Below are 144,179 nucleotides of genomic sequence, written 5' to 3'. Positions count from 1 at the left end.
CTTAACCGACTGAGCCACTTAGGTGTCCCAAGTATTTTTTAATTAAGGTATGTACATTGGGGTTTTTTTTAGACACAATGCTATGGCACACTTAATAGACTATAGTTTGGTGTAAATAAAACTTTCATATGCACTGGGAAACCAAAAAATTCATTCGACTCACCTTATTGTGATATTCACTTTATGGCAGTAGTCTGGAACCAAACCCACAATGTCTCTGGGGTTTGTCTGTATGATAGCCAAGATATGGAAGCAACGTAAGTGTCTACTGATAGATGAATAGGTAAGAAATATATTGGAATATGGCTCAGCCATAAAAAATGAAATCTTGCCACTTGTGACAACAAGCATGGACCTACAGGGTATTATCTAAGTGAAATGAGTAAGACAGAAGTGAGAGAGAGAAAGACAATTCACTTATATGGGGAATCTAAAAAACCAAACGAACCAACAAAACAAAACAAAAACAGACTCACGAAGACAAAGAACAAACTGGTGGTTGCCCGAGGGGAGGGGTGGGGAAATGGGTGAAATAGGTGAAGGGGAGTAAGAGGTACAAACTTCCAGTTATTAAACAAATAAGTCACAAGGATGCAAAGTACCGCATAGGGAATACAACCAATAAAATTGTAATAGCTGTGCATTGTGACACATGGTAACTGGATTTACTGTGGTGCTTATTTTGTAACGTATATAAATGTAGAATCGCTGTATTGTACCCCTGAAATGAATATAAAATCCTCTGTCAACTATTCTTCAGTTTAAAAAGTTTAAATATTTTCCAAATAAATAAATAATTAAAGTCATAAAATGTTAAATTCAAAATCAAAAACTTTTGCTTTGGGGAAGTCCCTGTTAAAAGGATGAAAACAGGGGCGCCTGGGTGGCTCAGTTTGTTAAGCGTCTGACTCTTGGTTTCGGCTTGAGTCATGATCTCACAGTCTGTGCAGGAGCCTGCTTGGGATTCTCTCTCTTTCCCACTCTCTGCCCATCCTCCATGAGCACATATGCTCTTTCATTCTCTCTCTCTCTCTCTCTCTCTCTCTAAAATTAAAGAAAAAACCCCGCATGCTACAGAGTAGGAGAAAATGTTAGTAAACTACTTATCCAACAAAGAACTAGTATCTAGAATATGTAAAAAACAAAACAAAACAAAAAAACTCTTAAAACTCAGAAGTAAAAAAGGGAAAAAATTCCAATTAGAATTTGGGCTAAAGACAGGCAGAGACATTTCATAGAAGATGTTATAAAGAAGGCAAAAAAGATCATGAAAATATCTTCACCATTATTAGCCATTAGGGAAATGCAAAATAAGATCACCATGAGTGGGGCGCCTGGGTGGCTCAGTCGATCAAGCGTCTGACTTCAGCTCCAGTCATAATCTCATGCTCCATGAGTTCTAGCCCCACGTCAGGCTCTGTGCTGACAGCTCAGAGCCTGGAGACTGTTTCAGATTCTGGGTCTCCCTCTCTCTCTGCCCCTCCTCCACTCGCACTCTCTCTCTCAAAAAATAAATAAATAAATAAATAAACATTAAAAAATTTTTTAAAAGAACCACCATGAGATATCAGGATGGCTAAAATGTAAAATAGTGAGAACACTAAATGCTGGTGAAGATGCAAGAAAACTGGATCCCTCAAATGTATTTGGTGGGAATATTATAGCCACTCCAAAAATTCCTTGGAAAATGAAATCCGCAACTATCACAGGACCAGCAGTTGCACTTCTGGCACTTACGCCGAGAAATGAGAACTTATTTTCATGCAAAAGCTGTATCAAATTTAACTTTAAAATATTTAATTGACCTCTCAAGGGGTTACACAGAAGCATCAAATCAGACCCAAGATCAGATTCCTGTCCATTCCTTTGTCTTGTCATTACATCGCTGTTCATTACATCCGGAATGGCACTTAAGTTTTTCATACGATGGATAGTGGTTGCTTGAAATTCTGTGCTGAGAAGGATTTTAAGGCCTTGGAATTCCAAGGTCAGCAGGAATAGTTTTCACAATTAAGTAGAGGTGTATGCCGTTAATATAGCTGGCAAGAATGGCGATATACAAGCTCAATATTTGCCAATCCCAAACTGAGATACACCACCTCACCAATCATAGAACACTGAAACCAAAAGACGTGTTAGTAATTTCCCAGTATACAATTTCCCTTTCATTTTACAGATGAGGATACTGCAGAAGTAAAATAAGAGAGATCCAGACCCCAAGTGTGTTATCTGACTTCTCCATTTCGCCAAGCCCATCCTTGCTCTCAGAAGCAATTGACTAGATATTCCGAGTCCACGAGTTTTCTCTTTGTGGAAAGAATCTTCCTTGCATAGTTACTTCTCACAAACAGTTTTTCGGTGCTGGAGTTTTCCCAGGAAAAATGGGAGATCATTCTAGAAAAGAAAATACCCAACGCCTAAATTTAGAGCAGAATCCCTTTCATGTTCATCACCTTTATAGTCAGGCTAAACTTGTCAGAGAATATCTGGCCTTATTTTTAGAAGTACGTGTGTTCTCCGCTCATATTGCAAGAAGTGACAGAGAGACATAAAAATGGGGTGTTGGGACTTTTCAGGCCCTTTTGCCTGTGCAAATCATCGCCTCATTGTGCTGGGAATTTACAAGAGTCTCCTCAGACTTCCAGAAATAACAAGTTCCATTGTCTTGTTAGTTCCTTTGCCCTGTTCATTATCAAAGAGATCAGTAAAAATGAATGAAAGGAGTCTGATTAAAAGTTCCAGGATACCATTATGTTTACAAGAGGGAGGGCCACCTGGGTGGCTCAGTGGGTTGAGCATCAGACTCTTGATTTCGGCTCAGGTCATGATCTCACCCTACGTGGGTTTGAACCTCACATTGGGCTCTGCACTGACAGCGTGGAGCCCACTTGGGATATTCTCTCTCTCTCTCTCTCTCTCTCTCTCTCTCTCTCTTTCTTTCTCTCCCTCTGCCCCTCCCTGACTTGTACACTCACAATCTGTCTCCCAAAAATAAACAAATGAACTTTAAAATATATAAATACCTAATGAGGGGATGAAGATAGCTGCTTAAACCCTTTGCCCCTGAGAACAAGCTGTGCTAGAAATTTGATCCAATCGCTGGCTGCTTTGGTTCCGTTTGCCTTCAGCCCTTACAGTACCTGTGTGTGAAGGCTCGTGTAACCTTGCTGAGTAACCACATATCGATGGTTAATGAATATATATGAGGATTGGCGGATTAGGCTGGGGTGAGCAGGCCTGATACTTGATCTTTCCAGTGAAACTCATGATAACAACTCACTGTGTGCCCTCGGAAAGCTTTCTGCGGGCCTTGCTTCTGCCAGCCTCCCACCTTATCAGCAGGCCCCCAAAGCTTCAAATTACAGCAGCTAATTGGATGAAAGTGGAAATGCATCCTTCTAATGGAGTGAGAGATTCATGCCCTGATCTTTTTCCTTCACTTGCTGAGGCAAAACAAAAACACAGATGAAGGTTGTGAAGCAGAAAAGCAGATTAGCTCTGCTTTGGAGCCACGAGAGTGGATGTTCCAGCTAAAATCGAAAGAGTTTTAGAGAATATAGACACACATCCAAAGGACAGAAAACAACCCAAGATAGCAGTTACCAAATTATCCCAGAGACAATCTGCAAATCCCTTGCTCAGTAAAAGCTAATACAATCTACCTTCATCTATGAATAAGTTATTTCATACCTAAAGATAATTTCATTCGTGGCCTTATTTTATGACATTTTTATAACTGTGACACCCTATATGGGTCCGAGGCATGAATAAGCTGAATAAAAACCATCAAAATAAAGATTTAATGTGAAATTGTTTAATGCAATTGGGACTCATGAGTTGGCCGACAGGGACTATTTTTCATGAGCTTCCTGTTAGAGCTTTTCTGTTAGCTTTCTTATAGACTGATACAGTTTGTATTAAAAACACATCTGCAGTTAGTTCAGGAAAGAAGACTCTTCTGACATCAACCTATTTTATCCAAAGAGATGCAATTAAAAATGCATATGGGGTGATTCCATCTTTTTATTAAATTACCCTGAAGAAGGGAGCAGTGTTACCATATGGTGATGGAGACACTAAAATTCAAAGAAGCTTCAGAGTGAGATAAGTTGGATTTACATCATTCAAAGCACAGGTCTGAGATCAAGGTTCTGGGTGACTTTCTTCTGGCAATTAATTGCCATGTGTGGCATAGTTTAATGGGCTTTTACATTCCATTTTCGAGGGATGAAATTTGTGAGTGCCTGAAGGAAGTGTCATCAAGATGGCAGGAGGAACAGTGAAGAATGAAAAGAGAAAATATGATAGAATGAGCAATTACAGAACGTGGTATTTGTTGCATTTTAAAATAATAGCCCACCCCTCAGTGCAGGGGAAAGGAAAAGAGAAAACTCTGTGAGAGGCATTCACATTGCTTAATTGTGAGCTACATTTCCTTTCTGGTGAACTTACCTTACTGTTTTGACTAAACCTCCAGATCAACAGACGAGCATCATGGTCTCTCATATGAGCGTTGGGTTCACACTGTCAGCCCATGAACCCATCTCTATCAAGTACCGGTTCAAAGCAGAACCTTGGATTACACATTCCATGAATGACCAACATAGAATGGACATAATATTCAGATGATATGAAAAACACACTAATTCCATGACAAAAAAAAAAAAGCTGTCTCTTTATTTTATTTTGTCGGCTAAAGGACATCTCAGTACTCTTTTCAGAATAATTCTGTGTCTTTAGAAAAGTATACTGAGGAATGATCATGAACTTTAATCTAAATCTGGACTCTGCCACTTGCTTGCTGTGTAAATTTGTATAAGTTACTTGACACTCTACATCTGTGTTTCCATCTGCAAAAATCAGAATGACAATATTTTCAGTTTACAAAATTGTTCTAAGACCCAAATCACATCATAGCCATATGTAAAAATGTTTAGAACATAGTAGATATATACTGAGCTAGAGAGAATGCAAAAAAAGGACGTGACCCCCCTAGGACAAGATAATCTAGTAGGTGAAATACAATTTGGGAATATCCTACAGTATCATATAGTCATACGTCATATAAACATAGAGAATATTAGACAGCCCACATGAATGTTATAGTTACACAAAGCAAGCAAAGAGCCATCATGAGACAGGCTAGTCAGAGAAAAATTCCAAGAGATCTTAGCCTTTGGCTAGGGAGCATTCTCTCTCCAAATGATCACAAATTACCGTACGCTGTAGGCATTTTGAAGTATCCATATCTCCAAAAGACTTCTTGACTATTTTACCCAACTTTCTGACACTTAACCACACAACCTATTCTTCAACAGACATATATCAAAAGCCGCTGATTTCCAGATGTTTCTTCTCCTGGGCCTGTCACCTTCTGCACAGAAGAAACAAGAGAACCCATCCAGGCTCTTATACTCCCTGAGGAAAACAAACAACCCCACCTTGATCTCTGCAATCAGCACTCTGAGCTGACACTTAGCTTCCTCTCGAACATGCTAAAGAAAAAAGTGTATATTATTCAGTTGCATTTTCTCAGTTTATTTTCTTATCTTTTAACATACCGTAAGTTCTTCAAATACTGCTTGATCTTATATATCTACAAGTCTACCAACAGCAATAAGACTTGGCAAATTAAGTATCCAAACTAATTATGCAAGCTTGGCTTTAATTTCTACTTTAAAATATAATGCACTGAATTAGAGGTATCAGTATCAAAATATTGCCTATGCTTGTTGCTAATTTTAAATGGAAAGGTTTCCAATTCAAACAGTTCTAGGTATTCAAACACATTTTCATTTGCTCGTGAGAATTTTTTAAGGCAAAACATGCTACTTAACATAAAATCATTAGTCTTATAACAGAAGTATAGGCGGGATCCAAGTTCATCATAAGATTCATTCATTCATTCATTATGCTGGTCACTAGAGGGGAAAAAAAAAACCCCACTATCTGATCTCCAAGAAACTCAGTCTATAAGAGGCAAACATGTAAATAGATCATAAAAATTACAATATAGTAAGTCCTTTTATAAACATTACAGGAGAGGTGTTTCCTATCTAAATTTTCTCCTCATGATGTAGGAGCATACCAGACTAGGATAAAAGAAGATAATAGGAGACATGATATTTTAGCAAGACAATCTACAGAACATGCCTACGATATCGCAGATGCTAGATAGCCTAGAACATTGGGAAGGTCTCTTTCCCTCCACCTGGGGTGGCATTCAGCAGAGGACTTGATGGTGCTCAAGGATGTACACCTGCAGAGGAAGCAGGACCCCGAGTAGGGAATGGAAGACAATAAACATAGTGAGTTGCAGACCAGTGAACGAAACCGGAGAACCTATGAAATGTGGAGAAGAGTCACTCATAAAGCTACAACCCTTCATTAAAACTCTTACTGAGCTAGAAGGTAGAACTTGAACCAAAAGTCAAAGACTATCAAAGTATTCTTCCTCATTCTCTATCAGTGTGTGTGTATGTGCACACATGTGAGTATGTACACATGAGCTCAACCTAGCAACCTGTTACGTCGACTCTGGGGAATGAGTTGTATTGCCCCCTCCTTTTCCACGTTGGAATGTAATCTTGGTGATTATAAAGGAGAAATGTACATTGTGTAATGAAAGAAGAGAGAATAACTAACAGCCTTTGAGAGTATTCAAGAAAGCGTCACTGAGGAAATCATTTGAGCTGAGACTCGAACGATAAATAGGGATTCATCAAGCTGATATTCCAGGCAGAGGAAATAAAACACTCTATTCAAGATGTATAGGTATGAAGAAAACATGGAGTGTTCAGGCAACATATAGTTAGTGTGGTTTAGCAGAGCACAGGGCATGCTAATGAGGAAGTAAGAGGTGAACCTGAAAAGTCCGGTAAGGGTTATACCAGAGTCTATATCCCAAAGGGGATGAGTGGCTATTAAAGGATATTAAGCTAGGGAGTATTTGATTTACAAGAGAAAGATTTTATTGAAAGGCCCTGAAGTGAGTGGACTATAAAGTTTACACCATATAAATATATTGGAGAAAGGTTACACAAAGGTAATCTGAGCTAGGTGGTAGAGGGATGTGGGGCATGACCTTAGAAGAGATCCGTGGAGCTTCGGAACAAGACTAGACTGTGGTTAGTGACGGCTTAACCTGAAACAGTGACAGAAGGAAGGGATAGATGAGAATACACTAAGGGAGTGGATTCCTAAGTGGGAGGGATGAATACAGAGAGAGAAGGCAAGGAAGGAACATAGCTGATTCTCAGATGTACACTTTTGGTGATTAGATTTATGGGGAAAGATCTTGATTTCCATTTTATAAAGGTCAAGGGCCCTGTGATGCATCTAAATCATATTTCCCAGTGGGTAGCTGAACATGCATATCTGATCGCAATTAGAAGCATGGCTTTAAAGATGAAAACAAAACGTTTGGTGTCAGAAAGCAGATTAGCGAAGTTGTAGGGCCAGGAATGGGGGAGGGTTGAATGCAAAAGAGAACTAGGGGATTCATTAGGCTGCCATCAATGTTCTATATCTTGATTGTGGTGGTGGATACATGGCTGTATATATATTCCAAATAACTCACTGAACTTGAAATGGGTGCATTGTATTTTATGTAACTATAATGGAGCATAAAAATGTTTAATGGTTTAAGTCACAAGTATATGAACGATAGTTGAAAACGTGAAGTGGACAGGATAGACGAGAGAGGCTATAGAATGTGACACGAAGAAGTCTGAGGCTAGAATTATACACGAGGGGTATGAGAAGAAAACTAGCAAAATCATTAGCCCCTGTTACCGTTTAGCCATGAAACAGAACAGGATCATTTAAAGGCTCTTTGGAGGCTTATATGTCACCTAATACTACTTCACCTTACGTATGAAGGAAGTGGAGGCCATAATGAGGTACTATGGTTTGTTCGAGATCACAAAGGTAGTTAATAGCAAAAGCAAAGTTAGACACAGCCAGGAGTCCTGAGCCTGGGGTACTTCTGTCTGGGGCTACTCAGTTGTAACAGGGGAACTTTCACAACTGTGAAAGGTCACCCTACACCACCAAAAGAAGTCTCTTTGGTGTCCCATTCAAGCCGGGCCCCATATTTCTTCCTCTTAGTTACCGCTTTCTGTGTTCCACACCCGTCGAAGGGCCACATGACCGTACAAACTCATAAAAAGCCTTAACAAGAAGACAAAACCACCTTCTGAGGAAGGACAGAGCTGTTCCTCGCTGCCACTGCCTGAGATTTTGTTAGTAGAGAGGAATAAAGTTAGACGTCGATATGAATATAGAGGAGGCATTTTTCATCACACAAACATATACCTACAGAGCAGGGGGGTTTATTTTGTTTTGTTTTCCTGGGATGGCCCGTCTCTGCACATTGCACCCACACCTTCTGGCAAGTCAAATAAATGAGCATGTCACACGCCAGTGGAAATTAAGAAGGAGGAAGTGTAGAGAAGGTGTTTAACAATACATCCAGTCAAGCACCACCTTTAAATTTTTTTCTTTTACTTTAAAAAAAAGGAACTCACCTAAGTACACTTCCACATATAATGAAAAAAGAGATGAAAAGTTGACTTCATTGGTGAATATCGAACAGATGGAGCCAAAAGCATCTAGGGGAGAGGAAATAGAGACAAATATGGTTGTCATGGTTTCTTTGAGATGCAGTAAACAAAGGACCCAAATGGACAATGAAATCCCCCGTTGGGAAAAAACCACATGTCGCTCCTTTCTTTCTTAGATAATTGCCAAGCTCACTTTGAATGTCTGGAGTCAGTGGGAGATGAGAGAACAGTGATGCTGTCACTCACCCCTGGCTATTCTCAAATTATATTTGCCCTGAGACCATCTCCAATCCTTCTATAGAACAGACATCAAACAATTAATGGCTGCCTTAGATTAATCAATTACCCCACTGGGCAGTGCCCCGAAGAAATATGTGACACATGTAAACACAGGAGAAGCCGTGCACAGCCTGACACCAAGTTCTCTGCCTAATTGGGAAGCCGCAAGCACACATGAGAACATTTTAAAAGATTTGTAAATCCTGGTGGACACATTCAGGTTCCCAGTCTCTAGTGTCACTCTAGTCAGGTCCAAATTAATCTAAATCCAATGCTACCATGTTCTAGGTGAGACATGAGTCAGACAATAGCTCGATATATCTGCCATGTCCAATGTTCCCGCATAATTTGCAGGGTGTTGGAAAAGGAGGGAAGGGGGTGGGGAGGGATCCCTTCAGAACAGCCTTCCTGAGAGTCACACTGAATCCCAGTGCAGTGAAGACCATCCCCTGTATGATGGCAAACAGGCAAACGTCGGAAACATTCAAATGTTTGGCTGAACTCACGTATTTTGTCTGGAGGTTCTGATGGAGTTGACGCAAGGTCTTTTCCAAGATCATTTCAGAGGCTGCCAGTGCTGAGATCAGACTGTTTAAACCCTGAATTCCACACCAGTCCCCCTCCTGTTCCCACCAAAACAGATTCTTTCTATGCCACACGGATCGGGAGTTGTTTTCTCCTGTTTTCCGGGGCCTTCACGAATGACCCTTAGTTTGCTGAGGGATTGTGTGACTTGAGGGGAGGTCCGGTGTAGAGCTGAAGAATGCGGTTGTGTTTATGAAGACTGAGGGCACTTGAGCCAGCTGCACATGAGGGGTGGGAGGGGAGGAAGGGTGGCTTCACCTTGGCTCGGCTACATGTCCTCAGAAGCCAAGAAGTCACCGAGCAATTTTTAGGTTGTTGAAATTTATCACTCTCATGAGTCTGTCCCCAAAGCCCAAAGCTTGCAACATCTTATTTCCTGTTTCGGGATTTCCTGAAACTGAAGCTGAGACATTGGCCTCTGTAAAGAAACCCATAGCAAAAGCCTTTTCTCCAGAACAATGACTGTGTGCCATCAGCCTCACCATACAACTTGGCCTCCCCAACTTAGCGCCATTTTCACCTCCCCAACCTAGCGCCATTTTCACATCTCCTCAGAAAGTGCATTTGTCACTTCTTCTCTATCACCCATACCTCCCTGTCCCTTGTCATTGCCACCCTCTCCAACATTTTACTTCTTTTTTGAAAAATTATTTTGAGAGACAGAGAGAGAGAGCGAGTGAGCAGGGGGCAGGCAGAGAGAGAGGAAGAGAGAGAGAGAGAATCCCAAGCACGTTTCTCGCTATCAATTCAGAGCCCAATGCAGGGCTTGAACTCATGAACCACGAGATCATGACTTGAGCTGAAATCAAGAGTCGGATGCTGAACTGACTGAACCACCCAGTCACCCCTGCAAACCTCTTATTATAAAGTTTATTTGGAGTGTTGCTTCTTCACAAGACAGGGGTCTATATGAATTTTGGGAAGCTACACTATCTTCTATAGTTGCAAAACAAATGGAGGAAATTTTGCACAAGTATCAAGTTAGAAAGAATCCCAGACTATGAATAGGTAGGGTGGGGGTGGGGTAGGCATAATAGACAGGGCATAAGAAATGACACCATATGCTTTCTTCGTTGAACGTTAACTCTGGTTTTCCATGACTGTGATCATGGTTTACTGCAGCATCACTGCCAGAATTCCAACATCATTCATTTCTGAGTTTTTGTTGTTTGCACAGATACATCATCTTTACTTCACAGTCCTTCCCGAGCTTTCATCTGCCAGCTCTCACAATGGGGAAGTCGAAGTACTTGTTGTGTGTACAGAATTACAAAGCACCTGCAAACAAATCTGGTGAGAGGCCAAACCTAGGCCTTCCCAAAGACGGGAGTATCCCTTAAGGCTAACACAGCTGCCGTGGGCTTTCCCAAGTGTTTAATACATTCCAACCAAATGTTATGTATATATGTATGTATGTATGTATGTATGTATCTATGTATCTATTCATCCATCCATCCATCCATCCATCCATCTGTCTACCTATCTCAAGCGGGCTCCATGCTCAGAGCAAAGCCCAATATGTGGTTATACCATGGCCCTGGGATCACGATGTGAGCCAAAATCAAGAGTCAGACGCTCATGCAACTGAGCCACCCAGGCACCCCAAACCAAATTCTTCATAATTCCAATATCACATGAAAGTTTTCTGAAAGAAGAAATAGATTGACTTAGAAGCGTGGACACAGGCTCCATTTCACTCATACGGAATTTCATATTTATGAAAGGCTATAAGGGTAGAACTGGAGTTTTCCATACCAGTGGGAAAGACATTTTATTTTTCCACGGTACTGCAAAGAATCACAACAACCTATCAATCCCATGAGAGATTCTTTTGAGAGAAATGAACTATGGCAGAAAGAACAGGAGCAAACAAGACAATCCTGGGTCTGAAATTTGGTTCTGCCATTTACTAGTTATATGGCAACGGATAAGCTATGTATATAATGACATGTCCTGCTTCATTATCTTAGGTAATAAAAAAAAATCACGTTTTCAAAAATGTGAGCTTCCAACTTCCTATCTCCCTTTCTAATTATTCTAATAAATCATAGAACGTTAGGGGTCTATTAGCCCAAAGAGCTGTTCTGCTTTATAATTGCCTTAAAGAGAAAAAAGCTGGAAAAATTAATTTGTACACCATATGTCTCCATTCTCTACCACCATGACTGCTCTTTCTACTACATATTTTTCTCTTTAGAGACAACATGCCTCCCGGCTCCACCACTGCCACCGCCACCACCACCTCTGATGCGAGAGAAGAAATGTCTCTGGAAGTACCCCTCTCCAGCGCCGTCATTTTGAGCACCTTCCTGCAAAAGCATAGCCCAGAAATTCTGGACCTTCCTGGCATGACCGATCTCATGGAGTTCCTATGTCCTGGGCCCTCCCCTAACAGCAACAAACCCGACGACGTGGCCATGTGGCAGCCTTCATCGGGGACAAGATGGAAGTCAGGTGGATGCTGTCCCACATCGGCGAGCTGCCCGGGCTGGCCAGGTACAGCCTGGCCTTCACCCACAAGCAGACAGGCCTGACAGGTGCTCTTAGAAGTTTCTCAGATGGTCTCACTAATCTCAGGGAGAACATAAGGATCTGGAGATTCCTGCCCCTCTCAGGGACAGGGTAAAGAAGCCTTGAGATTTCATGACCTTGACTTACCCTCCTGCATGGGGTGATACTCCCTCGGGCATATCCTCTCTGAGTGCCACAGGCTCCACTACTCCCTATTGTCTTGTCGTGCTTGCTTCCCCACTTTTCTGCTTGTGCCTGGTCCCAGAGGCCTTTGGCTTTGAGACGCCTGGTTTACTGACTCCATGCTTGAATTCTTGAGCGTGTTTGCCTGCTTCGCCACCTGTGCTCATGCCTCTCCTTCTGCCAGGAGCGCCTTCGTCTGGCAGACATGGGTGCTTCCTCCCTCATCTACCCAGCAGGTGCCTCCTCCCCTGAGCACCTCTCCTGACCACTCTTCATTCCTCCCTCCGAGTCCCCAGGAGACGAGTCACAGCCTGGGTGGGCTGACTTCTCCTCCTCTGCCCTGTCCTCGGGGCCATTGCCCCGCCCCACCTGTGCCCCTCTTTCTGGTCAACTTGTTCCAGACCTCTTCAGTTAGGAGTGGGTGCTCCTGTGTTCTCCACCTTCCCTGACTCGTTCAGCCCACCCCACTCCCAGCCACTCAGGGCTCACCCCTGCGTCCACAGAGCAAGCATAGGAGGCATTGCAGAATGAGCACACCTGTTCAAGGCTGAAGTCCTCACCTCTCACCACCTACCGCGTCCCCTTGATCCCACAATTGTCCCCCAACCCAGGTCACCGGCTGGCGCTGTCCCTGCTGCTGCTGTTGCTGCTGCTAGGTTTGGGGCTCCACCTTCTCCAGTGACACCTGCTGCTGCTCAGTGTGGGGTGAGGGTGGGAGGGTGCAGGGCTGGCCTCTGCACTGCCGCCCCCCCCCACCGGGAGGTGGCCTCAGTTGGTTTTGTTGTCTTTTTTAACTGTTTTCTGATGATCCCTTTTTAATATTTAAACTCTGAGTGCTGGAACACTACTGAGGTTTCATACTAGGTTTTTTTTTTTCTTTTTGTAGGAGAAATGAATTCATCATACCTCTGGGGTCGTTACTGGTTAACTGCCGGCACCAAGGCCTCGCTGGGCCTGCTCTCCTGGCCCCGCATCGTACATGCGGTGGCCGGTCCCGGGAAGGAGCCTTCCCCTCCCAGATGGGCCATAGGTGGGCATCGGGGGAGTGCTGGCCGCACCCCCATGTCTGTGATGCCCATGGCAAAGAGAAAATCCGCTGGGATAGATTTCTGAGAGGTAGGAGAGCTCAATAAAATGTTGGTTTCAAAAACAAAAACAAAAAAAACAATACCAAAACACCTTGTTAGTTTTCTTTTCTTTCCCCTTCTCCACTTCCTCCTCTTTATTCTCTCAATCTGATATTCATCACACCCCCACCCCCTCCACACACACACACTATAAAAATAACTAACCATCCTCTAAACCTGGTTGTTAAGCCTGAGTCATTGCCTCAGATTCCCTTTTCTCATCTAGTGAATCTCTACGTGGAGAGGGAAGTGTTGGAGTCTTCTCTGGCAGGGGACTTGGCTAAAGTCTCCAGTGCATCAGAGGTGATGTTGAACTTCAAAACAGAAGGGGTCCGTGAATCTAATCATGAGAAAGCATTCAGATAAATCCAGATTATGGAATATTCTACAAGACAGATGGTCTTGACTCTTCAAAAATATCCGTGTCAACAAAAGACCAAAAGCAAACAAAACAAAGTAAAATAAGACAACTCTGCTAAATTAAAAGAGATTAAAGATAGATAAGAAATAAAGGAAATATGAGATTCTCAGTTGGATTGAAAAAAAGAAACAGCTGTAATAACTCATCATTTGTAAGGCTGAGAAACTGTGAATATGGTGTGTGTATTAGATAATATTATTGTGTCAGCGTTTGATTCCTTGAGTGTGATCATGGATTTGTGGTTATTTAGAAGAATGTCCTTCATAGAAGATGGTGGGGAGGTGACATTTGCAACTTTTTTTAAATTCCAGTATAGTTAACATATAGTGTTATATTAGTTTCAGGCGTACAATAGTGATTCAACAATTCCATACATTACAAGTACACTCCTTAATCCCCATCACCTGTTTTACTCCCGCGCCCCCCACCTCCCCTCTGGTAACCATAATTTGTTCTCAGTAGTTAAGAGTCTGTTTCTTGGCTTGTCTCTCTCTCTCTCTCTCACACACACTCTCTCTCTCTCTCTCTTTTTCCTTTGCTCATTTGTTTTGTTTCTTAAATTCCACATATGAGTGAAATCATATGGTACTTGTCTTTCTCTGACTTATTTCACTCTCAAGCTCCATTCATGTCATTATAAATGGCAAGACTTCATTTTTTATGGCTGAATAATATCCCATTGTGTATATAAACCAATTCTTTATCCATTCATCTGTTGATGGACATGGGCTGCTTCCATAGTTTGGCTATTGTAAATAATGTGGCTATAAACATAGGGGTGCATGTATCCCTCTGAATTAGTTTTTGTGTTTTGGGGGTAAATACCGTGTAGTGCAATTACTGGATTGTAGGGCACTTCAATTTTTAACTTTTATTTTTTTTTTTTAATTTTTTTTTCAACGTTTTTAATTTATTTTTGGGACAGAGAGAGACAGAGCATGAACGGGGGAGGGGCAGAGAGAGAGGGAGACACAGAATCGGAAACAGGCTCCAGGCTCTGAGCCATCAGCCCAGAGCCCGACGCGGGGCTCGAACTCACAGACCGCGAGATCGTGACCTGGCTGAAGTCGGACGCTTAACCGACTGCGCCACCCAGGTGCCCCAATTTTTAACTTTTAAAGAAAACTCCATACTGTTTTCCACAGTGGCTGCATCAGGTTTCATTCCCATCAATCAGGCAAGAAAGTCCTTTTTCTCTACATCCTCGCCAGCACCTGTTGTTTCCTGTATTTTGATTTTAGCCCTTCTGACAGTGTGAGGTGATATCTCATCGTAGTTTTGATTCACATTTCCCTGATGATGAGTGATGCTGAGCATCTTTTCATGTGTCTGTTGGCCATCTGGGTGTCTTCTTGGAAGAAATGTCTGTTCGTGTCTTCTGCCCATTTTTTAAAAGTTTTTATTTATTTATTTTGAGAGAGAGAGAGAACAATCTGGAGAGGGGCAGAAAGAGGAGGAGACATAGGATCTGAAGCAGACTCTGTGCTGACAGCAGAAAGCCCAACATGGGACTTGAACTCATGAGCTTGAGCTGTGAGATAATGACCTGAGCCAAAGTTGGACACTTAGCCGACTGAGCCACCCAGGCACCCCTCTTCTGCCCATTTTTAATTGGATTACTTGTTTTTTGGGTGTAGAGTTTTACAAGTTTTTTATATATTTTGGATACAAAGCCTTTGTCAGAAATATCTTCTCCCATTCTGTTGGGAAAATAGGTTTTAGTTTTGTTGATTTTTAGCTTTGTTGGTTGTTTCCTTCACTGTGCAGAAGCGTTTTATTTTGATGTAGTCCCTATATTTTATTTTTGCTTTTATTTCCCTTGCCTCAGGAGACTAATCTAGAAAAATGTTGTTATGGCCTATATCAGAGACCTTACTGACTGTGCTCTCTTCAAGAATTTGTATGGTTTCAGGTCTCACAGTTAGGTCTTGAATCGATTTCAAATTTACTTTTACATATGGTGTAAGAACATGGTCATTTCATTCTTTTGCATGTAGCTGTCCAGTTTTTCCAACACCTCTTGTTGAAGAGACTGACTTTTTACCATTGGATAGTCTTCCCTGCTTTATCAAAGATTAATTGGCCATATGTTTATGGGCTTATTTCTGGGTATTCTATTCTATTCCATTGATCTATGTGTCTATTTTTGTGCCAGTACCATACTGTTTTGTGCCTGTAGCATACTGTTTTGATTACTACAGCTTTGTAATGTAACTTGAAGTCTGGAATTGTGTTACCTCCAGCTTTGTTTTTCTTTTTCAAAATTGCTTTGGCTATTTTGTGGTCTTTTGTGGTTCCATATAAACTTTAGGATTTTTGGTGCTAGCTCTGTGAAAAATGCTATTAACATTTATCAAAATGGATAATTTTAACGCAAAAAGGATTGCATTAAATCTGTAGATTGCTTTGGGTAGGATAGACATTTTTACAATATTTGTTCTTCCAATCTATGAGCATGGAATGTCTTTCCATTTCTTTGTGTCGTCTTCAATTTCTTTCATTAATGCTTTGTAGTTTTCAGAGTATAGGTCTTTCACCTCTTTGGTTACAAGCTGCATTCCTAAGTATCTTATAATTTTTGGTGCAATTGTAAATGGGATTTTCTTAATTTCTCTTTCTGCTGCTTCATTATTAATGTATAGAAATGCAACAGATTTCTGCACATTGATTTTGTATCCTGTGACTTTACTCAATTATCAGTTCTAGTAGTATTTTGGTGGAGTCGTTAGGGTTTTTCTATATAGAATATCATGTCGTCTGCAAATAGTGAAAGTTTTACTTCTTCCTTACCAACTTGGATGTCTTCTATTTCACAACTTACTTTTAAATGGCAAAATAAATAAATAAACAAACAAACAAATAAATAAATAAATAAGATGTAAAGCAATGTGGCAAAATGTTACAAACTGGTGAATCTAATTGAAGAGATATTGCGTGTTGCCACTTTTCTGCAGTTCTAAAACGTTGTCAAAAGATGCAGGGAAATAGGTTCTGGAAGGTGGGGAGAATAGATGCTCCGAGTCAGTGATTTTTGAGAGTCCACAACACGTATTCTACTCAAATTTCCACTTCTTCCCCTATAATTGGTTTTTGATTCATCCATAACTAAGGTATTTGAGAGAACCACCTTTTCTAAGCACAAAAAATTCCTCCCTTCCTCCAGAACAAAGGGGACCCAATCACCTGACCTTGCCACATGTAAACCAATTGATCAAAAGGTTCTTGCTGGAGTACAGATCACCTCTACCCAGGAGATGTAGAGATCTCTACCACTAAAAAAGCTACTGGCAAAGCTCAAACAATGGCTTCTGTCACTTCAAACTGTTTAAAACGTCACCCCGCCATGATTAAACTGAGTTTTATTGTATTCTTTTATTTATTTTTTTTTTAATTTTTAAAGTTTATTTATTTTGAGAGAAAGAGAGCAACCGAGAGGGGCAAAGAGTGTGAGAGAGAATCCCAAGCAAGTTCTGTGCTGTCAGCATAGAGCCCGATGCGGGGCTCAAACTCATGAACCACGAGGTCATGACCTGAGCCGAAACCAAGATTCAGAAGCTTAACTGATTGAGCCACCGAAGTGCACCTACTGTGTTTTGTGTTATAAGCAGGGGAGAAAACTATCTACCTCAAATGGTTATTGCAACAACTAAGTGCCATTACACAGGACAGCATCCAATATGTATTAATCAATACTATAAACCTTTTCCTCATCTGAGCACCCCATGCTCAGAGACTGTTCTGGAACACAGTGGTGCCAAAACGTGACATTGCCTCCTACATTCCCTATGGCAAGGATGACCACGCATCCTAGTTTATGTCTATCGTCCTGGCTTAATTAATGGCTCCCCTTTCACTCAAGAGTGTCCCCGTTCGGAAAATAAATCATAAGGCCATCAACCTATTGTCACAGTCTTTCCGGAAAATACATGCTGCTAAAAGGCACAGAGGGTGGCACCATCTTTCTGAATAAACATTACCAAAATGTATTTTTAATGGCATCCCCAGAGCTATAGTGAAAATCAAGAAACAAACATACAAGGAGGGGACATCACAGATTTCCTTTTTATTGTTCCTGCTCCATCACCTCCAGGCGGGAGCATTCGGAGGCTGGGATTTTAGGCCATGAAAACAGGAAATAGAAGACATCTGTGATCCTACTTCACTACTGGAAGATGCTCATCTAAGTGACCTGTGTTCTCTGACTCACAGATAATATTATTTCAGTGGTGAAATGAGTCTTCTTATTAATGGTGTGTGAACTATACACCGATGACTGAATACAGCTTGTAAGATAAAACTTTTCCAGGCACCATGACAAAGCAAATGCTGACCGGCCCCAGCCTCTATACTTACGGTGAACAGATGCAGTTTCGGCAGAGTGGACCTGCTTGCCCAGTGGGCCCGCCGTCTTCATTGCTAATCCCCAAGTCAGAGTTCTTATTCTTGCCAGAAATCACCCAAGGTTGACAGATGAAATGTCTCCTCTTCCGAGAAACAGGAATAAAACAACGGAGTAAACAGTGAAAAGATTAGAGACAGGATTTGCTTCTAGACTTGCCAACTCACTTCAAATTTGAATGCTTAGTTTTCTTTTTAATTTTTTAAAAAAAATTTTATTTATTTATTTTGAGAGAGAGAGAGTAGGGGAAGGACAGAGGGCAAAGGAGAGAGAGGGAGAGAGACAGACGGAGACACAGAGAGAGGATCCCAGGCAGGCTTCAAGTTCAGTGTGGAGCCCAACACAGGGCTCGATCTCGTGAACTGTGAGATCATGACCTGAACTGAAATCAAGAGTCGGACGTTTAACTGTGCCCTCAGGCACCCCTGAACCCTTAGTAGTTTTAACATATCTTGTCAATATAGCATGTTTAATACACCCTATCAGTATAACCCATTTATATCACATCTCATGTTTCAAATGTGGTGGTAAGGAGTCAGGAGGTAAATTCCATCCCATGGGGCTCTGATAAAATAAAGCTTCCAGGCAGTGATTTCTATTTCGCTAAAGCATTTCCATTCTCATTCCCCTAAACAAATCAGAATGTCAGCTCTATAGTGGCAGGGGCTTGGTGGGTTCCATTCGCTGCTGGGTGCCCATGGCCCAGAATAATCCCTGGCACGTAGTAAGAGCTCAATAAAAATGTATTCAAGGGCACCTGGGGCTCAGCTGGGTAAGCGTCCAACTTCAGCTCAGGTCATGATCTCGTGGTTTGTGGGTTCGAGCCCCACTGTGTTGACAGCTCAGAGCCTGGAGCCTGCTTGGGATTCTGTGTCTCCCTCTCTCTCTGCCCCTCCCCTGCTCGTGCTCTGTCTCTGTCTCTCTCTCTCTCTCTCTCTCTCTCTCTCTCTCTCTCTCAGAAATAAATAAACATTAAAAAAATGTATTCAATACATTAATAAATTCCAGGCAGACTGACACTGAGTCACCCAAGTAACGATATTTTTTTAAATTTATTTTTAAACTATTTTTCCTGTTCCTTAATACATTTTTTGTTGTCTCTGACTTAAATAACAAAGGCTTCTTTTCCCTCAATGAAACCTCTCATACTTTTTATCTTACCCCAATTTTCTTTCTTTCTTTTTTTAAGTTTATTTATTTATTTTGAGGGAGACAAAGCACAGACAGAGGAGGGGCGAAGAGATGGAGAGAGAGAGAGAATCCCAGGGAGGATCTGTGCTGTCAGCACAGAGCCTGATGCAGGGCTCGGTCCCACAAACCATGGGATCATGACCTGAGCTGAAATCAAGAGTAGGACCCTTAGCCAACTGAGCCACCCAGGCACCCCTATTTACCCCAATTTGCAAGTAAGTAATCAATAATTTAAAAACTCTCCCACTGGAAGTTCCATTTTCACTTACGGAAGTCTTGAACTAAAAAAAAATTTTTTTAATTTAATTTTTAAAAAATTGTTCTCTCTCCAGTACCTGACACCATCTTTTCCTTTCTTAGAATTATAAAAACAAACTAATAAACTAAAAACACTCTGACACATCATCATCTCTGTTTTCAGGCAATGTCAAACGCAGCGTTTGTTAATATCACCACCAATCAAGCACATCCTAACTTGCGCTCAAAAGCTGAAATGTTATCATGGGCAACAACATCCATCAGCTTTCTTAAAGTGACAGGCTCACTTTGTGTTCATGCAGCTGACGCACAAAAACCCAAGCCCGGATAGCCGTAGGTTGCCAGATGCTCTTTTGAGTAGAGATGGAATTACAGGCAAAAGCTGTTAAATCGGTTCACACCTCGAACAAGCACACAAGTGCTTTCCCTTGCGATTCCCATTGCGCTCTGAGGTGCAGAAGTGATTTACGGATACCTCCCCATTTTGTCACACGGAATCTTAAAAAGACGTGTACTCAAAGATCAAGGTTTAATAAAATTAATCATTTTTACTGCTTCATCAAGGACATTCTTAAATAAAACTGCCTTTTTCTGGGTGCGACTCACCAGATACGTGCCCACGGTCATGTTGAGCTGTATATAGAAGCAACTTACATTAGGCTGACTTCAAAGTCTCCTGGGATAAGATAATGCCCCTGCCTCGAAACCATTCATATCACCCCCTACCCACCCTGATGGTCTCCAAGTTTCTTCAATTACCCACTCGGCCCGTTTTTTGAAAATGAAGTTGTGTATGAAAGTAAAATTCCAAGTGTCCATAGTGGCCTATTCAGGCTGATCGTGTGACCTCCTCTGGTGAACGAGGTTGGATGATGTGGCCGTGGTTTGCATGAGAAATAAAATAGGGAATCAAGTTTTCACCTAATGTTCAAAACACCCTTGGAGGCATTTAGCAGTGTGTAGTTCTTGTTTCCTTTATTTTTTATTCTAGGGAAAGGGAGAGAGTGAGCAGAGGAAAGAGGCAGAGGGAGAGAGAGAATCTCAAGCAGCCTCCACGCTCAGTGCAGAGCCCGACCGCAAGGCACGACCCTGGGATCAAGACCTGAGCCGAAATCGAGAGTCGGATGCTCAGCCGACTGAGCCACCCAGGCGCCCCAATCGGTGTCCCCTTCTGATTCATTTCAGAGGTTTCAGAGACAACAGCTGAACTTCTCATGTCCGTGGTTCCAAGGGGACACAAAGGAGCAAGGGTAGCTATCTGGGAAGAAGCCTCAGGAAGGTGAAAGGAGGTCCCCGTCCATCACGGCTGGTCACACCCCTTAGGGATGCAGCCACATCCCCAAATGACCACAGGCTTGGCTGTTAAGCCCAATAAGTTGAGATGACAAAAATCATGGAGAGGCGCTTCTGCTCCTCTCCACACCTCTGCCCCTTGCCCATCTCCTTAATAATCCCACCACCACCATCAATGGGGTCATTAATTTAACGGGTTAGACCCAGGAGATTGATGGGCCAAATCTATTAGCAAGAGAGGTTCCTGTGACTAAACAGTGAGCTCCCGTGCTTTGCACTCATATTCTAGCATCAGTAACATACGACGAACAAAACAGGGCTTGTCTCTCAGAAGTCCTGAGCAGGTTCCTCCTCTTTCTTGTTTTTTGTTTTGTTTTTGTTTGTTTGTTTGTTTTTCAGTTAATAAGTAAGAGAGGCAGAACTTCCAGACCTGGTCACCTTTCCCTCCTCTCTTGGTATGGGCACATTGAACAGGCTCCCCTCAAGACTGAGAACTGCAAAATTGAAAGGCTTTTGCCAGACATCATTGCACTGGGTTTAAATATATTTTTTAATGTTTGTTTATTTTTGAGAGAGAGAGAGAGGGAGAGCACGAGCCGGAAGGGTCACAGACAAGGGAGACAGAGGATCTGAAGTAGGCTCTGCGTTGACAGCAGACAGCCTGACGCAGGGCTCGAACTCACGAACCCGTGAGGTCATGACCTGAGCCGAAGTCAGACACTCAACCGACTGAGCCACCCAGGAGCCCCTGCACTGGGTTTCGTTGGGTTTGCACAGCTACCCTAAAGAGGTTGTTCGATTCCCATTATGCTATTAGGAGCGTTGTATAAAACTCCATCAGAAATCCCATGGAGGGGAGAGACAGTACAATTTGAGCATTCCTCTCGGTCCCTACCCAGACCCCTTCACACCGCTCTCCCGTGCCTAATTCACATCCGCTGAGGTGCCGAACACAATGCCTGTCTCCTAACAATCCATGTGTACCAAATAACTAAATGACAAACAGAAGGGTACCACTGCTGACACTATCATTACCAATGCCTTTGTTCTGCACGAATCTCAGTCAAGGTCTTCGCAAAGGCTGATGGCCACACATAGCTGTAACAACGACAGCGAGCATTTGTGCAGTGAAGATGAATTCTGGCTCACTTACCCTTCACAACAAGCTCACAGAGAGGCTGACCTGTAATAAGCTTTCCCAGTGAGCAAACTGAAGCTTAGAATGCCAAATAACTTGGCCAAGGTAATACAGATGGGGTACTGGAGAGTGGGGACTAAAACCGGTTTTCTTATTCTAGAGTCACAGCTCGTAATTCTATATCCCAAGTTTTTCAGGCATTTTAATTTCTGTAATCAGAAGAAAATAAAGATATATGTTGATGTTAGAATTATGCAGTAAAGGCAGTATCACTAATGACAACAACAAAAGGGAAAACAAAAAAGGAAATTCCCTAAAGAAGGGTAAGAAAAGTCTTCCTAGGATATTCAGGATTGCAAAGCCACTTGAAACATAAACTAACCACCATTATTCTCAGCCTGTGAACTTCCACAACCTATATCTTGATGATTCCAAGAAAGACATATGTCATTTATGCAGAACTGTACCCATGTTGCTTTAGATAATCAACATCATTCACTGAAAATTAACTCTACATCAGATTCCCCTAATGCCTTGTCCTCTTTAGCAGGAATTATGAGCACACTAATGACTTTCTTAGATGCACAGTATTACACTGGGCATCTCAAGTTCAGGCCGGCACTGTGCTTGGATTCATGTAGTGTTCTGTAGATACTAGATTGTTCTACATGTAATATACAATGTGTGACTCAGAAGGAATGATGCTCATTTTTGCTTGTCTTTCACTTCTGAGTAGTGCCTAGAACACTGTGTGCGTTCAATCTGTTACTGATAACGGTAATAATCTTAACTGATGTTCTAGTCACCAGAATCTAGTCCTTAACAGCAACAAATAAGCCAGTCGGCGTTCGGGTTCTGAAATTTTATATTTGCTACATGATCAAAGATCAAAGATACCTTTCCACAAGAAGATTCTGAAGACTACTGACTTGCATTGGTAAGCCTTCTTTTCAACGTTTCTGAAAAGGCTTCTATCCATCTTGTCATATCACTTTGAAAAACAGTCTTTGAGAACAAACCAAGCAAAATGTATTGATGCATTGAACAGAATGTTGCACTGCACAGAGTCCTTCACAGCAGCCCTGTGAGACAGGACTCTTTCTTAATCGTAGTTCAAAATGGAGACACTGAGGTAAAGAGAAGGGTGTGGTCTGATAGGATCAACAGATAGAATGGTACTGAGGGGGCCTGCATGGACCTCAAAAATGCACAGCTCCCCATTTGCAGATGAGAATCCTGCTACAGCGGGGACATGCCTCTCACTCCATGACAGCAATTATCACACACGACACATATGCTAAACAAACAACAACAATAAAGTCTCAAATCTATGGGTATTCAAAGAGTCCCAAAGAACTCCTAATTTATTTTCTTCGAAAACACACCTCACTTTCAATCCCATGGAGTTCCCTCTCCTTAGACCCCTTCCTCCGCAAAATGTTTAGACCATGCTAAATGGTCAATTATTCATTTCACTAAATTTGTTGAGGGCTACGTATTTCTGAAAAGTTTAGGGAGACTTTTATCTATGGAGTCTTGATGAAGAAACAAGATAGAACAAAACTACACGCAACGTTGAGCTTTAAAACATACGTGCAGCATATGAACACTGGGCATTAGTTGAAGGCATTTATGGAGAACTGAAGCTCTCTGGTAATAACTCCCCAGAGGCACCAATCACATCCTGGGCTTTCTTTGAAGAGTACAGCAACAACAAAACTCATTTAATATACAATTTAAAATCTGGTCCTTTAACAAACAATTGCCCTTTCCAAGACTTTCCCTTTGGATATTATCAGAAAAGATGGCAGAGATAAACTACTTTCTATCCCTAACACTACCCACAGAGGATGCTTCTTCCTCCAAAGAGTGTTCTTCCCTTTAAAACCATGCAGAGGCTCCAAATGGTTTGTTACTGCCTTAGTGAAAACATCTTCAAATCTAAATGCCTTCATTTTGATAAACAAAGAACGTGACACAGAAAAGAACTTCAGTGACCAGCCCAATCGCTTCTTTTTAGGGACAAAAACTAAGGCCCAAGGAGGGAAGAGATTTGTACCAAATCATATTCAGCTCATGGCCGTGCTGGGATGGAGAGGGACCCAGTCATAGACACCTTCTCCCAAATAGCAATGTGACCTTTCTTAGAATGTATTGGTTCAGGCCGCACTTAGAGCACTACATACGGAAGAGCCTGTTCACGGATGGCATGTAAAGGCACTGGCTTGGGATAAAGGGGAGCTGGTACCACAGGAGCCACCCTAAGTTTTGCCCGTGTGCCACACTGGGGACATGAGTGTCAGGGACTCTTACTGTCCTCTGTGGCTTGGGCCTTTCCACAATAAAGAGCACCAAAGCCATGACACGTTGGGTGGCAACGGGCTATAGTATCCTCTAAAAGCCTCCCCACCATCACACGGGAAGAAAATGTGAGCCAGTGTTTTCTCCCGGTCTTTCACGGAGCTCTAGTGGATGATCCCGCCAGGAGAGCTGAACCTTCTCTGTGACGGGATCAGAAATGATAAGGGACATTTACAAACCAGTGGGGCTGCCCACTATTGTATCATCCTAAGAAAAAACAAATCACCTTCAACACAACTGGGGTTCCTGGGGGCATTCACTTCCACTCTCACGCTGATGGAAACGAACAGGGTGTACCGCCTGGATCATATGATTATTATTCTGCTCTGCAGAGTGAGAGACAATTGAGAACATCTCACCGTTCAAAATACACGAGGAGAAGGCAGGTCTTCCTAAGACATTCCAGTTAGGGAGGCGAGCGGGGAAGGACACAGGGCAAGGTGGAAAGAAGAAAAGAGAGGTAGTGAGAGTAAGGAGAAGGCAGGCATGCGTATGTTCTTCTGACTTGAGAGTAAACAGCCGATAAAATTCACACAGCTTTTATTACTCACTTACATCCCTGGAAACCAACAGATGGAATCTCTCATTGCCAAGTTCTAATGCATTTCATGTTCATGCTTAGCATCGGGACACCGGGCTTGCCAAATACTAATAAACCGCAGACAGTGAGGTGAGTGTCAAGAATCCACAGCTCCACCCTCCGCCTCGCTTGCGGCGAGGAAAGCACTCACTCCGCATTAGCTGGACGTCCACAAAAGGCAGCAGGTACATCCGTCCAGACGTGGAAACTGAAGGTGACCAGTGTCCATACGACATATTCACTTTTTTAGTATAAAAAATACAGAGGTGACCCCTAAGGGTAATTCATATCCATTAGCTGAGAGGGCTCATTATGAGAACTACAGCAATCAATCCTTATCCTGAAGGACAGTCAACAAAGTAGCGACTGTATTCGAGTGTTAAGGCAACCTAGAAAATAAAGCTCAAGAGAACCCCCTAGTCCATAGCGCTGTGATACTGGTAGAAATTAGTCCTTGAACACGAGGGCCCAAAACTCTTGAGCTGAAAAATTTTTATTCCTATCAACCAGCCACCTTAGTGCCTGGGCTTCTTTCTTGGACTGTTCAAAGCTTGGTATCCACATCTCCCTCAGAGAGCTCCAACGCGGAGCCAGAGGTGAGAAAGCAAACACTGTGGGCTCCGGGCAGCTCAGGTGGGTAACTTCTGCCTTCCATCTTTTGGGTGGTAAGCCCTGCATCGGGAGAAAGAAAAAAAGAATTCAAAATAGATGATAAGGAAAAACAAGTCCGATGTTCCTGCCTCACGACAACAGCACCCGACACGTACTTTTCCTTTGAAGGCAAGTATCGTCACTCCCCAGCAAAACAAATAGTCTCTTGGCAAATATTTTTATGAAACCTCAGAACACAGAAAAGAAGGGAGAGATTCGGCCACCTCCCTGACTGGAAAAGTCTAATTCTGAGGATCAGGAGTTAGGATGGTTATAGATTTCTTGACAGGGACACTGGAGGTTAAAAAGCGATGGTGAGACTAACCGTTGAATGTTAACATTAGTGCGTAAACCTTTAGGGAAGAAAAAGAATACTTGCGTAGCCTCAAAATATCTCCCCTGAAATATTTATTCATTATTGTGGTGGTTTTAACTCATGCCTGCAAATGGTGTGATATTCCTCTCTCGAGGAGGTGAAGATCAATCCCCCTCCCGTCGAGCATGACCTGGACTTAGCAACCTGCTTAATGGAAAGGGAAAAACAGTAAGCTCACGGAGGAAACCTAGCAGGTATCGCCTTAAACCAACTGATCAAAGTTAACATCACTAGTAATAGGTCAGGTTGATGTCACACACCCCTCTGACAAGGTGCGATGAGAAGGGCCCTTTCACCGCTGCGATATTATTCCCCCAAATCCATAATCCAAGTTTTAACAGGAGAAAACATCAGACAAACCCATGGAGGGACAGTCTACATTGGCCAGTACTCTTTAAAAGCATCAAAGTTATTAAAAATAAGGAACCTGAACGACTGTCACAGTTTGGAGAAGACCAAGGACACACGAGAGCTCATTTCAATCTGGTATCTTGGATTTAATCCTGGAACAAAGGATGTTGGTGGAAAAACGGGTGAAATACGACTAAAGTCTGCAGGTGAGTTAATCGCAGTGTGCCAACGTTAATTTCTTAAGCGCTGACACGTTATCATGTCATGATGTGCAATGTTAACAACAGGAGAGGCCAGGTGAAGGGCGTTCAGGACCTCTGTACCATCTTTGTAACTCTTCCGCCAATTTAAAATCATTTCAAAAGTAAAAGTTTTTTTTTTTAAAAGGCGATGCAAAATGCCTTCCACATTCTAAGGAAAACTGATAGTTTACACTCAGCGAAACTATGGCTTACACGTTGGAGTGAAATGAAGACATTTCAGACATCCTCACGTACCCCTTCTCGAGAAGCTGTCCAAGGGCAGGATCAATCAGAAGCGCAAACTCGGGAAAAGGGAGAAAGCATGCAAGAAATAGAGGTGTCCCCGCAATAGAAAAAGATAAGAAAGGAAAATCCTCAAATGCTGGGCAGGGGAGCTCTCAGGGTCCCTTTTTTTAAACATCAAAAAATTAGTGTATCGGCATGTTAGTTAGAAACATTGGGCAAAAGCTAAGTGTGGTGGTAAGAGATTGCTCCTGGGGAGGGAGAAAAGGGGTAACTTAAAGGCTGCTCTTTTTTTTTTTTAAACTAACTTTGCAGAACTATTTAATACTTTGAGCTATGTGCATGTGTATCTTTTTCCAAAAAAATTTTTTAATGTGAAGATAACAGGGTTTATAATGTATTGAGTTTGTAATAATTAGAATTCTCATCCAACACAAATTTAGAAAGCAGAGTAGAAAAACCAATTTGGAAATATAACAATTTGGGTGCCTACCTGTGGTTGAATCAACATATTCCCTTTTTTGTTAAACTTCCCATAGGAAGCACAGGAGAAGATACTAGGGTGTGGCCCGAAAAAAAGATGACCTAGAATGCATATAAAGCTTCCTTTAAGCATCTGAAGGGACTCTAAGTTGAAGAATGCATTAACATGTTTGGAAGAGAGTGAAGGATATACCTCTCTACTCTTGAGGACCACTGACAAATGACCATGCAGTTTGGCTTAAAAGGGTCTGGAACTAGGGCAAGATTTCTTTACCAAGACAACACAGCACAGAGACCCAGAACACAAATCCAAACAGCAAACCATTAGGAAATGCTAAGACTTAAAAGCTGGGAAGTCTGAATAGCAATACATTTTTTTCCCCCAGAAAACTAGAGGTGGGCTCAAAATTGGGGTTACTTTAGTGAGGGATCATGGTTGGTCAGAGATTGTATTTGAAGCAAGAGCAGAACAGAATCAAGAAAGGAGGATGCAAACTTTTGAAAGGTCACCGCTCATATTTATTGACTAACATGTGGAGATGCGAGGCTACATCCCATTGAACTAAAGAGTCAGAAGCAGGTAACTAAGAATGGACTAGAGAAAGCAAAGTCCGGGTTCAAAGGAAAGAACCATATAACTGTCAAAACTAACAAAAGATAAAATGGGCTACCCTGAAAAATGATGCAATCGCCAGCACCGGAAGTGTTCCAAGATAACCAGCAGACGGCTTGTTCGTGATGCTAGAACCAGTCAGCTGGTAGCCATACTGACCACATACCATTGGATGGCCTTCCCAACCCTGGTGCTGCGTCACTGTTTATATGAGAAAGCCAGTACTGATATCTGTTTGCGTGCCTGCCCACTCAAAAGTCCTTTCAGCAGTGTAGGATAAAGTTCCATCTGAGGGGATATCACAAAGAAAATAATCTTATGAAATGGACTCTTAACTCTAGTGTTCTTGTAGAAATAGTTCATAGTATGACCTGAAGGAAGTGTGTCTGATGAAATAGTTATGACATTTTGGAAGCGACTAAGTTTCAGCATCCCAAATTGCCTTTCCAGCTGGGGTCCTGGGCAGAAAAACAAGCTGTTTCTAAAGTATGATTAACAAATATTTTGCTTCCAAAGAGAACATGGTTCCTATTCTAACAATAAGGACAAAGTCAGGTAATCTAAATTCACAACTTTCCTTGAGGCCATCAGGGAACCGAAATCACACAGGAACCAGGTAAACCAAATTCCAGAGTGACAAGCCCCTCCAGGGAGAGATGGATACACGATTTGTTTAACCTTTGACAGAACACAGGAGAAAGTGGTGGTCGTCATACCAACAGGTAATAAGAAATCAGTTAACATTTTTTAAAAATGTTTACTTATTTATTTTGAGAGAGAGAGACAGACAGAGAGAGAGAGAGAGAGAGGCAGAGAGAGAGGAGAGAGTGAATCCCAAGCAGGCTCTGTGCTGACAGGGATGCAGGGCTCGATCTCACCATCCGCGAGATCATGACCTGAGCCAAAATCAAGAGTTGGACACTTAACCGACTGAGCCACCCAAGTGCCCCGAGTTACATTTTTAAACAAATTCTTAAAGGTGAAGTATGGGTTTTCATGCCAGTTTGGAATACCTAGGAGTCCCAGACACAAAGGAAGAGTTCAAATCCACTCAAAAGCTCTTTTCCATGGACCTCCATCAGATGCTCAGGAAGGAGACTGGTAGCAGGGCAGAAGACTGAAAATATTTTAAGCTGAATTAACATTAACACAATAACCTAAATTTGTAGGAGGTAGCTCAGGCGGTGATTAGAGGAATTTTATAGCAGTAAACACGTATATTATGAAAGCATAAAGGTTTCAAATCAATGACCCAAGTTTCTACCTTAAATTTGAAAATGAGCAAATTAAGTCCAATTTAAGAAAAATTAACTTAACTGAAGACCATGGGGGAAGGGAAGAGGAAAAAAAGAGTTACAAACAGAGAGGGAGGCAAACCATAAGAGACTCTTAAATACAGAGAACAAATTGAGGGTTGATGGTGGGAGAGGGTGAATTGAGGAGAGCACTTGTTGGGATGAGCCCTGGGTGTTGTATGTAAGCGATGAACCACAGGAATCTACCCTCAAAACCAAAAGCACACTGTATACAGTGTATGTTAGCCAACATGGCAATAAATTATATTAAATAAATAAATAAAATTAAAAAAGAAAAATTAAAATAAGGAACAGAAATAATTAAGATATAAAACAAAAGAAAAAATAATGAAATCAAAAGCTAATTATTTGAATAGCTCAATGAAATGGATAAATCTCTGTGTAGATTAATCATGAAAAAAAGACACAACTTAATATCAGACATGACAGAGGTGACATACAAATAGTACAGATATTGAAAGAATAAAGGAATGCTGACAATGGTATGCTAGTCAATTTGACAACTTGGAGAATATGAAAAAAAAATCCCTTAGAAGACACAATCTACCAAGGCTCACTCAAAAGGAGATGAATAACAGGAACAGCTTTATGTCTATTAAAACAATTCAATTTATACTTAAAAACCTTCCTACAAGGAAAAAACTTTGATGGCCTACTGGTAAATTCAACAAACAGTTAAGGAAAAAATAATACTAAATCTCCACAAACTCAGGAAACACGAGCAGAGGGAACATGAGAGCAGCATTACCACATATGAAAACTAGCCAAGGCACTGGGAGAAAAACATGGACCAGTCTACCTCATGAACATAGATGCAAAAATTCCTAACAAAATTTTAACAATTCAAATCCAACAATAAATAAGAAGGATAATATAACCAAGTGAAGTTTATCTCAGGAAAGCAAGGTCATTTAGCCTTGAAAATTATCACTGTAATTCATCATTAAATAAAGAAGGAAAACCATGATTGTCTCAATGGAGACAGAAAATCATTTGACAAATTCTATATCCACTCATGATAAAAAATTCTCATCAAAGTAAGAACAGAAGGAAACTTTCTCAATTTGATAAAGGGCATCAACCAAAATCCTACAGCTAATATCATAAACGATGATGAAAAACAATGATGAGACAATGATGAAGAACAAGTCTCTCTATGATGGGGAACTATGGTCCCAACAGTACTCTTCAAAGTTATAATGAAGGTCTTAGTACAGTAAAGGAGAAAAGGGGAAGAAATAAAAGGCAAATAGATTGGAGATGGGGATAAAATCATCTTCTTTTATAAATGACATGATCATTTATGTAGAAAAATCCTAAGAAATCTTTTAAAAAGATACCAGAACTAATCAGTGTAATGAACACGGTTGCAGTCTATGAAGTCAACATACAAAATCAATTTTTTTTCTATATACCAGCAACAAATGATCAGAATATATAGTTTAAAAAAATATATCATTTATTATGGTATCAAAAAATGTGAACTACTTAGTGATAAATTTGAGTAAAGAGTTATAAAAAAACCTGTACACAAGAAATTACAAAATAATGTCTAGAGAAATTAAAGAAGACTTAAATGGATAGATATATCATTCTTATGGGTTAAATGTCTCAATATTGTTGTCAATTCTCCCAAAATTGATACTTACATTCAACACAATCACAATGAAAATGCTATCAAGCATTCTCATATAAATTGGCAAACTGACTCTAAAATTTATATATTAAAGCAAAAGACCTAAAATGGTGAAAATAATTTTGAAAAAGAACAAGGTTGGAAGATTGACACTATCTCATTTTAACACTTATTATGAAGCTACAGTACTTAAATACAGACATATTGATCAGCCAAGAAATTAACATATATATATATATATGGCCAATTGAGTTTAGAAAAAAACAACAAGGTAATTCAATCATGAAAAAATAATCTTTCCAGTAATGGTGTCAATCCTATTGGACATCCAAATATACAAACCTCAACTCTTACACCACACTGCATTACAAAAATTAACTCTAAGTGGAAAACAGACCCAAGTGTAAAAGCTAAAACCACAACATTTCTAGAATAAAACAGAAGCACATCTTAGTGACCTTGGGTTACACAAATATTTTTATATAGGACACAAAACACACAAATATAAAAGAAAAAAATGTGCTGGACTTCATCAAAATTAAAACCTTTTACACCTTAAAAGACACTGTTATGAAAATGGAAAAACAACCCAAAGACTGGAAGAAAACATCTGTTATTTGTTCAAAATATATGAAGAACTGTCACCACTCAAGAATAACAAGAATAACTCAATCTTTTTTAAATGAGCAAAGATTTGAAGAGACGTATCGCCAAAGATATTGATGGCAAATAAGCCATTTAAAAGATACTCAAAATCATTAGTTGCTGAGAAATGTAAATTAAATCACAGTGAGATACCACTACGTACCCAGCAAAATGGCAAAAACTATGACTGACCACACCGACTGTTAATGAATGCAACTCCCATGCAATGCTGGTGGGGATGTACGACAGAGTAACTTTGGAAAACAATCTGGTAATTTCTCAAAATGTTTAACAGACATCTACCATATGACCTAGCCATTCCTCGCCTAGGTATTTATAGAAGACAAATGAAAACATACGTCCACGCAAAGACTTGTACGTGAATGTTCGAGGCAGCTTTATTTTGTAATAGCCAGAAACTGAAAACAACTCAAATGTCCATCAACAGCTGAATGGATAAGGCCATTTTGGCATGTGCGAACTTCAACAATGAAGAGAAAGGAACTGTTGATACGCAGTGTTGTGGATGAATGTCAACATTATCATGTGGATAGAAAGAAGCCAGACACAAAAGAGAATCATTACAGGATTCCATTTACATAAAATTCTAGAAAAGTGCCTTAGCTTCTTTGTCAGAAGTGGCAAAAAGCAGATGTGTGGCTGCCTGAGAAAGGGGGTGGAGAGAGGATAGATTAAAGAGGGACATGAGGAAACTCATGTCCTGGGGAGGAAAGAAATGTTTGTCATCTTGATTGGGGTGATGGTTTCACAGGTATAGGTCATAACTAATCAAACCACGCATTTTAAATATGTGCAGTTTATGGTATATCAATTATACCTCAAAGCTAACTTTTTAAAAGCTTATCCCCTGTGAAGTTAGATCTCTGACGATTATATGCTGTCTCCCCTATTATGGCCTTTTTGAGGACAGGATGGTGTATCGGTAAATGTTCTTTTACAGACTAAAGTCAAGTCAATACCGAAAGACTTCCCCCTACATGGGGTAAATAAAGCAAACACCATAGAGAACAAGCCTACTCAGATTCAACAGGTGTGGTGGACAGACTCCAGATGGCCCCCGTGATTTCTGCCTCCTGGTATTCATGCCCTTGTATTCCTTTCCTCTTGAGCGTGCAAGGTATCTTCACTTGTTTCTAACCAATAAAATATGGCAAAGGTGAGAGAATGTATGTGATTGTGTGTACATGATCATATATGCTGGTTGCAGCACTGATCTTGCTGAACTCTCTCACTCCCTTGCTGGCTTTGAGGAAGTAAGCAGCCATGCTGGGGAAGCCCGCATGGACGAGGAATGTAGTGGCCTCTCAGAGCCAAGGGCAGTCTCCGGCCTCCAGCCAACAAGCAACTTGAAGCCCTCAGTCCTACAGCCTCTAAGAACTGAATCTGCCAACAAGCATGCGAGTTTAGAAGCAGACTTGTCCCCAATTGAGCCTCCGGGTGAACACCCGGCCCTGACTGATACTTTGATTGCAGGCTTCCGGGGGACCCACTTAAGCCATGAGCTAACCCACAAGAAACCGTGAGATGATAAATATGTGTGGTTTTTAAGCCACTAAGTCTGTGACATTATTATTCACACAGCAATAGATAACTCACTAGGTCTGTGTGGAGGGAGAGCAGGGGAGAAGCAGAGTAGAGAAAGGGGAGATACGTTTGATATTCTTACGGTAGTTTCTACATCCAAATACAATGATTAAATTATTGCCAGCCACAAGATGAAAAATAATCAGTCAGAGGAAATCAAATTATTTCTTTTAGCTTTTCTTTGGCTGAAAGAGAAAAAGTGAAGAAACATATATAAGCAGCTTACTTTAAGGCATGGCATATGGAAGCTGTAACAAATCTTGTAAAACAAATGAATAAATGCCAGTGTAAAGAACTAGTCTTAATACCCTTTTAATTTACTTTCACGGTACATTTTGTTCTGCTTTTCAATAATGAGCACATTAGCATTTGAGAACTGTAGCGCATCCATTGAAATGCAAGCAAAGCCTTTTAATCATCCTCACTGACCACTTCTCGGGGAGGAATAAGAACACGCCAAAGGACAGCCTACTCCATCTACTTTTCTTCAAAGACTCCAAAGAGAAGGACATGTAATTACATCACCTTCAGGCACTCGGAAATACCACAGTTAGCTGTTTTTTTGGAAACGCAGGAATATACACATTTTCCTATAACTTTTACAAAGCTATCCACCAACGTCGTCATGCGCTCTCTTCCAGTCCCCAGCAATCATTCCAAAAGGGCGTCTGTGAGGTGCGGACACAGTTAGGGCTTGTGGGGTTCTTTGCTTTTCTGTGACTGTCATGTCCAAGCCTGGCACGGATCTTGATCGGCAGCCCCGGGCAAATCACCACCCTCAGAAGTTCTGTTTTCTGCTTTAACAGACTTTCAGAATAAATAATTAGGATGGCATGGGTAATTAATGTGGTCTCTACTTTTTCACGTTTTCTGCAGTGTGCAGATTTTGGGTTTTGCTGTAACGTGGCCCTGTAACTTAGGTCAAAGAGGAAGTCGTTGCCAGTCAGGATGCATTCTCTGAGAAGGATGATGTAATACTGTTCGTGCAGCAACCAAGTCACTTGGCTTAACAGAAATGATTTTATGAATAAATCTTTGTTATATAAAACCAGATAAAACAATTTAAATTTTCATACTAGTTAAAATGAGGAAAATAATCTTTCAAATATTTTAAAATTTGTCTAAAAATACACACATTTCGCATATGAGAGCCTTATCTATACAATACACAAAAATAATTCAACAAACTGTTCAGGTTTATGTCTGACCTGAAATTAATACGCTGTCCAAAATAAACATTTCAGTATTTAACAAAAATTGTTTGCCTCCAGAGAACTTAGATGAAACATTACGTGTATATGGGAGTAGGACAAGGGACTGATGAGTGATGGCCAAGTAGTATAGTATAAGTGGGCCATCTCATTTCTTCTTTAATTTCTTTTTTTTTTCAATTTTTTTAAACATTTATTTATTTGAGAGAGAGACAGACAGACAGAGTGTGAGCAGGGGAGGAGCAGAGAGAGAGAGGGAGACACAGAATCCGAAGCAGGCTCCAGGCTCTGAGCTGTCAGCACAGAGCCCAACACGGGGCTCGAAACCATGAATCGCAAGGTCATGACCTGAGCCAAAGTTGGCTGACTTTTAGGGGTTGACTGAGCCACCTGGGCACCACTCTCTTTTAATTTCAAAGGTAAATTAAACTAATCTTTCTCTTTCTTTCAATAAAGTACCTTCTAACAAATTTAGTTATATATAAAGTGAGACCATTCCCAGTATAAATAAGTAAAGCAAGCAAATGTTAAGAGCATCAAGAAATCTGAAGACATTACTAAGAAATTTCTTTATAATAGTTTAAAAACTTTTTTTTTTTTAACGTTTATTTATTCTTGAGACAGAGCATGAATGGGGGAGGGTCAGGGAGAGGGAGACACAGAATCCGAAACAGGCTCCAGGCTCTGAGCTGTCAGCACAGAGCCTGACGTGGGGCTCGAACTCATGGACCGCGAGATCATGACCTGAGCCGAAGTCGGCCGCTCAACCGACTGAGCCACACACGCGCCTCTATAATAGTTTAAGAAAAAGAAATATTTTAAGGGTCATCCATCATCATTTGAAAATTTTCTCTATATTAATAAGCATGTGCCGGAAAGAGAAAGAGCAAGAATGAGAAAGAGAGAGAGAGAGAAAGGTGTTAGATTGCACATGTGAAATGAAAATAAGTTTCCAAGCAGTAGCCTGTGAGGCAAACGTGTAAGGAGTCTGACAGAAATCAGACCACTGATGGAAAAGTTAAAGACCTGACAATGTGGATGAGATTTAGAACTTTCCCATATTTTATTTTCTTCCCTCTCCTGTAGCCTGCTTCTATCACTGCCCAGCACCTGCAGCATGGTGTCCTTCAGAAGAAACAATAAAGGGGAGTTTAAGGCCTTCGGGAAGAAGGACAGGACTAGAAAATTTCATGAGGAATGAAGTCTTGAAAGGAGAAGAATGAAATATTCACCTTCCTGCAGAGCCTGGTCTCTCTAATGGGAATGAAGAGGAGTACGAAGGGGCCGCTACAGAAGGATACAAAATGGCGGAGCGCCTGGGTGGCTCAGTCTGTTAAGCATCTGACTCTTGGGTTTGGCTCAGGTCACCATCTTGTGGTTTGTTGAGTTTGAGTGCCGTGTCGGGCTCTGTGCTGACAGTACAGAGTCTGCTTGGGATTCTCTTCTCTTTCCCTCTCTCTCTGCCCCTCCTACTCTCTCTCAAAATAAATAAACTTTAAAACATAATAATAATAATAATAACTTTTTTTTAAAAAAGGATGCAAAATGTCAGAAGCCATCAAGATGGCTCTCCTAGAGCCTCTTCGCCAAACCTTGATTCTCTCACCTTCTCCTGAAGCCGGATATTATCCCACACCTTGCTGCACACCATGCACTCAAATGCATCGATGTAGTTGTCCTGGTGGACGTCTTGTACTCCCCACTTCCGTTCCTTGAGTGCTGTGAGAAGTCGCTGATTCGAGACCTCACCCTTCAGCTTCCATTCTATGTAGGCCTCGTACAGTCTGTCGTCATGATCCAGTTGTCTGATGTAACTTGCCAGTTCTCTAGGGTGAGCAAATTCAGACACGAGAATAGCACTTCTATTACTTGGGAGCCAGTCAGCAATGCTGGGGGACCCATAATACACAGGGACCACCCCCAGTTTCAGAGGTCTCCAGAACTTCTCAGTGATGTAGTCGTCACACACCGCATTCTCGAAGGCAAGGATAAACTTATACTGTGCAATGATCCTATAAAAGCCATCAGCATCCATGGAAGCTGGATTTTTTAGCTGTGGAGGGAGATCCTTGTTTCGTAAACACTCACCGTAGGAATCCACCTCAACGTGAGTCATCAGTTCTCGAACATAGCTGTCCCTGTCTGATGGCGGGTCACAGTCTGACTGGACATACACCAGTGGAGCAAGTCTTCTTCGAAGGATGTTCTTGGACCGCAAAGGGACCAGGTATCTGAGTGACTTCAGGACTTCTACGCCCTCCAAGTACTGGGTGGTCAGTGGCAAGTGGGAATGTCGGCTGAATGTGGCAGTGTAGTTGAACAAGGTGATGACTGGCTTGTGAAAGAGCTTGTAATTATTTTTCGGAGACTCTTCGTGAAAAAGGGCCCAGTCGTGATGGGCCTTCCGAGGCAGAGGTAAGCTATCTATGTTAAAGTCAGTGCCTGAAAGAAGAAAAGAAAACGTTAGTATGTGCGCAAGAATTTTAGTGCTCGTCTGGAGTCTACTTGGTGAGATTAGAATACAGAGGAGTTTGAGGCTATAACGAAGGACGCTACAGCGCTTGCAAAGTGCCTCGCAGTCCGTCATGACGCTGTCACCCTAGAGACTGTTCAGGGGGAGGATCACCAAGCAGAGGGACCCTCTTCCTGATTTTATAAAAAGAGAAAGGGGACTAGTGTGTAGCCTGGTTCTGAAGTCAGAATTTATTCTGCTGCCTCTGCCAATTGGCTTTTCTCCCCAGGGGTGTTGTCTCAGAGAGGGCGGGAGAAAGAAAGAGATAGACAGTTCTTAAAAAAGAAAAGAGCAAGAGAAAGGAAGCCAAAAAGGGGTAAGCAACCAGCTTGGCATTGATGGACTGAAAAAAAAGTGAAATCACGCAAAAGTAGCCAGAATGAATATATGGTATAGATTTTTTTTTGATCTAAAATGATCGATTTCAACAAAGTACAGTGAATCAATCTTAGTCCAAATGGTAGAAAAGAGGCTTTTAAAGACAAAACAGCCAATAATAGCACCATGCTACAGACCACTGCAGGATGGACGTTAATTAACAAGCACATCAAGAAATAAAGAAGGCATAACAGGATTATAATTATGAGTGATTCTAACTTCCACAGGATTAATTGGGAAACCTTTGAAACACGATCCTGTGCAGACAGAAGTGATGGATGTGGTAAGCAGTTGTTTCCTGACATTGTGGATGGAGACTCAATCAGGAAGAAGTTATTTCTATAACTGAGAAAGGATTAAGACAATACCACAATATGTAACAGAATTTCTAAGTGTTGCTGACACTGATGATTTTGTGGCCCCTGATTTGAGTTTTTAAATGTAAGGAAATGGCACAAAAAAAAAAAAAAAATCTATCTGCAGGGAAAAAAAAAAAAGCCCAAATAAATGCTTCCAGAGGAACAAAACATATTCTCTAGTAGAATTCATAAAAATTGTTTAATGCTGGTACACACTCTCTCAAATAAGTATATACTCTTTGGTGCCAACACTACAGCAAGGAGAAGTCATTTAATCACGAAAGGCTTGTAAACAATTAAAGATCAAGTAAGATTGGGGCGCCTGGGTGGCTCAGTCGGTTAAGCGTCTGACTTCGGCTCAGGTCATGATCTCACAGTTAATGAGATCAAGACCCATGATGGGCTCTGTGCTGACAGCCGGAGAGCCTGCTTGAGACATTCTCACTTCCTCTCTCTCTCTGCCCCACCCCCACTTGTTCTCTCTCTCCCTCTCTCTCAAAATAAATAAATTAAAAAAAAATGATTATGTATTTGTTTACTTGGCATTTGCCATATTTGACCTTTAGCATCAAAAAGAATAGGGGCGCCTAGGTGGCTCAGCTGTTTAAACGTTTGACTCCTGATTTTGGCTCAGGTCATGAACTCAAAGTTGGTGCATTTGAGCCCCATGTCAGGCACAGACAGTGCACAGCCTGTTTGGAACTCTCTCTATCTCTCTCTCTGATCCTCCCCTACTTGTGCTCTCTCAAAATAAATAAATAAATAAACATAAAAAAAAAAAAAAAGAATGAAGGAGTGCCTGGGTGGCTCAGTTGGTTAAGCGTCCCACTTAGGTTCAGGTCATGATCTCACGGTTTGTGGGTTCGAGCCCCACATCAGGCTCTGTGCTGACAGCTGAGAGCCTGGAGCCTGCTTCGGATTCTGTGTCTCCCTCTCTCTCTCTCTCTCTCTGCCCCTCCCCTCCCCTGTCACGCTCTGTCTCTCTGTCTCTCAAAATTAATAAATAAACATTAAAAAACAAAAAAGAATGCTCACCTACATACACACCGGGAATTTAATGACACGTAGAGTCAGGTGGTCAGCAAAAGTTAACAGATAAACTTGAAGATGTGAAAGAGTAGAAAATTTGAGAAGAAAGGCCATTCGCACATGAAGTGGTTGCTGGTCAACAGGACCAGGAACCCAGGAACTTGAGTTAGAGCATTAAGTTTCCGCTGAAGGCATAACAGGAATCAAGGCTGTTTAACTGGGAGAGAAGAATTGGAGTCCAATCCACAGGAGTCAGAGACAGTGATCAAGATACAAGATTAAGATTGGTGGCGTATGATTAGAACAGAAGTGGGTCCACACTTAACTCAGGAGGGGGGCAGGCACAGGTGTCTTGAGTGAGTGGCTGGTGCCAGCAGTGGCTGGAGGCTGCTGCTATATGGCACGCAGGTGACTCTTTATTTGCCTCGCCCTGGCTGTGCCATGGCAAAGATCCAAAGGACAGGACAGCAGCAGGACACAACGCCTGCCTCCTGTGCTCCAGAGAACGGAGATGGCCTGAGCATCATCTCTGCTCTTCCACATCAGTTAAGGGTAACAGGCACCAAAAACAGCTCTGTCTAGATCTTTCTGTGGCCAGTTTCTAGGTCCACTCAGATTGTATTCGTAACATGAATGGGACTTGAGACTGGTAGCAATTATGAACCCTTCATTCACTGTAACTGGGAGGGCTTGCCATTCGTTCACTGTAACGAGGGCTTGCCGGCTCGGTAGCCAAGTTCTACTGGAACCCTGATAAAGGAAGGAAGGCGAGAAGAGTACGGGGTTCCGTGCATATGCAATCTTTAGTAGTAAAACAAGCCTGCGGAATCTAAGCAACATACATCCATGTATGTTCATGCTCTAAAAAAGAACATGGCTTTTGAAAAACGAGAGTGTGAGGTTCTAGGACATCCATCTGAATTGTTTAGTTTGTAGGAGTGACGCCATCTTTAAAAGTGCGGGAAAACCTTTTTAACAGAGAGGAAAGTTAAAGGGACCTAACTTTCCAGAAACATTTCCCATTATTTTTTTACCTTAAAAAGTATTTCCTAGCTACTTCCCTAAAACACATACACAACAGACACACACAAAATCATATTAAAGTAGGCTTTTAATCAGATTCTTCCACACTAAAATTCTCTGGGGAAGATTTTTAAAAAGATGGCATTTTGCCCAGTGAGCTCCTTCCCTAAACCTACAGCTTCAGATGGTCAACACTCAAGAAGACTGAAATAAGAACCATAAAAGCCCTAAACTACAGCTGATCCTGGAACAACACAGACCTGAACTTTGTGGGTCCACTTACCTGTGGATTTGTTTTCAACAAACACAGTATAATAGTGTGAATGTATTTTCTTTTATGTGTTTCTTAATACCATTTTCTTTTTTTCTGGCTAACTTTATTGTAAGAATACAGTATATGATACATATAATATACAAAATATGTGTTAACTGACTGTTCATATTATCCTTCAGGCTTCCAGCAAACAGCAGACTATTAGTAGTAGTTAAGTTTTGGGGGTTCCAAAGTTAGACACAGATTTTTCGACTGTGTGGGGTGTGGTGCCCCTAACACCTGCATTGTTCAAGGGTCCACCGTATTTCACTGAGGATATCATGGTCTAGAATATGAATGATGGGGCGCCTGGATGGCTCAGTCGGTTGAGCATCCAACTTCGGCTCAGGTCATGATCTCACGGTTTGTGAGTTCAAGTCCTGCGTCAGGCTCTGTGCTGACAGCTCAAGAGCCTGGAGCCTGCTTCTGGTTCTGTGTCTCCCTCTCCCTCTGCCCCTCCCCCACTCATGCTCAGTCTCTGTCTCAGAAATAAATAAACATAAAAAAATATATAGAATATGAATGATGATACTGAACAATTTCTATAGGTGGCTCAGGAAACAACTGAGTTCCTTACTTCTCTCCAACTCTAGGGCAATACCCACTACAACAAGAGTTGGAACATTCCTTATTTTTTTAAGTTTATTTATTTATTTTGAGAGAGAGAGAGAGAGACAGAGTGTGTGAACAGAAGAGGGGCAGAGAGAGAGAGAGAGAGAGAGAGAGAGAATCCCAAGCAGGATCCACACTGTCAACACAGAGCCCTACTCAGGGCTTAAACCCACGAACTGTGAGATAGTGACCTGAGCAGAAATCAAGAGTCAGATGCTTAACCAACTGAGCCACCCAGGCGCCCCAAGAGTTGGAACGTTTAAAGAAATCAAAGTCAATTAAACTATGGCAAATCCATAAAAACATGACTAACTTGCCTGCCATTAGCTCACGAGTTTTACACAGTCCTCTTCACTGGCTCTCCCATTTAACAACTTCGGCTTCAAACTTTCATTTCTCTGGGTTATTTTGCGTTTACTGCATACTGAAAAATTTATTCGCTCCCTTAAATAACAGCTGACAAATAGATCTTAAGCACTAAAGTGCACTGTAAAGGGAATTGCAACTTGGAATACAAATGGAATCAAATTAATGCTGGCAAATGGTGCCAGATTGCTAACTGCAGAGGCTGAATTTGGAGTGGCAGACAAGCAGAAGACTGACTATACTTTATGATATGTTTATGTGCTCCTTTCCTTCTGCAAGCACACAAACTCTTTTTTTGTTATTCCTACCCAGACTGGTGAAAACAGAAGGCAACACGTATTATTAGCCGCACTCTACTAACGAAGTTTGAATCATTTATCTGGAGCTGAAACCTCTAGTGGGGAGCAGAATTTTCCGACTGGCTAATGCTAAAGGACCGGAAAGATCAGTGGCCCCACTACAACGCTTGATTCTTTTGAACGATTTGCTCGTGGTGCTCCCAGGTACCCCCACCAAAACATTACCTGGCTTAAACCTAGCCTGCTCGGGGAGAACATATACCTTATTTAGGAAAAGAAAAGTGCCCCCTCAAAATGTCCTCCAGAAGTAATCCCTGATTTTATTTTCTTTTAAAGTTTTTTTACGTTTATTCATTTTTGAGAGACAGAGTGTGTGGAGGGGAGGGGCAGAGAGAGAGGGAGGGAGACACAGAATTCGAAGCAGACTCCAGACTCAGAGCTGTCAGCACAGAGCCTGAAGCGGGGCTCGAATTCACCAACCGTGAGATCATGACCTGAGCCAAAGTCGGACATTTAACCGACTGAGCCACCCAGGCACCCTAGTAATCCCTGTTTTTAAAGAGAACTCTAACATAAAACTGTGTGCCCCACAAAGAATACCTCAATATAGGAAAGCTCTTGGGGAAAAACAATTTAGGCCACATATTACCACCCAGAATTTGCGTAGTTTGTTGCTATTTTTAAAGCCGTTTCATGTGAACTTTCTTGACTTACCCACACAACCCCATCAGGCCATGTATTTTCTCTAAGGTTCTGAGGGCTAACTCCAAATGTGAAAGCGGGGCACCTGGGTGGCTCAGTTGGTTGAGCATCTAACTTGGGCTCAGGTCACGATCTCATGGCTCATGGGTTCCAGCCCCACGTCAGGCTCTGTGCTGACAGCTCAGAGCCTGGAGCCTGCTTCGGATTCTGTGTCTTCCTCTCTCTCTGCGTTACCCCCACCCTCCGCCCGTGTTCGTGCTCTGTCTCTCTCTCAAAAATAAATAAACAGTAAAAAAATTTTTTTTAATGTGAAAGAGTGGTGCTGGCACCTGGGAAAGACCCCGATCACCCCAGGCTAAATTCTAACTAAAGGCAGGAGGGGTGCCATACATGCACCTCTGCAGATGGCCTGGTTCCAGCCCAGTCGGGGTGTGTGGGCAGGCCACTGGACTCCAAGCACTCCCACACTAGCTTCTAGACCCATCTTCTCCCCCTCTTCTCCACCACCTCTCTTCATGAGTCCTACCTGCCCCTTATCGATCCTATATCGTGTAGCCCTCTCTCAATCGCACATGTTCAACCAGGCATCTGTCCATCTGCCCCTGGGCCTGGAAACTTCTCACGCCCCCTAACTGGGCCTGTGCTCTAGGCCAGTCAGCAACTTTGCAGCCCCTTCCTGGCAGTGCAGAGCCTGAGGCAAGAGTAAAAACGGGGTCCAGAGTACCATATGCCTAAACATTCAGCACCTGTAAATCATTCTGAGTGTTGGATCTTTTATCCTTCCACCTTAACATATATACATTCCTGGATTTTCTTTTAAGATTTAAAAAGAAATTGTAATGTTTATTTTGGAGGAAGAGACAGAAAGAGAGTTGAGTGGAGGAGGGGCAGAGAGAGGGAGACACAAAATCCGAAGCAGGCTCCAGACTCAGAGCTGTCAGCACAGAGCCCGATGTGGGGTGCGAACCCATGAGCCATCAGATCGTGACCTGAGCCAAAGTCGGACGCTCAACCGACTGAGCCATCCAGGCGCCCCCATTCATGGATATATATATTTTTTAATGTGCAAAGTCACAGTTCACACCAAATGTGGAGAACATGTATTCAAAATCGACACCGTTTTCTACCATAGGCCGTGATTCTCACTGGGGCCTGGCACAGGGTGAAAAGAGAAGGGGAAGGTTCTCCCTGGCTCGCAGACAGCCTCACCTAACCCCTCAGGCTTTCCCTTCCACTCAGTCAGCACCACCCCAGGCGAGACGCCATTTTCCCTGCCTCTTTGGTGGGAGGTGGGGGGCTCCCTCGTGGCCTGTCCTGGGTCTTGCCCCTCCCCACCCCCACTGTCCAGGTGCCTCCAGAAGCTCCTGAGTTGCTCAGCTGAGAGTCCCCATCAGACAATCTCTGCCCCATCCCTTCAGGCATCAGCCTTTTAGACTCTTGCAAAAGAATCGGTGGCTGGGCAGTCAGGTTCAAACTGAGACCTCTCAGATTCCTCAGGGTTCCAAGCCGGAACGCCAGGGTGCCTGGCCCCTTTTCCTTCTGCCCCTGGCTCTGAGCCACACCATGAGGGACCCTGTGACACAGACATGGACACCTGAACCTGTAAGTCCAAGCTCTGTCCTGACAAAAACTCCCTCTCTGACCAAATTTAATCAGGCTCTTCTGAGCCCTCTTCTCACTATGTCACAACCTTGGCCGGCTGCCCTGCCCTCGGCCTCCAGAGCCCAGATTCGGCAAAGAATCCTGCCGTGTTGGTTTGGTGATAATCCCCTCCTCACCCTTGATGTTTAACCAAGTCCCTCATCCCCCACAACTGATGTCTAAGTCCTTGACCTGCCTCCAACATGAATCCTGAAGCCAGTTTAGCAAACATCTTCCTACCCCTGCTGTCCTCTTAGTAACCTTCCGCACACTGACTGCCTCACCCTGCTTGTTGGCTAGACATCCCCAACAGTCTTTGTTGTATTCAGAGTTGAGCTCAGTTCTTTTTTTTTTTAATGCTTTTTAATTTTTTGGGGACAGAGAGAGACAGAGCATGAGCAGAGCAGGGGCAGAGAGAGAGGGAGACACAGAATCTGAAGCAGGCTCCAGGCCCTGAGCTGATAACACAGAGTCCAACACAGGGTGCAAACTCATGAACCATGAGATCATGACCTGAGTCACAGTCGGACATTTAATGGACTGAGCCACCCAGATGCCCCAGAATTGAGCTCAGTTCTATACTGAAGTCTCTCTCCTCTACTAGAGCAGTTCGGATAAAATCTAGCTTAACAAGTATCCAGTGTAAAACTTTTCTTTTACATTCCACACCTTTGTAGTCACCCCTTCACCAATCTTGAAGCCCAGGGGTGCATACCTGCAACAGAGAAGTGGCCACTGAGGGCTTTGGAAGTGAGCTCCACTTTGGCCATTGGGGCAGGGAATTCTGGGATCCTGGTACTTGGAGTGTGACCTCTAAGGGGGAGGCACGGGCTCTATGGCCACAGGTGAGAACGTGACCTTAGCCTATGGACTCCGCGTCCTGTATGAAGGGGCACAGCTGGAGAAAGCCAGAGTTGACCCCTCTGGGCCGAGTCCAAAAGCTCCATTGTCCAGATTTAAGTTGTCAATCATCGTCCCCCAGCACAGTTGCTTCCAGGTTAGAATTCATGCTCTGGTATAACAGGGGCCTGACGTACTGTGTGTGATTACTTAAACCAAGGACACAAATTCAGATTTTAAACCTCTGGACAATGACATCCAATATGGTTGGGCAGGAGGAGGAACGGGGGGATGACTATTTCCTTCTAGCACATTCTCCTGTAATGAATCCTCTTCAATGATTTAGTCTAAAATATGCCAACATGTCTGTTTCCCAACCCTACTCAGGTTTTAACTAAACCTATTTACTGATAGATCCTATGTTTATACTCTATCCAGACTGCTCCCCTGAGCTCCAACCAGATTATCTAATAGCATGCTAGAAATATCCACTTGGAAAGCCCAGAGAAAATCACCAATGACCATGCCCTGACTAAACTAGCCATCTTCCCCTAAAGCCCAGTCCCTTTTCGTGTCTTGTCTCCGTTACATCACCACCAAGGTTGGTTTGAGCCTCTTAGAGTAAGCTAGGTGCTCTACCTTTGAGTATAACCCTTCCTTTGCCTTTTCCCCTTTATTTATTTTTTTATTTGTTTATTTACTTGAGGAGGGGAGGCAGGGAGAGAGGGAGAGAGAATCCCAAGCAAGCTCTGTGCCGTCAACACACAGCCCAACTCGGGGCTTGATCTCATGAACTGCGAAACCATGACCTGAACTGAAATCAAGAGGTGGACACTTAACTGACTGAGCCACCGAGGAACCCCAGCTTTTTTCCTTTTAAAGTACATCTCAGGTGCACAGAATTGGGTGAATCGTAACCTTTGGTACATGGCACACTCACTCCAATGAGCCAAGCATAAACCTACAGAAAACTCCGAGTCACGGGCATTTGAAATCTTAACGCCAACACACAGCTCCAGCCCGTACAGAAGGGTTGTCAGCCCGAGCTTGCGGCCGAGAGATCCGCTCAATCCTCCGGCTTTCTCATGCCAGGCCGACGCTATATGTGACCAGATAAAGTTGCTTTTTATGTGCGCTTTTTTTTTTTTTTTCCCGGAGTGACTTGAAATAATACCGATTACAAATTCCTATGGAGAACAGAACACGCACATGGAAGATTTTGCCCTTTTCTTTTATTTTGTAGACAATTTCCACCAAAATGGATCCAGGAGTCAATGCTTTATATAAATCCATCACGAAAGCAGAGAATCTAAAGTAGAGACCTTCTCTCTCCCGGAGACTACTTTCTTCCAGACACACCAATGTCCCCCAACAGAACAGACATTCCTTCGAGAATTCAAATACTGGGCTTAGTATTACCATGGGTTTGGCCCAAGATTACAGCACTCTCGGCTGCAAGTGGGTTCACGGAGGGCACAGAGGGCCCGGAGCTCTTTTTTCTAAAAGGAGGTCGTGTTAGTCACCGGCTTGCTGGCTTCTCAGCTCCATTCCGATCTTTGTGTGTTGTGCTCCGCCCTGAAGGGAGAGACCCTGCAGACTTCATTTCTCAGGACCCCCTGCCTACATTTAGGTCCCGCCAATGGGAGCGCTGTAGGGAGGCTGGGAAGTGGAAGGGCAAGAAGGAGCCTCTTCTACAGGCTTCTCCCCTAGCAGAGAGAGCAGCAGCACCTGGGATTGTGATCGTATCAGCTGCAGTGGAGACACCAGCCACCAAGACTGTGGTGACAGCCCCAGCGGCAGTGGCAATGACCTTTCAGTGCCAGCGCACAGGTTCCTGCTCACCTCCAACAGCGGAACCTTGGAGGCCAGCTGTCCTGCATTCTGGGTCAACCAATCTCCTCGCCATGCTTCTCCAGCCCACGGATGGTAACTGTTTCCCATTACTTGTTCCGCGTAACTTCCCTCACGTTCTTTTGCTCCACCAACCCTTCCAAGCCTTTGTAACCAACCAATTCCCATAATAAATCCCATTGTTTGAAACACCTAGAACACCTATCAGACAACGATTAATACAGAAGCCCATTTCAAAACCCTGAGACTTCCAAGGCACCTGGGTGGCTCAGTCGGTTGGGCGTCCGACTTTGGCTCAGGTCACGATCTCATGGTCGGTGAGTTCAAGCCCCGCGTCGGGCCCTGTGCTGACAGCTCAGAGCCTGGAGCCTGCTTCAGAGTCCATGTCTCCCTCTCTCTCTCCGCCCCTCGTCTGCTCACGCTCTGTCCCTCTCTCTCTTTCACAAACAAATAAGCATTAAAAAATAAAAAACCTTGAGACCTCCATCTGACTGCAATTTATTATTCCAACTTCTGTTGCAGATTTTTTCTTACTCGCTTACTCCTTGATTTTCCTAAAAATACTATTTCTTCACAATTCTTATCCCCTTGTTATCACCATCCCAGGGTTTTATGTCCCCCTTTGTGTTTATGTCCCTCTTAGTCCATCTGGTGAGAGTGGGGAAGGAGAAAAAACACAAGCCTCCTATTTAAGGAGGGAAAACATAAAATCAGAGAATGAGGCCCCCCCCCCCGTACAAAAGGAACCATCCAACTGCTTGACACGGGGAAGCCCAGTCCTGGTGCAGGTACTGTGTTGTAAATGCCTCTCTGAGCTGCAAACACAAATACACAGAATGCTGATGACCCAGGTAGCTACGGAGAACAGAAGTTTTATCACAAACTACAAATCCTCTCCACTGTGTTTGGGTGTTCGTTTTTCCCCTTCAACTGTGTTTCTTGACATTTAACGTAAGAAAAAGATGAAGACTTTCTTGCTGCGAAAAATTTTACTATGGAACCTTTTACCCGTCGAAAGTGAACACCCTGTGGCTACAAGATGTTAAGGCTTGTGAAACGATGGGCGAAACGCAACTGCGGCAGACAGCCGTGGCTCATAAATCACCCTATTGCTAAACGCCTCAGCGGCAGCGAAACTCACAATGGCATCACTGAGTGTGTCGTCGTTTCCTGCCTGGGATTAAATCATTTGCTTCATGAAACTCAAACAACTTCCAGTGTTTGAGATAACTATTGCAGTTGCTACCTCCCCGCTACCGCTGTCTGCAATAAGCTTCACAAGCACATTAAGGTACCTCTGACAGCGTCTGAGCCTAATCTTGAAAGGGATTCCATTTCTTCCATGGTAACAATTAGAACGAATGAGAAGATGAAGAAGAAACCAGAGCAGGACTGACAGTTTGCAGGGCAGCTTAAGGCACTATCCACCCCCCTGCCCCCCAGGAGACAGGAGCTGAAATGTCGCCCAGGGCTTATTGGCAAAGCCACTTCAGAGAGTTCTAGAATGTTCTGCTAAACCCCTGCTTGCCACTTTCATGGCAAGGCTACATGACCCTGCATTAGGGTTTGTGATATCTCTCAAGGCACGCAAAGAATTTATTCTTCGTTATTAAAAAGCCACATGTGGAGGTTTCTACGTCTCACGTTCTGATTCTATTGCAGCCAACACACCTGGAGACAGGAGGCAGCGCCACTGACTCAGAGCAGCACCCCTAAAAAGCAAGGTTTTACTGAGTTCTACTATTTGGAAAGCATTAAACTGGGAACTCTGGGGCTTCACAGATGAACAAAATAAGCTCCAGGGATCTTATGATTATGAATGTAAATGTTAAGCCATTAGCTGAAGTTCAAACTAGAAGAACAGAAATGCAAACAGCCCTGGCAGGAGAAAGAATGGAATGATTATTTCTGACTGGTCAAAGAGTTTGGGGCTTAACTGCTTATAAGTACAGGAAAAAAAAAAAAAAAAAAAAAAACCAAAGCAATTTAAAAAAATAAATAAGACTCCATTATCAACTCAGGGCAAATAAGTAAACAGTGAACCAGCTGGTTCATCTATGAGTATCATTTGCATAGCCATAAAAATGTAGAGTGAATATTAATCTATCAAATACGATAATATAAGTGGAAGGTGTGGATACAAGAAGGGTGAGTTTTTGAGTAGGAAAGGATAAAAGAATCAACCCAAGATATAGCCAGTAGTTTCCAAGATACAGCCAGTAGATAAGGCCTAATACTGAAAAACCATTAAGTAACCTGAGAAGCTAACACAAACTTGCTATTTAAACTTGGAGTATGGGGGCGCCTGGGTGGCGCAGTCGGTTAAGCGTCCGACTTCAGCCAGGTCACGATCTCGCGGTCCGTGAGTTCGAGCCCCGAGTCGGGCTCTGGGCTGATGGCTCAGAGCCTGGAGCCTGTTTCCGATTCTGTGTCTCCCTCTCTCTCTGCCCCTCCCCCGTTCATGCTCTGTCTCTCTCTGTCCCAAAAATAAATAAACGTTGAAAAAAAAAAAATTTAAACTTGGAGTATGTATAGCTTTGATAAGGACTAAAATAAAATATTATATAGGAAAAGTGTCTCCCTCTCCCGTGTACCAGAAACCCAGGTCCCTTTCCTCTATTAACAGTTTCTTTTTATGTTCTGCATTTTTTAAAAAATACATAGATGGAAGGAAAGAAGAAGGAAGGAAGGAAAGGAGGGAGGAAGGGAAAATAGCACATTTAACTGAATCTAGGAAAAATAAATTATAAGATGGACCATTAAGTTTTTATGTCACTGAGAAAAGTATTTGCAATTAAACTATGATCTAATGATTTCTTAGAATTTTTATTTATACTTAGTAGAAGAGCTCTTTTAGATTTGCTTACAGATTTTTGTCATTTATTACTCTTGTGAATACTTAGAAAAATAAAAGTTGAATTGGTTAAAGCATCTAAAATGTCTTCAGATTCAGAGTCCAACTCTTTGAATCATTTTTGAATATGTGATGTCCTATGTTTTCTACCATGTTTTGCTCTGTGCCATTAAGGCTGTTAGCGATACAGCATTGCTTAAAAGCACACAGCACCATCATCTCTGGGGTTTCCTTCCAAACCACTGACTGACACAATCCCCAAGTTTTGGTGTCCATGCTTGCTTGGCATTACCAGGTGTCAGAGAACGTTTTCAGGCATTAACTTGACCTATATTCTTTCCTCAAATGGTCCTTGAATGGTTTGCTGAAACATCAAAGGGCTGCAGTTCCCGTCGTGCAGACTGGAAGGACGGGCCCATTCGTGGCCATGAGGGCCATCACAACTACCTCCCTGCTGTTGCCGACGGTGACTGGAGGGAGGCTAGCAACTATAAAATACATGGTGATATCGGGGATGCTAAAATTTGAACGGGAAAAATGCTTTTTAGAATTAAGTAAATTTTGGGGCGCCTTGGTGGCTCAGTCAGTTGAGCGTCCGACTTCAGCTCAGGTCGTGATCTCACGGCTCATGAGTTCGATCCCCACGGGTTCTGGGCTGACAGCTCGGAGCCTGGAGCCTGCTTCCGATTCTGTGTGTGTGTCTCTCTCTGCCCTTCCTCCGCTTGTGCTCTTTCTCAAAAATAAATAAACATTCAACAAAACTACAATGAAGTAAATTTTTTCACAGAAATGAAAACACGTGAGACACAGCGCATGCACCTGCAGTTTCCACGAAACTACCATGTGGTTATTTCCAGGTCAGTGAAGGCGGAGTTGTTCCATTTAGCGCCCGATTCTTTTTGACGATCACGTAGGACTATTCCATTTAGTGTATGTATGTAGTCACTTCAGTGTTCTCCCGACTGTTCCACGTCGTGGGACAAAAACTAAACTCTGTAAAGTGGGTCGTGAAACAGCTATCTTCCCAAGTTGGCCGCACCGCTTCCTACAGAACTTGTTACCGCTGACGTCTTCACTAGCAACTAAAACTTCAGTGCGCGCTGCCCAGGAGTCTGTGCTTAGACTCTCTGCTGGAGGGACATTTTACAGAAGTCAATCCTCAAGACAGCAATCAATCTCCAAGCTAATTACATCCTCTGAAACCAACGATCCGGACAACTGAGTACTTTGACCAAACCACCTGGTAGATATGGAACTGCCAAATCATTTTATTCCACTTAGCCCTTGGGCCACATTTGACCTTAGTGGGAAGCTATGACCTAGAGAAATAAACTCTCCTTATTCTCAAAGTCTCCAGTGCCCCAGTCCATTTAATCATCTTAGAGTCTCTCTCTCTCTCTCTCTCCCCAAAGAGAGAAACAGTGAAGAAAGCTCTGCCCTCCAAAGTTCATCATGCATACGGGGCACCCAGCTTGATTTCCTAACGCACGTGTGTCATTACGGAAACAACAAAACAGCCACAAACTCGGTCAAGAATTTTAGGTCCACGTGAGGAACCCTCATTAATACGATGTATAAATTATAGTTTATAGGCGCACGCTTAATACTTTGAACAGGTAAGATCCACCTCTCCTATGGCAGTCAACAAGAGTAAGACTGTAAATGCACAAAGGACATAAACGTTTTCCTATCATTTTAATTTTAGTTGATTTTTTATCAAATTTCTAGAAAACACTAGAAAACACATGCTCAATACAAGAAGTTCTACTGTGCAAAAATAAATAAATAAATAGATGGAGGGGAGATCAAAATAAATAAATACATACATACATACATACATACAGATGAAGAAACATCAGCCATATTCCCAAAGAAAAGCAATGTTTAGCATTAGGGGTCTTTGAGTTTATTAATGTGTATGAGTCTTAGTGCATGAACAATTCAAATAAGAACATACTTATTACAACACTTGAGTATAATCACTACTGATATAGTGGGAAAAATAAAAGAATTTATGGTGATATTAGGTTGTTGCTGTTGTCGTTGTTAAGTAGGCTTCACACCCTGCACAGAGCCCAATGTGGGGTTTGAACTCACAACCCTGAGGTCAAGACCTGAGCTGAGATCAAGAGTCAGACGCAACCAACTGACCCTCCCAGGAGCTCCTACGTTGATATTACTTTATACTTGATTGTTCGTACTCAAAGAGAGATGAAATTGGTCCCTAAACACCCTATCCTGTAGAAACAATGGCTCAGAGAACAGAACGGGCCTCAAAATTGGAAATGAAAACTCCCTCAGAAACTCGGGCCCTGACAAGGGAAGCCCCGTAGACATGGCGCCTCGCTTCAGGGCTCAGTTACCGCTGCCCCCCAAGGCGGCAGTGCGTGTGAGCAGCCAGCCAGCCAGCGAGCAGGCCCAGGGGAACAAAGTACAAGATGAGGAGCGGCTCAGAGAGGGCTATCATCAAAGTCTGGGGGTTGCTGGACGTGCTCAGGTAGGTGAGGTCACAGAGCTTTAAGCTCCCACAGCCGTCCAATGACCATGTGGGAAAATGACGGCGTGGAAGCATGTCATCTGTGACACGCTGAACTACTGAACAAAACAGGCCTACCTACCCCAGATTCCCAGCCGATTTAGCAAATTAATGCCTTGACTGCTAAACCACTTTTGGCCAGGTTTTTTGATATTTACAGCCTAATGCATTTGAATGGCGTTGACATTAGTCTGTGACCCGACATTTGGGAAGTCTGTCTGCTCGTGTACGGAGAAGCAGTTTTAGGAGACCTTTCCCCGTGGACTTCTAGGAGGTGAACTCTGTTGCAGGAAGGGCTTCCCAAGTTGCCTACCTCCTCGTGTTGGTTGTTCCCTATTCAGGTATCTTGCGGCTTTCGGTATGGACCTGAACCACAGCATTCAGTGTCCTCAACTGTGATTACGCGTGCACCCATCTAGCCTCTCAACAGGCAGGGACCCATGTCTTGTTAATCTTTGCCTGGAGAACCTAACACAATGCCTGTGACGTACTACGTACTCAAAGATATCTGGACAATAAATAAATGCATTTTCCGATCTTATTTTGCAGAAGTCAGGCCTTGGCTTACTTTGGCAATAAGAGGTAGAGAAAGAGCAGGAAGTAAACGTAGAAACTGGGTGCTAACAGCAAGTATGGTCAAAGGGATAGAGCTCAACTGTGGAACCACTGAGAATTCTAAAAAAGCGTTACAGGGGCGCCTGGGTGGCGCAGTTGGTTAAGCGTCCGACTTCAGCCAGGTCACAATCTCGCGGTCTGTGAGTTCGAGCCCCGCGTCGGGCTCTGGGCTGATGGCTCAGAGCCTGGAGCCTGTTTCCGATTCTGTGTCTCCCTCTCTCTCTGCCCCTCCCCCGTTCATGCTCTGTCTCTCTCTGTCCCCAAAATAAATAAACGTTGAAATAAAAAAAAATAAAAAAAATAAAAAAAATAAAATAAAAATAAAAAAGCGTTACAATTACATCAAAGCATCAAAAGCCCTTCATTTCGCACAAGTGTCGTCTGCAAATGTTACCAGTCCTATCGCAAAATAGGAATTGCCGTTCACATTCCTAGCTGTTTGATTTCATGACTTGATCTGCACCCAATGAGGTCAATGGGTTTCTGTAAACATAAAAGGACATATCGAGTGGGGGAGAAGCGGGTAAAATGAAGTGATGGGAAAACCCCTACATTATCTTAGCAACACTCACCTGCCTCATGTGCTCTGACAAGTGCAGCAGTTTTATTTTAGAGACTTATGATAATACATCATGGTGGACCAGGGATACTATCACCTCATAAAAAAATAATGTGAAGTCTTAGCAACATTTTGCCATCGCGTTACTAATTCTTGTCAAAAAAAAAAAAAATTCTTGACAGAGTCAATGATTTGAGAAGGGATTAGTGAGTTATAAAAATGGAAACGGAGATATTAAGGAAATGCTAAAGAACTAGGCTCTTAACCTAAGCTTCGGTATGGGTGAAGGTCATGTCTTGACCATCCCACGCTGGTCACGTCTTCCTTAGAGTTTGTGATGGAAACATCTTATCAGTCAGTCATGGAAAAACGTTAAAATTGATTCTAATCCTGAGCTCATGTAAAGTCCACAAGATTATAACTGGTCAATAAATCAATACCCAAGTGGCAAGTTTTTCTGAGAACTTTTATACAAGTCAAATGTGTAAGTAAGCAATAAATCAGATTTTATTAAAAGCAGAGCAAATTCCCAATTTGTTGTTTGAGCTTGCAAAATTTAACTATCCATTTCTACTTTGTTTCAAATTTTTCACATGTAAAAAGAATTCAAACTTTGAGGAGTAATGGTACAGCTTTTTTGAGGCCAATCTGGCAGCATGTAGCAAAATTTTAATTTATCCATTGACACAGCAACTCCATTCTCAGATATTTAGAGAAATAATAGCACATATGAACAGAGGCATACAAGTAAGTTTATAGTAACATGACCAAAAAAACAGCAATAATTTAAATAGCCATGGACAGGGGGATGATTAAATACATTTAGGTGCCTTCATACTACTGAATCAACGTAGCTTTAAAAATAATGAAGTAAACTTGATATATTCTAACCCCCCCAAAATTTAAAACATATGTTTAAATGGAAAAACCAAAACCAATATATATCTATGGTATGCTTCGCTTTAAGAGAAAAAAAAAAAAAACATTCAAAACTACAGGCTGAATTCAATTATACATAAAAATTCTGGAAGGAAGGCCATTAATGTGACTGGGACAGGGATTGAGAAAGTAAAGGTGAGATTTCATTTTTTGCTTCTTTATTGTTTACAATTTGCCATTGTGAATATATTTATGCATTCCTTGTGTAATTTGTAAACATCAAAAAATTAAAGGAAAAAAACAACACACCTCTCTGAAAAGAAGCATAAAAAAAATCTTACAAACCTTGTATAATACGCAAAGGCTCACAAACATACTCCAAAATTGCCATGACATCTCCAGTGCTACTTAGAAAATACTGCCCTTAGGGGTGCCTGAATGGCTCAGTAGGTTAAGCATCCAATTTTAGCTCAGGTCATGATCTCATGGTTCGTGAGTTTGAGTCCCACATCGGGCACTCTGCTGTCAGCGCAGAGCCTGCTTTGATCCTCTGTACCCCTCTCTCTCTGCCCCTCTCCCCACCCCCCCCAACTTTCAAAAATAAATAACGTTTTTTTTTAAAAAGGGTAATACTGCCCTTGGAATCCTGCATGCTTATAAGAGTATCGTATTTCAGAATTCATGTGGAAAACTCTATGGCACAGTTAAATGCCAGGCATTTCATCCACCCCCAAAAAAGAAAGCTGGCAGATTGCAGTTTACTTGAACATCAACAGGTGAAGACATTTGCTCACATCCAGCTAATGAATTATTTCATATGTAAATGAGACATTAGCTCACGTCCTCAGAGAAGCCATGTTAGAGCAATGCCTTGCAATTCAGCTGGAAACTTGGTTGGATTTTTAAAATTAAGCACATCAAAATCATCAAGCTGGAGCCCATCACACCAGGCACCTTGAAACAATAATAATTACTAGTTAATCTTAGTGCTTTCAGATACATACTTGGTAATCTTGGTTACATTTAAACTTTTAAATGTCAGAGCTCTTAAAATAGTATACTGGAAAGCAGAATAGTAATAAAACATAATATGCCCTTAATAAAATAGGAATCCGAAGTATTAAAAAAACAACAACAACAGGAGTTGACATCAACACAAGCCTCAGCCACCCCCGCAGCTGGACAGCTTCCAGAGGGACTCTCCCCAAGGTGGGTCCCATGTCACCGACAGCCTCAAGGTGAACAAACATGGAATGTCCATTTTCCTTGCCCTTCCTTTATTATTTAGAAGCTCATATCTCTGGTGCTTTAGAGTACCTACCAGAGGGAGCTGGGGTGACCAACTTGTCCCAATTTGCCTGGGACCTGTCCAGTTTTACCACTGAAATTCCTGTTATTTGAGGAACTCCCTGAATCCAGGGCAAATGCAGGACAGTCACCCCCGGGGCCAAACTCCTAACAAAGAAAACAAAGCCCAGGCCCTCAGTAGCCTCCACCTGGGCAGAAAAGGCATGAATTAGGCTCAACCAAGTCTTATTCCTTGTCAAGTACAATGGGGGTTAAAATTCAGTTTCGTCCCTTCCTGATTGGGAAATAGAGGAATCTCAAAAATATGCTGTGTGACAGAAGCCAGACAAAAGAGAGAGTGCTTGGTGTACAATTCAACATATAAAGTCTCTGAGCCAGCAAAACTAACCTACCGACAAAAATCCCATCAGTGGTATCCTGGGGGGGGTGGGGGTGGGAGTGGGGAGGTGGGGAGTAAGGGCAGGCTAACAGGGGCACGAGGGAACCTTCCGGAGTAAGTAAATGCTCTATATCTTGATTCTGACTTTTGTCAAAATTCACCAACTGCTGACTTAAAATGTGCGCACTTACTATATGTAAACCTCACCTTTCAAGAGCTGATTTTAAAAATAAGAGTGGGATCTTCCCTCACCCAAAAGATTCAGGACAGACTGAAACGTTTTTTTTAGGGATGTGGTCAGAAGGGTTTCTGAGGCGTGGAGCAGATCAAAGGGCTGTGGTCACTTTCAGCTCTGCACTTGGAGGGTTCCAAGGGGACAGCACAGGACCTCGCTCCCTTATGTAAAATACATGCAAAATTCACAGAGAATTTGTGCAGTCATCCATCACAGGAAATTGCACGGATTCCTTCTCTGGAAATATTGAAAGAAAAGCATAGCTAACGTTCTCGCATTTTACGAGGTTTTTGTTGTTACAACTATAAACTCATCAAGTGACTAGAAGAACAGAGGCGCAGTAGGTGGGGGAGGAAGGTGGTGCAGATTTCAGCGCCTCTAAATAATGCAGCAGACCGGCCCAACACAAACAGCTTCTAGTACAGAGATAAGCCCAGCAGTGGGAACCTAATCTAATAAAAACGTGTGACGTGCCTTTGGTTCAGGAGGTAGTCTCCGTTCTGACCTTGGTGTCTTATTTACTTACTTCAAGGAAATGCCTGAGAGCTGGCTAGCTACTAGGGAACAGAGGCACAGGCTTCCAGGACCAAAGTACCCGGGAGGGGATCAGAGGTCCCAGACAGATGTCCTTCAATGCATCATTCAGTGATCCTTCTAGAGGGAAACAGCCCTCGAATATTTTATTTTTGCAGTGTCATCTTGTCCTGATCCAAGGAAACGATCACTTTACAGTTCCCCGCCTCTTCTGCGATACCAGTACTGCCCAGAGGAGTGGTATGCCCTGCAAACAGTTGGCATCTGAGGCTGGAAGTGAAGGCATCGGCTTGGTAGCTAAGCAGGCCTGAGCCAGGCAGGTGGCACCCACAGGAGGGGAGGTGCTGCCCACTAGTGGTGACTGTCAGAGAAGAGAGCGGCCCAATCTTCAAAAGGCCTTGTAGGGAAGTGACCATGAACTTAACACTGGAAGCCTCTCACGTGAAAATCCAGAGTCTCCCACTGGGTGCATGTTTGGCAAGGGCTAAGACTCGTGAGCCTTGGGTGTATGTGGGCCTGTGCGTTTCCATTTGCCAAATGTCTGCCGGTTCCTGTTAGCCCAGTAAAGCAGCTGTTGCACTAGAGCCAAACGTCTTCCCAGAATTATTCCCCAACTGGGAACTGGAAAGTTATTGGGTTGACTCTCCCATCTGAGGGTATGTAATGAAGTCCAGTACGTAGCTGAGAACAGAGCCCCGAGAAACATCACAGCCAACCCTTTCTCCCGCAACTCAAAAGCTGAGCTGGCATGCAGGGGCGCCGACGCAGCGCCGTCTGCCCAAACCAGCCCGAACCAGATCCTGCGGGCAGCCGCCTGTTACTGATGACCACCCCTCACGGCCATTTCACTCTGGCTTCCTAGCCTACCGTCAAGCCCCCTGTCTCATAATGAGCGGGGGCTAGCCGCTGGGTGTTATGGGCCAGGCCATTCAGATGCCAAGGCTTGAAAATAAATCCTCCCACAGTAACTTGGAGCTAGCACTCAGGAAAAATAATGGCACCACAGAGATATCCTGGAGCTTGCATGAAAGGAATCAGAGGATTAGAGACGGTGGATGACGTCATGAGAAAAACAGCACATTCACTGATCCAAGGTACGTAAGAAAATTAAGATAGAATAACACAGAATCAGGATGAAGGAGCGAGAGAGGGAAATGCCGAAGCAGTTTTCATCTACAGCACAGCTGGAATCGGGCCAAAACGAACCATGGGGGAATTTTTTTATTTTCTATTCATCTGTTCCCTAGTAGACACGCGGACGACTGCGCGCTGGTTTCAGCTTTACTGAATGGCTCTCTCTCACAACGAAAGACTGCGGAGTACCATTAGTCAATACAAAAAGGAACCTCATTTTGGATTGAAAACAATCCGCCATGCAAAGAGAGAGTGATCTGGAACAACATTTTGGGACCGGCTCTGAGTCAAGCACGTGTGAACTTCCCTGGGCAGCAACCAGAGAGCTCGGAATCTCAAACACGCTTCATTGTACTCGCCAGGGCTTTCAACGTCTGAGCTCAGAACGGGTATTTGATGATTCCTGAGTCCTCACTCACTGGATGGACAACAACAGCCACGTCTGTCTTGTGCAGGCCACACCAGCCACACAAACCGCTTCCGTGGAGTTAACATTTGCGTGTCGGCTACATCACGATGCATCAGCTTTAAAGCCATCTTTACTTAATGTACATTTTCAAGATCTTTAGTCTAAAGAAGTGGGACAATACGATCCTCAATAATAGTGAAGCTTACAACCTCCGAAATCAAGGTTACCACATTACTGTTTTGAATAAGGTCTCAAAATGTCTTCAGAGGCATCCAGTGCAAGGCCAAAGCAAACAAAGTGAAGCGCTGGGAATAAACGGTAAGCCGGTACGAAAAATTTGAAAAGGCCTCAAAAACTGACCGTCAGCAATGATTAGACAAGCAGAGCTGCACTTTGATTCAGTCAACTCACTGTAACTACAGAGCCATGCAAGGCCAAGACTGAAAATCCCGTGCCCGATTCACAGGCATCAGCCCGGCCGCAGCGGCAGGATTTGCTGAGCCGTTCACACCTGGGCCACGATTTTTGCTCCCGAAGCCTGTCAGGCTAACCACTAGGAAGTACTCTGTATTTGCCCATATCACGCATCATGCCTCTACTCTGCCATCCTAGGAAACCCTGGGCACAAAGGCACTGGAGTGAACGGTCCATGCACAAGGGAAAGCAGAAGCACAAAACGAGAGACGTTCCACTTCCTGGGTACACAAATCCCTGATAGCTTTGCTTATTCTATTTACTCATGTGTTCATTCATTTATATATATATATTTTTTTAAGTGCTGGCACTCATGCCTTGGAAAAGTATCAAACGTCTCTCTTCACCACCACGTCTATCCTTCCCTGCCCACTCGAACAAATGTACTACTTGCATCAAATAAGGCAGGGAGAATTGCAGTGAAGGAGGCCACGGTGATGCTGTACAAAGACGTAAGCACAGTCTGCCAGAACAGTGCCTCAGATAACGCGGGGTCTTGGGGCACGTGGGTGGCTCAGTCAGTTAAGCACCAGACTCCTGATTTGGGCCCAGGTCCTGATCACACGGTTTGTGGATTCAAGCCCACCAGCTGGACTCTGTCTGAGCAGACAGCATGGAGCCTGCGTGGGATTCTCTCTCTCCCTCTCTCTCTGCCCCTCCCCTGCTCCCACTCATGCATGTGCACTCTCTAAATAAATAAATAAATAAATAAATAAATAAACATTTAAAAATAAATAAAGCAGCTCCTTATACGTATATTTAATGTAATCAATCTAATACATGCCATCAATGTATATAACTAGATCACACCCTCCAGAATGAGCTAAATGGAATAACTTGACATATTTAGTAAGTATCTTTCCTTCAAGGGGCATAAGCTCTATAGCTATTAACCCAAATCGAATAAAACAAGTCTTCCTTATTTTCGCTGTGTTCTCCCTTCTTTATTCCCAAATAATACCTTACCTTATTTCTTTCTCTGTTTACTTAAAAAACAATTCCCTCCAAGTTGACTTGGACACTGACCTAGTACTTCTTGACCAGACGCTAACCATCCTCAGCTGAGCTCTTTTTAAACTAGGCCCTGACCTCTGAGCTTCTGGGTGTGTCCCTGAGTTGCTCAGGGTCAGCAAGAATCTCATGTCAGTTCAGCCAGGGTCATCCCTATCTATCACCCTTGAGGTCTGACCCTGTGTCTCATCCTCCACCCCCCCCCAGGGGGTCTGATCCTTTCCCACCCCACCCCCGGCCAGCCTTCAGCAAAAATCCTGTTAGGTCAGCTGAACGAGAACCTCCCTCACCCTGCTGTTTCCTCCTGGCAATTTTCCAACCACTGACACCCCCACGTGCTGCCCAGCTGCAAATCCCCACCTGCCCACGCTGTATCTGGGGCTGAGGCCAGTCTCTCTCACCGCCAGACCCCAATGCCGCGGTCCCCACACCCTGAATAAAGTGCGTCCTCCCTCGAATCAAGTCCTCCTCACCACCTTTGGCAAAAGTGTCATGAATAATCTTTTTTTTAGCAACGCCTAAACGCCCGGGGTTAGCAAAGAAGAGCTGAGGACCTGGCTCATCATGATAAGCACTGACCTCCTGGCCAAACACAAGGCCACCTCTTCCCCATCCTCAAATCCCACTAAAATGACCAGACAAGGACAGAGAGACCAAAGACACAAACCTACAAGGACAAAGAACTGGAGAAGAGGCTGAGTCCGGGGAGGGATTTCAGTGTGGAGCAGGTGGGTCCTGGAGGAACGTACTGGGGCAGGCGGGGGAAGGGTAGGAGGAAGGGACGGGGACTGTGGAAGGTGAGGTGAGGGATGAGAAGACTGAAATTACTGAAAAATGTAACGATAGGGCAGCAGGAGCCCAGGCTCCCTCTCTCTCACACATGAGCTGGGACATGTGACGCATGTTGGCCTGTGACCAACACACCCCCAGTCAGGTCGCTGCAAGACTCATTCTCTCTAGATTTCTGAAATGAGAGTATTCATACTTGGTCACACCGGGCACAGTACAGAGCAGAATGGCATCGGGAGCTAGAAATAGGAAGACTGGAGGAAAACGTGGGGTGAGGAGGGGAAACCCCAGGACCTCTCTCCACTAGCTCCCAGAACATGGACAGCCAGGTTATGTTACTCAAACACTTCCCTTCGGAAACCGAGCAGCTCCGGAGAAATGGCCCATGCTTACTGCACTAACAGTAGTTAGTTATGTTACGTTAGTGCCTCCGTAAAACAAAAACAGTACAAGAAAAATATTAAATTAAAAGCAACATAACAAAAGTTTTAAGTGCTATGGGACCGTTGGAAAATAAAACCGAAATCTCCTGAAAGCAGAACAGAATGACAAAGCGATCGAAAAGAGAAAAAAAATTAAAACGTACAAAATCTAGGAGACCCAATATCCACTGAACAGTGGTTTCACAAACAGAGATCAGGGAAGACGACTTGACTAACGGTATGAGATGCATCTTTAGAACTGAATGACATGAGCCGCCATGAGACACAAAGTCCCAAACCAAGTCACGTCATCAAAATTTACAGAAAACAGGTTATTTGCCAAGGAATGGGAAGCACAATGCTACCAGACACAAAGAGTAATAACCTGATAGAAAAATGAAGCCAACTCCAGACTCCACTGTTTTTCGGTTAGTATTGACAGAGGCTTTCCCTCAAAGACATAAAGCTCTGTGGTCACTAGCCCAAGTCAGCGATCCAATGTCCCTAAGTCAAACTGGCCTGTGTGACTGGTCACAGAATTCACTTACAAAGGAGAAGGAATCAATATGACATCAGATTTGGGGCGTCTGGGTGGCTCAGTCGGTTAAGCGTCCGACTTCGGCTCAGGTCATGATCTCACGGTTCGTGAGTTCGAGCCCCACATTGCGCTCCCTGCTGTCAGCGTGGAACCCACCTCAGATCCTCTGTCTCCCTCTGTCTCTGCCCCTCCCCCACCCAAAAATAAATAAATATTAGAAAAAAAAAAAGAATGACATCAGACTTCTAGAAGACAATGGAGCAAACCCTTCAAGATTCTGAGGGAAGAAAATGTTGGGCTTCAAACTCCAAAGCACCCTTGCACTCTCCTTAGGTAACAGAAAATGGTCTGCAGCCACTCAAGGGAGTACATCAAGAATGCTAAAAACAGACCTATGAAACAGGGAGTCCATCAGAAAACAGGAAAAAAAAAATTCCTGAGGATATTTGAAGCCGTAGGATGAGAACATTCACCAGGACTAGCAACCTACAAGTCCAGTTTAAATTTTTTTTTTAATGTTTATTTATTTTTGAGACAGAGCATGAGTGGGGGAGGGGCAGAGAGAGAGGGAGACACAGAATCTGAGGCAGGCTCCAGGCTCTGAGCTGTCGGAACAGAGCCTGAGGTGGGGCTCAAACTCACGAACCCCGAGATCATGACCTGGGCCGAAGCCGGATGCTCAACCGACTGAGCCACCCAGGCACCCCCCAACAAGTCCGGTTTAAAGCAGGAGGGGACAGCAGAACAAGGGTTCCCTGGGGGAGAAATAAAACCGGCAGATTACCTGACATGTTGGACCACTTATTTCAACTTTATTTATGTACCTAAAATGTATCTTATGCACATACGTGTAAAAATTCCACATCCATATACAGGATTGGATACAGCTGATGAAATACTGCTAAGATAAAATTAATGGCAAATAATTAATAAAAACTAGGCAATTTGGGGGGCACCTGGGTGGCTCAGTTGGTTAAGCATCTGACTCTTGATTCCAGCTCAGGTCATGATCCCACAGTTCATGAGTTCAAGTCCCACATCAGGCTCTGTGCTGACAGGGTGAAGCCTTGCTTGGGATTCTATCTCCCTCTCTCTCTCTCTCCCTCCCCTACTTGCTCTCCATCTCTCTCTCAAAATAAATAAAAATAAACTTAAAAAGAAAATATATATATATATATAAATACTAGGCAATTTTTTAAGATGGTTATTAGCTTGGGTAAATAAAGTATCAGAAAAGGAAATGTAATCACTGGCCCTATATTGAGCAATATTTCATAGTCATGATAATGTAAACAATGCTGGGGAGATGATTGGATGTTTAAGAATCATTTCAAATAATTAGGTGAGGGAGGAGGAATGCAGAGATAATAAAACACAAATGAGACAAGACTGATGGTTGTGGAAGCTGGAGGAATGATAAAAACCTGAAATTATAACAATCACATAATAAACAATGACTTCTGATGAAATAAAATTTTACTATGTTAGATAAATTGGGGGGTGGAGGGTGGAGAGTAAATATGAGTGTCTGAGGAAATTCATTAAAAATAAACCTCAGGGCGCCTGGGAGGCTCAGTCAGTTGAGCGTCCGACTCCTGATTTCGGCTCAGGTCATGATCCCAGGGTCCTGGGATCAAGCTTCAAGTCAGGCCAGTGCTGAGTGTGGAGCCTGCCTAGGATTTTCTCTCTCTCTCTCTCTCTCTCTCTCTGCCCCTCCCTTGCTCATGCTCTCTCTAAAATAAAAAAAATAAAACAGAGGCTCAGTTAAGCATCTAACTCTTAATTTCGGCTGAAGTCAAGGGGATCAAGCCCCACATCAGGCTCTGTGCTGATAGCACAGAGCCTGCCTGAGATCCTCTCTCTCCCTCTCTCTCAGCTCCTCCCCTCACTGTTCATGTTCTCTCTCTCTCCTCAAATAAATAAAACTTTTTCAAAAATAAAATAATAAAATAAAGTAAAATAAATCTCACAACGGTTTTTCTCCAGAAATACAAGTAAGCAAATATTATTTAGAAGCATGAACATAAATTCCAGAAGCAACAGGAAATAAAGGTACAGAAGACAGGGGAAGAGGAGTGTTTTTTTTTTTTTTAATCCAAAGTAAAACAAAACAAAAGAAAACAAACAAACAAAAAAACCCTTTTAATACTACTTGATTTTTTAAGCTAAGTTTAACTATTACTTTGATTAAAAACTACATTCACAAAATTCTTCATTCTCTTAAGATTATTCTGTTATGATGGCATAGAATTTCATTGTCTTTTCCCTTTGTTGATGTAATGAAATGGACAGGATTAAGGAGTGATATTTGAACATTAAAAAAAAAAGCTGGAAATGGTAAGAGCCCAGTAGTAGGCTGTTCCATTACGAGATTTTACTGTACATACTGCCCTCTAGTGTCACCTCACGGGAAAGCATCTTAAATTTTGTAAACTAGAAATTCACTGAAGTCTGCAAATGTCACATTCTCTCTTCATCCCGAATCCTCTAGCCTCTCCAGGTGGTCAGCCTCCCAGTTCGAGGTCCAAGAATTCACACTTGGATTATTAACTGGATAGTATAGCTTCGTTTTTAATATTTTTTTTAATGTTTATTTATTTTTGACAGAGACAGAGCATGAGCGGGCAAGGGGCAGAGAGAGGGAGATACAGAATCTGAAGCAGGCTCCAGGCTCTGAGCTGTCAGCACAGAGCCCAATGCGGGGCTCGAACTCACCGTGAGATCATGACCTGAACTGAAGTGGGACGCCCAACTGACTGAGCCACCCAGGCACCCCTGATAGTATGGCTTCATTATAGATTCAAAGGTTTTGATGGAAGGACTTTGGGACCTGGTCATGATTAAGGGGGGGAGGAGGTGTGTGTTCTGAGTTGTAAACAACGGTTTATTCAGTTGGGAATAAGAACCCACTTGTGTGCCCTCTCCATGATTCCCTGAGAGAGGGTAAATGCCTACAGAATCTAACATCATGCTGGACAGAAGGTGGACACACAGACACTCGAAAAACATGGAGTCTGGCAAGTGACTGGTTTCAGAACTCATCTTGCTATTTGTGGGCAATCTGAGGTGAGAAAGCAGCACACAGGAAAGTGATCGTTGTTACTAATAACTATTCGAACCAAACTAACAAATACGGACATGGCAACACAGATGATAGAATCTAAGACGAAAGGTCCACCTTGATGTCTTCCATCCCCACCTGAAAGGAAACAAAAACAAAACCAAAAAACCCCAAAACACCCACTTTTCACCACACTCCTTTCTTTGCAATGAGAAGAATGCATGTTCTTCCTCAGCATTAGTTACTATTTGATAAAAATCACACATTCCTCTCTGCCAAAATGTTGACAAACATTCAGTTCCAAGATTTTCTTCCTCTGCTATTAGATAACAGGGAGAGAACCCTGGGGATCCCCTGACTTCAACCATTTCCACAGTCACTGCCCCCCTCCCACCCTGAGGCACACTTGCTTTGCTAATCACAAAGAGACAGGCTTGGATGGGGGTGCTTAAGTCATTCTAGCATCAATATCTACAAGAGTGTGGTCTGTGTTCCACTGAGAAGTGCGCTCTTAGAAGTTTCCACGTGAATTTTCCTCTTCTGGCAGTTATATTGAAGGTGAGAAAACAAATTTTTTGATGCCAGTTAATCAGTCTCGCCATAAACTGCTTTCTAAAAAAAATATTTAAGTGTGTTTATTTATTTTTGAGAGAGAGGAGAAAGAGAATCCCAAGCAGGCCCTGTGCTATTGGCACATAGCAGCCCCTGACGCAGGGCTCGATCTCATGAACCATGAGACCACGACAGGAGCTGAAACCGAATTGTCGAATGCTTAACCAACTGAGCCACTCAAACGCCCCTTAGGTGAGAAATTCTTTAACTAGCTCTAAGGGCATTTTAATTTGGGCTCATGGTGTGTGAGCAGGGTTCCTATTTCCCACATTAGTATTAGTCCCTTGTTTAATACTGTGACTAAGAAAACCTCACCATTAGTTTGTATCCTTCAATACAAAATCAGGATGTAATTTTTGATCCTTACAAATATGCCGTATGAAACCTGGACATTTCAAATTCTGAGTCTTTGGTTAGAAATTAGAGATTACAAATTGCCAACTGAAGATGCAATATTTTACACTTATGGTACATTTCATTTCCCCAGAGCCAACAAATCCATAAACAGGGGTAACAGTTTCTAGTGTAAGTTTTTTGGTTTTTTTGTTTTTAATGTTTATTTTTGAAAGGGAGAGAAACAGAGCACGAGCAGGGGAGGAGCAGAGATAGAGGGAGACACAGAACCCGAAGCAGGCTCCAGGCTCTGAGCTGTCAGCACACAGCCCGACGCAGGGCTTGAACTCACAAACCATGAGATCATGACCTGAGTCGAAGTTGGATGCTTAACCGACGGAGCCACCCAGGCGCCCCTCCAGTGTAACTTTTGAATCTAACCAATAGGGCACATAATCGGAAAGGGTATTTTTCTGTTCAGAAACAGCAAGTAAAAACCAACCATTACCAAAATCTTTAATAAGGCACCAGAGTGTCTGAGAAAGAACATGGGTTTCTGAGGCAAGGGAGTTGGGACTAAAAACTTAGTTTAGCCTCACGATTATGACTTGGACCATGTTGTTGTAACTCTTCGAGCCACAGCACCCTCATCTCTCCAACGAGGAAAATACTCACCTGACAGGACCACTTTGTGCCTGTAGCACAGAGGATACTTGGGAAGTGTTAGTTTCCTCCCCTTCCCCCCAGTGCCCACGGCCCCACCTGCCGGTCCCACAGCCCATGCAAGGGATAGGACTGCCACCACCTGCAGAGCCACAAGCTGTGTCCCCAACAAGAAACTGACTCTTCCCTTCCTTTACTCCGGGTCTGCATCATTACAGCTTTCCGGTGTATTCGGGAGGGATTCTTTCCAGCCCTAGACAGGTCTCGGGAGAAGCAATCTGCCAAGCCACAGACTGCTGCCCGCGTCACATCAGAGATCCCTTTCCTGCCCCCTCCGCCTAAATCCAAGTTCCTCACTCTGGCTCCCTTTTTCTTCTGCAAAATCTGTTCTTTTGTTTCTCTGTTTCCACTTGGACGTGTTTCCCTCCCTGTCCCCACTCTTGATTAAACAACCTGACAACTGGATTTTCTAACCTCTCCTCTGGCGGCTCTCTGCTGCCCCCTCTTGTTACAAAACAGAACAGGTCATGTTCTGGCCACAAAAATCTCTCAAGTTTCAGGATGGTCGGGCGTTTATTGAGGGCCTACTGTGTGGGGGCACTGTGGTAAGTATTGGTGATACAGTAGTGGGCAAAATCAGAAAATGGCCCTGCTCTCAGGGAGCTTACAGTTCAGTGGAAAAGGCAGGCATTAATCAATTAATCATAGAAGTAAATAAAGGTAATGTCGGGGCGCCTGGGTGGCTCAGGTGGTTGAGCGTCCGACTTCGGCTCAGGTCATGATCTCATGGTTTGTGAGTTCGAGCCCCGTGTCGGGCTCTGTGCTGACAGCTCGGGGCCTGAAGCCTGCTTCAGATTCTGTGTCTCCCTCTCTCTAACCCTCCCCAGCATGCGCTCTGTCATTCACTCTGTCAAAAAAAAAAAAATAAAAACATTAAAAAAATTTTTTTTAAGAAAAATAAAATTAAAAAAAAAGAAGTGAAGGTAATGCCAGAACTCAAACATGTGTTATGAAATGCCTATAATAAGGGACTTGATCTTATCAGAGAGGTCAGGGAAGGCTTCTTGGAGGTAGTGACATGGCTGGGATTAAAGGCTGGCTGGAATAGACAGAATGAAGAAGGAGGAAGAACATTCCAGAAGGGAAGCAGCATGTGTTATAATAGGAGGGTGCCCAGTAACTACGAGCAACCACAGGAAATCAGTGTAGCCAGGGGAAGCAGAGAAGAAGTTGAGTGGGAGCGGCTGGGTGAGCCAGAGGCCACTGTGATGGTCCAAGTAAGAGGTTACGGCAGCTTAGAGTAAAGATGGTAAGTTAGAGCCTGGGAGAGTGGAGAGATCCCAAAACAACAGAAAATATTTCCAATATTTAGGAAATACAATCAAAAGAATTTTACGATGAGGGGTGCCTGGGGTGGCTCAGTTGGTTAAACGTCTGACTCTTGATTTCAGCTCAGGTCACGATCTCACGGTTCATGTGTTCGAGCCCTGCATCTGGCTCGACACTGACAGCACAGAGCCTGCTTCAGATTCTCTCTCTCCCTCTCTCTCTGCCCCTCCCCTGTTTGTGCACTCTCACTTTCTACACATAAATAAACTTAACAACAACAACAACAACAACAAAGAATTTTATGAGTTGGATATCCATGGAGGGCACAGGGGAGGAAGTCTCCAAGCGTGACATCTAGTTTCCTGACCTGCTTAAACAGATGGACACTGCAACCATTACCTAAGTCCGGGGTGACTTTGGGATCCATAAAACGGATACCAAGCAGACAACGGGATGTTTCGATATGAAACCAGGAGAGAGGTCCACAATAAAGATACAAGTGCAGGTATTACCTGCAAATGGGCTGCAGTGAAGGTCAAGGACGACCTTGCCTTCGGGCAGTGGTTCTCAACTACTGAGGAGGACCCCCAGCCGGATGTTTGGAATTTTCCGGGGTGGGGAGATGAGGACAGGTGTCTCACAGTGCCACTGCCACTCAATGGGAGGGGACCCCAAACGCTAGACACCTTGAAATGCACGGCAGAGTTCACAGAGAAGAAATGTCCCATGCCCCACATGTCATGAAAGTTAAAAACCTGTTTTTAATTATCTGAGCCTAGAATCTAACCTCATCTTCCACATAAACACCAAGGCTTGTATTTCTTGCCTAGTTTCAATTTACATCAAATTTTCCAGGAATGTAAGAACCATGTAAATTAAAGGAAAAGTGGACTGCTCTTTAGTATTTCTCCAGAGCTATTCACCATTGTGGAAAATCACATCCCTGCTTGTGGTCACTGAGTGCCAGGTCAACATTCCTCTGTCGGTCTATAATGTAGACTTTACATAAAGAATAACCACATTCACAGTCACTGATTCAACACAGAGGCACGCATTTGGTTACTTCATTATGCCTTCCATATGACCAAGCACACACATAATGAAATGCCCGCCAAACAGAAATTATTTTCCCTTGTATTACAGATAGAGCAGTATACGATTTTTTTTAATGTTTATTTTATTTATTTTGAGAGAGAGAGAGAGAAATAGAGTGCGAGCAGGGGAGGGGCAGAGAGAGGGGGAGAGAGGATCTCAAGCAGGTGCCATGCTGTTAGCACAGAGCCCGAAATGGGGCTCAAACTCACACCGTGAGATCATGACCTGGACTGAAATCAAGAGTCAGACACTTAACCGACTGAGCCACCCAGGTGCCCCTATGTTGTCTTTTTTGTTTTGTTTTTGTCTTTTTGTTTTTTGTTTTTTTATCACATGTTGTTATAAAAAGGAGGCATTTAGACTGATGAGATTATAAACTGGCCCAGGGGTAGAATGTAGAGTGAGAAACAGAGAAGGCATCAGATCCAGCTGAATTCCAACATTTAATGGACAGCTAGAGACGGGTGTCCTTGCAAGGGTAGACAGAGGAGAAACCCAGCAGTGTTGACCTGGAGAAGCACCGAGAAGAGGGCATATGGGGAAGGAAGACTTAGCAAAGTCAAATGTTGCTGAGAAGTCAAACAGAATGAGGGCTTGAATATGCCTTCATCTTACTTAGCAACAAGAAGGATTTGGCAGCTGGGATGTCGCTGATAATTTAGCAAGAGCTGTTTCAGGGGAGTGAGGGGGCCGGTGGGGAGCTGAGAAGCGAGGGAGCGGTGGAGTGAGAAGACAAAGATGGCCATGACATGGCTCTCGGAGGGTTTAGGTCGTAAGAGAGAATGACAGAAGGTGGAGAGAAGGTAAGTAAGGGGACTGTTTTCTGTTCACACAGATTTGCCAATAGGACCGTTGTCTCTCCAGTGGAAAATGATGACGTGGGCCCCCCCACTCAGGGGAGCTTATGTTGGCTGAAGTTGGTAAGAGTGAAAGGGGAGGAAAGTAGGATCGTGAGCAGCACCTGGATGTGGAGCCTGAGTTCAGACGGTTGTCCCCCTCTCACTGTATGAAACATTTCAGACACCCCATCAAATTCACCTTACTGGGGGCGCCTGGGTGGCTCAGTCGGCTAAGTGTCCAACGCTGGGTTTAGGCTCAGGTCATGATCTCACAGTTCGTGGGTTCGGGCCCCACATCAGGCTCTGAGCTGATCATGTGGAGCCTGCTTGGGATTCTTTCTCTCCCTCTCTCTTTACCCTTTCCCGGCTCAAGCTCGTGCTCTCTCTCTCAAAACAAAGAAATAAACTGAAAAAAAAAAATTTTTTTTTTAATTCACCTTACTGGATTTTATGAAATTAAATGCAACTCTGTGAGTTCTGAATTAATCCTAGTCACATTCTGGTTTCCTATAAGCAGATGAACAGGTCAGGGAGTGGCAGAGACTGCCCTAACCCACCTTGTTGTCCAAGGCAGAAGGAAGTCGTTAAGAAAAACCCTTCATAGAAATGCACTGATTCAGGGGAGCCTGGGTGGCTCAGTTGGTTAAGCATCTGACTCTTGATTTCAGCTCAGGTCATGATCTCAGTTTCATGAGTTCAAGCCCTGCATCAGGCTCTGTGCTGACCCTGCAAAGCTGGCTTAGGATTCTCTCTCTGCCTCTCTCTCTCTGTGCCTCCCCTGCTTGTGATCTCTCTCAAAATAGATAAACTTTAAAAAATGTTAAAAAAAAGGAATTTATTGACCCATAAAACTAATCAATAGCCTTAAAACTATGGCTTAACATTAGTGAAATTCACGAATATCATACCTCAATTTAAAAGTTTAAAGGAAACATGAATAGACAGTTCTCTAAAGAAGACATCCGGATGGCCAACAGGCACATGAAAAGATGCTCAACGTCGCTCCTCATCAGGGAAATACAAATCAAAACCACACTCAGATATCACCTCACGCCAGTCAGAGTGGCCAAAATGAACAAATCAGGAGACTATAGATGCTGGCGAGGATGTGGAGAAACGGGAACCCTCTTGCACTGGTGGTGGGAATGCAAATTGGTGCAGCCACTCTGGAAAACAGTGTGGAGGTTCCTCAAAAAACTAAAAATAGACCTACCCTATGACCCAGCAGTAGCACTGCTAGGAATTTACCCAAGGGATACAGGAGTACTGATGCATAGGGGCACTTGTCCCCCAATGTTTATAGCAGCACTCTCAACAATACACAAATTATGGAAAGAGCCTAAATGTCCATCCACTGATGAATGGATAAAGAAATTGTGGTTTATATACACAATGGAGTACTACGTGGCAATGAGAAAGAATGAAATATGGCCCTTTGTAGCAACGTGGATGGAACTGGAGAGTGTGATGCTAAGTGAAATAAGCCATACAGAGAAAGACAGATACCATATGTTTTCACTCTTATGTGGATCCTGAGAAACTTAACAGAAACCCATGGGGGAGGGAAGGAAAAAAAACAAGAGGTTAGAGTGGAAGACAGCCAAAGCATAAGAGACTCTTAAAAACTGAGAACAAACTGAGGGTTGATGGGGGGTGGGGGGGGGTGATGTGTATTGAGGAGAGCACCTTTTGGGATGAGCACTGGGTGTTGTATGGAAACCAATTTGACAATAAACTTCATATATTGAAGAAAAAAAAAGTTTAAAGGAAAAAACACACGACCTCTAAGCATTTCCCAATTATAAACACTACAGTGTGTCCCTGAAGGTCACTTACAGGGACTGCAGATGTAAGGTGAACCCCAACCACACAGGAAGGACTGCCTACTTCTGTGGCCAGTACTGAATGAGCAGGAAAATGCGACACCATGAAAAAGGGGGGCTGTGTCTATTCCATTTTGGCGCTAATTACCTTTAGAAAAGTTTGGACCCCTAACTGTGAGGCTTACAGTGATCTTGTCTCAGCAGCTTGAGAGACCTTAGAAAAGAAAGCCCCACAAAGATGCAAAAAGCTGCAGAACAAGGCAATTAATTGTTCAATGACAGGGACGCAAAATTTGCTCACATAAGTGCAATTCAGACCTTTCATGGGAAATGAAATGTATCTTCTGTGTAACTAACTGATCCAGTATTTCTCATCAGTCTCCATCAACGGGGCACAAAGGGAAAACAATAGATTCAACCCAATCTGATGCAAAACCTCCAAACAGTCCTCCTAGATGCTATTCATTCTCTCTAGGTAAAAATGTCTGTGCAGTTTCCCTAAGCCTACCTCCCTCTCTACCTCTCTTCCATGACCATGTGTGACAGTGGGAAAGAGGTTCTGGAACTGTGCGGTGCCCTCTGACTTCTCTGATCTCAGGGGGGACATCCTGCGGCTTTTGCAGCTGAGGCTGACACCTGATGTCATGTGTGATCTGGTCCTCAAGGGGCCCTGCCAGGGCTGGGGGTGCTCTGTTGAAGGATCAGCCCCACTCACTGCTCACGGGAGTCCGCACACCTCTCTGAGGATGATCACATCACTCCCGGTACAACCAGGACACTTGTAAGAGTGGCAGAGGGCATTAACTGGAGAGGACACTGGCGCTGTGGGGCTGTCCTGGGCAAAGCAGAGTGCTCTGTTCACACCCTCTGCCAGAACCTGGACAGGGGCTCTCCTCTCCCCTTGGCCAGCAAATATTCCGCACCCTCTCACTAAGCAGACATCCAACACGAGAGCACACAGGCTTTGGAGAACAAACCAGAAGCCCCGTGCTGGGCCACACCAGTCTCACCACTTAACTATGCTGGACCCCACGTTTTTAGCTCAGGACCCACCTGTCTTTGTGTTTTCCTCAACTTATGGAGATATTTCTAAAGTCACCACTTCAAAATGTGACCCGAAGGCAGGATTTGGGATTGACAAGGGCAAATACAAAACACTGGCACCTACCTTCCTTTTCTTCTTCCTCCTTGTTCCTGCCCCACAACACCGAGGGCTAGAAAGTGCAAGGCTTCTTCCCCTTCCTTCTACCATCTGGAGAAGCAAGGCCTTTGACCATGTTGTCACAACTGGAAGGAGTAGCTTCTGGAGAGGAAGAAGAAGTCTACAAGCTAAGTATTCTAGTCTTAGTTTCCCTTACGTTAAAGTGGGAACCAAAGAAATGTAGAAAATCCCCTCCAGAGAACCATCTGACTTTAGAAAGCTGTTATTATCTTACAGGAAATATCCTATTATGAATGTCTTAAATACAAAGGTCAAGCTTTTCTTCTATAACAGTCCTACTCTCCCCCAAAGTAGATGGAGCCCTTGGACCAGTGAGGAAGACAGTAGCCTACTCAAAAAGGAAAGAAATCTCCTCTACCCAAAAACCATCTCTGTTAGTCTACTTTTAAGTCTATTTTAATCCTATTATCATTGCTCCTTAACTTTACATTAGCTCATTTGAATATAAACATAATAGCAATCCTGGGGCACCTGGGTGGCTCGGTCGGTTAAGCGTCCAACTGAAGCTCAGGTCATGATTTCACGGTTTGTGAGTTCGAGGCCTGCATCAGACTCTGTGCTGACAGCTCAGAGCCTGGAGCCTGCTTCGGATTCTGTGTCTCCCTCTATCTCTGCCCCTTGCTAGCCCATGCTCTATCTCTCTGTCTCTCAAAAATAAATAGACATTAAAAAAAATTTTTTAACTAAAAGCCAAAAAACAAAACAAAAACATGATAGCAATCCTAAACATGTAGGCACTTATCAAAAGACTGTCAAACTACACAAGGCAACAACTGACAGACCTGCTTGGAGGAGAGGATGAGTCCACTATTGTAGTTGGAGACTTCAACACACTTCTATTGGAAATGGACATATCTGGCCGGCAGAAAATGAGCAGACATACTTGAACTGAAAAACACCATCTACCAACTGGATATCATTAACATCTGTGCCCTACTGCATCCAACACCAGCAGAATACACACTCTTCTTAAGCTCACAGGGAACATTCATCAAGATAGACCACACTCTGGCCATAAAACACACCCTAGCAAAAGATTAAAAAATAGAAATCATACAATACCTGCTCTAAGACCACAATGAAATTAAACTAGGAATCAAAAACAGAGAAAATCTCCAAATATGTGGAGGTTAACATCACACTTCTAAGTAACACATCAGTCAAAGAAAAACTTCAAGAGAAATTTTAAGTTTTCAACTGCATAAAAATGAAAACACAATGTATCAAAATTTGTGGGATACAGACAAAGCAGTGGTTAGAGGTAAATTTATAGCATTAAATGCATATATTCAAAAAGAAGAAAAATCTAAAATCATAACATTAGTCTCCACTTTAGGAAACTACAATAAGACAAATTAAATCCATAATAAGCAGAAGCAAAGAAATAATAAAAACTAGAGCAGAAATCAATGCACTTGAAAACAGGAAGTTAATACAGAAAAATCAATGGAACAGAAGCTGGTTCTTTGAAAAGATCAGTAAAATCAATAAGCCTCTAGGTAGGCTAAGAAAAAGAGAGAAGATACAAATTATTTGTCAGAAATGAAAAAGGGGACATCACCACAGATCCTATGGACATTAAAAGGATAATAAAAGAATGTTAGAACATAATTATACTCTCAGGTTATATTAATAAGTGTCATTATTATTAAGCATTGACTATGCCTCAGGCTATGTTTTGCACTTTACATGAATTATCTTAAAACTTCATAAACACTCTACAGAAATTAGAATTATCCTCATACTACGAATGAGGAAAGAAACTTAATGAGGTTCAGAAACAGTGCTAATGTCACACATCTAACGAGTCAGCTCTGCTCTCACTGACCGCCTGCCTCCAGGGTTTTCCATTACACCATAGTTTCTCAAGCAATTTGGGAGTAGACAGTTTGGTTACGGTTGTGGCTCTCCCTGCCAAAATCAGGCCACAATTATTTCTGCAAAGCATAGAAATGTATAATATTAGACCTGCCTTTGTGCATGACAAGAGAAGTTCTTTCTGTCAGAGTATTTCAGAATAGTTTGCTAGTATACAACAACTTGCAGCTTCTTTCTTCCAAGAAATGACGTGATATAAAGTAGAGCATTATGGGTGTTACCAAGTAGATACATACTTTGTCCAACTCATAACAGAAATGCACAAAGCAGTTGAGGAGGAGGAGGGGATGACAACAACAAAAATGTTGGCTAGAAAATAAGGGGCAGGAGCTATGAGTACAGGGAACAAGGGTGGAAAACACTTGACCTTAATTAAAATTAAAAAAAAAATAGTAACCCAGTCCATATTTCCATATGTAAGCTGAACAAATCTTTCCCATGTCCCCAAACTCACCACACACTACCTCACCACCACAATTACCAGCCACCATTTTATATACTGACCGCGACCTGACAAAATCACCCGCTTGTGTGAGCAGCACGGTGTCCTGCTACCCTCTGTCAATATGAAGACACAGCATTCACTAAAAGGATCAAAGTTATATAGGATGAGCAAAAGCAGAGGTAAAGTGGTTGCCACAGAAAGCAAAAAGGCTCATTTCATCTCTATGCTTTCAATTCCTCTCCATATACTGGTGACCCAACCAGGGAATATTTGGAAAACTGAATCGAGAGGTTGAAAATAGGCTACCTGGGAAATGAGAGTGTGAACATGTTCCTTCCCTTCAAACTATGGCACGACGTAGCTAACAAGCCTACAGACGGCTCGATGGCATGGATGAAAATAAAAACTAGAGTTTAGTGGCCTTGAGAATAAAGAGAAATATGGGCCACCCTAACTGATCATGGTTCAAAGACTCCAGTCCCTGAAAAACCAGGAGCTTTACAGTCATTGGCCACAGGGGAATCTAATGGGACTGTTTTAAAGGAGTCTAGGAACGTGCGCACTGCAGCAGACAGCGGGATTACGGAACCCTGAAACCCCCTTCAGCCTCAACACTTGTACAGTTTTATGACAACATGTACATCCCCCTCCCCTCCCAGGGAATGTGCATTCTGGGTACAAGTGCTGCTGGGTGGAGACAGTAGAGGAAGAATTTCTGTCTCACCCCTCTCGGATCCATGCTTTTGCTCGGCGTCAGCTAAGTAATAAGAATCTTGCTCTAAGCGGAGGTCTCTGGTTCTGACACTTTCAGACATCACCAGATGCTGTATTAGTCCAACAACTAATGTCCCTGAAAGACCAAACGGTGCCCATGTGGCTGAAAAAATGCCCTAATTGCATAATTCCTGTGAAACAATCATCAACATTCACATGTCCAATTACAAACAGTTTTCTAATTTCAACATGAGACATTCTTGGAAACTGTCACAAGGCAGATGTCTTAAAGAGGATTTTATTTTCCCAAAGGCATAACGTTATAATTGGATATTCTGTTACCAAAGACTAAGCATGAAATAAATCATAGGCATACACACAAGCAATAACAGGATATAAAACCAAAGATCCATCTATAAATTCCCATGATAGAACTTAGAGATTTTATATTAAGACATAAAACATTAGGGGCAGAAGCCACATAAGAGACCGTCTAGGAGCCATTCCCAATACCCCTCACTCCCAAGACTAGCCACACCATTATTTCTTGGGAAGTCTGATAAAGAACACAGATTCCTATGGGGCGCCTGGGTGGCGCAGTCGGTTAAGCGTCCGACTTCGGCCAGGTCACGATCTCGCGGTCCGTGAGTTCGAGCCCCGCGTCGGGCTCTGGGCTGATGGCTCGGAGCCTGGAGCCTGTTTCCGATTCTGTGTCTCCCTCTCTCTCTGCCCCTCCCCCGTTCATGCTCTGTCTCTCTCTGTCCCAACAATAAATAAAAACGTTGAAAAAAAAAAAAAAAAAAAAAAAAAGAACACAGATTCCTAGACCTCATTTCCAGAGATGTTGATTTGGTATGGAATAAGAAACAAAATTCTGTATTTTTCTTTTAATTTTTCCAGGTGATTCAAAAGACTCTAGGGGGCTGGGGGCGGGGGGTAGAGTGGGGAATGACCATATAAATGAGACTGGATGTTTTTCTCCTAGATTTTCTGACTAGATGCCAATGGCTTCAGCAGTAAACAAATGTTAATGTTTTGGCAGCGAATTATATGACTACTGGTTGCATACTTTTAATCACGGCTCTTCACATGCAACTAAAAAATATAGTTACCAATGCTACGGATATCAAGGTTAGATGTCTGCACTCAGGAAAGTAAAATATGCAGATGTCAATAACTTTAAGGATTAAATATTTATGTGCCCGTGGAAGCAAAATATTTAGTGATCAATAATTTATGACCGATTGTTTTTACCCATCAGAGGGGAAATGAATAGCTGCATTTGCGTTTTTTATGCATCACAGTCGTGGTAAGTAAGTGGATACCATGAGGTTGAACTAAGTGTCTGAAAGGCCAAGGAGTTCAATGAACAAGTACAGTTAATTTTTCTCTTTGGACGCGCGTATACGAAAATAGACACCACGAAGACACCAAGACATCCATTCTATCTTCAAATCACATCTCAAACCCACCCCTGTCTTTCTCCACTACCTCCTACCCTGATCCAAAGCAGCATCATTTCCATTTCTTTCATGGAAACTGTCTTGCTTCCACCTTCACGTTCTAATCCATTCTCCATGGAGAAGCCATCGGGTATCTTTGCAAAAACATAAATCAGAAAAAAGCAAAACAAAACTCAGATCACAGCAACCCTGTTTAAATACTTTCCCATCGCACTTAGAATACAACCAGACCTCTCACCCTGTCCTATGGAGCCCTTTACCACCAGGCCCCTGCCGGCCACTCAAATCTCATCTCCTACACTCTACCCTCACACCCCTGGTTTTCCTGCCGCAACAACCTTCTTCCTGACCCTCCTTCCTATCAAACTCCTTCCCACTGTCCTATGCATCAGCTGCTCCCTCGACATGGAATCAATCCCCTCTAAATCATACATAGGTCTGTCTCCTCCTATCTTTCAAGTCTCACGCTCATAGAGCCTCCCCAATTACTCCAAAGCCAAAATGCTCATGCCTAGCTGGTAGCACCTGACTTAGATATTTTGTAAGCTCTAGAGGGCAGAGCCTGCTGTATTTACCACTATAACCCCAGCACCCACCACAGGGCAATGCATATAATAAATGTTTCTTAGACGCCAGTTGTATAAATGAATGAGGAGCAGACCCTGACATCAGCAAGCCATACATCCTGAGACATTTCCAAATTCTCCCAAGACACAAATACAGTAGCACACAGTGTCCCCAGAACATGGAGCTATGTGGACTATTTCACATAGATCCAGACTGTAAGGTTAGTCCCGTGTTCTACTCTTTGATCCTAAATAGCTATCTTCTGCCTAATAACCTCTGTTTCATAAAACGCTTCGCTTTGCCTTCGTTTTGTTTCGTTGTCAGCCCCAGTAGTTTACCTCCTTCAGAGAGGTTACTTTGTCACTAATACAAAAGTTTTTAAGGTTTCTTTGTTGTTGTTGTTGCTGGGGGGGAGGAGGGGAGTCACATAACTAGTTAGCATGCCAGAGTCTTGTTACTATTTCCAGAGATTTCCAGCATATGCAACAAATACATAATACGAAGCCGGCTGAGAGATGGACCCTGGCTGTTCCTGTCCGGCCGGCAGTGACTCTCCCTACCGTCCCATCTCTCAAAGTCCGGGACACTCAGTCTGCACCCTAGAACTATCTAGATGGGGTAGATCAAAATGTGAATGCAAAACCAGTGAAAACAAAGGGTCTACCATACTCTCTTCAGTTTAAGTTGTTTTTGTTTTGCTTTGTCTTTTTTAAAGAGCAAAGAGAACACATCAGTGGAAGCAAAATGGTTTTACTTGGGTGCCTGTGACCACTGCGGCTGTCTGCTCTGGAAGACAGGGAGCTGCCAGCTTGCCTGGGTGCCAACCAGCCCACTGGCCCAAATTTGCTCAAGCTGCAATAATAAAATCTGTCCCGCGCCTCATGCCAATAAGAAGGAAAGTGCTTGACTTCTGGCACTGGTTACTTCTGTGCTTCCTTCCAGATTTTTAAGGTTAACCTGAGACACGCCTTCAGATTTTTAGCCATTCGCTCTTCCTTTAATCTCTATATTACCACACGCTATCAAAGAACAGAGAGGGTTAAAAAAGAAGAGAGAGGCTAAGTCAGAAAGCAGGCAGAGAGGTTTCCCGCCCTGCCTGAACAGCCCTTAAAACTAACCATTATGAGGCTCCCCAAAGCCTTTGTCGTTACACCAAATTAAATCTAGCAAAATTCAGTTGATTCATCATTTTATGTGGAGAGACTGAAAATCGAGTAATATTAATATGCAATTTTTTCATGGAAGGAAATGAGTATGTTAGCTAGAAGAAATATTAGTGTCTTTACATAATTAACACTCTTCCCAAAGGTATCCTGATAAAAGCAGAAAAGCCTAGGAATTGGATAATTTATTAATAACTGTTCTCACTGTCCTTGTGCTTAACTATCTCCCAAGACAAAATATCTTTGTTAATTAAATTTTATTTATACCAAATTAATACCCGCACATAGCTTTAAAAGTGAATCGTTTTATCAGGCCATTAATACCAGACTGCCCCATGCTCATTCCCCTTCCCACGTGCCAGAAGTCACCACTCCAATTCTTTCAGGTGTTTCTTCTGTATTCATGCTTCAAAAACATCTAATTAACACACTTAATAGGCTATTCCTTGATTTTGCAGTTTTGGATGATACCTACTGCCTTGCCGCTATGGAAGGTGTAGATTGAACTTGCCCAGGTCGCCCTTCCCCCACACATTCGTCTTCCCTCCTCATCCATTTTTTTCTTTTCTTCTTTTAAGTTTTTATTCAAATTCCAGGTAGTTAATACATGGTGTAGTATTAGTTTCAGGTGTACAATATAGTGATTCAACACTTCCATATACCAGCCAGTGCTCATCACCAGTGCCCTCCTCAATCCCCATCACCTATCCCACCCATCCCCCCACCCACCTCCCCTGTGACTCTTCATCCATTTTTGATTAAGTGTATAGCCAGTGCTTTCATTATTACAGGCACAAATATTATTTGCTGCTGAGCCAAACCAGTGTGTTATCATTACATTTTCTTTCTTGAAAATTTTTCTTTTGTCTTGTTTTCAAATCTCTGGCCAATTCCTCCCACACGTTCCAAAAGCCCTAAAAAACGCCTATTAAGTCAATCTCCCGCATGGACAAACTGACATATCCCTGGCAGATTTTGAGCCTCCCACACAAGAGATTCTGAGGATGTTGAAGGGGGGCCCAGGCCGTTAGGACTCTGTCTGAGGTCACCATAGGTCACCATGATCTCAGGGTGAGCTGGGTTTGGGAACCACTCATGTACAGCAAAATAAATAAGGTCATAAACTCTCAAGTTTCAGAAATTTAAGTGGCAGAGGATTTGGGCTCGGTTCTCCACCATTCCAGCATCTCTTGAAGACCCCGTCTAGAGATGGAAACGAATTTGACACAAGTTCAAAGAATGACCCACACTTTACACTACATGAACGATCAACAAAACTGTCACAACTCGCACTGAAAGGGCCAAGAGTTTGGCTTTTTCACTTTCCGACAAATGACCTTGACACGTGCATGCTGGGCACTATGAAGACCGAATGCCTCTGTTCTCATGACAGCTATTCTCTTGTTACGCATCCTGGCCGCCAGATCTGCTCTAGTTAAAGCAAGAATCAATCACACCCAACTGATGTGATACAAGTTACAACACAACTGTCCCCCAGGTGACCATGCCGACTTGCTGCAGCATCCAGCGTGTGGCATCTGTGCTGTGTGTCCACATCTGCAGGCAGCCAGGGTAACGTTCATCCTCTGAATCACAAAATTAGGAAGGAACGTGTTACTAAGAAAATAGCTAAAAGAGTCAAAAGTGATTGCTTCGAGGGACTAGAAAATGAGGGCAGATGCTACTGTTTTTTTTGAACTAAGCCTTGTACCAGAAAGTTTAATTCAATCATGCACAGGAAAAAATTTGATAAAACAGAATTTAAATAAAACAGGGTGTTAATCATAGGGTCAAACGAACTCATTCAAAAAGAATGCCAGGTACAACGTGGGTAGGTTATATAACATCTAAGACCCAGTGAAGGTAAAAATACCAGTGTCCTCGTTTCCTCCCCATCTCTACGTGAGGATCAGGCTGGTTTCACTTATTCATTCAACAATGTTTCCTAAAGCCCACCAGGCACCAGGCGCTGTTCTACATCGTGGGATGACAGCAGTGAACAAAACAAAGTTCTTGGTCTTCCCATAGTTAGATTCTAACGTGGGGAGACCACAGACAACCGGCCCCAAGGGAATAGGAGAATTTTGGGGGTAATGGGTGCCACGAACAGAAAATAAAGCCAGGCAAGGCTTTATGCCATCGGAGAGTGGTGTCGGAGAGAGCACTACCTCAGAAACAAGGTGGGGAAAGAGGCGTCTCTGAGGAAGCATCGCTCACAGAGACCTGACTGGTGGGAAGGAATGAGCCAGGGGAGCACATCCCAGGGAGAGAAAGCGTAAGTGAGAGATTCAGAGGCTGGAAAGGCTTCCCTTGTGTGGGGGAAGCAGCTCAGGGTACAGAGGGGTGAGCACAGTGAGCCTCAAGAACCGAGCATGGCAGAGCCCGGCAGTCTCAGAGGCCACACGCTAAGGATCTGGAGTAGTAACGAGATGAGATGTCCCTGGGGGGTCTGGGCGGAGCTCTGGGACTGGCTTTATCCTCTGTGAAGTATCTCACAAGTAATTATTGAAGTAAAAGTAAAATATCTATCTACAATAAGAGGTTTGGGATGCCTGGGTGGCTCAGTTGGTTAAGTGTCCGACTCTTGATTTCAGCTCGGGTCATGATCTCATGGTTCGTGAGTTCGAGCCCCACGTTGGGCTCCATGTGGACAGCATGGGGCCTGTTTGGGATTGTCTTCTCTCCCTCTCTCTCTGCTCCTCCCCCACTCGTGTTTGGTCTCTCTTTCTCTCTCTCAAAATAAATAAACATTTAAAAAAATGAATCAAATAAAATAAGGTTTGATTATGGCAAATATATATATATATATATATAGAGAGAGAGAGAGAGAGAGGCAGATAAATATAAACACATATACATATGTATACACATCTTGTACATAACACACAATCTATCACCTGGTTATTATGAGCTTCTTTTCATGTTCAACTTTGTTACTGCCCACTTCCAATTTCTTTGGAAAGAAATTAAGTCCATTTCTTTCCAATCTCCCAAATAAGTCTTAATCTGGCATGCTATTAGCAACAATTACCTACTGATTCAATGCATGGGGCCCAAGAGCAGGTCAAAATTTTTGTCTAGAGACAAAAATTACTAAGAACCAACACATAAGGGATGAGATGAGCAGAAATCTCTAGCCCTGAGCACGGTTCATGGATGCGTCACTCATGAAGTCAGAGAGAGCCACATAAGGGAATCTATGGAGGCTATCACAACAAATGTGATATAATCATGCTCAACTGAATTTGTTTTCTGGGCTTCTCCAGCACACGGCAAGGGGCCTGGAAAGGGGTTGTTCTCTACAGAAACCCTGTATAACTTGATGTTGGAATAGAAACCAATAGGACATATACCAAGATTCAAAGTAATTGTGAGACAGAACACATAGTTGTCCCCGCTCTCCGAATTTATGCACGGCACGAAGGAGAACTTGTTCTGTGATTCTTGGATTCCACAACAAGGTCAAGAATACTGAGAGGGATGAGAGAGCAGAGCCTGTGAGGACACTGTTGAAGAGTTTCTAAGGAAACTCTTCTATGAGCCCTGCTCTGAACCCCCTGCTTCCACAGGGCTACCTGGGGAACTCCTCTGAAATATGTAGTATGTTCTTGCAACTTAGAGCCCATGGAGGCACAGGAGGACTGTGGGCCAGGGCTGGGCTCCCCCAACCCATCTTGCTAGAAAAATCTAGAGGGTGAGGGGGAGTAACCTGCCTATATGACCGGAGGGCTGTGTGCCTGTGATCCCAGAGCTAGGAACTAGTCAAGACAGATGTGGGGAGCAGGTGGGGAGTCTTGAGTTTTCCTACTAGAGCCCTGTGGTGGACAAAGAGAGCTCAGCAAAGAGAAGCTGGATGTGTTCCACAGGGGCTGAAAAGCTGTTTGACTTCCCAGGGCAGAGATGCAGCTTCCTGAGAAAGGAAACTGTAGAAGTCCAGGGGGGAAATTCCAAATGCCATGAAAATGCCCCAGGATAGAAAAAGTATACTTTATCATCTACCCGGCCCGCTCAAGGACACCAGCTCTAACCACCTGCCAAGTTCAGGAGATGCGAAGCCACACAGCCAAGTAAGAAATGTCCCATCTCCTTAATTCTCTTCCGTCTCCTCACTGCCGCTCTACCAGGCTCCGGAAAGCAGCTGGTGATGGAGGCAGAGGGAACAAGCAGAGCGTAGAGAGCAGAAAGAACACAGGTGCCTTTAGCAGGGTGGCCGGCTTGCAGCATGAAAGAGGTCCAAGCTGGGGAAAGCAGCAAGATGCTACACGACGCTGGTTCAGAGTCGGGATGGGCTTCTTCACGGGACTGAACGAGCCACTTACTAAGCTTGAAACTGCACATACAATGACCATAAAACTGTCCACTTCCTGGGGCACCTGGGTGGCTCAGTCAGTTAAGCATTCGACTCTTGATCTTGGCTCAGATCATGGTCTCATAGTTCATGAGTTCGAGTCTCACATCAGGCTCTGCGCTGACGCTGTGAAGCCTGTTTGGGATTCTGTCTCTCCTCTCTGCCCTTCCCCTGCTTACGTGTGCTCTCTCAAAATAAATAAATAAACTTAAACAAAAATTGTCCATTTCCTAAGAGTGAGCACAAGAGCTGGAGATCTGCTAGACTCTCCAGTTAGGGGATGGGGAAAATTAACCCCCTGAATAAGGTTCTAAAGAGCTCCGAAAAACATAAAGAATGTGTGTTTATCTCATTCGATAACTCATGCTTGTTCACTGTACAGGCCATGAAAAAATGAATAAATGAATGAATGAATGAATGAACAAATGAAACATTTACAAAAGAGTGAACATTTGAAGGAAGACGTGGAAAATGGAAATGAATGGTAACCAGATTCGCTGAGGATCTAGCGTTTCTGGAGAAGAAAGATGCTGTTTCTGGCATGTCTGCTTTTGTGTGGTAAAACATTAATAAACAGAGTCTGAGTTGTAGAATCAGGTTCGGGTACGTGATCAGTCACTTTCTACCTGTGTGACCTTGAGCAAGTCACTTATGTGCTCTGAGCCTGTTTTCTCATCTCTAAAATGGTAATAATAGCTAGGGTACTACACAGTGATATGATGATATTATTTTATTTTAAGTTTACTTATTTGTTATTTTTGAGAGAGAAAGAGAGAGAGAGGGAGAGTGCAAGCAGGGAAGGAGTAGAGAGAGAAGGAGAGAGAATCCCAAGCGGGCTCCACGCTGTCAGCATGGAGCTCGATGCAGGGCATGATGATTTAAATTTTTTTTTTAATGTTTATTTATTTGTGAGAGAGAGAGACAGACAGACAGACAGAGCATGAACAGGTGAGGGTCAGAGAGAGAGGGAGACACAGAATCTGAAGCAGGCTCCAGGCTCTGAGCTGTCAGCACAGAGCCCGACGTGGGGCTTGAACTCAAGAACCATGAGATCGTGACCTGAGCTGAAGTCAGACGCTTAACCGACTGAGCCACCCAGGCACCCCAGGGCATGATGATTTCAAATAAGAGAATACACGGAGAGTATCTGGTGCCTGGCACAGAGTGGGCATTGATAATGGCAGCGATAGTTACTACTCTCTGTTAGGGACAGAGGAAGCCAATTAAAATGTTTCCCGTAATTCTAAGCTCACCAAGCAACCTTACGATTCTCATTCCATTTTCTGGCAAACTTGATTACTGGGCAGAGATACCCTGAATAATGAACAGCAGTACTCCTGTAACTGTGAAGATAACACCCTAATAAATCACTTTTTTAGTATAAGCACAAGTCTCCATTTGGAATATTTGGATCGCCATTCATTAAAGTCTGACTAATGCTTGGTGACAGATGAGGAATGACTCAAAAGGCCCTTTCTCAAGAGCGGGCCCCCCACTCCTACACCCCTCTCTTTTAAATTATACGTGATCACACTAAGACACTGAAAAATCCCAAAGGGTCTTTTATAATTTTTTTTTTAATATTTATTTTTGAGAGAGGCAGAGCATGAGCAGAGAAGAGGGGCAGAAAGAGAGAGAGACACAGAATCTGAAGCAGGCTCCAGGCTCTGAGCTGACAGCACAGAGCCTGACACGGGGCTCGAACCCATGAACCACAGGATCATGACCTGAGCCGAAGTTGGATGCTTAACCGACTGAGCCACCCAGGTGCCCCACCAAAGTGTCTTTTAAAACAAAGAAAGCATCTACTGTATTTGCTATCATTTGTTCTAAATATATTTCATTACAACACTGTGAGAACTGGTAATGTGTAGATGGCTTACAATAGAAACACCTTCTCACTCAGGAGACCTTTTTAATACCAGAACCCCTTGTTCGTTACCATGTTGGGCACAGAGTGAACTAGAATGACGATTCCTGTTGCTTTGCTCATGATACTTCCCTGTGTGGGGCTCTCCACACTCTCCTCTGCTAAAAACCTCCCTTTTAACTCCAGGTCTTGAACAAGTCTTCCGGAATGATACTACCCACTTCTGATTATTCCTTTACTCCTAAGTCTTCGCTGAGGTTGAAAATATAATTTGGACTCTATCATCTCATGCTTTTCCATGAAGAGAAAGTTCTGGCTCCTACCACCCACATAAGTAACGGACAACAAGCCTTTCCACTCTGTACTTTACTTCCCTCTTCATCAAAATAGATAGGATTCCTACCTACCAGGCTGTTTTGAGAAGGAAATGAGATCACATTCAAGAAGGGCGGTGGGTGGCGGTGGGGGGGCGGGCCTGGGTGGCTCAGTCAGCTAAGCGTTTGACTCTAGATTTTGGCTCAAGTCATGATCAATCTCACAGTTTGTAAGTTGGAGCTTCGCATTGGGCTCTGTGCTGATGGTATGGAGCCTGCTTGGGATTCTCTCTCTCTCTTTCTCTCTCTCTCTCTCTCTCTCTCTCTCTCTCAAAATAAATAAATAAACTTTAAAAAAATAAAGAAGGTGGTCAGGGGAACAAGGAGCCTGCACCTAGGGTAGAGGTACTGGAACTCCCAGCAGGCACTTAGCACTCGGTCCTGGAGAGCTGTACTGTAGCTGTGCTTGGAGGAGAGCAAATCTGATGTCTTTCCTCTTCACAGCCTCCAGCCTTCATCAAGGGGTGCTGATACCCATATTCCTGAGGAAGGAAAATATTTCAGGAGCCTCCTTGTTTTCTTTCTCCCCACATATCTGTGTTTACTAAAACTTCTATTTAGAAGCTCACCTAAAACATAAGCAGTTCCCTGCTCTTAAGGACCCCCAATTCTCGTCAAGGGTCCTCTTCCTTCACGAGAGACACCTTTCAAGAGAACTGTCGAAAAACAGAGCTGTGTTTTGCGTTGTGTTTTGAAATCACTATGGTGACAGTTTCTAAGACTACCGTAACTCTTGGACTTTGGGGTTAAAAAATAATTTATTCCCTTGTGACCCCTTAATTTTTTGTTTCAGAGAATTGTTAATGTAGCTGAAACCTTACATTTCTCAAATGGCTCAAAACAGACACAGTATTCACTGTATTCATATGAAGTAAATGATTCATATCTAGGAAGAAGAAAAGAAAGTAGGCTACAGAGGAAACAAGCAAACTCAAAAATATCCTGGTTTACAATAGCTTCGAGGTTATATAATCCTCTGAGTTTCCATTTCGCTAAATTAGGTCAGCTTTTGGCACCTGAATCATCGTCCCTGCCTTTTCTTTTTCAATCCTGCCGCACCAGAGTCCCAGGTGCAGTTGTAAGTGACCTACTTAATTAGGATTTGGAGCCCTCAGACAGAAAAATGTGTTGTCTTCGTTTGATTTTGCTCAACAGACCTTCTTAATGAACTGAATTTCTAATTCAGTCCGTTAAAAACCGGACATCTTAAGCAATTCCAAAATCCAAATATCCAGGTTTAATTATACTCATGAGTGTGCATTCAAACACGGTGCAGGCCAAAGAGCCATGGATCAGGTATCAGGGCACCTTGGCTCTCCGCCCCACTCTGCCGCCAACCCCAGTGTAATCCTGGCACGTCCCTAACCTTCCTGAGCCTCGGTCTTCTCACCCTGATAAAGACAAGGTTAGACTCTCACGTCTTCTGTGCTCAAGGTCTCTATGACTATTTCCTGAGCACCTCCCACATGCAAGGTGGTAGACAGAAGGGGTGGAGGTGTACAAAGATGAGTCGATGTGGCCCTATCAACAAAGACTTTATACAGTATGAAGGAAGGGAAGATCACACAGAAGAAAACCAAATGCCATAGTTACTATACTTGTCTTTATTCCTCATGATTGGTATTGTGCCTGGCATATAGTAGAGGTTGCATCTGATGGAAGGGAATCAGGAATGGTTCACAACGGGTGTTATATTTGAGTTGGTTTTAAAAAGCCATTCAATTCTCGGTGGCTCCCTGATACCATTCTCCACTCTGATGCAAAATCTGAAGCCAACATTCAAGGTTCTTCACGTCCTGGTCCCTGTATATCATTCAATCTCTATCTCTCTCTTACCCAGAACTAGGTGATAGCTTTGCTGTAGCTCAGATACTACCCGTAACTTTCTACTTCCGTGCTCACATTCATGCCATTCTTCTACTAAAGGAGTACATACTAAATGTCCTCCAATCTCAACACAATCCAATTCCATTATCTCTCAACATATCAAATTCCTCCTGTTTTATACAGAAGAATTTATGAAGCCTTTCCTGATCCCTCCAATCATATGTTCTGTCTCCCCTCTTTGAAATTCCGCAAGATTTACTGACATTTCTCTTCTGGTATATATGCCAATTAGCCCTGCGTTACAGCCGGGTAATGTCTTTGTCTCAAGATAATAATCTGTGACATTAGACACTACATTATTCATCCATATTGCCAAACAAATGGTAGGTTATCAGTAGCTTATGTGACAGGGCAAATATAGAAAGGACAGTCTATAACTCAGAAACGGAATAAACAATGGCACTAAGTTAAGAACATTTGTGGCTTATGCCTAAAATGGTGACTACTGCAGTATGTTTTGTTTTTTTTTTTTAAGTTTATTTATTGAGAGAGAGACAGAGCACAGGCAGGGGAAGGGGACAGAGAGAGAGGAAGACACAGAATCCGAAGCAGGCTCCAGGCTCCGAGTTGTCAGTACAAAGCCCGACATGGGGCTTGAACCCACAAACTGCGACATCATGACCTGAGCCGAAGCCGGACGCTTAACCAACTGAGCCACCCAGGCACCCCTGCAGTTTGATTTCTGAACATAGTGTTTAGTTGACAGAATCACAGTGGTTACGTTTGGAAGACAGGTTGGATTCAGATTACAGAGCCTTGAATGCCAGGGTAATAAAAATGGCATATATTTAGCACTCAAGGAGAGTCACTGATGGTGTTAGGAGCTGAAGAGTAGCAAAACCTGAGATATGAAAATCAAACCAGAAGCACTCTGGTTGACATACCAGTCTTCTGGGAATTTGGTTGGAAGCAAGTCCATCCCTGAGAGAAGAATTGAGTCTTGGTATACTGATAAAATTAAGTGTATAAACCTGTAGATCTGTGAGTCCTGGGAAAGTCACTAAGCTAAATACTGCTGTGTAGGCTCCCGATAACCCGACATTTTAGTATCCACCTCAATAAAAGGAAACAGGCTCAAACCAAAGCATCATTACTAAATTTCCAAACTGGTGAAAAAGAGGACATTCTCTATTTTTTCCAGAGAAGGCAGAGGGGAAGAGAAAACATACTACATACAAAGGGTGGGGAATCAAAATAGCCGTGGATTCCTCAGCAACAGCACTTGAAGCTAGAAGACAGGGAAACTGTTTTTCAGATTCAGAAAGAAAAGAATTTCCACCCTAGAATTCTATGCTAAGCCAAACCATCAATGAAGGTGAGAGTAAAATGAACAAATTTTCACACACACAAAGTCTCTGAACGCTTATCTTCCATGCACCTTTCTCAGAACACACTGAAATAAAGATATTAACAAAGAAAAAGAAAAATGGGGCATAAAAGAAACAGGAAAGCCAACGCAAGAGTGAGGCACAAAGAATCCCCAGGATAACGGGGAGCCAGGACAGCACCTGTGTGCCCAGCACAAAGGGCAACCACTCTAGACTGCGGGAGGTCAGAGATCTCTGGGAGACATTTCCTTAAGAGTATCTGATGCTACTCCGGGGCAAACAGACTGTGCAGGAAACATCATCTAAGCATGTGACATGGCTCGCTGTGACTACAGAACGATGTAAACACTAAATACTAATCTACCTAAAATAATACACCTTTTTGGAAGGGCTACAGGGATGAGAAATTGAGTAGAGGAGGGGAAAGCAGGGGTGAGGAAGGAAGGTTAAATACTCATCTTCCATGGTAAGAATCAATCTATCCTGTCTAAAACTGAAAAGTCAAGGGGCGCCTGGGTGGCTCAGTTGGTTGCATGTCCGACTTCGGCTCAGGTCATGATCTCACGGTTCGTGGGTTCAAGCCCCGCGTCGGGCTCTGTGCTGACAGCTCGGAGCCTGGAGCCTGCTTCCGATTCTGGGTCTCCCTGTCTCTCTGCCCCTCCCCCGCTCATGCTCACTCACTCGCTCTCTCTCTCTCTCTCAAAAATAAATAAACATTAAAAAAAATTTTTTTAAATAAAAAAAGTAAAATAAAACTGAAAAGTCAAGAGGTGACAATCTAAGCACATTATTTGGAAATACAGGAGGTCTATGTGCATGAACATGTTAAGAAGTTGTACATGTTTGGGGCACCTGGGTGGCTCAGTCAGTTGAGCGTCTGACTCTTGGTTCCTGCTCAGGTCATGAGCCTGTGGTTTGTGAGTTCAAGCCCCGCACTGGGCTCTGCACTATGGAACCTGCTTGGGATTGTCTCTCTCCCCTCTGTCTCTGCTCCTACCTTACTCGTGCTCTCTCAAAATAAATTTAAAAATAAAGAAAAGGAAAAAGAAGTTGTAAATGTTTAAAAGACAGCCACTGTGATACAACCACTTGGGATATTGGTCTGGCAGTATCTAATAAACACAGATTCACATCAAATCATTCCACTGCTAGGTGTAAACCCCATGAAATCTCACACATGTACATGGATGGTTTATTGTAGCACTGTTCATCATAAGTAAGGTTTTTAAAATAACCTAAAGGTCCAACAAGAGAAAAATGGCATGTAGTATGATATATATGTATATATTTATGAAGTGTGAATATATAAATTCAATGTAATACTATACAACAGTGAAAAAATGGATGTCCTGGAGCTCTGAGTATCCAACATCAATAAACCTCAAAAACCATGTAAGAGGAAAAGCAAGTTAGAGAGAAAAGATAGAAAATTAACATATCACACTATTTGCGTAACGTTTAGAATAATACCATATATGTACATATGATATATACGCACACATACACACACACAGCAACTTCAGGATCATAATTCCCTCTGGAGTAGGAAGTGGGCAATGAGGTCAGAGAAGGGTTCAGAGAGGGTTTTGATTTTCCTTGTAATGTTTTATTTCTTATGATATATAGTAATACATCAGTCTCCATTATATTATCTATAATTTTTGTGTATAACTGAAGTATTTCTAGGAGCTTCTGTTCAAATTTGGAAAATTAAACTCATACATTGAATTGTCCATCTCAAAGCATGATTAGAGGACCATAATCTCTTATGCAAACTCACAGCTTCAGGTTTCAGAATTCTGAATTCTTTGGATTTTAGAAGGGAGCATGATACAAGTGCATGTATTACATTGCACGTTCAGTGGGATCTGTAGTCAAATGATGTTCAAAGTGAGTATCTGACACTACCCACGTGGTTGTTCTTCCTCAGGACAAAGGAGCCACCAGCCTGGCCCCAGGCAAATAGCCCTCACTCCTTAAACCTGCACCGATTCCCTTTGCCCCTTCGAGGAGCAGAGAGGGGAGGCAAGTAAATGGGGACAGCAGCAGGTGTCTGGGAAGAATGTGGACTCTGTTATGTCCAGATTTGTGAGTACCTAGAACTTCCCTGACTCCTGACTTACACCAGGTCACTACTGCCCACTGCTCTGCGGCCCTGACCTAATATGGGGCAAATATACCACCTGATTCCTGCTGAACCTATTTTCTGCTTTATCTCAGTTGCTGTTAGGCAGAACACTGAGAATGACCCAGCTCTACATCCCAGTCTGTGTCCTGCCTCTTCAAAGCCAGACCACACACACACACACACACACACACACACACACACACACACAAATACATATCCACATTCGCAGCACTCTAAAGCAGAATTCCTTTCACTGACTTCCTAACTGATCAACCTTTCCTATATTTGGCCGAATCTGCTCACCTGTGTTCCCCCAGGCCCCCACCACTCATCACCCAGGGGCTCTGTATTTCCTGCTACTACTGGCATCTTGCTAACTCCCCCTACCTGGGTTTGGTTGCCCTCAGTCGCAGCATGACATATAATCAGCCTCAGGAAGTGATAAATACCAGCTTGCTCTTAAAAGCCGATGCTGAAAAATATTTTTATTTTTATTGCTGATTAATCTGACTAATGAAAGAAAGAACACTGTGCTTAGCTCATGTCCCATTAAACATCTGTTATGGTCATCAAAACCTCTTGGCTATTATCACGGGTGACATTCTGAATTGATATCAGCAATAGAATCAATACCCAATTCCCTCAATACCAAATTCAGTAAGCATGGTATCCAACTGGGAAAAGGTGAGAGGAAATACCCTTCTCCTCCCTAATTACCAAGTGGCCAGTCAACCACTTTTACGTTGGTCAAGCTCGTTGATTTACTGTGTTTGCTAAATGCTCAGGCCTTACACAGAGCAAATGCAAAGGATAGCAGGCATGTCACAGTGTTTTCAAAGGGAGCTCCGCATGTCTTCCTTGGGAGGGCAGCAGGAAGCGAGCTTTGGAGCAGGATGTCAGCAAGCAAAGGGAGAAAGGCAAAAGCCCCACTTACCATAGAAGAGGAATGCTTTGGTCATGTGATGATGTAGGTAGGTCCGGTTGATGGTGAAGAAACACGCATCCGCTCCGCACTGGCCTAGCCTTCCAGTTTCCCCGGTCAGTGGGGACCACCAGAGCATGATGGGGTAGTTATCAGTCTCTGATTTGTTTTTCCAGTTCAGGGCTTCTTTCCCAGGGAATGGATAGAGGTGTGTAGGCTCCTCCTCCATCATTGCATGTCCATCTTGCCCGTTGGAATTTTTAAACTTCTTCCTTTCAAGTTTCCCCAGCTCAACCACTACCTGAAAGAGAAGACAATTATCACAGAGTCAGATTGTTTAATTTCTGTTCACACATCTCCCATTCATCTTGATGACCGAGCCTTGCATTAGTTTCCTTTTGCTGCTCTAACAAATTACCACAAACTCAGCAATTGAAAAGAACACATTTATGATTACATAGTTCTGGAGGTGAGGAGTCTGACCTGGGTCTCACTAGGCTAACAGCAAGGTGTCAGCAGGGCTACATTCTTCTCTGGAAGCTCTAGAGAATCCATTTTCTTACTTTCCTATCTTTTAGAGCTACCCACCATTCTTGACTCATGGCCCCTTCTCCATCTTCAAAGCCAGCAATGTTGCCTCTCACTCTTAGTCTATTGTCACATCTATGTCTGACCAGGGAAGACTCTTAGCTTTTAAGGACTCATGAGATTGCACTGGGCTCACACTGATAATTCTGGATAATCTCATCTCAGTGTGTCACCTTAAACCATTTACATTTACATTTCCACAAGTTCCAGAGATTAGGGTATGGACAAAGCCTCCGAACTATCTACCAACAAGGATGTTTAACTCCACTGAGCACACGCCAGGCATATTTCTCTATTCCATAGGCATCTATAGAATCCAGAAATAGTTTTATCTCTCTCTTTTTTTTTAATAGTTTTATGTCTTAATGAAACCCATGAAAATCAGGGCTATTACTTGGCTATTGTTAGAGATAACATTCTAGGGAAAATTAGTTGTAAATTACCAATCAGTTTCTTTTTGGTACAATTAAAGGAGTAATAACACGGGTCTTACATTTCTAATAATTTCCACTGTGCTATCAGGTGAAGTATACAGTGAGTCCTGGGCTCCCTTCCATGTAAAACTATGTTTATTTATTGATTTCAGGACAGTGTGGGTCACTGGATAGCTAAGACATCAGTAACAGGAATCTGGAGGGCAGGGTGGACAGAGTGGAAACAGGAAGGCAGTTGTTCTCCAAAAATGCTGCCTCATCATCAAATTTTAAGGGTAGATATTGATACAGTGTTATAAAAAATGTGTTAGAGAAAGCAGTATAAAAGTACGAATTGGTCTGTGTCACATATAACCGAAACATTAGCAGTTGAACTATGCAACAAATCAATCAGTAAAAGGAAGGCACACTTTTATGTATTAACTCCTTCACCAAGCAACAGCGGACATCTGTGTGGCCCAGCCCCGACTCTCAGCAGCCCAGATGGTGCCTTCTTTCTTACTTGCGGCCCTAGTGTCAGAAAAGGGCCACGGCCTGATGATAGAGTCTGTAGCTCGCTGGTGAGGGTCTATAACATTCACTGGATTCCCTGAGGGAGGCCAAGGCCAAAAAAAAATGTCAAAAACCACTGAGTGACAGCCAAGTAGCACTCCAAAAAAAGTAAGAAATTATACTGGCTTGAAAAAATCATGGATCACTTGTGACACCAAAGTCAGCATTATGACACTAAGATGATCGCTAAAAACTAAAGAAAAGTCTAGCCCCTGACAACAACTTTGTCAGCATTTTCATGATAACTTAAGGTTGTGGCTATTCCCCAGCACCTTGATGGAGTGGAGTTGACTTGTAGCCACAAAATCTGTATCTCTTCACCAGACCTTCCCCCTGCAAATGTACAACCAACAACTTTAAAAAGAAGCTTTTAGAAAGCCATGGATAAAACTTCAAAGACAAATTTTGTTCTACATTTCTGATCAATGTCTATTATGTAAGGTGTAAGTTCATTTCCAAAGAATAGGGATTGCTTTAGGGAGAGATTTTTCTGCCAAATAGTTTTTTTTGTTGTTGTTTGTTTTTTCTTTTTTAAGTTTATTTATTTATTTTGAGAGAGACAGAGACAGCACAAGTCGGGAAGGCACAGACAGAGAGGGGGACAGAGGATCCAAAGTGGGTTCTGTGCTGACAGCAGAGAGCCCAACGCAGGGCTCAAACTCGCCAACCGCGAGGTCATGACTTAAGCCAAAGTGGGACACTTAACCAACTGAGCCACCTGGGCACCCCTTTCTGCCAAATAGCTTTTAAAAAAACATTAAGCCTCAGACATCACCACTAAGTGGTAAGACATATGAAGGACAGAGAAATATATTAAATAAAACTATGAGTAAAATCAGCCAAATCTAAGATCTGGGAAATTCCAAAGGATCAATGAGACACTATTTTCAAAAGCCCGTGACATAGAATAGAAGGTGGGACAGAGGAAACTTTCATAGTAGAAAAAACAAAACCCCACAATTGGAGACACGCCAGCTAAATGTGATGTATGGGATTTGTGTATTCCAGATTCTAACCAACCCATTACAAAAGACTTCTTTGAGATAACTGGGAAAGTCTTAACACAGCCTAGGATATGGGTGGTGCTGATTAGTTACCGCTAACTTTGTTGGGTGTGGCAATAATTTGGTTATACTATACTTCTAAAAGTTCCCATCTGTTAGAGAATCATATTAAAGTAAATCCAGGTAAAATAATATGAAGTCCTGGATTTGTTTTAAAATACTCCAAATGTATTCATGAATTATTATACAACCAAAAAGTAAATAAAGTTCAAAAACTAAAGATACATATACACCCAAAGAATTTACATGTACTGTATACAAAATATAGTAAAGTATGAGTAGAAAACAATGTCTCAGATGAACGATTTCCTCTAGGGGACCACGGTACTTTAGCTTAACTGAAGATCAGCATAACATTTTCAGGGTTACGTTATTTATTAATTATGTCATAAGATCTGTCATGGGCTAAACTGTAACCTGCCCCCCAAATTCATACACTGCCATCCTAACTCCCATTACCTCAGAATATGACTGAGTTACGGGACAGGGTCTTTAAAGAGGTAATTAAGTTAACAGGAGGTCATCAAGGTGGACCCAACAGGTGGTCATCAAGTGTGACTGGTATCCTTATAAAAAGAGGACATTAGGACACATAAAGGTGAAGAAGGCAGACGACGTGAAGACACAGGGAAAAGACAGCCATCCACAAGTCCCGAGGAGAGAGACCTCAGAAGAAACAACCCTGCTTGCTGACACCTTGATCTTGGACTCTCGGCCTCCAGAATTGTAAGAAAATACATTTCTGTTGTTTAAGCCACTCAGTCTGTGGTACTTTATGATGGCAGCCCTGGCATGATTTTTTTTTTTTTTAATTTATCCTACCTTTACCCTCCCTACATGGCAACAAACCACTAGAAATAAGAATGGTCCTAAATGTGTGGGCATTATAATCTTCTCGTGCACAGTGTTTAAGAAAAAATAGCACCTCTGAAACTCTGAACACTAAAGCATTTATTTTATTAAAATTTTTTTAATGTTTATTTATTTTTGAGAGAGTGCAAGAGACAGCGGGGGAGGGGTAGAGAGAGAGGGAGACACAGAATCTGAAGCAGGCTCCAGGCTCCAAGCTGTTAGCACAGAGCCCAATGCGGGGCTCAAACTCACAAACTGCAAGATTGTGGGCTGAAGTCCGACACTTAAGTGACTGAGCCATCCAGGCACCCCTAACACTGAAGCATTTAATATAACCATGTGGACAGGGAAACAGCCCAAACCACACTATTGGTGGCAAACTGAAATCAAGATCCAGACAAGGGTTCAGCTCCAGTAATCATACAACCTCTCATACTCTGGAAGCTTAGAAACGACAGCCATACCAGAAACATGGCTATTTCTTCTGACATCAAAACAAATGCCCTCAGCTTAGACGCAGCCGTCCCTCGTAACTGAAAAAAAGTGCCAAAATAATCGTCTACTAAGATCAAAGCTCTCATAACATCCACAGAAAGAAGTAGAGAACCCCAGTTCCTCCTGCACAGGGAGGTCCTAGACACCCACAGGACAGACAAACAGGAAGGCAAGTATTTCTTCTGACCGGAGTCCCAATCTGGCAGTAGAAGGTGGTAGAATCCAGCACCAGACTGTCTGCCACAGTGCTTTTATACGCAAATCTCATTCAATCTTAATCAAGAAGGAAGATCACCGAGAGTGAAAAAGCCCAGAGAACACCTCTCTTTCCGTCAGCCCCACACCTGAACTGCTCATGTCCACAAATCATCTTTAAAAGTTCTTTGGATTTCTGGGGCGCCTGGGTGGTTCAGTCCATTAAGCATCCAAATTTGGCTCAGGTTATGATCTCACAGTCCATGTGTTTGAGTCTGCATCGGGCTCTGTGCTGACAACTCAGAGCCTGGAGCTTGCTTCGGATTCTGTGTCTCCTCTCTGCCCCTGCCCCACTCATGCTGTCTCTGAAAAATAAATAAATGCTAAAAAAATAAAAAAATAAATAAAAGTCCTTTGGATTTCAAAATGGATAGCTGGTGGTTGAATGGGTCCAAAATATATCTGAACTCCTATCTATATTCTTCCTATCATGGTCTAATTTTTATTCTAATTTGAAACCAGCAAATGAAGTTCAGAATCACCGACTAAATGAAATAAGTCAGAAGACTAAAAACTGGTGTTCAAACACCCACATTCAGTGCTTGGTCTAGTAGCATATGTCAAGAATGACAAATGTATTGGGCAACTGGGCGGCTCAGCCGGTTAAGCGCCTGACTTTGGCTCAGGTCACATCTCACGGTTCGTGGGTTCGAGGCCCGCATCGGGCTCTGTGCTGAGAGCTCAGAGCCTGGAGCCTGCTTTGGATTCTGTCTCCTTCTCTCTGCCCTTGCCCCACTTGTGCTCTGTGTCTCAACAATAAATTTAAAAAAAAAAATTAAAAAAAAAAAAGAATGACAAATGTATTAATGTGGATGTTTGTGTTCTGCAGAATAGACCATCTTAATCTCAGAATAATCATGGCTTCTTCAAGAATGCCACCTTTCAGAATTCATCGTAATAGTGGACTTGGAGAGGCCCATCCAAATTTGACCCAATAAGACAGACTGAGCTCTGCTTTCTGTTCTTCTAGCACCAGGACCCTCCAGGAGTCACAAATTGATCCCCCCATCTCACTGGTTTTGTTTCTACCTGATACACCCACTCACTAAAACTTCAGTTTCATCTACTAAAAAAAAAAAAAAAAAAAAAAGTATTTTCCCTGCCTGAGACAGAAAACCCCTGATCCTGAGAAATTAAGCAAAAAGCAAAGTACTCGGAGAAAATGCAGTGGGTTGAAGGGGGAAAGGGTGGAAAGGCTCAGGGTTCAACACGAAGCAGCCCAAATTCTTGCTACCTGGAGTGTGACAAGCAGAAAGACAGAGGCTGTGATGCAGAGGCAAGATGCCAAAAGCTTCCTCCTCTGAATCCACACCATGCTGCCCGGCCCTGGGTGACTGACAGAGGGCCGGCCTGGCTACCAGGTGTTCTCGAGTCGGCCCACAGCCCAAGACAACTTCACGTGAAGGAACCATCTGGGTGCCGACGTCTTCCACTGCCATTCCTGCTGGGACCTGGTCTCCATGAAGGGCTGGGATCCGAGGTTCCGCGCGGGCCTGGCTTGGCATCGAGAGGAAACAGCATGCAGTCTTCTTAAACTATCATCAGAGCAGCTGGAGATTTCTTCAAACCAGAAGGCATCCAAAAAGTCTGTAACAAACGAATAATCTTTTAGCCATGGTACAGAATATTTAATAAATGTAGTCTTTCAGGGCTGTCAGGTAGAAACCCAAGGCTTTAAAACGAAAAGGAACCTTTGAGATCATGTAGTCCTCACTCCTAGATAAGGAAACCAAGATCAGAGAGAGGAAGTGACCTGGTCAAGGTCACACAGCCCATCAGAGGAGAGTGGCAGATCTATATAGTTAGGTCCTGGGTCTAAAATTCTGATGCCACTTAATTTTCCCTGCCATCAGAAGATTGAATTCCACAAGTCACTTCTTCCACCCAGGTTTCAAAGGACTAGAGAAATAGAATAGAAATTACCAGGATTATCCACCCACTCCCATATAAGGTAGGGAAAAAAATAAATAAAAGTTCAAAAATGGATAATGATCGGGGCGCCTGGGTGGCTCAGTCGGTTGAGCGTCCGACTTCGGCTCAGGTCACGATCTCGCGGTCCGTGGGTTCGAGCCCCGCGTCGGGCTCTGGGCTGATGGCTCAGAGCCTGGAGCCTGCTTCCGATTCTGTGTCTCCCTCTCTCTCTGTCCCTCCTCCGTTCATGCTCTGTCTGTCTCTGTCTCAAAAATAAATAAACTTAAAAAAAAATTTTTAAAAAAATGGATAATGATCAACAGACCCAAACTTCCTCTATGGAAAACAACTTCAGCCACAACATAAGGAACACAAGGAATTTTGATAATTGATTTAGTTGTTTAGTCTTTTATAGCAAGTGTAACAAAGCAGTGGGTTCTGTGAGCAGTATGATTCTCTGGAAGTTCTCAAATAAGATTTCCATCTATCTGAAATGGATGATCGTTTCAAAAAGTTTTATTTAGTTTTTTTAAATGTTTATTTATTTGTGTGAGAGACAGACAGAGCACAAGCAGGGGAGGGGCAGAGAGAGAGGGAGACACAGAATCCGAAGCAGTCTCCAGGCTCTCAGCTGTCAGCTATAGAGCCCGACACGGGGCTTGAACCCACCAACTGTGAGATCATGCTCTGAGCCAAAGTTGGACACTTAACCGACTGAGCCACCCAGGTGCCCCTCAAAAAGTTTTAAAAGTGAACTAAAAAGTTCCAAAGAATGTTTTTTTATTGATTTTTTAAATGTTTATTTATTTTTGAGAGAGAGAGTAAGAGAACATGAGTGGGGTAGGGGCAGAGAAAGAGGGAGACAGAGGATCCAAAGCTGGCTCTGCACTGACAGCAGAAGGCCTGACTTGGAGATCATGACCTGAGCCGAAGTCAGACGTTTAACCAACTGAGCCACGCAGGTGCCCCCAAAAGAATACCTTTTATTCCCATGGTTCTGTGAAGTCAAATGTCTTGGTCAAATGACATGGTGGAGTTCAGAATAGAGCAAGGATCAATATTCCTGAGGCTGCTCTACAGTACTCCAAAAATCTGGTTCTAAGATCTGATTGTACATCTCCCAGATAATAGCCTTAAGAATTAAAAATATAAAAATGATGTAGAATTCTGGTTCAAAACATTGGCCTTAAAGGTATACTCTCCTCTCATGCACCTACCTTTATTTACTTTTAAGTCCAGGCTAAGTCCCTCGGCAACAAAATGACTCTTGGTTTCAGAAATCACCAATGGTGTGTTTTTCCTCTTTTTCCCACAGAATTCCTGCAATCCACAGTGATTAAGGGAACAGGACCTAGAGTCAGCCGGCCAAGATTCAAATCTCAACTCTCCAGCTGGTTTAACCTAGCCTCTCAATATCTCAGTTTCCAAAATGTAGATAATAAGCCTGCCTAATCACCAGGTTATTAAGAATTCCGTAAGATTGCTGAAACACTTATTTCAGAGCACGGTACCTACTCTGTACCAGTAACTATTTACTAACTTATTTGTAAATATAATTTTTATTATACTTTTAAGTGTAAAACGAAGCTGAATTCATATCAAGTATGTTGCTGCCCGACCAACTGGAACTTCAAAAGCAGAAATACTCGCTTTGCCAAAGAAAAGGAGATCACTAATGTTTGTTGAGTGACCTATTGTGAGAGAGGCCCTTCCTAAGTGCTCAGCATGCCTGAGACCATTCAAACCTCGTACAACTCCATGGAGGGAGCAAATTGCTGTCCTTATTTTTAAGGATGAGAAAACGAGATCCGAAGGAAGTCAAGTAACTTACCCAAGATCACAACTTTGATAAGTACAAGCAAAAACTGGTCCGGCTCTGCAGTTCATGTACGGTTTTACATTTTTTAACACTAAGATTATAAAATTCCCACCCAACAATACTAGCACAGATTATCTGCCTTAATCATAGAAAAAAACCTGTAGGGCGCCTGGGTGGCTCACTCGGTTAAGCGTCCAACTCTTGGTGTCGGCTCCAGTCATGATCTTGCGGTTTCAGGAGTTCAAGCCCCACGTCTGGCTCTGTGCTGGCAGCACAAAGCCTGCTTAAGGTTCTCCCTCTCTCTGCCCCTCCCCTGCTCGCACTGTCTCTGTCTCTCTCAAAATAAATAAACTTAAAAAAATTTTTTTTAATTCATAGAAAAAAATGTGTTCTATACAGCTTCTATACAGCTATACAGAATAGCTTTCCGTCAGCTGGTATACCAGAGAAAAAAGTAACAAAAACCCGTAAGAACCTGGGAAATGCCTTTCCTTCCACTCAGTCAATGCTAATAGCTATTAACTATATAAAACGTGGAGCAAGCACTTTGAGTTTCAATCCTGGCTCTGTCATTTATATGTAATATAAATTTGGACAAGTTACTAAATCTTTCTAAGCTTCAGTTTCTTCACAATAAAGAAGAAACATTGACTATCATTATTTCTTTCCCTTGCAGAACAGAAAGATGATCAAATTTCTGTGTTATACACAAAGGCAATTTATTATAGCTATAATTAATGTAAACCAGATTAGGTCATGAAATATTACCACCTTAAGTGGGTGTCAAACTGTATCATTTTCAGAAGACTTTACAGATATCACTCCACTTGATCTTATTGGTAACCACTCTGTAAAGTAAGCAAGGTAGGTTTTATTCTCAGTTCCCACAAATGAGGAAACTGAGCCTCGGCAAGTTGAAGCGATTTGCCCAAGATCATAGTTTTTAAAGGCTGGAGTGGGTCTAGAAATCAGGTCGCCGGTCTCCAGGATCACAGGAAAGGAAAGAGATCGGGCAAGTAGTGGCAGCTTGTTAGGAGGACAAGAGGGTCAGAAATAAAGGAAAATAAAAGACAGGGAGAGAATGGGAGACAGAGTTTGGGATATTTTTACAGCGGCTGCAATGCTGTCCTACGGCCCGTCCTAGGTAGGGCCTTTTTAAGTCTTTACATGGCTGTGTGAACTATGACAGAAGAATTCAGCGTTACAAATTCCCTTTCATCCACAGAATCTCAATTTAGCTTATATTCTCAAAGCCAGAGGTATAGTGAGGTCTCAGGGACCAAGCTGTGATGACATACCAACCACCATATTAAAGAATAGAGCCAGTTAGTGGGGATGGGTTTATGATTTATCACAAGCAGCAATCAACCAGACCTTGGGGCACATCAATCTAATATATGGTATTAATGACCCAGGAGCTTGTCAACAAGGCAACAGTCCCCCACTGGAGGGACAGATGGGTTTGCAGAGAGCATGGTGAAAGCCAGTAAGCACCAGCGCAATGGGATTCCAGGGGGAAAGCTCCCTTCTGTTTCGTCATTGCCTACAAGGTGAATCTCAGAGTCCACCAAGAGGGTGGCCCCAGAACACTCCTTTCCCGGATGAAGCAATGGGTGTTTGTGCAGACAACCATGGTAGGTAATATCGGAAATGGATGCTCACTAACCAACCTTCTTGACCCCCGAGTCAAGCATCTGAAATGCATTGTTCGGCTTGCGTGCTCTGCCTGGGGCTGGCCATCTGCTGCCCAGAGTGGGATTTGAAGCTGAGCGTGACTACCTCACACTCCTGCAGGTGCTAGTGCATCAACACCAACGACACTTTCACTCTAAAATAATTTCCAATGTCTCCACTTTGTTTTGAATTAAAATAGAGGAGATATCTTAAAGCAAACTAGCAGTCTGAGGGTGCCAGCCTCAAGTTTCAGCCATGCAGCGCCGGTCCAAGGTACAGGGTCTTAGAAATGGAGCTCAGAAATGATTTCTGCCGTGTCTCTGAGGATAAAATGAGAAAGTGAGCATGGGAGATGCACGGGGTTTTCTGACCCTGACACTTTGTGTGTGTCTGTCTTTTCCTCCCTGTCCCCACTGGCAGGGCAAAGAAGTGAGGCAGAGGCAGGGAGTTGTGGGGAGGCTCCTTTGATCATCTCTCTTCTAGTAACTGGTGCGTCGATTGAGTTAATAAGCGACTGTCTAAACAGAGTTTAAGGTTATGCCAGGGAAAGTCTTTAAATGGTATGTGTCTAATTACCAGATTTAAATTATTCCCACAAAAGCATAATTTCTCAAGTAGGTTTGACTCTCCCAAGGTACATTTTCATTTTATAATGTATAAGCCCTCACAATATCCCTGAAATATGGCTGCCCTGGGAAAGACAGATGATGGTAGGCTGGTGGGGAAGACTAAGGGCTTTTGGACAACTCTCCAGTAACTTTTTAACCCCTCCATTCAACACTACTCTTGCATTCCTATCTGGTTACTGCATAAGCCTGACAACTGGTGTTCCTACCGGTCTGACCCCTTGCACTCTCTCCACTTGCCTGTAGTGTTGTTTCTATAATGTAAACTGGACATCTCTCCTCCGATGAAAATCCATCGATGGCTTCCCACAGATTTCAAGATAAAGATCAAATTGAGTAGCTTAGAAAAACAAGACTCCTCGGACCCTGCCCTGCTTCTCCAGCTTCTAACCGCACATACACTTCGTTCCGACTATTCCTTGAATGTAGCTTCCTGTTCTGTGCTCTAGTCTCTACCTAGCACATCCACACCTCTCTTCCACTAGCCTACCCATTCTCCTGGACTTTCCAAGCCACATGCTTTGGCAAGCTTTACCCCTCCCAATGCCAAGTGGGGAGATCTAGGTCCACATCATTGTGATTGTTCCTGTCACAGCGGTGGAAAGAATGCAGGAAGCTGGCATTTTTCAGGAAACTTTCTGAAGATGCTTTATGAGAAGGATATAAAGCAATTGTTGAACACTAAAAAGCTGACTTATTCTAACCTAGTGCCTGCGTCTGTTCCTTGGGCACCTGGTGAACGTGGAGTGATGGTTTCGGCCTCCACTGCCATCCAATTTACTTTATTAACATTTATTGGTGTTCATTTTCCTCTCTCTTTTTAAACAGACTTCATATGTTGCTGAGCACTTATTTTTATGTAGAGTGCTTGGCGTTGCAGACTCTATCCTGGAAGTTCATCCTCTTCCACCAACCACACATTTCAGGGGAGACATGTTGAGAATAATGAGAGACAAAGGAATACTGGCAGCCATGTGAATCAAGACGGGTGATTAATGGAGGAACAGAATTTGTAGCCTGAGACTTTCACATCTCTATTATAGAAACGAAGGTGATGCCATTGTTAAACTCTTAAATTCTGGATATGCTGAAGCACTCAAATGATGTGGTATTAATACAGTCTCAATCAGTGGGTCTACTTAAGCTAAATTAAAACACACCCAGACCAAAAAATGAAAACAAATCAAAAGATCATCTGCTTTGATCATTTATGTAATCATGAATGAGGTACTGGTTAAACAACACCAACACAATGTGGCTAATACTTCACATGCCCGAAGACAAAGGGCTGGACCAGGTGATCTGGGGTTTCATCCCAAAATGAAGCGCTCTCATCCCACGAAGAGTGTCCAGGAGGAAAAACTCTCCACAGAAGAAAGATTAATCAAGAGACAGGTGATCAAGATAATTTGAGCCATCATAAACTAAGAGTTCTGGAAATATGAAGAACTATTTCTGTATAACAAGTTTAGGATTAGTTTATTTTCATTCTATTTTTTAGCAACTCATCATTAACTTTTGAAAACTCAAATTTTATTCTCAAAGAAATATCTGAAAAACACTGTAAATAAAAACAAACTTTTTTTTTTCCAATTTTTAACAACCCATGACGAGAAACACTATAAAGCTTATTGGGAAATGCTGGTAATTGAACTAGGTGTTGCATTCCCACTGAAATCGGCACTTTACGCTCCACATTTAGAAAGCATTTAAACTTGGGTTGGAAATGCCAGTATCCGAGCAATACTTGGACATATGTGGATAACATTATTGTCGGTCCAAACTATGTCCTTTTTCTTTATTTTCTAAAGATCCTGGTCTGAATTTTTTTAAACATACTGTTTGTAAGATAAACAGGGTTTTTTTTTAAGTGAACAATGAAAGAGGAGCCATATAACAGTAACAGTTAAGACTGCCTATTTAATTCAGTTACACACTGCCATCTAGCAGGAAGCCAGCATGGGAAGCCAGCAGTTTCAAAAATGGAGCCGACTTGAATGAGCCTCTGATGCTAGGACATTGCCTGTGGCTTTCAGGCCTAAGGAGAAAGTTCTGAGATTGAGGTTAGGGTGCTTCCTGACTGGTGGCTCTGCCACTTTAGTGTGCAAATACCTGGGTTGCTTATTCAACGGTTGACCAGACCCCACCTGAAAGCCCTCCCTTTGAGACCACGAGGTGGATCAGAAACAATGCCCTAGTTGCAGTGTGACATCACTACCAAGCCCAAGATTGGTCATGAGCTTCTGGGTTGTCTCATCTTGAGAGAAGGAAGGGCATACAAGGAGAATGACGTCCTGAAGACCCACTTGCCATACTGAAAATTGTACCCAGCCAGAGTGCATGCACTCCACACAATGAAATTAACAACCCAAGTCACCACATGCATTTTAGGGAACTGTGGCAGCGAGTAGGGGGCAGTCTGTTGGAGCTGTGAAGAGAAGGAAAACAGTCATTTTGCGCGACACTTGCAACGTATCATTAAAAGGTGCCCAGGAAGTGTCTTAAAATCACATCGATGTTATTTACACATCTTACACAAAACGAGTTCTACTCTGAGGGCGCTCACCGTGTGCAATAATACCTAAGAAATGGATTGCACGTTGATAGCCTTGCCATTCAGAGGGCTGCCCCCATGGCATTTTCTCCGTTAAAAAAGCAGTGCTCGCTAGAGCTGGGCAGTCAGAATCGCTACTACTTCAGCACATAATTCCAGCAACAAGTGATTCTCACTGAAGACGTGGGGAAGAAGGAAGCAAGTCGCAACACACAAGCGGCAGAGTGAGGTTTTCTAACCGGTGGGGCGGGGAAGGTCGCGGAAAACCCGCAGGGACGTGAAATCCCCCAGTCGCCCGCGGCGGAGACCCGCGCGCCTTCCCGGTGCTCCTGCGCGTCACCGGCCTCCCATCTGGGCTTTTTCGGCCCAAGACAGGTTTAAATCTCAAGCGGTGTCTCCGGAAAGCGCTGCCCAAGGTTTCCCAAAACGGACTTCGATTCTTTTTCAGCACGCAACTCTTTCTCTTACGCACACTCCCTTCTGGGCACAAAGAGGAGGTGTGCTCCGGATGCGTCCCGGCTTCCGTGCGCACCAGAAAAGTCTCCTTTTGTTTCTGAGCATCAAGACCCTGTCCCCACCAGGTATCATTGCAGCCCGAAAAGACCCAGTGCCTCCCACTCACCTCGTCCCGGGTAGGAGGCTCGCTGGCGGCTGGCAGCCCGGCCGCTTTCCACTTTCAGTTTGCGCTCAGCCGGGGCTCGGGCGAAGACTCGGAAAGGAGGTTTGGGAAAAGCGGCATCACTTTCCGCGCTCGCAGGCCCAGCGATCCTCCATCCAGGTTTTCGCCGTTGCCGGGCTTAAAGGCCAGTCCACAGAGGTTCCTGGGAGTTTCTGCTTCTCCCTCGCTCGTGAGCCACCTCATTCCCAAAAAGTTCCTGGAAGACTCCTGAGATTCTCTTTAGTAAGTCGCGGGACACTTGCTGCTTCTCAAACTCTGCTAGGACTGGAGCAAATTCAAAGTCACCTATTCAGGAAAACAGAACATGCCAGGCAAAGCAGAGACCTGGGGATACATTTAATCAGGTACCAGTGTTTGGTAGACTGAGCAGGATGATCTTTAGTTTTTAAAAAGTGGCGAAAGAAAACTAACTTCAGGCCACTGAATCCCAAATTTAGAGAACCCCTTTAAAATTATTTTTCCCTAGTCTGCAGGGAAGGTGATAAACCTAGGGAGGTAATTGAAGATCTTGGGAGGGCCAGGGCTTGGTTGAGGCAAGTGAGGCATCTAGGGCTTAAAATAGGAGGAGACAGTGAGTTCTACAAGTGCCGGGCACATTGCAGGAACCTGAGAGTCATTGCTGCCCTGCGCCTGCCTCACTGTAGTCCTGGCCCTGAGATCTCCAGTGCCAGGAACCTCAATTAACTAGTCTGTAAAAACTGGTTGATAATAATGGTATCAACTTCAAGAAACACCAATCACACACACACACACACACACACACACACACACAGGAAACACCAAACTCAGAGGAAAAGATTGATAAATTGGATATCACTGAAAGCAAATTCTGTTCACCAAAAGACACTTAAGGAAAAACCAGAGTAGAAGATATTTACAGTAGATTTATCTAAGAAAGAATTCATACCCAGAATATAGCAAGAATGCCTAAAACACGATAAGAAAAAAAATCAAAAAAGCAACCTAATAAAAATCTCTGGGAAGGAAGGAACCGAAGACTTATACAGCACAAAGAGGAATATGAATGGCCAATAAGTATGTGAATGATGCTTAATTTCTTTAGTCATCAGGGAAAGGCAGATTAACACAATTATATACTACCACACATCCACCCATCCTAAAATGTGTATGGAACCACAAAAGACCTCGAATAGCCAAAGTATTCTTGAGAAAGAAGAATAAAACTGGAGGTATCACAATCCCAGATTTCAATATATAAAAGCTATAGTAATTAAAACACTATGGTACTAGCATAAAAACAGCCACAGAGATCAATGGAACAGGATAGAGAACCAAGATATAAGCCCACACCTATATGGTCAATCAATCTATGACAAAGAAGGCAAGAATATAAAATGGGGCAAAGAAAGTTGTTTCAATAAATGGTGTTGGGAAAAATGGACAGCTACGTAAAAACAAACTATACTGCTTTCTTACACCATACGCAAAAATAAACTCAAAATGGATTAAAGACCTACATATGAGACCCCAAACCATAAAACTCCTAAAAGAAAACATAAGCAGCGATCTCCTGGACATTGCCCTTAGCAACATATTTATGCATATGTCTCCTGAGGCCAGTGAAACAAAAATGATTGGGAATACATCAAAATAAAAAGCTTTTGCACAGCAAAGGAAGCCATCAACAACAACAACAAAAAGGGCAATGTAATGAATGGGAGAAGATATTTGCAAATGATATATCCAATGAGGGGTTCATATCCAAAATACATAAAGAACTTTTACAACTCATCAAAAAAACAATCGGATCAAAAAAACAATCGAATTAAAAAAAATGGGCAGAGGACCTGAATATGCAGTTTTCCAAAGAAGACATCCAGATAGCCAACAGACATAGGAAAAAATATCCAACATCACTGATCATTGGGGAAATAACCAAAACCATAAGGAGATATCACCTCACACCAGTCAAAAAGGCCAGTATGAAAAAGACAAGAAATAGCAAGTGTTGGTTAGGAAGTGGAGAAGAAAGACCTCCTGGGCACTGCTGGTGGGGATGTAATTGGTACAGTCACTATGGAGACTCCTCAAAAAATTAAAAATAGAACCACCATATGAAGCAGTAATTCCACTTCTGGGTATCTGAAAAAAGTGAAACACTAACTCAAAAAAAGATATACAGTTGTCCCTTCAACAATGTGGGGGTTAGGGGCATGCCAACCCCCCCCCCACCACCACATATTTGGTGTATGTATGATACACTGTGTTCCTACCATAAACTAAGCTAGAAAAAAGAAAATGTTAAGAAAATCCTAAGGGGGAAAAATGTGTGTACAGTACTTTATTGAAAAAAAAAATTCACATATAAATGGACCCATGCAATTCAAACCCACGTGTTGGAAGTGTTAATGGTATGCACCCCTACATTCATTGCAGCATTATTTATAATACCTGAAGATACGGAAACAACCTACATGTCTATCAGTTGATGAATGGATAAGAAAATGCAGTATATATACACAATGGAATATTATTCAGCCATTAAAAATGAAATTTTGCCACTTGTGATGTGAATAGACCTAGAGGGCATTATGGTAAGTGAAATAAGTCAGAGGACAAATATCATATGATCTCACTTACACGTGGAATCTAAAAAACTAAAACAGAAAGGCAACAGAGCTCATAGAAACAGAACAGAATGTTTGGGGAAGGGGAGAGAAATGGGTGAAGGGGGTCAAAGGCAAACTTCTAGTTACAAAAATGACGGGATTTAATTTACAGATGGTGATTACAGTTAAAAATAAAAGTATATATTGCATATTTGAAAGTTGTGAAGAGAGTAGATCTTTGAAGTTCTCATCATTAGAAAAAAATTGTAATTATATAGTGACAAATGTTAACTAGGCTTATTGTGGTGATCCTCTTGTAATATATACATATATCGATCATTATTTTGTACTACTGAAATTAATATGTGTCAATTATAGCTCAGTTTAAAAAACTATTCACTGGGTTCACCTGTTGGTGGTGAGCAGGGAAGGAGTATTATTCTAAATCAAACTGAAAAATATATCACTTCCCCTAATTAAAACAATTTGGGTAGTGGTGTGGTGTGGTGACCCGGTGAGTATCGTCTACCTTTGGATTTCTTCCACATCACTATTATTTTTTAAGAAGCTTCATCTTTTTATTTATTTTTTCAATAATCTCTACACCCAAGGTAGGGCTGAACTCAAGACCTGGAGATCAAGAGTTGCACAATCTACCAATTGAGCCAGGCAGGCACCCCTCTTCCACATTATTTTAAACTTGATTTTAGGGGTGCCTGGGTGGCGCAGTTGGTTAAGCGTCCGACTTCAGCCAGGTCACGATCTCCCGGTCTGGGAGTTTGAGCCCTGCCTCAGGCTCTGGGCTGATGGCTTGGAGGCTGCTTCCGATTCTGTGTCTCCCTCTCTCCCTGCCCCTCCCCCGCTCATGCTCTGTCTCTCTCTGTCCCAAAAATAAATAAACATTGAAAAAAAAATTTTTTTAACTTGATTTTACTAACATAAAAGGGTATGTGTGTGTGTGATATGACTGCCCTTTAGGTCTTTAAACCAGGGAAAGCAAGTAGGTGAATGAGAACAATCACAACTGTTTTTTGATGAAGCAATGTAAACTATGCATTTAACATACCTCTGGACCTCACATACCCTCATTTTTCAAATGGGATAATTTGCTAAAGGCTACCTGACTTGCCCAAAGATATTTAGTAAATAGCAATTGTTTTTTATAACCTAAGTTTGGTTCCCCAAACCTCTGCTAAAACAATGTTTTCCAATGGTGTGGCTCTAATTCGTAGTTCTCACCAGCATGAAGCAAAATTACATTACTTATGATATACTTAATTATTTTATACCGTGATATGCAAATTAATCGCCCATCCTTATTCTGAGACTGTGCCTTTGTTTACTCTTTGGGTGTTAACTGAACATTCTTTTGAAAAATGGTGCGCGCTAATAAAGGTTTTCTTTTTCCCATTAAAATAAAAAGCGGGGGAAAGCTGTTAGTCCTCCGATTTTTTTAAAAAAATATTATCTAATCCATGAATTTCAAAGGTCAGGACCCAATTCCACACCAAACAAGAGAACAAGAGTGTCTGCGGGGTTAAGTGAGGGAGGAGTGAGCGCGGGAACCAGGGTGTCAGGTAAAGAAGGACAGAGTTTGAGCTCCCCAGCCTGGTGGAGAAGGAGTAAAGACAACGCAGCCCCGGCCTCCAGGCGCTAAGGTCCGGCGGGAGGCGGTCCGCGCTTTCCCGGGCGCACTCCGAGACCGAGGACGCCCGGCGGCCGGCGAGGGACAGCCAATCCTCAGGGGCAATCACAACCCGCACTTTGGACCACGGCGCGCCCATGGACCTCGGCCTCTGCGCTCCAGGACTCGACCGACTCCTGCGCGGGGTGGCAGAGGCCTCCTAGCCGGGTTTACTGTCCCAGAGTGAGACCGGGAACAAGACCTACAGGGCAGCGGGGGCGCACGGTGACTGTCCGGACGTGGCGCAGGACTTGGAGATGCGTGCGGAAGTTAGACCGCCAAGGGGCGCTGTGCAAGCAGTGGAAATCAGAATTCTCGCGATAGGTTTGACTAGGCTTTCCGGAAGTGATTCTCCGGAAGAAGCATGGTTGCCCCCGAGATCTGGCCGGGTTTGCACGCTGAGCTGCCGACGCTATGCAGTCAGATGATGTGAGTGTCCTGTTTCTCTGCCACCTGGGTTCTCCTGCTTTAGGGGGATCAGAAGCAACACTTAGCTGGCCCTTTAGCTTCGTGTCGTTCCGGAACCGAGGCTGCCGGAACCCCGGTTTCCGAGCGTGGGGCTCTCACGTGTCTACCCGGGATCTCCAGCGCTGCCTCAGCGGGGTGAAGGGGCCAGAACAGCGCCAGTCCACAGGGTTGGCTTATTCAGTCCCTGGTGCCCAGCAATGAAGGACTTTGCCCATGGTGTCTCTGGACGTGGGAGGCGCGGGTGGAGGTGAGGTTGGGGATGGTATAGCTAAGTTTAGACCTCAGATTTCCAGATCCCATTTTTCCGTGTTCACGTTACTTTAAAATCCTTTTTTCCTGTGTTAGGATTTTCCTTACATTTGTTCATGGTCTGCCCACGCCATAATTTTTGGAAGCATCCTCGGTTCATTTAATTAGTCCTGGGAAATACAGAAGCGCTGTGTGCCAGGCAGTGTCGTAATTACTGGAGATTTAGTTTTTAATAAGCCAGACAAAAGACCTCTGCTTTTCTGGAGCACTCTGGTGGAGGAGACAGATGGTAAACAAGTGAACATATTTAAAACCCTTGTACTGTGTAATAATACTGTGAAAAGAAGACCAAAGTTGATGAAGGAGAGAGTAATTAGGAGAGACCACTTCAGACAAAGCTGTTGTGGGAAGGTTTTGTCTGAATAAAAGACATTTGAGCTGAGATCTAAAAGATGAGAATGAACCATCACTGAGGGGCTGAGGGAAAAGCAAAATATCTGGGCAGTAGGAACAGTACAATACAAAGGTCTGGATATAAGAGAGAAGGACTGTATTAAAGAATATTGATGTGACCTGTGCTATAGGAATCCAGGGAAGAGAGAGAGATAATGAAGTTAGATATGTTTGCAGGACAAGATCATGTAGTGTCTTTTAGGGCTTTTAATGGGAAATGACATCTGACTTTTGTGAAAAGTTGTCTAGTTTTGTGATAGTCTTTTCAAGGAGAGAAAGCATAAGAGCAAGGAAACTAGAGCATGATGAAAATAGTTTCAACCCTGGTTGTAATGGTGGAGATGAAAAGAAGTGGATGCATTTGAGATCTGTATTATCAGTATAACCAAAAAAGACTATGTGATGGATTCAATGATGAGGAAAAGGGAGAAATCAAAGGATTTCGAATAGTTCATTGGTGGTTTTATTTATGGAGATGGGGAAGGAACACAGTATTCTTTTAAGGGGTGTGGACATGTTAATGTGTATGAGGCCTTTCAGGCTTCTAAGTGGAGATGTCAAGTAGGCAGTTAAATGTGTATACAAGTCTGTAGCTCAGGTGAGAAGTCTGACCAGGAGATGACAACTTGGGAGTCATCAACTTACAGATGACATTTAAAGCCACAAGCCTGGGGCGTCTGGGTGGCTCAGTCGGTTAAGCGTCCGACTTCAGCTCAGGTCATGATCTCACAGTTTGTGAGTTCGAGCCCCTTGTCGGGGCTCTGTGCTGACAGCTCAGAGCATGGAGCCTTCTTCGGATTCTGTGTCTCCCTCTCTCTCTGCCCCTCCCCACTCACACTCTGTCTCTCTCTCCTTCAAAAATAAATAAACATTAAAAAAAATAATAATAAATAAAGCCACAAGCTAGAATGAACTCCTACTTTCCCAGTTTCATTTCCTCCTACCTGTTTCCTATCATCGCCTGCCAAACACACATCCTATAAAATTCCAAAAATGTTGTTGTTTGTTTACATTTCTTTATGTATTAGGCTTTAACTATTTTAGCTGCTTTAAAGCCTTTCCCAGTTCCTCAGGGCAGCCCACTTAAAGGCTCTTACAAACTTGTTTTGTGGCACTTAGACTAGTGCTTTGTGATGCTTTGTTTACATTTCTTTCTCCCTAAGTAGAGAGGTAAAACTGTTTAAGGACACTACCTTGCTTCATTCAACAAATACTTGAGTGCCTCCTGTGTGTCAGGTTTTAGGATTGTCAGTGCCTTACATAAATTAAGTATACCATCAATGCTGAATGAATAAAGAACACATTAGTTAATAGAGGATAGCAGTAGATGATTTTCTTTGCCCAGATGAGATGAAATTATGGTACATATATCCAACAATCTAGTTCTGTGCAGCCTTTTACAATGGGTAATGAACATATTAAGAAAGTCACAAAATTAGTATCTCATTGTTGTTAAAAATATACATATAGGCATACTGTTGCTGGAATGCATATATAGAAAAAAATCGAAAATATTTACAAAATTCTAATGAAGTTTTATCTGTGGGTGAAGGGGTTGTGGTTACTGATAATTTGTATTTTTTTTCCCTACAAGAATCTGCATAAAAAGAAAACAAATCAGACATTTTAAAAATATTTATTTATTTTGAGAGAAAGAGCAGGAGTAGAGGAGGGTGACACTGAGAGAGAATCCCAAGCAAGCTCTGTGACGTCAGCACAGCCTGTCTCGAGGCTTGAACTCACAAACCGTGAGAACATGACCTGAGCAGGTGGAATCCAGAGTCCAGTGCTTAACCAACTGAACCACTCTGGTGCCCCCACAAATCAAACTGTTTTACAAAGCTGTCTTCCTCCTCTCATTCCTCAAAGACTCCTTTGAGACCTCCTAAGTAAACCAGGGCACTGTGTTTTCCTGGGTTAATACTCCCACCTGTTGGGTCAGAGCAATTGAAATGTGTTCTTACCTTGTCTTGCAGGTTATCTGGGACACACTTGGAAACAAGCAATTTTGTTCCTTCAAAATAAGGTGAGTCTAGATTTGCAACTTGCGCAAAGATTCCTTCAGCTGTCCTCTTGTTAACCCCTCTTAGAATTTTTGCTCTTTCCCTCTCATTCTAGAACCAAGACTCAGAGTTTTTGCAGAAATGAATACAGCCTGACTGGACTGTGTAATCGGTCGTCTTGTCCCCTGGCAAACAGTCAGTATGCCACTATCAAAGAAGAGAAAGGTAACTCTTTAGTTTGAACTTCCATGAGAACTAGCCAACAGCTTTTAAAAGGATATTCTTTCGTCTCTCTGTAATATTAACGGTATTTACTTTACCTTGCAGGACAGTGCTACTTGTATATGAAGGTTATAGAACGAGCAGCTTTTCCTAGGCGGCTCTGGGAACGGGTAAGACTTAGGACATAAAATGACAGTGACCCTTGATCAATAACAAAACTGCCACGTGCTTTTCTCTCTTCCTTGACCATAGCTACATTAAACTTTTGAAGCCAACCTCATTAGGCCCCTGGGTATCATAGCAGTGAAGGCCCACCTAATCATTTACCCTCACTCTTCAAGCTTTCTTTTTCTGTTTATAGGTCCGGCTTCATAAAAACTATGAGAGAGCACTGGAGCAAATAGATGAAAATCTAATTTACTGGCCCCGTTTCATTCGACACAAGTGTAAGCAGAGATTCACCAAGATCACCCAGTACCTAATTCGAATTAGAAAACTTACATTAAAGCGACAGTGAGTATTTAGATCATTCATCTATTATGTGTATTTTTTTTAAGTCTGTCTTTCCTTGGATCATTTTATGGAGAGACTCTTAAATGTCCAGTAATGGTTCTTACTAAATTCAATATCAGGTAACCTTGTATGATATGCTACGAAGAAAGTTTACCTCTGATTAAAGTTGTGCCCTTTGATCTTTTTAAAAAACAGTGTGGGGGTCGGGGGGGCACCTGGGTAGTTCAGTTGGTTAAGCATCCGAATCTTGATTTCCGCTCTGGTCATGATCTCTCGGTTTGTGGGATCAAGCCCCATGTCGGGCTGCTGCTGACAGGGCAGAGTCTGCTTGGGATTCTCTCTTTCTCCCTCTCTGTCTTTCCCCTGCTCGCACATACGTGTTCGCTTGCGCTCTCTCTCTCAAAATAAATAAAAATAAACGTAAAATAAACAAAAATAAAAAACAATATAGTAGAACTTGATGATCTCCTCCCTGTCTGAAAATCAGCTTCAGGAAATTGTATAACTCCTTGACACAATCATAAAATTAGGGATTTAACAATGACCTAAAAAATGGGGATAAATAAGAATGTCAGAACTTTACTCTGGGTTCACCGAAAATTAATTTTAAAAAGTGATATGAAATCCATGGAATTAATTGGATATCTTACTAATGAGTGCTAGGTCCTAATACTTTTTCGTTGTGACCTGCAGAGAAAGCTAAAGGCGACAGTCTTCTACAGACAGTTTTTTTATGTTTGTTTTTGAGAGAGAGCATGTGAGAGTTGGGGGTCGAGAGGGGGAGCAGAGAGAGGGGCGGGGGACAGAAGACCCGGAGCAGGCCCTGCACTGACAGTAGTGAGCCCCATGCGGGGCTTGAACTCACGGGAGATTGTGACCCGAGTCAAAGTGAGACACTTACCCGACTGAGCCACCCAAGCATCCCTACAGAAAATTATTTTAGTTAACTGAAGCATTAATCATGAAGCATGGTGAGTGCCCTCAGAAGTCTCAGAATGCTCAAAGAAAACAAAAAGTAAAATAAGCATAAAAATATGTGTAAAAATGTGTGACTTGTAGTATTAACTACTTAGGGAATTACAGGTATATAATGTTAGCTATATTGAGCTGAGCCCTACAAAATCAACTCCATTCCTATTTTCTCATTTTTTTTTTTAATTTTTTTTTTTTTTCAACGTTTATTTATTTTTGGGGGGACAGAGAGAGACAGAGCATGAACAGGGGAGGGGCAGAGAGAGAGGGAGACACAGAATCGGAAACAGGCTCCAGGCTCTGAGCCATCAGCCCAGAGCCCGACGCGGGGCTCGAACTCACGGGCCGCGAGATCGTGACCTGGCTGAAGTCGGACGCTTAACCGACTGCGCCACCCAGGCGCCCCTATTTTCTCATTTTTTTAAAGGAACACACAAAACATGCCCTTGGGTTTTCTGATAATGTGTTTTATTTTCCATAGGAGGAAGCTTGTTCCCTTGAGTAAGAAGGTGGAGCGGAGGGAAAAAAGAAGAGAGGTAACTTACCCTTCTTGTATTCATAGCTTCTGTATCTCATTGAGGGTAGGACTCTATAGGTAGGGATCATGAGAAAGATTCAGTCACCATTTCCTGTGAACTGTTTGGGCCTTGGGTAATGGTTCGCTAATAGATAACAGTATTAGTTGCATAAGATATTGGATATTTGTATTTTAAGATTATGATTTTCAGGGCAGGTTAAAATAAGGGTTCTTGGAGATCTATTTAATGGAGAACAAGAAGTACCTTGTCTGAGATTCTTGAAGTTAAGTATTTTAGAAATCAGAATTTTGGGGGACACCTGGGTGGCTCAGTCAGGTAAGTGTCCAACTTTGGCTCTGGTCATAATCTTGAGGTCTGTGAGTTCGAGCCCTGCATCAGGCTCTGTGCTGACAGCTTGGAGCCTGGAGCCCACTTCAGGTTCTGTGTCTCCCTCTCTGCCCCTCCCCTGCTCACATTCTGTCTCTCTCTCTCTCAAAAGCAAACATTAAAAGAGAGAGAAATCAGAATTTTGGTATGTTGTTAATCTTACACATTGCATACTACTCAAAGCAGGGTTTGAGCATTCTTTTTTCTTTTTTTTTCCATGGTAAATGTACTCTAATTCCCATTCCCTCTTTCCCCCATTCTCCCCAACCCACCTCCCCTCTGGTAACCATCAGTTTTGTATAGTTAAGGATCTGTTTGTCTTTTTTTTTTTCCTTGTTTGTTTTGTTTCTTAAATACCACTTTCTCTTTATCCATTCATCAATCGACGTACACTTGGGCTGCTCCCATATTTTGGCTATTGTAAATAATGCTGGCATAAACAGAAGGGTGTGTGTAACCCTTTGAATTAGTGTTTTCGTTTTTTGGGGTAAATACCCAGTAGTGCATTGCCTGCATTGTAGTGTAGTTTCGTTTTTAACTTTTTGAGGGCTCTCCCATACTGTTTCCTACAACAGCTACACCAGTTTGCATTCCCACTGACAGTGCAAAAGGGTTTCTTTTTCTCCACATCCTCACCAACACTTGATGTTTCTTGTGTTTTTGATTTTAGCCATTCTGACAGGTGTGAGGTGATACCTCATTGTGGTTTTGATTTGCATTTCCCTGATGAGTGATGTTGAGCATCTTTTCACGTGTCTTTTGGCCAGCTGGTATCTTTGATGAAATGTCTGTTCGTGTCTTCTGCCCATTTTTTTTTTTTTTAAAGTTTATTTTGAGAGAGAGAGAGCGAGTGTGTGTGTGTGTGCTCGCATGCAAGTTGGGGGGAGGGGCAGAGGGAGAGAGAGAGAGAATCCCGAGGGGGCTCCGCACTGCCAGTGCAGAGCCCAATGCTGGGCTCAAACCCACGAACCATGAGATCATGACCTGAGCTGAAGTTGGACACGGAACCAACTGAGCCATCCAGGTGCCCCTGCCCATTTTTAAATTGGATTGTTTTTGGGTATTGAGTAGTATCAGTTCTTTACATACTAACCCTTTATCAGATATGTCATTTGCAGATATTTTCTGCCATTGAGTAGGTTGCATTTTAGTTTTGTTGTTTCCTTCGCTGTTTTTATTTTCGCAGAAATATTTTAATATCTCAATAATTTATTTTTGCATGTATTTGTCTTGCCTCAGGAGACATATCTAGAAAAATGTTGCTATGGCCAATGTCAGAGATTACCACCTGTTCTCTCTTCAAGGATTTTTATGGTTTGGGTCTCATATTTAGGTCTTTAATCCATTTTGAGTTTATTTTTGTGTGTATGGTGAAAGGAAGGGGTCCAATTTCATTCTTTTGCCTGTGGCTCTCCGGTTTTCCCAACAGTGTTATTGAAGAGACTTTTTCCTGTTGAATATTTTAATTCTCCTTTGTCAAAGATTAATTGATGGTATAATTGTAAACTTTTTTCTGGGTTTTCTGTTTTATTCCACTGATTTATGTTTTTATTTTTTTTTTAATTTTTTTTTTAACGTTTATTTTTGAGACAGAGAGAGACAGAGCATGAACGGGGGAGGGGCAGAGAGAGAGGGAGACACAGAATCGGAAACAGGCTCCAGGCTCTGAGCCATCAGCCCAGAGCCCGACGCAGGGCTCGAACTCACGGACTGCGAGATCGTGACCTGAGTCGAAGTCGGACGCTTAACCGACTGACCCACCCAGGCTCCCCTTATGTGTCTATTTTTATGCCAGTACCATACTGTTTTAATTACTACTGCTTGGTAATATAACTTGAAATCTGGAATTGTGATACCTTCAGTTTTTTCTTGTTCAACATTGCTTTGCTTGTTCAGGGTCTTCTGTGGTTTTACTATTTGTTCTAGTTCTGTGAAAAATGCTATTGGTATTTTGATAGAAATTGCATTAAATGTGTAGATTGCTTTGGTGTATGGACATTTTAACAAGATTTGCTCTTCCAGCCCCATGAGTCTTTCCTGTTTTTTTGCATCATCTTGAATTTCTTTTATCAGTGTTTTATAGTTTTCAGAATACAGGTCTTTCATCTCTTTGGTTAAGTTTATTCCTAGATATTTTATCATTTTTGATGTAATTGTAAATGAGATTGTTTTCTTAATTTTACTTTCTGCCGCTTCATTGTTAGTGTATAGGAATGCAACAGATTTCTGTACATTGATTTTGTATCCTGTGACTTTACCGAATTCATTGATCAGTTCTAGTATTTTGGTGGAGCCTTCAGGGTTTTCTATATATAGTGTCATGTCATTTGCATATAATGAGAATTTTACTTCTTCCTTACCAATTTGGTTGCCTTTTATTTCTTTCTGTTGTCTGATGGCTGTGGCTAGGACTTCTAGTACTATATTGAATAAAAGTGGTGAGAGTGGACATCCTTGCCTTGTTCTGACCTTACGGGAAAAGCTGTTTTTCCCCATTGATGATGATGTTGGCTGTGTGTTTTTCAAATAAGGCCTTTATTATGTTGAGATATGTTTTCTCTAGACCTAGTTTGCAGAGGGTTTTTATCACGAATGGTTGCTGTACTTTGTCAAATGCTTTTTCTGCATCTATTGAAATGATAATATGGTTTTTATCGTTTCTCCTAATGATACGTATGTATCATGTTATTTTGTGAATGTGGAACCACTCTTGCATCCTGGGAATAAATCCCACTTGATCGTGGTATGTGATTTTTTTTTTAATGCAAGAGGGGAAAAAAGTGATTTGATTTTTTTTTAATGCAAGAGGGGAAAAAAGTGATTTTTTTTTTTTGAAATAAAATTTTTTCTTTTTTTTTTTTTCTACTTCTACAGGCTGAAATATGAATACTAAGGAAGTAAATGGGTTTACTCAAATTTTTCTGTTACAGGAAAAGGCATTAATAGCTGCTCAGCTGGACAATGCCATTGAAAAGGAATTGCTGGAGCGACTGAAACAAGATACGGTGAGAAAGCTAGGAAGTTTGGGATATAAATTTCACTTTTAGACAGTAACATCATGCTAGGAAATAGTGGGAAGTGTGTTTTACTTTCAAAGATGCTAGAAAGATATTCACCTTGATTTTGTTCCTGGAATAGAACAAATATACAGGCCTTGGCTTCCCCGTCTTAGTTTGTGAACATGAACACGAAAGGTGCCCTGGTTACCCTTGATGTTCCATCCAGCAAAGAGACCTTTCCCTTTGCACCATACTGTGAACTCCTGTTCCTGACGCAATGGTTTCAGAGCTCTAGATAAGAAAAGGCATGCAGTTCTGATCCTCCTGCATATTACCCTAGTCTAAGGTTCTTTAAAAGGAGTTAAATCTTCTTAAAAATTAGTGTCATTTATGAGACAAAATGGATAGAACTTATTTTTCCCGTATTATTTCCTATCAGCAAATTTACATTTGTTCCAACCCACTGGTTTTATAAACTACTAAGTTTATAGTGTTTGGTATTAACCACTGATTACTTAAATGTCAGAAATGGGCTTGTAAAGACACTGTTGGCTCTAGGCTTGAAATTAATATAGAAAAATTATTATCCATCACATTAAGTATTCTCATTTAATCACTGAGGAGAAAACAGTATGTCATCGGACAGTGGACTTCAAGTGTAAAATCCAGATGTTGTTAAAGCCAGTCTGTATTTATGTTCTTCAGTATGGCGACATCTACAACTTCCCCATTCATGCCTTCGACAAGGCCCTGGAACAGCAGGAGGCAGAGAGTGACTCTTCAGATGCTGAGGAAAAAGATGATGAAGAAGTAAGCCTTGTTTGTTCGTTTGTGCTTCCTAAAGCAGTAACCTGTAGACCTAGATCTCTTTATATGTACTTGAGTGACAGAACAGCATTTTCACTCCCCTACCCAAAAATAATTATTTGGTCCTTTTTTTTCTATCATGAGATTAATTTTAGTTCAGTCAACAAACTATTAACACGTTGGATTTTAATCTTATTTATTGGCATTCTGAGATTTTTCCTGCAGGGGGACAAATGAAGAATCCTCATCAGCTGACAGAATATACCATTCAGGAACCTGAAATTTATACAGGATTTAATTTCACTATTAATATAGGGGAGGTACTTGAGTGATAGTCTTTTAGAAAAAGGCCAGATTTAGCAGGTAATTGCTAATCACAGGCACATAGGTGTACTTTTCCTAGTAGTGACCCTTTTTTGAGATTTGAAATTAATAGATTTTTGATATTTGAAATTAATAGATTTAAGTGTTTGTAAAGCCTTTCTAATGTACTTTTTTTTTTTAGCAAATTAAAATGATCTAATGATTTGTATTAGGCATGAGAATTGATATCCCTAAAATGTTTTAATTCAGAAGTATTAAACTTGGAAATAATTAGATTTTGGTTGGGACTAAGTAAGTAGACTATGATTCTGTTTGTTACTGTTGCACTTATCAAAGAATAGAATTAGATGTGTGAGCTGAATTTTCATTCTGTATTTTCAACTTAACAGTTATGTTTTTGTTTTAGGATGTGGGAAAGAGAGAGTTTGTGGAAGATGATGAGGTGGATGAGAGTGACATAAGTGATTTTGAGGTGAGATTTATGGGCAAAAAATTGACCTATGACCTTCAGAGAACAGAACGTTTCTGAACACACACAGAGGCAGATAAATTGCCTAGTTCTAAACTGAGAGGACGATGAAAGGAGTTTGGGAGATGCATCTAGCATTTTCTCTCTTTTTTTCCTTTCTCCATATCAGGATATGGATAAGCTGGATGCCAGTAGTGATGAAGATCAGGATGATAAATCCTCCAGTGAGGAAGAAGAAAAGGCCCTTGATGCCACACATAAAGGCAAAACACCCTTGAAAGGACCTTTGCGGAGGAAACGAGCCTACGTAGAGATAGAGTATGAGCAGGAGACAGAGCCTGTGGCCAAGGCCAAAACCACATGACTTCCCTTCAGACATCTGCAACAGGACTGAACATTTTCAGTATCCTCCTTTCTTTTACCTTAACCATGTATATACCTCCAGGTTTTGCTCTTTCATACAGTATTTCACACAATATTTGTGTCTTTGATATTTATGCTGCTTCTGTGGGGCAAGGAAATCTGGGAGTGGAGAAAGCCTTAAGTTGTGAACAGAGTATTTTTATAGTGTTGGCATATGTTTTGAAGTAACAGCTTGAGCCCAAGAAGCTTAACAGATGAATCTGTGGGTGTAAATATTTCTAAATTTCAAATGCTACCCACCTGTTTTCCTTGGTATCCTTCTCCCCCACCCCCCCCTCAACTTTATTTAGAAATGTTCAGATTTCAGTTTTTTCTTGTTCTCCTTTCCCTACTTCTGTGGGAATAAAAGAAGGAAAAAGAACTAAGTTACACTGTTGAGTGTAAAAATACCTTTTTTCTTAAATGATTCCATGTATACAGTTGGAACAAGAAGAAAAGTCTTCCTGTTTAGGAAAGTAAGACAAATCTTAAGTTCCATCGTAGGGCGTGCCTTCAGAAACCTGCTGGACTTTTCTGATACAGTTCACCACCTTGCTGTCTTCACAGCTTTGGAGAATTTTGACCAGGAGACCCTGAAATATGAAACCAAACAGGCTTTTTCTTTTTAATTGATACTTCTGTTCCTTTTACCTCGGTTCTTGTTTCTCGGTACCATGTTCAAAGAAAGAAAGAATGGATGAGACTAGGGAACAGTTCATGGAACAGGTGTAATTTTAAAAGCTGTGTTGGCATGTAGGCAGATGTCCTGCTGGCTCAGGAAGCAGCAGACTGATCCCAGCCGATGCAAATTAGGTTGGATCCAGGACTTGAAAACTGCCAGAGATTAAAGAGCCAATACGAAGTAATTTGAATAAACTGATAACACAACAAACAATACTCTATAAATATTGTTAGGATATGCATTTTTTTCATGCTGCTTTATAACCTGAAGATTTCTAAGTGGGATAAGAAATGAGGCAATAGTTTATAAATATATGTAAATATACACACAGCCATTATATGCTTTGGCTATGACAAGTTAACTTTTGTGGCATGTGAAACTAAAGAATTCCCATGTGGAAAAGTAAGGATAAATAAAAATACAGGTGCCCTGGAAAAACTGGAAACATTTCTGGGATCTGAATTACTCTATATTATTACTTCTTGGTGGCTTATAGCTCATTATTTCATCCTTAAAAAAAAAATCAGATATAACAGAACTTAAATTTTAAGAACTCTTAGTCTTTTGCCCATTGTCTATCCTCACCCCAGAGACATCTCCTGAGCCTCTTGCCTTTTGGCCTAAATACCTCTGAATAGCTTTAAAAGCTGAATAAGTTAATCCGCCTTTATTGAAGGTTAGAGGGCTCCCAGGTGAAAACCTGAACCATGCATGTTCATTTACAGACTTGGTCAGGCATGTGAACAGTAAATTATAATCAATCATAGGAGCTTCCTAAGGACCAGGTTGCAGACTCTTACCTTCACTTGTCCTTGACAACAGTGGTCCAGGAGAATCAGGCAATCTGTGGCCTCTTCTAACAAGGCGCTCTTAACAGGCTCAGGTGTAAGGTTTGGATCCCTTGCTACATCACAGATCAGTTTCAAGAGAGCCTTCAATAAGACCACACGTCTACAGGAAACTCTGGAATCAGGAAGAAAAAAGTTACATTCATACTCTAAAATCAGGATATTAAAACTGAGACTTCCAAGGCCATCTAAGTTGTAAAGCCCTTATTTCCTAAATGAAGGAACTGAAGTTAAATGACTTAGGAGACCAGGGAGCTGGAAGCAGAACTAGAGACCAGACGCCAGATTTCTGAACTCATTTTGAGCCCTTTTTTTCTGCAGCATGGCTCCAATACACATACTCTGGCCTGCCAAGCCAGAAGCTTGGTTCTACTGTAAGGAAATCGCCCCACCTGGAAAGTGAGAAGTGGGATCTCCTCTTACCAGGGGCTTTTACTTTGGGCCAGAGAACAGGAGATGGCCCACAGTCCTTTAACTTATACAGTCATAGGCCTGGAAACTTAAAACGAAGTGAAATATGCTTGGCTTCTGGGACCTAACTGTAATTAGAATTTTCTGTTATTTAATTCCAGATCCTAGCTTTTACCCTCAGTTAAGCCCAGCCCATTTAACTTCAACTTAGCATTTTTGAAAGTTTTTATTTTGATGAAAAAAAGTTCTGGAAAAGGACAGTGGTGATGGTTGTACAAAATCGTGAAGGTACTTAATGCCACTGAATCCATTTTAAATGGCAAACTGTATGTAGTTTTTCTTACAATAGAAAAAACAACAAAAAAACCTTAAAAGCCTTAATGGAAGCTGAACAATAATGGAACTTGTAGTGCAAAAATATGCACAGTAAACCATATCTCTGGACAGAAATGTGACTGGGAGAATAAAAGTTTACATCCCTTGATCTAGTAAGTACTTAATGATTTCCTATACTGTTTGCTGCTTAGTCCTCCACCTATCGTCAACATAAAACCTGCTGTTTCCCACTCCCCAGCCCCCCCTCGTGCCATACAGGGCACTGATTTTCTCACCTTCCTACTTGGGCTTGCCAATCCCGACTTGGAAGCTTAGTCTCTGCTCTTTAAAGGCCTGCCAATGTTAACTGGATTCAATTTCTTTCATCCATCTATTCAGTCTATTTTAGTCTATTCATTCTTCAAATATTTGTGTATTTAAAAACCAGGTACTGGTTAAACTTTCATATACTCAATATACCAAAGTAGTGGTGTTACAGTTCAGTGGAGGAGAAAGACTAAGTAAACCAAGGCAGTCCAGTTCCAGATGTAACTAAGGGAAAAGGTTGAGTACATCCTAAGGAAATGAGAGTACTGTGGTTCAGAACAGATACAGATGTTAGAGCACTGGACTCCAGCTGAATTAAACTTTGTTGATGCAAGAAAGTGTTTTGCTGACTTAACATGTTTCCCTTCCACTTTATTGTTCCTGACACCACCTCAAGCCAGAGGTGGAATGCTTTCTAAGCAGTGATATTCTCAGTATTCTCCTGGTCACTGCTCCACACATGTTCAGTAATGAGCTATGAAGTTCTCTGTTCTCAATTAGATTTCAAAAACCTTAGGGTGAACAAAGTTAAGCATGTCTATTACAGCACTTCTAAGTGGACTCTGAAATTCTAATATGCATTATAAATTGAGGGATATACACCTGAAGTAACGATGGGTGTATTTTATCTTTTCAATGCAACTTCAGTTCAAAATTCAATAGCAATGTAAAAACAGGCCTGTCCTTAATACTTTGTACTGAAAGTATACCTGGGCAAGTTCTGAAGTGAAAACTGGCTGAGTTTTGTCCCTCTTGGCCCACCTGCCTGCTTGGCTGTTTTACCTGGGCCAAGTGTACTGCATGAGAAGTTTTAAGGTTTCCAGTGTCTTCAGTCTAGCCTCCTCCTCTGGCCCATCGTAAACCTCCAGGTAGCCGATGATGACTCGCTCCAGCCTCTTCAAGTGCCGGACAGTTAGGATCCCCAACCTGAAAAGGGAAGAGAAGATGTGGCACCACAGAGATGAACTTGAGGGGTGCGGCCAGACCAGCAGCCGGGCACTCGCCTCTTCACAAACACTGGCAGGTTTCTTGCATAGGTCCTGCGTAAGAGAAGGCGGTGCTCTGGCTCCATGTGGGTCAGGATCAACTGCAGCACCTCGTCACAGTGTGTGGTGGGTCGAGCCCCACCTCCCTTCCAGTGCAGGCCTTTCTCCAGGACGGGGAATAAGTCCAGCAGACACGAGAGCACAGCCTAGGAGGAAGTAACAGAAAAGAAGCGTTCGTTCATTTGCATTCACTGACTCATCTAGCACCCTTATTAATCTGTCCGTGGGGTCCACGTTATAGAATTCTGAAAGATACTAGTAAAAACACTGGAAGTGTATATTATTTTTAATGTTTTTTTTTTTGAGAGAGCGCATGAGTGGGGGAGGGCAGAGAGAGAGGGGCAGAATCCCAAGCAGGCTCTGTGCTATCAGTGCAGAGCCCAACATGGGCTTGGAACTCCCAAATCGTGAAATCATGACCTGAGCCAAAATCAAAAGTCAGATGTTTAACTGACTGAGCCACCCAGGCACCCCAAGTGTATGTTACTTTATATTCTTTTTTTTTTTTTTTAGTGTATATTTTTGAGAGAGTCTTAAGCAGGGGAGGCGCAGAGGGAAAGAGACAGAATCTGAAGCAGGCTGCAGGCTCTGAGCTGTTGGCACAGAGCCTGATGTGGGGCTTGAACTCATGAACTAAGATCACGAGCTGAGCCAAGTTGGACACTTAACCAACTGAGCCACCCAGGCACCCCTTACTTTATATTTTCAAATTTGTTTTACGTTATCTCCAAACAAGTTAACATCTACTCAAGACTGTTCTTTGCTAAGCTATGAAATGGGACTTCATGAGCACACCTGGGACTAACCCAAATTAATTTTTTTTTTCATGTTTATTTATTTATTTTGAGAGAGCCTGAGGAGGGGAGGGTTAGAGAGAGAGCAAGAGAGAATCCCAAACTGTGAGATCATGACCTGAGCCGAAATCAAGAGCTGGACGCTCAACTGACTGAGCCACCCAGGCGCCCCAGACTTTAACCCAAATTTTAGGAGTCTAAGTCCATTGCCATTAAATAAGCTTAAGCAGTAGTTATACGTACTTACAGTAAAACCACTCCTGAACAGAATCTAAGATGGTCCTCATCTGTGTCCAGTTTGACCTACCCTATCTGAAGTTGCAGTGTTAAGGCAGTCCCTTCTAGCTCTCCTGAGATTTTTGGTTTTTCTATGAGTTTTGTTTTGTTTTTAAACCACCATCTAAAGAGCCCTAAACTTTTTGGCTCTTAGTACCTAGATCCTCAATTTAATACCTAAATTAATATTTAAAATGAAAGGTGGCAGGGGGACAAGGGAAGGGAGGGCAGGCACAAAAAAGGTTATTTCCACCTCTGATTTTATATAACTTCTTTTCTCTGTCTTCAGAATGTTCTCCCATCCTAAGAAAGTTCTATTCATCCATCAAATATCACCTCCTTCCCAAATCCTAAAACCATCCCAACACCACCAAACCTGGTTAACTGCCTTTTGCTGGACATGTGCTGCCCTTTATACAAATGTCTTTTAATAGATTTATCACTCTGCACTGTAGACATGTAAAAATACTCATTTATTTACGTGTCTTTCCAAAGGGTTTCTTTTTAATTTTTTTAATGTTTATTTATTTTTGACAGAGAGAAAGGCAGAGCGTGAGTGGGGGAGGGGCAGAAAGGGAGGGAGACACAGAATCGGAAGCAGGCTCCAGGCTCTGAGCTGTCAGCACAGAGCCCGACGCGGGGCTTGAACTCACAGACCGCGAGATCGTGACCTGAGCCGAAGTCGGTCGCTCAACCGACTGAGCCACCCAGGCGCCCCTCAAAGGGTTTCTTAAAGCCAGAAAGGCTTTAAGATTCATTGATTTGATTCATTCATTCTTGGAACAGACAGTGGTTACTAGCACACAGTAGGTATTTAATGTGTATTGGATGAAAGAATGGCACTGGAACATCTAACCTACAAGTTAGAGTTTCAACTGTGAGTTCATAGAGAGGAGCAGAGAAGAACACTTAAGATTAGTAAAACAGGGGGCGCCTGGGTGGCGCAGTCGGTTAAGCGTCCGACTTCAGCCAGGTCATGATCTTGCAGTCTGAGTTCGAGCCCCGCATCAGGCTCTGGGCTGATGGCTCGGAGCCTGGAGCCTGTTTCCGATGCCGTGTCTCCCTCTCTCTCTGCCCCTCCCCCGTTCATGCTCTGTTTCTCTCTGTCCCAAAAAAAATAAACAAAAAACGTTGAAAAAAAATTAAAAAAAAAAAAAAAAAGATTAGTAAAACAGAACTTTTCACACATAAAGCCACCCTCAAATAATGTGTAATTGACCCACATGAAGATAAAACACTGGCTTTTCTGTGGAGACTCAGCAATGTGGATGCCTGCTCAGTATTGAGACATTTTCACGAGTCATTTGCTACCTCTTTATTTTCAAGTTGGCCCTGACTTAGTTATCATCCTCATTTTCCAAGAGAGGAAAAGGGCTCAACTATTCTTATTCGCACAATGCCACCTTCTACTCGAATTTGAGAACTGAGACTCACAGCCAATAAACAAATCGTACGGTTACCTGGATGAGGCAGTACTCCGGTGTGTACAGGTGGTTGAAAAGGGCGTGGTACAGGACCTGGGCTCTGTTATACTGGAGCAAATCAGCAGCTGGCTGCAAGCAAATTACCCCGTTAAAAGCTTCCCAACGGTGCCAAACCATGGATGATTTTCGAACTTGAATTACGGGTACGTAGGGTCTATTACACCAAAGGATTCGTAATAGCACTCTCGGCAAACTGGTGCAGCGGAAGGGTGCTGGGCCCAGAACAGCACCCTCTACTTCTGTGTATACTTTTTTAAAAGCTCCACAACACATACTTAAGAGGGGAAAAAAAAAAAAAGTTTCCTTGAGTAACAGCTTGCGCATTTGGGTGTAATCCCTTTCAGTTTCCGATTCTTTTGCTCCTTGAAAGTCAACTGTTAATTACTCAAGGTCTGGTTATTCATTTTGACACGCGTGAGCATGGCCCAGGGGTCTTCCACATATTACCTACGAGACACAATCTACTAGGCTGGCAGAAGGAAAATATAAAGAAGTGATTTTTTTTCACATAACGGCATTAATGGAAAGTTAATAGGAAATATGAAAAGGCAAGAATAGTGATATCATGACTCAGTCTGTCCCATCAACACAGATGACAAAGTGCAGAGGTCGCTCACCACATTAAGCACGATGTGACGGAGGCAGTGGACACCCAGTATTTTGTTCTCTGTTTGATAGTCATCCGAGATGAGCAGCGATGGGGGAAGTATCCTCTCCAGATGTTGGTTCAGCCAGGGTCGAGAGACCTGCTGCAGCGTCCATGAGAAAACATGTTTTGTGGCAGGGTTATTCTTCCAGGATTCTCTATATGGAAATGTGAAACCACAGGAAGTAAAGTGATACAGTGTTAGCTAGCAAAAAAAAAAAAAAAAAAAAAAAAAAAAAATTAAACTCTTCAAGCTAAATAAAGCATTATCTTGCCCTTGAAAAAAATACATACCCCATAAGATATCTCTTGATGTTACGCATACCAAATCAAAAAAACTTACACTAAATACATTTAATAATCACCCAGGGCTCTGGGTCTAAAGCTAATCCAATGAGAAGGATCCATTTATAACCAACAGCTTGTAAAGAATCTGTGGGTGGTTACAGAGGAGTCGTGCTGACACGGGAGAGAAGTAAAGGAAATGTCTTCAAGCATCACTATAATTATTGTAAGGGAGTAAATGAGTCAATATTTGAACAGCAATTTACAACTTATAAAGTGGGTTTACACACTTTACTCAACTAACCTTCAAAATAACTCTGTAATAGATAATATTGTCTTTATATTACAAAAAAATGAAACAGGTTCAGAGAAGCCCTCTGACCTGGTTCTACTCAGAAGCAATAAAAAGTACCAGACTACCTCCAAACCAAGCCTTTGAACTCCAAGTTCCTGGTAAGTGAGAGTTATGTACACATTTTTTCTCTCATCACTCTGGTGTTACAAATACTAACAAAATAGCAGGCAGAACTGACAGAAAATACTTTAGCTAACAGCAATCTATAGGGTGTTTTTCATCCCAAACACTGCTTCCATATCTAATAACCATCCTTATCTAATAACTGTTGATGAGTTTCAAGATCCCCGAGTTTAAATTCAAACCACTTAAGTTTAAATCCTCTCCAAATCCCATTCTCACCTAACTGAAGAAAGTTCAGTATAAATAATTTGGACAGAACTTCCAATGCCAAGGGCAGTTGTCAGGAGGATGGCAAAGAGCACTAGAAAATGGGGAGTCTGAAGACCTGGGCTCTAATGTAGAATTTGCCAATGTCTAATGTCATTTATAGCAAATCACAACCTTTCTGGGCCTTAAGAAATCTCCTATTACAACACCTTTATCTTACTGATGAAGAAACTCAAGTTTCTTTGAGCTCTATCTAACATTCTAAAACGTTAGGCTGAAGCTCAAGTAAGTAGCTCTCTCAACAAGAATACTCACTTATTCAAATCGGCTTTAAGAAGCTCCATTATTAAAATAAATCTCCCTTTCTCATCTTCATTTTCTCCGTGCAGAAATCCTGCCACAGAACCACACTCAGTAACTTGAAGGAGTAAGGCGAGCACCTCTCCAGCAACGTCATGGGATCTTGGGCTGGTCCATGGTTGCTCCAAGCTGTGTGTGACCGCAAAAATATAGATGGGTCCTGCCAAGTCACGTAGGCCTGTCTTCCACTTAGGGCAAACCAAGGAATTCTTGGCCGCCTCAAATTTCCCCAAGAGTTTAAGAAATACTAAGCCAACTGCTGCCGCTTTCTCGGCCACTTCAGAGTAACCATGACCTCTACCTTCCTGCTCCTTGGGTGGGGCTGCATACTTCTCCAGGGCTTTTGCCACCTGCCCCAGCACTTCGGGCATTCCGTGGAGCGATGTGCCACTCCCCTCAAAAAACTGATCGCGTTCTGTGGCTTCTATGAGAGCACCGAGGTCCTGAACTGCTGCACTTTTGCCCTTGCCCCGTCGGGACTCCTGGCTGGTAAGGCGGTGCAAAATCTGGGAGAAGGACTGTCCGAGGGCCGAGGAAGGCCACTCTCCCGGCAAGGAAGTGCCTTCCCGCGATGGGGATTCCCGAGAGCGGTCATGCTCCATTTCTCGGACTTTGGCAGTGATGAGCTGGTCTCCCCTCAGAGAACCAAGATGGAGGCAAGGTTGGGGGGGGGGTCTGCTAGAGAAAGATCACTCGGATGCTGGAATTCTCCCGAAGAAAACAACTAAAGCCAAATAAGACGGCAAGACGTCCGGGGGACGGAGGACCAAGAGTCTAACCAGCATAATAAAAGTAAAGTCTGTAGAGGAAAAGGTGCGGGAAAGGGAAAGGAGCCTCTCTGGGAGTAAGAGAATCTCAGACTCCCAACGGATGATTAAAAACAAAAACAAAACCCTAAGAGTTTAAGAAATAATCCCCTAAGGTATGAGCAGAACACCTCCACGGGCACCTCCAGACCTTCCCGCATGCCCTGTGCCCATCAGGATCCGGACCTAGCTATCCTCGCTGCCGCAAAGCACAAAGCTAGCTTCCGCTGATATTGAGGCAACACTTCGTCATTTCACGACCTACTGTCGTAAAGCAACAGAGACTCAGGTTCCAGAAAAGGTGGTGTTTGGGCGAAAAATTTGCATAGATAGATCCTCTTGCTAGTTTTGTTTCTGTTTTCATTTAATAAAGTAGGAACAAAAGAAGAACATCGATAATGTCTGAAAAGTGTACAGGATTTTACGGTTGAGACTAAGTGTATAAGTACTATGTATGTCACCCTTTCTGAAAAGTCAGTGGGACATCCTCGGGACTCCTTAACAGGAAGCGCGTCCCGATCCTTTTGTAGTTCATAAGCGTGATGATTGGGTGTTCACGCCGTTGTGTGACATGTGCCACCCTTAAACCTTGTTACGACGCTGGCACATTACCCGTCTGACGTGAACTTGGGAGGATCCTTTTACTCTTCCAATGATACAAAAAGTTAGTGTCCTTTATATCCGTCGGTGTTCTGTTTGTAGGTTGTTACGCTGATTTTCCAGTTGGATTCGAGCACTAGCTTTCTAGTTCCATACGAGGTGTTAGTACCCGGGAGCCGGCGTTTTTAAATGGCTACCCGTGGGTTGCGGGGAGTCAGTTGCCAGTGTCCGGCGAGGATGGACTTCTGAAGTCTGACCACCCCCACCCCGGCGCGGCGGGCCTTCCAGCAAGACGAGTGGTTCGGACGGCGCGGTCGCGCCGGGGGCCGGCTCTCGAGTGTGAGCCCCCTGCGCTGCGGTGTGGCCACGCGCAGTACTGGGCTCTGGGCGGCAGGCGGCGCCTCTCGAGTGTGAGCGCCCTGTGCTGCGGTGTGGCCGCGCGCAGTACTGGGTCTGGGCGGCAGGCGGCGCCGGGAGCGAGCCAGCGGGCCTCGACAATCTGCGGGTTCGAGCTGGGGGCCCACAACCACCTAGCCGTCATTGGTTCGGTTTAGACAGCCGGGGCGGGTTGGACAACCATGGCCCAGTGTGAGAACGTGTCCTGTCTCGCCGTGTCATGTTGGGTCGGCACTGCTTGTCCCCTAGCTGCGGGTTCCCAGAGGGTAGAATTGTGCCCAGGTGACCTGGGCTTCCCCAGCGGCGGTTAACGGTGCCTGGCTGTCCTCGGGAGTTTGTTCGTGACTTCCGGTAGTTTCCCCCGCATCGTAGGAGCCCGGGAAGCAGACTTGATTGGTGCCAAGGCGGGAGCGGCAGCGCGGAGAAATGGGCGTCGCACACCGGAAGGGGTCGGAGAGCAGGCTTGGCTGCTTCTCGGAGGGGGAGCCTCGGCTAGCAGCCCCGCGCCTCCGCCACGCACCCAGAAGGTCGCCGCCTGCCTTTGGGATTCCTGCTCCCTCACCCCCACCCCAGAGAATCCAGAGAAAACCCTGTGGGGTTTTCCGATCGTGGGGTGTATGTTTGCAGCGACGGAGGGAGGGAGGTTCTCCTCCCCTGGGAGTGGTTCGGATCCGGAGAGACTTAGAGGACTTTGGTCCCACCTGGGAGAGGGCACTATCTGCGGGTGTCCTATCTGCGATGTCTTCCTTGCTCCCTTCCTTGTTCGCTCGCTGTGTGACCTTGGAGAAAAAGTCCAGTAACCTCTCTGTGCCTTAATTTCTTTAACGGTAAAATGTGAGAAATGATAGCCCCTATTTGTTAGGATTGTTATGAAAAATAAAGAAGTTATATATATGTGTCATATAGGGTTAGGGTTAGTTAGGGTTAGAGCAAGCTCTGGGGAGTGTTACATTCTCTACAGGCAGTAGCTTTTAATTGTTAAACCACAGCTTATGTATTAATTTACGTTTCCTCTTTTGAGGGAATTTTGTGGTTAGGAACCTTCCTCTTTGCGTTTTTCATTTGGCCTTGTCTTCTCCGACCAATTGGTGGCTCTCATGATTTTCTAAGTAATTTCAAACATTGACAAAAACTAGTTCATCCCAAGGGGATTCTCCCATATTAAGGCCCGTGTGGGAGCAAGATGCCAGTCAATAGACTTACTGTGTCCCTCCTGTGTGTCAGCCTCTTTTCCCTGTTCTACCCACTGCTTGTGCTAAGTGGATCCAAGATCTCCCTCCCTTGTGAGCAAAGTACCTGTATTGCAGAGACCTCCCCCTCTTCACACTGAGTTTCCTGAGGCCAGAGACCATGTCTTTATCCCCAGTGCCTGGCACAATTTAGCCATGCAGGAAACGTTTGTTGAGCTCACGTGTCTATCCACAGAAGACTGGCTGAATAAACCACGGTATATCCACACAATGCAGTTCTGTGAAGCTTTACAAAAGAATGAAGACCATCTCTGTGGAAGGCCACCAAACTCCAGGATACCTTAAGTGAAAAAAGCAAGACTGGGACCCTGTATACGCTGCCTTCCTTCGAAGAAAGATGTGTGCTTTGCTTACATTTTAAAGAAGAAGCAATGAAAGTATAAATCACCAACTAATAAAAATGGTTGCATATAAGAAGAACAGGATGTAAGAGATGGAAATAAGGGCTAGACTTATTTTCATATATTGTGTTTTATAGTTTGACTTTGGAATCATGTAAATGGTTTACATGCTACATTTTTAAAAGAAAATAGCAAAGCATTTTGCAAAAGGACAAAAAAAGCCATTAATCAAAGTATATCAGGAGTTACTGACATAACTGCATGGAAATATAAGAAACTGACTTTAAAACTCATTATTTTGACTACATAATCTTAGTGTGACACATCTTAAGGATAAAAAAAAATGGCCAAGAAATCAAGCTGCATTTAATAACACTATTTGTTACTAATAATACTGGTATTGTTATTTACATGCTATTGTGTGTATTTGTATTATATATATGTATAAATAAAATAGTAAATAATTGAATTGATATTGTTGGAAATCAAGGTCTTCAGTGAGAGATGAAAAGATACAGGTATCAAAATCAATGATGTGAGGGATAAGTTGTAGAATGGAAAATTTAAATTGGCAATGGTAGTATGAATTCATGATTAAATTTTCTCTTTCTACAAAATGCATGTATGCAGGCTGTGTCCACTGAAAAGGCCAAAAAGCAATGGCAATCTCTTGGCTATGAGCAGCCCTAGTGTCCAAATGGATCATCTAAATGCCATTGCCCCCTGAAGAGGAACAGAGACCCTTTTAGGAAATGACTGATTTCAGAACCAGGGCAGGGATTGTGTAAGATGAGCCTGTGACATTTTGTTAGGCCAGAAATCAAGGTAGCAATCAAATACTACTGAGGTTTTGTCAAAAGAACCCAAGAGCAAATAGAAAGGGGCACCCTTTGGCTAAAGATGGAATAGTTTGGGCTCAAGAAAGAATAATGACTGATTTGATCTTAACATATCTATAGAAATCCATGAATATGTAGTAATATTTTTTTAAATCCCTCATTGCTTAGCCTTGTATCACCTAAGGAACTAACTCTTTATTTGGAAAACTGGTAAATAAGAGGAAAAAATCAAGTCTCTATTCTGCTGTTATTTCGGGGTACCCAAATAGTTTGAAAAGATAATAAATGCAACAGAAAGGTTAGAATTAGAGATTCACTCTTCACAACTCCTAATGAAGCACGGGGACAAGGCAACAATGGCTTAACAGCATGGCTATTAAAAGTATGAGGTGGAGGCCGCCTGGCTGGCTCTGTGGGTGCAACATGTGGCTCCTGATCTCAGGGTTGTAAGTTCGAGCCCCATGCTGGGCATGGAGATTACTTACAAATAAAAAATTTAAAAAGTATGAGGTGGAATGTAAGTGGGAAACAAAATGGCTGGATGGAGCCAAAAAACCTGAACCCACTGATTTATCTTAACAGCATCACGAAGAGTGAGACACACAGATACCATGTGCAATAGGAAGTACACAGCATCTATGAAATACTCTTGCACAAAAATTGAAACTTCATCTAATCAAACTCCTAGATCTAACTACCACATAAATGGCAAGAAATATGGCAGACAAACAGATGAAAAGAGACTACGATGGTATCATCAGCCAAACAAGGATATGGGAAGTTCCACAACTTAGCGAAGTCTCTTCAAGAAATAACTCACATGGAAGAAATGGGGTGGAGGGAGAACTGATAGAAATTAAGAGCTTTTAAAGACATCTCAACCAACTGCAGTGTCAGATCCTGTTTTCTATAAATTGGGAAAATACCTAAAATTATAAAACCTTACCCTAAAAATTATAATCCTACCAAGCTTCCAGTGAGCCAAAAGACAGCCTTCATTTTTTAATATGAAATATTATATATAACATGAAATATATATAATATGAAATATTATATATAACATGAAATGTATATAATATGAAATATATAATATGAAATTTTTTTAAATGCAACATACAAACTTTAACAAAAATAACAGGCAAAATCAAACAGGCACTTATAGTAAGAGGAAAACTGACTAGAAGCAATTTATCTTGAATACCTTATAGTAACCTACTTGCAGTTGCATTTAACTGAGCTCTGTTGCTGTGAAGAATACAGCTGATGCACAGGTATGGAAGAACGATTTGCACATTTTTCAAGTATTCACTGAGTACAACCTTATATACACATATACGTTACATTTGGAAAAGATCTAATCGACGATCCCCGGATATACTTCATTTTGGTTGCTCTTTTGGAAGACATCATCTGAAAGAGAAGAATATTTGGTTCCAGCTCATGGATCATGTAGTGGACCCAGCCTAGAGGCTGTTGGACACCAAGTCTCCTCTACTCCTCTTTAGAGATCAGATGAAATGTTATATACAATATGAAGTAGTGTTTTTTCTACCATGAAGCAAAGTGTTGATGGTAGTCCTACAATCTTTGTCATCAAGAAATCATAATAATTAACCAAGAATGAAAATGATCCAAGCAGTAGTCATAACAGGATCGTTTATTTCATGAGGAGCCCACCTAACCTGAAAAGAATAAAGGACATAATGAGTGTTTAACCTGGATTTAAGGGTATTGAGTAAGGAAGTGGGCAGTCAGAAAAAAGTAGGCTTCCCCAGGAAGAACCTAACAAAGAATTTTCTTGTTGGAGTCAAAAACAGTATGTTTAAAATTTTTTAACATTTATTTATGTTTGAGAGAGAGAGCGAGAACAGGGGAGGGGGAGAGGCGGGGGGGGGGGCGGACAGAGGATGGGATCATTCGTGTCAGGAATGATCCCATCCTCAGGAGAAGCAGATTAAGGCCAGGCCAAGGTTGCCATACCATATTATTCTGAGCTGCTTGCAATAACCTGGCGTTATTGCAACTAGTTTGTGAAAGTAACTAACGGATCCCAGAATCTACAGTTTTAAGAAAGTGCCAGGTAAAGGGGCACCTGGGTGGCTCAGTCAATTAAGCGTCCGACTTAGGCTCAGGTCATGATCTGATGGTTTGTGGGTTCGAGCCCCACATCAGGCTCTGTGCTGACTGCTCAGAGCCTGGAGCCTGCTTGAGTTTCTTTGTCTCCCTCCCTCTCTGCCCTTCCCCCACTCATTCTCTCTCTCTCTCTCTCTCTCTCTCTCTCTCTCTCTCTCTCTCTCTCAAAAATAAATAAACATTAAAATTTTTTTTAAAAAGTGCCAAGTAAAAATGAAGGCTGTCTTTTGGCTCACTGGAAGCTTGGTAGGATTATAATTTTTAGGGTAATGTTTTATACTTGTAGATGATTTAAATGTCAATCTTATAAATTGCTTTCTTTTGATTCTATTTGTAAGTATGCTTTTGTTTTAATGTTTTTGTTATTGTTAACAAACCCATTTGAATAATCCAGAACAACCAAAGAATTTTTTTTGTCTTTCTTCTTGGACTTGGTACAGTAATTTTGATTTCTTTTTCTCCCTTGGTTTTATTGCTATTTTCAAAGTGATTATACAATAGCTCTAGTGGTAGTCTGAAAGAATTCTAAATCTTAGGGTAGTGTTTTATAAATGTACATTTATATAAATGTGAATCCTGCTACTAAATTATATCCTCCTAATTTGATTTCTAGGGAGTCTAGATGTGTCATTGCTACTCACAAATCTCTTCTGTTGATTCAGAAACACTGCCAATTTTTTGTTTCTCCTCTAAAGTAATTTTGAATTTTCTTTCATGTGGTTCCACTGCTACGGTCAAGTGATCATACTCAGATGGAAATTGGATAGAAATATAATTCTTAAGATAGTGTTTTAGAAGTGTAGTTTACTTTATAGTAAATTTCATGAGTAAACTGTTTCCTTTTCTTTAATTTCTAGGTAGTATAAGATTTTTATTTCATTTGTTGCCATGGAAAAACACCCATAACATGAATTTGAGTAAGGGTTTTACTATGAAGTCCCACAATTGGAGATCATTGGAACTCAACATTTATCTCTGATACCAAGGGTTGAATTTACTCTGTGTATAAGACTAATGTGTTTGACTAAATAAATCTTGATTAAAAAATATTAAGCTAACCCCACATGCAGACACTTTTGGAGGGGAAAAAAAGAAAGCAGACTTATCTAGGTGGTCAATTTGCAGGGCTAGTCTCTATCCAAGGAAAAGAATGAAGATTGTAAAACCAGCTGCCAACAGAGAGAAAAGTTTGAGTGTCAAGGGCAGGAAACATCTAGAGTAATTCCCAAACAGATCAGAGCAGATGCTTTAGAAATATTTCATGGGGACCAGCAAGGGCTAGGAAGAGTCAGAAGAGGGGTCCCGTGAGGTTACTCCCTAACATAGGTAAGCCATTTAGGACTGGCCCAGCCCTTTCTTATTGCTAAGGACATCCATGGAATAGTTTAAAATGCTAACTAGCATTTGAAAACATGGCTTCAAACACCCCACTCTCTGTTCCTCTTGTTTTATTTCGCTTGGTATTAAATAATTCAGTTTCTGAATTCTTAACTATATGACTTCAATTTTAATACTTAGCTTTCATGTCACTGAACTTGGTACATTTGACTCTCCTACATCCTCTTCTGCTCTCTGTGATGTTAAGCTAAACATACTGTTTTGGGGGCACCTGGGTGTTTCTGTCGGTTGAGCATCCGACTTCGAGTCAGGTCATGATCTCGCGGTTTGGTTTGGGAGTTCAAGCCCTGCATCATGACCTCTATCAGCACAGTGGTGGTGACAGAAGAAATTGCTTCTCTAATTTCAAAGGGAAATCTCTTTTTCCAAGTTAGCTCTGTAACAATAAACCACTTTGATCCTAAAGCATTAGAACACACCAGAGACTCAATATTAGAACAAAGTTTAGCTGTTTTAGAAGGCCAATCAGTTTTTCCAGCTGCCATTGGCAGATAGAAGGGATAGTGATGTCCAATCCTTGTGGTTCATTACTTGAAGATGGTCATATATTTAGTTTAGTGGGCAGATGAAAGATGTGCATGCTCCTTGGACTACCCTTAGGGCAGTGCAACAAAAAGCAAGGTCAAGAGATTATTGTGATTGTTTGCTGGTGCAGTCCACAGTGGGGCAAGGGTAAGGGAGTTCAATGCCCCCATTGTGAAACAATCATTGTAAAACAAATGGGTATCCACACAAGGCCAGTCTGAACTGAACAGCACTCCTTTGACTATTTTCTCCAAGAAGTATTTCTGATAACTAGCCAACAATATTCTTCCCTTCCTCTCAACTCTAGTTACACAATAGCTGGACCCCTCTTTCTCTAACCAGAGAGGAGGCCAGGAGCCAGTCACATAGACAACGGAAAGGACTTTGCATTTTATGGAAATATTAGGGGAAGCCTTAAACGGGAGAATATAGCTCACAGGTTTGATGTCATCTATCTTGTTTGGCTATGTTGAGAATAGACAGTATAGGGTAAGACTAGAAATGGTGATCAACCAGAAGGTTCCGTAGTGAGGCTTGTGAGGATGGTAGCTTAGATTATGGTGTTAGCAGTGGGAGTGTAAAATTCCAGACTCAAAATCAATTAGAAGAGAAGGCCATTGGGATTTGCTGACAAATTGGCCAAGTAGACTGAAAGAAAGGAAAAAGTCAAGGATAAATGTCCCAGAAATAGTGCTACAAGACATAAATACTCTGGGTGTTGAGCCAGAAGAATTTAGAAATTACTTTTCCATGTGAGTATAAGTTTTTCTTCCGTTCGTTTTCTACAAAATGGAAAATGAAGCCTATATTTCTTGAAGTATCTTTCATCACCAGCATAGGTGTAAATAAAACACTTTTGATAGAGGCTTCAAATCTCATTTCCTAAGTATTCAACTAGGTTAAACAACCTCAGCTATTGGGTCAAAATGTAATCTTAATAATAAGTTATCACTTCTATTTTCTAGTAATATGTATTATGGTAGATTAGAAAGCCCAAATATTTTCCCAGTATGAAATACCCCAAAATTGTACAGGATTTAACAAAAACAGTTTTCATTGCAAATCTGCAAGAAGAATAACAATTGAAATGAAGAAATACTGAAAACTAGAATAGTGAGTTTGAGCTACAAGTACAGAAGCTGTAAGGGTGATTGGTAACTTTGTAAGCAAGAAGGTGACATCTTATAGACAGGAAGGGATAGGAAGTAAGTTCTTGGATCTTCATCAGGAAGTTGTAGCCTTTAACTGGTGTGTTAAAGAGGAAAAAAAAAAACAAAAATATATAAACATAAAGGCATCCTTCCTTGGCATAAAGGAAGGTATATCTGTCTGGCCTCTGGATGGGGAAAGAACAAAGACATTGAACTAGAGGTTTGTCCTGTCACAGGTTTGAGAGGGGATCAGTGTAAAATTCCTGCTTAGTTCAGGAAGCTCCAAGCTGGTAATACCAAAATCCATCATTTTAAATACCCCCGGTGCTTCTAAATAGCAGATAAAAAATTCAATATATAGGAATACAACATCTTCCCAATTCAAACAACTCTGCAATAATGAATTAGCTAAAGATGAGCTCATAACCCCAAATTAGAAAACACTAATGAATAACCTAACATAAACAAAAGCAGAGATAACAATCCCCTTTGAAGATTGATCCTGAAAGAACTTGAAATCGTAGAATTGTCGAGACTTACAACTGTAATTTTGGCCTAAAATTTCCCAATAACCAGATTTTTAAGACTGGCAGGCATTGAGATCAATAGACCTTAAAGTAGATATGAGACAGGATTCACATTAAGAAATGTGTTTACTTGTACAGCATTTATTGAGCACATATTATGTTTTAGTCACTTTGCTAGGTGTTACGATAAAGAAGTACATGAGACTTGGTTCCTACAGTTTAGGAGGGAAGATGGTTATGTGAACAAAGCAGCGCAAGTAAAATGCTGTAGCCTTTTCCAGAGACTTACGTACATGGTACTGAGGGAATGCGCAGAGGGGAAAGAATTCTGGGCAGAAAAAGCATGTGAGCAAAGGCATTGAGGCCAGACATAAGGTGATTTGGGGATATCACAGGATATTGAATATGCTATTTATTCGCCATTGTTGCTGCAGGCTTAGCGACCCATATATCTTTTTCTATTAACTTATATACGTACAAGATGTTTATTTCCTATCAATAATGTCTGTTTTCTTTTTGTATGCTCTTAAAACAATTTAATTGTTCTCCTTTCAGGGCTTTAAGAGCTAATATAAAAATGTAGGAAACGTGGCATAAAAAAAGAGAAAATTAAAAGCACCTACAATTACCTCACACAGAGATTATAAGCGTTTTAGTCTACATCCTCACTGCAATTTCGATGTGTCATCTACACATATCAGAGTATGGTATTATGCATAGCCAAGCTTTTGTTTACAATAAAGTATCCTGAACATTTTTCTGGACTATTAAGATTCATATATAGCTTCAGCTCTCTCTTCTTTTTATTGTAGAAGCAATACATGTTCATTGCTGAAAAATGAGAAAATATAGGTAACTAGAAATGAAGCAATAAAAATTGCCTTAGACTCTGTGACCCAGAATTAATCAACATTTTTGAGTTCGTTCTTCAATATATTTTTAATGCATATGTGCTTCTTATTAATTGCTTTAAACGTGTTTTATATTAATACACCACAAGCGTATGCATTTTCTAGGAAGCGATTTTTTAATATCATTCCCCCACTAATTAAAAAAATAACCAATTGAGCATCTTTTATGTTCTATTAACTCTGCAAGGTTTTTGCATTTGTTATACTTTCTTCTCACAAAGTCAAGGGCTTTCTTTCACAGATGTGGCAACTGAAACCCAGCCAAGGGTTAGTGGTTTCTCCCGGGTCTCAGAGCCCACAAATAACAAGGCAGAATTCAAACCCAGGCCTTACTGTACCCAAAGGCCATGCTCTTTTTCAAGGAGATGGCAAAGGTAAAGGCAGAGGGGTTGGGGACACACAGAGGGCTCTCCCTCCCTGAGGGCTCCTTCTCTCCCTCCCTACCAGACAGGAGAACAAATCTGGTCCTAGTTTTCCCTCTTACGGCTTCTTGGGAGGCTGGTGTCCTCCTCTAGTTCCTTTAGAGGCATGCAAGTATGTGCTTTGGGCAATAGCATGTGTTAGCGTCTGCTTTGGAAATATTCCTGTAGCTAAAAGCAGGAAGGAACTCTGTTGTGAAAGGTAGCCACAGGTAGAGTTTTGCTGCAGCAGTCAACAAAATAAACACAAGAGAATAAGGACCTTCTCCTTTGTGTTTGGCCCTTTTAGCAGAGAGCTGCCTCTCCTGCTGAGGCAAGCACATGAAAGGCCCTCAAACATGGCTGCCGCAGCAGGGGACCTGCTCGCTGAAGAGGGGAGAGGGAAGCCCCGGTCAGCAGCCAGCTCAGAATGCTCTAGGCAGGACCCTTTGTTGAAAGCCTGCCCAAAAGGGCATGCCATAAACACTTCCTTTCACTCAGCTCTTTCATCTGGGATCACCTCTCTCTCTGAAAGTCCCCTGCAGCTAACCCAGTTCGCACAGACTTTTTCTCCAGCCCCCCCCCTTTTTTTTGTTTTTGTTTTTTTTTTTTTTTTTTTTTTTTTTGGTTTTCCTAGAAATGTGCTTGCTGTTCCCTTAGACTCAGGCCAGAGCTTAGAAAAAAAGCAACATTTATTCTCATCTGAGAGTGTTCAACGTCAGACTTGCCTATGGAAATCATGCTGTGTAGAGAGTAAAGAAGGAAAGGAAAGGAACTAACATTTATTAATCACTGAAGGAGTTGGATACTTGGACATGCATCATTTCATCTGTCTCCACAACATCCCGCAAGGGTAGGCATCGTTGGTCCCAATTTACAGACAAAGAAACTGAGGTGCAGAGAGCAGCTGACTGGCAGAGCGGCCTGTGGCTCAGACCTCTTATGATTTCAAAGCCTCTCAGCATATATTTATGTTGGAGGACAGTCACTAATATTTAAGAAGCACATTTCTGTTAACCATTTATAGTCTTCAAGTAACAGGAGGCAGAAAGGACAGACAAGAAGAAAGCCAAGGGTTTATTGTTCCTTTGAGCAGCTCAGCAATGCATTTTAATGGTTTTTCTGGAATGTTCTTGCGGTGGCCACAGAGAGGTGCCCAAGAGCAGCAAGTCTGTTTTCCCAGGGACTTCTAATCTGAGGCACTTAAAAAAATAAAAATAAAAATAAATCATTGAGTGGCTGCTGTTTCCAGTTAGTAGTTGGGATTTTTGGGATTTTCCATGGGCCAGCAGACCTTAGATTCCTGGGGAATCAGTGTAACACTATGAGGCAAGGGCTGGGGCTGGGAGGTGGAGAATTTTAAGGCGATCCCTTACTTGTAAAGAGCCATGCACAATATCTGGGATGTAGCAGGAGCTCCATAAATGTGAGCTTTCCTTTTCTTCTTCTTTCTCTCTCCCTTCCTCCCCACCTCCACCTCCACCATCTCTCACTCCCTTGCCACCTATTGTATGTTTTCAGTGATTCAAGTGATTCCTCAGGAACCAAATTACAGCAGTTTCAGAGCAAGCAAAATCCCATCAACAAACCCAGGAACCAAATGGCCAAGCCCCTGGGGCGAAGAAAGCAGGGCCCACAAGAGAGCCCAGACAAGGCTGCCATGAGCCTGGGCAGCACCCCGAAGCAAAGAAAAGCGGATTTCTTGAGCTCTCAGTTCAGATCCCAGCTCAAACGGGAAGTGATGGGCTGTGTGACCAGAAGTAATTTTGCAGACCCTCCCTGGGCCGCCCTTACCTCTTCTACAAGGCAAGAGTAGCACCTGCCTCTAGGATTGCTGCAAAGATGAAATGGGAAAACAAGGGAAAGCACCACCAACAGTTCTTCTCAATTTATACATGTTGATAAACTATTGAGGATGCAGTTTTAAGGCAAAAGCCCTCCGTAGCCTTTGTAGGCAAGTCCCATGGGTGGGAAGCAAAACCCTACCTGCTTAGTGATGCTAAAGTCTGGTGGTTCTGCATTTCCTTGAGGGGTGGTACAGGATGAGTAAGCCTCCTCTGCTCATCTTTGGGGCCACAGACCAGCCACTGCCTCCCAGGAAAATCCACTTGTGAGACAAACTGGTTGGACAAACTGGATCAGATGTGAAGGGGTTAAGTTAATATGAATATGTAGAGCAGGCATGTGTGCATGTGTGGAAAAGGAAGGCAAGGACAGAGAGTTCCGGGGCTGCTTGGCCTCTCTACTGCTAAATTGTGCAGCATAAACAAAAAAGTAACAGAAATGTAGTCAGGATCCTCAAAGAAGATCATGCCCTTCTGAAACCGTGTGTGTGTGTGTGTGTGTGTGTGTGTGTGTGTGTGTGTGTGGTGTGTTTGTACAAAACACACATAGAAGTAAGGAAGATGGTTATTCCAGTCTTCAAGTTCCAGGAACAGAAAGATTGTGAAGGTTGTTGATGATCTGATGATCTCAGGGGGATAATAAGTTTGGTTTATGCCATTGCCTGCCTAAACGGAGATGTGCAATGTGGATTTGTTCGGTGGATTTTGTTACAGTGCCTTTGGTGAAGCCAAGGTCTCTTGGAAACCCAGAGCTAGCCCTGGCAGTCAGCTCCATGTGGTTACTGTCCTAATCAGTACAGCAGATTAATCTGTCTAATCTGTTCTGGCCGAACACCATAGACTAGGTGGCTTGTAAACAGCAGACACTTATTTCTAAAGGCTGGAAAATCCAAAAGCAAGATGCTAGCAGGCTGTGACTGGGGAGGGCCTGTTTTCTGGTTCCTAAGACCGCCCATTTTCTGGTTGTGTCCTCACAGAGTGGAAGGGGCTAGAAGGCTCTCTGGAGTCTCTTTTATAACGGCACTCAATCCTCATAACCTGATCACCTCCCAAAGGCTCCATCCACCTCCTGATATCTTCACATTGGGGGTTAGGATTTCCACATGTGAATTTTGACACAAACATTTGGTCTATGGCACTTACCTAGGAAGAGCCTGCAGGCCAGCAGAAGATGATCTCCTGTTCCTTGGAACATGCATGTTCCCACCTTGGGATCTCCTGTCAATTGTCTCTGCCCAGGGACAACCCTGGTTCGGGGGTTGACTCCTGTGGCTCTTTCAGGTCTCAGATTAAATGTCACCTTTCTAGATTGCCCTTCCCTGACCACCCATTCCAGAGTAGTTCTGTGCAAGCTTTGCACTTTGGACATACGTGTATTTTATTTTCTTTACAACACTGACTATTTCATGACATTTGCTTGTGTATTTGCTTATTGCTTATTTCCGCCTCACTAGAATTTAAGCTCAGTTAGAGCAGCAATTTTGTCCATCTTTCCATCTCTCTCATTAGCTCCTGGAACGGTGTCCTACAATAATAGGAACTCAGCAAATACTTGCCAAAATGTTGAAGAAAGATATTTTGTATTCTTGTACCATAAAGCCCAAGGCGCTCTAGACTTGACTTTTAAAGAGGAAATAGCACCCATTAAACAAAATACAGCAAAACAAAACAGCACCTGAAGAAAAAAAGTGTGCTTAAAAACTATGGTTTTTGTTTTACATTTTTGCCAAAGAGACATAATTAAAGTGTTTTGCTCTCCTCCTGGACTTCTAGCAGCAAAATTAGCCGGAAGGAGAATAGCACACAATAGAAGGTAAAGGTAAGCATTAAGACGTGGTTTGTTTCATGCAGATTGCACAATCCAGTTTTGATTCATGGTGAAAACAACCTTTTTTTTTCCCCCCCTCAGGACTCTTCTAATTGATAGATATAAGTTTAAATGCTGCAGAAACACAAAGCTTTAACTTTGGGTATAAGACTTTGTTTATGGAATAGCTATTTACAGAACACTTCCGAAATGATGTCTACTACACGAGGCACCGGGTGAAAATGATAAACAAGACTGCGTCCCCCCTCCCTGGCTGAAGGGTAGCCGAGCTGGGCAAAAGGCCGATACAGCATAGTGTGGTATGTGGTGTAAATAAGACAATCATGAGGCACCAGAGATGGTGCCAGTGGCTCCGTGAGAAATTTGGCCATGAAATAATGAAGTTGAGGAAAATTTAATGGTCTCTGAAGAGATGCTTCAACAGTGATAAAAGCTGACAGATAAATAAGAAAGATGCAGAAGTCGCATTTAGCAACAGCAGATGTGATACTTCATCAGTCAAGCATTTACTGAGAGTCTCCCGTGTTCTAAGAACTCTGCCAGGAAGCTCAGTGTTAACCATCCTTCTGGGTCTCTGAAGCCTAAGAGGTGTCTCCTGCCTTCAGTAATCCACAAGAAGGGCTTTGGCACTTACAGAGACAACCGAATTGCTTTCTTTACCCCACTAGGTTGTCCACATTGTGACTTGACCCTCCAAGGAGGTTGAAATGGGAAGGAAGAGTCTGTCAGAGAACTCAGAGGCCATCTTTTGCCTCCAGCCACTTTCTCCAAATCCTTTGGAGAAAGCTGTACCCTCAGTCCTTCTTTCTACAGCGGGTATTCTCCCTTTTCAAAAGTTATTCATCTCTCTCTAGTTTGTGGGCAGCTCTTGGATAGGCCCCAAGTCCTACTGAGATGGGCGAGATGATTTTATTTATGACAGCAGAGAAGTGGGCTTTCAGTTAGTTTTTGAGTCAAAAACATTTTCTAACTCCAAAATAAATTGTGACAGGAAATGCAGCCCATGCCAAACGCTCTGTGTCGTGTCGAGTTAAAGCGTCAAATTTAAGGAGAATGTTAATAGCATTTGCTCGCTAAGAAATTTGCTACTTCCTTGTGTAGGAAGCCCTGATATTGAATTCTCCAAAATGTTGACCCTCTTCCTGGTTTCTTTGCTCAAATCTGGATTATTCTTGGATTTCACCTTCCTGTCAGTACGGTTTGGGTTGAAGTAATTTCAGGGAGGTTGATGTAGTCGTAATTAGATGCTGCAGTTGATATCCTGGCACGACCCTTCTGACCAAGATGGCGGTAGCCACTGCAACTCTTTCTAGGGTGGCTTAAGGGAGGGAGTGTGGGGCGCAAGGCCACCAGTGTCCCAGTAGGGATGGGGGAACCGAGCTACTGCTTGGAACATTCCAGGTGCTGTGAACACCCAACGGCAAGTATACCCCCTCCCTGCCTTAGTAGTTCTTAGAAACTTGTGATGGTAGTTCATCCACTTACTGAGGGACAGAACTTCACATTCTCGAGTTAGCAGTCCCAGAGCTGAAAACCAATGTTTCATATGTACTTACAGGCAGACAACATTAAGTAAGCCTTATTCCGACAAGCAGAAAACATC

The 144,179-nt window shown here is 42.6% G+C and overlaps 4 protein-coding genes and 1 non-coding gene across 7 annotated transcripts; 2 read left to right on the top strand and 3 right to left on the bottom strand.

Moving 5' to 3' along the window:
• Positions 1–24,850: 24,850 nt before the first annotated feature.
• On the bottom strand, positions 24,851–44,266 carry LOC124521222 (alpha-(1,3)-fucosyltransferase 10). Its single transcript, XM_047092327.1, has 3 exons — positions 44,212–44,266; positions 35,869–36,704; positions 24,851–25,562 (listed from the first exon to the last, which is right to left on the bottom strand). Exons 1-3 carry the CDS (start codon positions 44,264–44,266, stop codon positions 25,338–25,340), a joined length of 1,116 nt encoding a protein of 371 aa, XP_046948283.1. The 3' UTR covers positions 24,851–25,337.
• Positions 44,267–74,621: 30,355 nt separating this feature from the next.
• On the bottom strand, positions 74,622–96,749 carry LOC124521221 (alpha-(1,3)-fucosyltransferase 10-like). The gene is made up of 4 exons (XM_047092326.1): positions 96,402–96,749; positions 90,940–91,228; positions 74,888–75,013; positions 74,622–74,725 (listed from the first exon to the last, which is right to left on the bottom strand). Exons 1-4 carry the CDS (start codon positions 96,480–96,482, stop codon positions 74,622–74,624), a joined length of 600 nt encoding a protein of 199 aa, XP_046948282.1. The 5' UTR covers positions 96,483–96,749.
• A 12,285-nt stretch (positions 96,750–109,034) lies between these two features.
• Positions 109,035–119,544, top strand: MAK16 (MAK16 homolog). Its single transcript, XM_047091554.1, has 10 exons — positions 109,035–109,113; positions 111,831–111,880; positions 111,973–112,082; positions 112,185–112,249; positions 112,441–112,592; positions 114,046–114,100; positions 117,400–117,474; positions 118,174–118,278; positions 119,006–119,071; positions 119,238–119,544. The coding sequence occupies exons 1-10, from the start codon at positions 109,099–109,101 to the stop codon at positions 119,430–119,432; spliced, it is 888 nt and encodes a 295-aa protein (XP_046947510.1). The 5' UTR covers positions 109,035–109,098; the 3' UTR covers positions 119,433–119,544.
• Positions 117,437–128,625, bottom strand: TTI2 (TELO2 interacting protein 2). 3 transcript variants are annotated; one of them, XM_047091551.1, is made up of 8 exons: positions 127,585–128,624; positions 126,271–126,457; positions 125,630–125,722; positions 123,058–123,245; positions 122,837–122,980; positions 120,953–121,115; positions 119,882–120,063; positions 117,439–118,255 (listed from the first exon to the last, which is right to left on the bottom strand). In XM_047091551.1, exons 1-7 carry the CDS (start codon positions 128,229–128,231, stop codon positions 119,959–119,961), a joined length of 1,527 nt encoding a protein of 508 aa, XP_046947507.1. In that variant the 5' UTR covers positions 128,232–128,624; the 3' UTR covers positions 117,439–118,255; positions 119,882–119,958. The 3 variants fall into 3 exon arrangements, with proteins under 3 accessions (XP_046947509.1, XP_046947507.1, XP_046947508.1); XM_047091553.1 differs by lacking the exon at positions 125,630–125,722 and having other exon boundaries at positions 117,437–118,255; positions 127,585–128,625; XM_047091552.1 differs by lacking the exon at positions 117,439–118,255 and having other exon boundaries at positions 119,981–120,304; positions 127,585–128,625.
• Positions 128,626–128,953: 328 nt separating this feature from the next.
• Positions 128,954–129,057, top strand: LOC124521474 (small nucleolar RNA U13). Its single transcript, XR_006964554.1, has one exon. It is a non-coding gene; the product is annotated as a small nucleolar RNA U13 (small nucleolar RNA).
• Positions 129,058–144,179: the final 15,122 nt, after the last annotated feature.

The sequence above is a fragment of the Lynx rufus genome, unplaced genomic scaffold, assembly GCF_022079265.1.
Source record: "Lynx rufus isolate CCGP_SWC_20201006 ecotype Redwood Valley unplaced genomic scaffold, mLynRuf1.p SCAF_3, whole genome shotgun sequence".
Classification (NCBI taxonomy): Eukaryota; Metazoa; Chordata; class Mammalia; order Carnivora; family Felidae; genus Lynx; species Lynx rufus.
The sequence above is the reverse complement of the archived record's forward strand: the minus strand, read 5'-3'. Positions and strand labels throughout refer to the sequence as shown.

What these genes read in the sequence shown, in the direction of transcription:
- LOC124521222 (XM_047092327.1), bottom strand. Translation starts at nt 44,266, where the DNA reads ATGGCCAAAGTGGAGCTCACTTCCAAAGCCCTCAGTGGCCACTTCTCT. An exon ending in TGGCCACTTCTCTGTTGCAG is followed by an intron (nt 36,705 to 44,211) that starts GTATGCACCCCT and finishes TTCTTCTTTCAG; the next exon opens with GCACTGACTTTAACATAGAT. An exon ending in ATATCCGGCTTCAGGAGAAG is followed by an intron (nt 25,563 to 35,868) that starts GTGAGAGAATCA and finishes CTCCCGATGCAG; the next exon opens with GGCTTACCACCCAAAAGATG.
- MAK16 (XM_047091554.1), top strand. An exon ending in AGCGACTGAAACAAGATACG is followed by an intron (nt 117,475 to 118,173) that starts GTGAGAAAGCTA and finishes TATGTTCTTCAG; the next exon opens with TATGGCGACATCTACAACTT. An exon ending in GTGACATAAGTGATTTTGAG is followed by an intron (nt 119,072 to 119,237) that starts GTGAGATTTATG and finishes TCTCCATATCAG; the next exon opens with GATATGGATAAGCTGGATGC.
- TTI2 (XM_047091551.1), bottom strand. Translation starts at nt 128,231, where the DNA reads ATGGAGCATGACCGCTCTCGGGAATCCCCATCGCGGGAAGGCACTTCC. An exon ending in CTTAAAGCCGATTTGAATAA is followed by an intron (nt 126,458 to 127,584) that starts GTGAGTATTCTT and finishes ATTTCCATATAG; the next exon opens with AGAATCCTGGAAGAATAACC. An exon ending in GTTGTCAAGGACAAGTGAAG is followed by an intron (nt 120,064 to 120,952) that starts GTAAGAGTCTGC and finishes TTCATATTTCAG; the next exon opens with GGTCTCCTGGTCAAAATTCT.
- LOC124521221 (XM_047092326.1), bottom strand. Translation starts at nt 96,482, where the DNA reads ATGGTGTGGATTCAGAGGAGGAAGCTTTTGGCATCTTGCCTCTGCATC. An exon ending in TTCTGCTTGTCACACTCCAG is followed by an intron (nt 91,229 to 96,401) that starts GTAGCAAGAATT and finishes CTTCTCTTTCAG; the next exon opens with GTAGTGGTTGAGCTGGGGAA. An exon ending in CAAAGCATTCCTCTTCTATG is followed by an intron (nt 75,014 to 90,939) that starts GTAAGTGGGGCT and finishes TTGGTCTTTCAG; the next exon opens with GGACATTAGTTGTTGGACTA.